Source organism: Pyrus communis, chromosome 4, assembly GCF_963583255.1.
Source record: "Pyrus communis chromosome 4, drPyrComm1.1, whole genome shotgun sequence".
NCBI classification, from domain to species: Eukaryota; Viridiplantae; Streptophyta; class Magnoliopsida; order Rosales; family Rosaceae; genus Pyrus; species Pyrus communis.
The window spans coordinates 3,567,203-3,680,181 of record NC_084806.1 but is presented as its reverse complement, the minus strand read 5'-3'; the positions used below and the strand labels follow the sequence as shown (position 1 = coordinate 3,680,181).

The 112,979-nt window shown below is 37.1% G+C and overlaps 20 protein-coding genes, 1 non-coding gene and 1 pseudogene across 25 annotated transcripts; 10 read left to right on the top strand and 12 right to left on the bottom strand.

Annotated features, from left to right (window-relative positions):
• Nucleotides 1–373: 373 nt before the first annotated feature.
• Nucleotides 374–2,874, bottom strand: LOC137731324 (heparanase-like protein 2). Its single transcript, XM_068470427.1, has 9 exons — nucleotides 2,668–2,874; nucleotides 2,485–2,521; nucleotides 2,147–2,330; nucleotides 1,907–2,061; nucleotides 1,553–1,786; nucleotides 1,274–1,463; nucleotides 993–1,118; nucleotides 797–896; nucleotides 374–712 (listed from the first exon to the last, which is right to left on the bottom strand). Exons 1-9 carry the CDS (start codon nucleotides 2,872–2,874, stop codon nucleotides 374–376), a joined length of 1,572 nt encoding a protein of 523 aa, XP_068326528.1.
• Nucleotides 2,875–3,985: 1,111 nt separating this feature from the next.
• Nucleotides 3,986–4,059, bottom strand: TRNAT-AGU (transfer RNA threonine (anticodon AGU)). Its single transcript has one exon. It is a non-coding gene; the product is annotated as a tRNA-Thr (tRNA).
• On the top strand, nucleotides 4,052–5,793 carry LOC137731323 (pentatricopeptide repeat-containing protein At5g66520-like; annotated as a pseudogene).
• Nucleotides 5,794–6,011: 218 nt separating this feature from the next.
• LOC137731440 (probable leucine-rich repeat receptor-like protein kinase At1g35710) lies at nucleotides 6,012–8,656 on the bottom strand. Its single transcript, XM_068470544.1, has 12 exons — nucleotides 8,578–8,656; nucleotides 8,324–8,476; nucleotides 8,063–8,210; nucleotides 7,884–7,955; nucleotides 7,597–7,668; nucleotides 7,395–7,466; nucleotides 7,162–7,305; nucleotides 6,981–7,061; nucleotides 6,809–6,880; nucleotides 6,611–6,682; nucleotides 6,311–6,382; nucleotides 6,012–6,218 (listed from the first exon to the last, which is right to left on the bottom strand). The coding sequence occupies exons 2-12, from the start codon at nucleotides 8,415–8,417 to the stop codon at nucleotides 6,128–6,130; spliced, it is 990 nt and encodes a 329-aa protein (XP_068326645.1). The 5' UTR covers nucleotides 8,418–8,476; nucleotides 8,578–8,656; the 3' UTR covers nucleotides 6,012–6,127.
• Nucleotides 8,657–10,069: 1,413 nt separating this feature from the next.
• LOC137731321 (CLAVATA3/ESR (CLE)-related protein 9-like) lies at nucleotides 10,070–10,489 on the bottom strand. The gene has a single exon (XM_068470424.1). It carries the CDS (start codon nucleotides 10,487–10,489, stop codon nucleotides 10,070–10,072), a length of 420 nt encoding a protein of 139 aa, XP_068326525.1.
• A 984-nt stretch (nucleotides 10,490–11,473) lies between these two features.
• On the bottom strand, nucleotides 11,474–12,811 carry LOC137730517 (putative SNAP25 homologous protein SNAP30). The gene is made up of 5 exons (XM_068469508.1): nucleotides 12,358–12,811; nucleotides 12,177–12,270; nucleotides 11,976–12,091; nucleotides 11,794–11,891; nucleotides 11,474–11,708 (listed from the first exon to the last, which is right to left on the bottom strand). The coding sequence occupies exons 1-5, from the start codon at nucleotides 12,697–12,699 to the stop codon at nucleotides 11,612–11,614; spliced, it is 747 nt and encodes a 248-aa protein (XP_068325609.1). The 5' UTR covers nucleotides 12,700–12,811; the 3' UTR covers nucleotides 11,474–11,611.
• Nucleotides 12,812–14,877: 2,066 nt separating this feature from the next.
• On the top strand, nucleotides 14,878–20,542 carry LOC137731907 (alpha-1,4 glucan phosphorylase L-2 isozyme, chloroplastic/amyloplastic-like). The gene is made up of 15 exons (XM_068471164.1): nucleotides 14,878–15,140; nucleotides 15,606–15,835; nucleotides 15,948–16,049; nucleotides 16,174–16,350; nucleotides 16,436–16,711; nucleotides 16,796–17,067; nucleotides 17,200–17,317; nucleotides 17,417–17,800; nucleotides 17,903–18,055; nucleotides 18,286–18,414; nucleotides 18,492–18,728; nucleotides 18,837–18,913; nucleotides 19,258–19,444; nucleotides 19,518–19,718; nucleotides 19,808–20,542. Exons 1-15 carry the CDS (start codon nucleotides 14,942–14,944, stop codon nucleotides 19,922–19,924), a joined length of 2,859 nt encoding a protein of 952 aa, XP_068327265.1. The 5' UTR covers nucleotides 14,878–14,941; the 3' UTR covers nucleotides 19,925–20,542.
• A 10,717-nt stretch (nucleotides 20,543–31,259) lies between these two features.
• LOC137730454 (probable WRKY transcription factor 57) lies at nucleotides 31,260–36,368 on the top strand. Of its 3 annotated transcripts, none has more exons than XM_068469443.1 (4): nucleotides 31,260–32,050; nucleotides 33,170–33,313; nucleotides 33,828–34,254; nucleotides 36,150–36,368. In XM_068469443.1, the coding sequence occupies exons 1-3, from the start codon at nucleotides 31,632–31,634 to the stop codon at nucleotides 34,237–34,239; spliced, it is 975 nt and encodes a 324-aa protein (XP_068325544.1). In that variant the 5' UTR covers nucleotides 31,260–31,631; the 3' UTR covers nucleotides 34,240–34,254; nucleotides 36,150–36,368. The 3 variants fall into 3 exon arrangements, with proteins under 3 accessions (XP_068325544.1, XP_068325542.1, XP_068325545.1); XM_068469441.1 differs by having other exon boundaries at nucleotides 31,261–32,050; nucleotides 36,096–36,368; XM_068469444.1 differs by lacking the exon at nucleotides 36,150–36,368 and having other exon boundaries at nucleotides 31,662–32,050; nucleotides 33,154–33,313; nucleotides 33,828–34,290.
• A 6,759-nt stretch (nucleotides 36,369–43,127) lies between these two features.
• On the bottom strand, nucleotides 43,128–45,245 carry LOC137731320 (uncharacterized). The gene has a single exon (XM_068470423.1). It carries the CDS (start codon nucleotides 45,243–45,245, stop codon nucleotides 43,563–43,565), a length of 1,683 nt encoding a protein of 560 aa, XP_068326524.1. The 3' UTR covers nucleotides 43,128–43,562.
• Nucleotides 45,246–47,985: 2,740 nt separating this feature from the next.
• On the bottom strand, nucleotides 47,986–50,790 carry LOC137731874 (uncharacterized). Of its 2 annotated transcripts, XM_068471117.1 has the most exons (4): nucleotides 50,520–50,790; nucleotides 50,115–50,167; nucleotides 49,629–49,779; nucleotides 47,986–49,497 (listed from the first exon to the last, which is right to left on the bottom strand). In XM_068471117.1, exons 3-4 carry the CDS (start codon nucleotides 49,771–49,773, stop codon nucleotides 48,107–48,109), a joined length of 1,536 nt encoding a protein of 511 aa, XP_068327218.1. In that variant the 5' UTR covers nucleotides 49,774–49,779; nucleotides 50,115–50,167; nucleotides 50,520–50,790; the 3' UTR covers nucleotides 47,986–48,106. The 2 variants fall into 2 exon arrangements, with proteins under 2 accessions (XP_068327218.1, XP_068327219.1); XM_068471118.1 differs by lacking the exon at nucleotides 50,115–50,167.
• A 1,128-nt stretch (nucleotides 50,791–51,918) lies between these two features.
• On the bottom strand, nucleotides 51,919–54,915 carry LOC137730914 (UDP-glucose 6-dehydrogenase 1). The gene is made up of 2 exons (XM_068469916.1): nucleotides 54,761–54,915; nucleotides 51,919–53,688 (listed from the first exon to the last, which is right to left on the bottom strand). The coding sequence occupies exon 2, from the start codon at nucleotides 53,666–53,668 to the stop codon at nucleotides 52,226–52,228; it is 1,443 nt and encodes a 480-aa protein (XP_068326017.1). The 5' UTR covers nucleotides 53,669–53,688; nucleotides 54,761–54,915; the 3' UTR covers nucleotides 51,919–52,225.
• A 3,536-nt stretch (nucleotides 54,916–58,451) lies between these two features.
• Nucleotides 58,452–63,092, bottom strand: LOC137732332 (beta-glucosidase 40-like). Its single transcript, XM_068471642.1, has 13 exons — nucleotides 62,633–63,092; nucleotides 61,432–61,498; nucleotides 60,927–60,985; nucleotides 60,746–60,821; nucleotides 60,590–60,661; nucleotides 60,426–60,513; nucleotides 60,072–60,327; nucleotides 59,870–59,985; nucleotides 59,560–59,783; nucleotides 59,338–59,369; nucleotides 59,137–59,239; nucleotides 58,925–59,033; nucleotides 58,452–58,822 (listed from the first exon to the last, which is right to left on the bottom strand). The coding sequence occupies exons 1-13, from the start codon at nucleotides 62,777–62,779 to the stop codon at nucleotides 58,636–58,638; spliced, it is 1,536 nt and encodes a 511-aa protein (XP_068327743.1). The 5' UTR covers nucleotides 62,780–63,092; the 3' UTR covers nucleotides 58,452–58,635.
• Nucleotides 63,093–65,810: 2,718 nt separating this feature from the next.
• LOC137731519 (uncharacterized) lies at nucleotides 65,811–68,642 on the top strand. Its single transcript, XM_068470641.1, has 9 exons — nucleotides 65,811–65,989; nucleotides 66,091–66,308; nucleotides 66,419–66,533; nucleotides 66,845–66,934; nucleotides 67,061–67,222; nucleotides 67,332–67,451; nucleotides 67,936–68,046; nucleotides 68,234–68,315; nucleotides 68,402–68,642. Exons 1-9 carry the CDS (start codon nucleotides 65,831–65,833, stop codon nucleotides 68,458–68,460), a joined length of 1,116 nt encoding a protein of 371 aa, XP_068326742.1. The 5' UTR covers nucleotides 65,811–65,830; the 3' UTR covers nucleotides 68,461–68,642.
• A 173-nt stretch (nucleotides 68,643–68,815) lies between these two features.
• LOC137731520 (NAC transcription factor 29-like) lies at nucleotides 68,816–69,916 on the bottom strand. Its single transcript, XM_068470642.1, has 3 exons — nucleotides 69,604–69,916; nucleotides 69,207–69,508; nucleotides 68,816–69,125 (listed from the first exon to the last, which is right to left on the bottom strand). The coding sequence occupies exons 1-3, from the start codon at nucleotides 69,860–69,862 to the stop codon at nucleotides 68,991–68,993; spliced, it is 696 nt and encodes a 231-aa protein (XP_068326743.1). The 5' UTR covers nucleotides 69,863–69,916; the 3' UTR covers nucleotides 68,816–68,990.
• Nucleotides 69,917–71,417: 1,501 nt separating this feature from the next.
• LOC137731999 (protein KTI12 homolog) lies at nucleotides 71,418–73,275 on the top strand. Of its 2 annotated transcripts, none has more exons than XM_068471274.1 (2): nucleotides 71,418–71,544; nucleotides 72,022–73,275. In XM_068471274.1, the coding sequence occupies exon 2, from the start codon at nucleotides 72,110–72,112 to the stop codon at nucleotides 73,016–73,018; it is 909 nt and encodes a 302-aa protein (XP_068327375.1). In that variant the 5' UTR covers nucleotides 71,418–71,544; nucleotides 72,022–72,109; the 3' UTR covers nucleotides 73,019–73,275. The 2 variants fall into 2 exon arrangements, with proteins under 2 accessions (XP_068327375.1, XP_068327376.1); XM_068471275.1 differs by having other exon boundaries at nucleotides 71,422–71,544; nucleotides 72,019–73,275.
• A 1,373-nt stretch (nucleotides 73,276–74,648) lies between these two features.
• On the top strand, nucleotides 74,649–79,288 carry LOC137731143 (probable methyltransferase PMT5). Its single transcript, XM_068470248.1, has 9 exons — nucleotides 74,649–74,849; nucleotides 75,263–76,176; nucleotides 76,369–76,504; nucleotides 76,745–76,985; nucleotides 77,089–77,311; nucleotides 77,482–77,647; nucleotides 77,732–78,033; nucleotides 78,259–78,391; nucleotides 78,495–79,288. Exons 2-9 carry the CDS (start codon nucleotides 75,665–75,667, stop codon nucleotides 78,642–78,644), a joined length of 1,863 nt encoding a protein of 620 aa, XP_068326349.1. The 5' UTR covers nucleotides 74,649–74,849; nucleotides 75,263–75,664; the 3' UTR covers nucleotides 78,645–79,288.
• Nucleotides 79,289–84,037: 4,749 nt separating this feature from the next.
• On the top strand, nucleotides 84,038–86,906 carry LOC137732059 (14-3-3-like protein GF14 iota). Its single transcript, XM_068471354.1, has 7 exons — nucleotides 84,038–84,197; nucleotides 84,893–85,199; nucleotides 85,456–85,543; nucleotides 85,662–85,771; nucleotides 85,853–86,001; nucleotides 86,413–86,471; nucleotides 86,554–86,906. The coding sequence occupies exons 1-7, from the start codon at nucleotides 84,122–84,124 to the stop codon at nucleotides 86,554–86,556; spliced, it is 792 nt and encodes a 263-aa protein (XP_068327455.1). The 5' UTR covers nucleotides 84,038–84,121; the 3' UTR covers nucleotides 86,557–86,906.
• A 1,188-nt stretch (nucleotides 86,907–88,094) lies between these two features.
• Nucleotides 88,095–90,015, bottom strand: LOC137730511 (uncharacterized). Its single transcript, XM_068469501.1, has 5 exons — nucleotides 89,811–90,015; nucleotides 89,614–89,686; nucleotides 88,927–88,978; nucleotides 88,771–88,840; nucleotides 88,095–88,304 (listed from the first exon to the last, which is right to left on the bottom strand). Exons 1-5 carry the CDS (start codon nucleotides 89,913–89,915, stop codon nucleotides 88,218–88,220), a joined length of 387 nt encoding a protein of 128 aa, XP_068325602.1. The 5' UTR covers nucleotides 89,916–90,015; the 3' UTR covers nucleotides 88,095–88,217.
• Nucleotides 90,016–92,957: 2,942 nt separating this feature from the next.
• On the top strand, nucleotides 92,958–95,987 carry LOC137730896 (triose phosphate/phosphate translocator, chloroplastic-like). The gene is made up of 12 exons (XM_068469896.1): nucleotides 92,958–93,503; nucleotides 93,771–93,842; nucleotides 93,954–94,019; nucleotides 94,115–94,193; nucleotides 94,283–94,403; nucleotides 94,495–94,590; nucleotides 94,729–94,841; nucleotides 94,929–95,006; nucleotides 95,101–95,217; nucleotides 95,318–95,417; nucleotides 95,546–95,646; nucleotides 95,771–95,987. The coding sequence occupies exons 1-12, from the start codon at nucleotides 93,187–93,189 to the stop codon at nucleotides 95,795–95,797; spliced, it is 1,287 nt and encodes a 428-aa protein (XP_068325997.1). The 5' UTR covers nucleotides 92,958–93,186; the 3' UTR covers nucleotides 95,798–95,987.
• A 324-nt stretch (nucleotides 95,988–96,311) lies between these two features.
• Nucleotides 96,312–99,893, bottom strand: LOC137730895 (pentatricopeptide repeat-containing protein At1g26460, mitochondrial-like). The gene is made up of 7 exons (XM_068469895.1): nucleotides 99,267–99,893; nucleotides 98,756–98,978; nucleotides 98,175–98,657; nucleotides 97,506–97,712; nucleotides 96,992–97,129; nucleotides 96,711–96,899; nucleotides 96,312–96,585 (listed from the first exon to the last, which is right to left on the bottom strand). The coding sequence occupies exons 1-6, from the start codon at nucleotides 99,878–99,880 to the stop codon at nucleotides 96,714–96,716; spliced, it is 1,851 nt and encodes a 616-aa protein (XP_068325996.1). The 5' UTR covers nucleotides 99,881–99,893; the 3' UTR covers nucleotides 96,312–96,585; nucleotides 96,711–96,713.
• A 4,154-nt stretch (nucleotides 99,894–104,047) lies between these two features.
• On the top strand, nucleotides 104,048–106,393 carry LOC137731237 (PLASMODESMATA CALLOSE-BINDING PROTEIN 4). Its single transcript, XM_068470338.1, has 4 exons — nucleotides 104,048–104,245; nucleotides 104,613–104,855; nucleotides 104,950–104,986; nucleotides 105,830–106,393. Exons 1-4 carry the CDS (start codon nucleotides 104,194–104,196, stop codon nucleotides 106,080–106,082), a joined length of 585 nt encoding a protein of 194 aa, XP_068326439.1. The 5' UTR covers nucleotides 104,048–104,193; the 3' UTR covers nucleotides 106,083–106,393.
• Nucleotides 106,394–109,538: 3,145 nt separating this feature from the next.
• LOC137731333 (uncharacterized) lies at nucleotides 109,539–112,603 on the top strand. The gene is made up of 8 exons (XM_068470437.1): nucleotides 109,539–109,745; nucleotides 110,477–110,585; nucleotides 110,655–110,722; nucleotides 110,807–110,866; nucleotides 110,959–111,117; nucleotides 111,392–111,538; nucleotides 111,873–112,196; nucleotides 112,283–112,603. Exons 1-8 carry the CDS (start codon nucleotides 109,620–109,622, stop codon nucleotides 112,373–112,375), a joined length of 1,086 nt encoding a protein of 361 aa, XP_068326538.1. The 5' UTR covers nucleotides 109,539–109,619; the 3' UTR covers nucleotides 112,376–112,603.
• Nucleotides 112,604–112,979: the final 376 nt, after the last annotated feature.

Here is a 112,979-nt window from a genome sequence, read left to right as displayed (position 1 = left end):
CTTCTCTGTGAATTAAGGATTTGTTGCTCATAGTTTGGTGTTTATTTGAAGGATAAGATTAGAGAAGAGGAGCTTGTTTAAAGCTCGTTAATAGGCTAGTTTTAGGGCAATGCTGGCAAGAAAGCTTGAGGTTACTTTGCACACAAGTTAGGGTTTCCTGGTGAAAGGAAAGTATTTCTTCTTTGCAATGATTCTTAGCTTTCAAAATTCTTAAGAAAAACTCCATGAAAAGTTTATGCTATTCTTCTGTTTCGAAAAAAGTACTTAAAAATTACATAAAAAAACACTGCAAATTAATACTACCAATACTAGAAACCTTTAATCTAAGAACAAAGAAAGGTGGAACACAAAAAAATGTAAGAAAGATTTTCGATTAAGCGCAGGCCGGGGCATGGAAATTTTTTATAGATACAAAGACGATTGAATCCGCCGCAACGCTGATCGTTGAAGTGGGATCAACGAGTTTTGGTTTCATTTCCGGAATGTCTGATGCGTTTGTGAGTTTCAAAGGAGTTCCATTGAGCAACACCACATCACTTTGAATGTTGCCACCTTCTGGTGTCAAATGATACTCTTCTCTTTCTGGTTCACCTTTAGCACCGTACTTTCTCGTCGTAAGTATTTGCCTCCGGTACAAATTATAATCGGGGAGAACAGCGACGTCGAAGGTCGTGGTGTTGGACATGTTGATCAGAAGTAGTGTGACCCCTTTCTGTAACAAAATATGTTAAGATCCTATAAATGTTGATAAAGGAAAGGCTAATTAGGGTTTGAGGTCCGAAATTTTGAGGTATACCTGATTCTTTGTGCAATGGCAATATGCTCTCAGATAAGGAGAGCCAAAGTTCATGGTGGAAAGAACCCTAGTTCCCATTAGTCTATGCCACAAGAGTGCACTGGTAGGGGAAAAAACAGCAGAAAAGACTTAGAAAAGTTTAACGAACTTCGGTACTGTTTGATAACCATTTCAAATTTAAAGCGGAGATTCGAACCCGTAATAATCGGGATTAGGGATGAATGTGGTGGTGTTAAGTAGAGCATAGTTCCCTCCAATCAAGGCTTGTTTGCAGTAAACCTTGTGGTTGTAGGTCGATGTTATGCCGAGCTGGTCCAAATACCTATTTCAATCAACACATTTGTTTATATTTGCTCATAGATTTTCGGGTATCGATTTTCACACTCTCGTTTTGTCTGTCACTCCATAATGTACACGGAGAGAACAAAGAAGTGAGAAATTCAGTTCCCAAATTGTAAAGGCGAAAAATGTGTTTACCAAAAGCCATCAGCAAAAGTATGTGAGACATCTTTGCCACCACTGTTATAAGCTCCACCTGCTTCCCCAACCCAAGCTTCCAACCATGGCCCAAACTGCTGGATTGTATTCGACAAGTCGTAAAATGTTTGAGCTATCTCTGACAGAAAAAATGGATCTTGAACCTTGTCAATAAGCTCGGGATCAACACCTGAAAAAAATCATAAGATTTTCCCCAAATCACATACATTTTTCTGCCGAAAATCAATACTTAGTGATGATTTTTAATATTTGTATTACCTGGACCAAGATTGTATAAGTGATGAGTTACACCATCAACAACGCCTGGCCCCGTGGCCTGCAGGAAGTTTTCGAACCATTCCTTGTCGTAAAATCCAGCAGGGCCTAAAACCTTAGGTCGATTTGAGGCATCGGGGTACAATTCTGTCACAACTTCTTTGAGCTTTTTCATGTCTTTTGCATATTGCTCACTTTCTATTCTTGCAGATACTCCACTCCCGGATAGCTCATTCCCTATTGGCATTTGCAGTCAAATGAGCAACAGTTATATATATAGAACTCACAATCCTTCTACAGAGCGATTAACTACTAAAAAAAGTCCGCATTTAAAAAAAAGGAAGTAATGTCATTTACCAAGCTCATATGAATCAATCTGGTATCCCTTTGCAATTGTGTACTCCATCAGATCACGAGAATTTTGAGCGTTCCAATCGCCGATTCGAAGACTTTTGTCTTCAGAAGATACTTTCTTCCCATGCAAGGCATTCAAACCAAATGTGACTTTAGCTCTGCAAAAAATGAACGTGTGAGTGACTAGTAATTCAAAGTGCCATCTTATTTCCCGCATTGCTTTATATGGAGAAATTATCATACTTCGTTTTGTTAAAGAACTGATTGAGCTCATCCCATCTTTTATGGTGAAGGCAAGCTTCGCTGAATCCGAACAAACCCGAATCATTTTTCTTGAAACGGTTGCATGATTTATCTCCAAACCCTACACCATAACTGACCTGATCTTGCAATGAGCCTCCAACTCTGATTCTCATTGGATTGAAAGCTGAAAATTTTCCAACAAATTCAGTCCTTCATCAACACAACGTTTTCTAATTTTAAAACGAAAGTAGTGAAGCCAATCACGGATTAGGCAAGCAGAACTAAACGTCAGAGTTTCGATAATCGAATTCTCAAAGTTTTATTCAGAAAACACTTACCCTTGACAGCATTGTGCAAGATCTTGTTACTCAAATCCTGCAAATACGAGCAAAGTTTAAGATCCTCACCAATTTGTTTATTTAGAAGATGAAAGAGTACGACTAGAAACACATATAACGAGAAAAGACTCATTAACTGTAAGGAGATAAGCAGTGTTCAATGGAGAAAAAGACGATACAAACCAGATTAAAAATGCCAGCCTTCCCCCATGGGCACTGACCGTAGTCACATTTGTCAGCAGGCCACCAGTCCAAAGTTGCACAGATGAAGTTATCATCTGTGGTGGCTATGGAAGTCACTCCCTTGACTCTCACTTCAACGTACTCAGCTAAACCTAATGAAAACCACGATACACAAATAAAAAATATGGCTGCTCCTCTAACCTCCATTTTTTCACACACAGTAAACCTGGGAGAAAAATCTTGTTTATATATAGTCCTTTTTTTTTGAAATACATAATATGGATAAGGATAAATCTAGGTAGGGTAATTTGTTTGTATGTCAAAATCCAGTGTTTGTTCATGTACGTATCACTCACAGTTTTAAGATTTTGAAAATCTCTTTTATCCTGCTATCGATCTTTTCCAATTTGAGATAATTTTGTTGTAGCAATCATTATGTTTAACTGAAATAGTGGGTTTGTGTGTGATATTGCAATTTTGGTTTTATAATTTTTCTCTCATCAATCCAATGAATTGTCACAAATTGATATTATACGTGACTGATAATAATATATAAAAATGTTGTCCAGCAAAAGATAATCTGAATTTTTTTGGAGTGACAAGTAATAAAGATGCTCCTATTAAATTGGTAAGCACCATATTTATTTTACAACCCTCCTGAAGACATGAACTTGTGGCTACAACTCCACCAAGCTTAATAAGGAGAAAGATCAAAGGTATTAAAGATATCATTAATAACCAAATCTTATCTTTATGCTTTTCTAATTGAAAATCAACCCAATCAAATAAGGAATCACAATAAAATTCAATAATATCTCTGGGACAATTATTTCCTACTCTATCCAATGGATGACATATCTTGGCCAACTAAATTTCGACACATGTCATGAAAAACCCTACACATGTGGCCAGCCCTAGTTCTATAAATACCCTATTTTCCATCAATTTATAGTAAGTTTTGCGTTATCCCGTTAAGCCATAAACTCTCTCTATTTTCAAAGAAACTGACTTAGACATCAAAGATTTATTAGCTAAATTCCCCATTGAAAATTGAACGAATCTTTGCTACCACAAATGTGCCAAAAATCTAGTTCTATAAATACCCTATTTTCCATCAATTTATAGTAAGTTTTGCGCTATCCCGTTAAGCCATAAACTCTCTCTATTTTCAAAGAAACTGACTTAGATATCAAAGATTTATTAGCTAAATTCCCCACTAAAAATTGAACGAATCTTTGCTACTACAAATGTGCCAAAAATAAATAGCCGGCTCAGCTTAAGTCCAACACAAAAAGGTCAAAAAATAAAAAAGGTCAAATGCTTTCATTGAGAGTTGAACTCAAGACCTCCCGCTTACTAAACGGGTGCTCTAACCAACTGAGCTATGAAAGCATTCGTTGTGATACCTTTATCAGATTCCTTTTTATATGGTGAAACCAAAACAATGGCCTTTTAAACGAAGGATAGTAAACCAACATTTCGATCATTTGAGCAGAAGGTGAATCCCCATATAAGCACATGTCTCCAATTGTTGGAGAAATGCAGGAACATAAGGCACTTGCAGCAAGCTCACGCCCAAGTCTTCACATCCGGGCTCGGCAGCAACAGCTTTGCCGTAAGCAGACTCTTGGCATTCTGCTCAGACCCACGCCATGGGAGCCTCTCCCATGATTGGAACTTGGAAGCTCTTCCAACACATCCCACAGCCCACAATCTGCTTCTAAAACACAATGTTAAAAGCTTTGCTGCTCAGAAACGAACTCATCCTGACCGTCGATGTATTTACCAAGGTGTTGCAGAATGGGATGTGCCCAGATAATTATACCCTCCCTTATTTGCTAAAGGCTTGTGCGAGGATGCAAAGGTGTCGTCTTGGGGAATTGATTCATGGGTTCTGTTTGAAATTGGGTTTTGTTTCTGAAATCTTTGTGGGTAACTCTCTGATTGTTATGTACTGTGCGTTTGATAACGTGAAGAGAGCACTGTACGTGTTCGATGAAATGCCTAGCCGAAGTTTAGTTTCATGGAAGGTCATGATTTCTGGGTTTGCAAAGGTGGGCAGTCTTGACATGGCGAGATTGTTCTTTGACGAAGCTCCGGTGAGGGACAGGGGGATATGAGGTGCCATGATTTCTGGGTATGTGCAGAATGGTTGTTTCAGGGAAGGTCTTTATTTGTTCCAGTTGATGCAGCTTAGGATACAGAACCCGATGAGGCGATTTTTGTTAGTGTTTTATGTGCTTGTGCTCATTTGGGAGCTCTGGATAGTGGGATTTGGATTCACTCGTATTTGAATCGTCTTCGGTTGCGGTTGAGTGTTCGATTGACCACTGGTCTGATTGACATGTATGCCAAATGTGGGAGATTGGAGTTAGCTAGTGGACTGTTTGATGAAATGCTGCAAAGAGACATGGTTTGCTGGAATGCGATGATTTCGGGAATGGCAATGCATGGAGGTAGCAAAGGTGGTTAGGCCGGATGATGTAACTTTCATTTTTGTGTTTACTGCTTGCAGTTATTCCGGCATGGCAGACGAAGGAATGAAGGTGTTTGATAAAATGCGTAGGATATACACATTGAGCCAAAAAGCGAACACTACAGATGTATCGTTGACCTTCTATGCCGTGCTGGGTTCTTCGAAGAGGCAAAGGAGATAATTCAAAGTATACCCAGTTCAAGTAAATAATCTTGACTAAGCAGTAGCTTGGAGAGCATTTCACCTTGAATGTCACATCGGGGTCTATGTCTTGCTGTCGAATTTGCATGCAGCTTCACGGGAGCATGGTGATGCCAGATGAATGAGGAATTTGATGAGAAACGGAGGAGTAGAGAAGGCTTCCGGCTGCAGCTCGGTCGAGATCAATAGGGCAGTTCATGAATCCATTGCGGATTCAAGTTGACAAGCAGTTGGATTTTTTAGGCAGTGATCGATGTTCGTTTCAAGTTGACAAGACTTGAATCGAAGCTTTAATGTTTGATTGCCGAATTCCTAACCTTCAACACATAAAAAAGAACTAAACAAAACTTGTAGTATCGAGATTTTTCTTACCAAAAATTAACGGTTGATTTCTATACTATGATTTAAAACATGCATTAGTTCTGCAACTAATGTGAAGCCCTGCTACTATTTACCATATAAGCGGGGGAACTTTAACGAAAAGCTACCAGTAATGTTTACTTTAACAAAAAACCATATTTTTATACTAAAAAATCAATCATAATACTATTCACTTTACCCTTTATTTTGTCATTTTCATTAAAACTCAAAGTTTTTAAACCATTTTTATTAATTTTTCTTATAAGCAAACTCCTTGCAGAGTTAAGCAACATAGGAACTCATTAGCGACAGCAAAACTTCATCGATATATATTTCCATTTTTGTTCCGAGACTATAAGAACCCTCGTTTGGGCAGTACAAAACACAACCTGTTAACAAGTAAATAATAGCTTGATGTCTTGACTAGACGAGAAATTCTGCGTCTGTGAGCTCGAGAACTTTGTGTATGCCTATTGGTTTTACACCTGGTCGGAATGCATTCCCTTCAATATACCTGTGAGAAAACAATGGACCAAAATATCAAACACATTGCTGCATAGTTTTAGTAATTCGAAGTTTCCAATTTCCGGAGGCAAACAAGCTCACATGTCTTTCAAGAACGGGTGTTTGTAGAAGGCATCAGGAATTCTTCCTGAAAATTGATTGTGATCCAAGTACCTAAAATTGATAAAAATCAGAACAAGGAATGAATGAAACTGCAGACTAATTTTCCTTAATCTAAGGCAGTAATGGGTAGATCCTTCATCAAGGTTGTTTACTTTCCAGAGTACAAGTTGACCATATAAAAAAGGAGGCAAGCCCTTGATCTTTGATGAAACTACCCCCTAAATACCAATTAGTCGAGCACAAACGCAAAGAGTAGAAATGTCGTAAAAAGGAACTCACAAGTACGTCAGTCTCGGAATATGGGAAAGTCCTAATGGAACTATCCCAGACATCTTGTTGTAAGATAGGTACCTGTAACCAACAAACTTCGTGTCAGGTCAAAATGTAATGAAACTAATCCAAATGATGATGTTTAACTCAAGAGATTAGAAACAGCCCATCGGGACAAGAACGGAGAGAGGGGGGAGAGAGACATACAGTATTTCCAGTTTGGACAAGCTTGCGAGCTGTGCTGGAATTCCTCCGGTAAGATAGTTGTTGTTTAGGTAACTAGATACCCCAGTTGCAAAAAAGATTCACTTCAGTTACCATGTCATTTATACTTTTGAGGTAGAGATAATTATGTATTCGCCAACTGGGACTAACTTACAGGTTACGCAAAGCGGGAAAGCAGCCCTCAATACGTATGAGTTCCCTAATAGTACCCACCAAATGATTGTTACCAACGTCCCTATGAACAAATAGCATCAGAATGGCACACATTAGTAACAACTAACAAGATACAGATGAATTAACTTTACAAAGTGTTAGGTGTAGTTATGTAAACATACAAATGCCGAAGATTTTGCAGAGTTCCTAGTTCTGGAGGAATCCGCCCAACAAGGCGATTTTCTTGCAGATACAGATAGCGAAGCTCAGGAAGATTAGCAAGCTCCTTCGGGATTTCTCCTTTAAAACTATTAAAGCTTAGATGCCTGCAGAATTATTCAGTAAATCATGGTGAATTAGTCCTTACAAGAAAAATGCAAATTCATTGTGAAAGAAAGAATCAGAATTCACTCACAAATGGGTTAAACTCTTCAATCCACCAATTTCAGGAGGAATGACATCTTGTAGCTTATTCCATCTCAAGTTACTGAGAAGCAACAAGAATTAGTAAACGATCAAAAATATAAAAACGAAGACTTCTATTAGAAAAATATGCACATGTGTTGAACACAAGACAAATTATCTTAAACTAAAAAGGATTAAGAAAAGGGCTCTACAGCATTTTGAGACGCTTCAAACGTCCGATTTGCGGAGGAATAGGGCCGGTTAACTTGTTGTTATGGAGATCCCTGTGATACAGACAGAGTCACATACAGATATAGTAGATTCTTCAAAACAAAGATCAAACTTTTAAGTTTTGAAAAAAATTAAAAACAACCAGAGGGTTATTGATTTATGCATTTGTATCTGATAAATTTATAGATTTTGAAACGGCAATTTGTATTAATTGTGATAGTTTTGGATAAATTAAATATCAGTAGATTGAAGAGGCGTGTGTTCTTACAGCCTAGTGAGATCCAAGAGATTGGTGACAGCAGTAGGGAAAGGCCCAACAATTGACACTGCATACACCTCCCTGCAAATTTGCAAAACAAGAAACAACACATAAACACATAATTTTTGGTTAAAGCTAAAAACTTTGGAGCGAAATCGAATGGAAGGTGGAAGAAGTGGTGTGCTTACAACTCGGTGACGACTCGGTAATCGCCTTGAGTGGAGCAAGTGACACCGGACCACGGGGGAAGGTCGCCGTCTCCGCACGGATCGTCGCCTACCCAGGCGTACACCACTCTCCACCCCAGCGAAGCCTTGATCTCGTTCAGTGCTTTCACTGTCACAAAAAACCACCCATTTCCATAATTCCCCAATCACATTCGCAGAGAGAGAGAGAGAGAGAGAGAGAGAGGGAGAGAGAGGGAGAGGTGTGAGGAGTCGAGGACTTACTGTCGCGTTTGAGGGTTTTGGCGTCGAGAAGCAGCGGAGGGAAGACGAGGAGGAGGACCAGAGAAAACGCGGCAATTGGAAGACGAACCACCATTGTCGTCTCCAAAAGGGGATTTTGGAGATATCTCGCAGCAGATCTCTGATCTCGGACTTCTTCACTCACACACACTTTCCACTCGGATTAATTAAGTGGCACTTAATTATATGATTAGATCCAAAACTCTGTCCTTAATTATGATTTGTTAAGTAACTACCTGAGAGATTAGTGATTTCACTTGAGCTTCTTCGATCTCTCCTCTCCAGAGATTGGAACTCTGCCTTCTTCCTCCCGTCGGTGACCCTTTTTTCTTTTCTTTTTTTTTCATTTTATTTTTTTTTCTTTATTCTCATTGGTCGGGCCTCCTTCCGGCTGCTTTTTCTTTGGGCCTTGTCTCGTTTAGTTTTCTATGGGGGTACTATGGGCTTTTTTGGGCCTCTCGTTTTTCTCTTTTCTCTACTAATTGATATTTACACTAAAGGCGAGTGAGAGTTCGGTTAAATCACATAATGAGCAGTTTAATTTGGTATCAAGTTTATTATTCACAAGATTCAAATCTAAGACCTCTTACTTCTAAGCGAATAATAATATCATCAGACTGTATTACTAAGTGGTAATTGAGCAGTACTGAACGAGGGAGAATTTCAAACTTGGGGGTAGGGCATATTTTTTTTGTACACTTGAACTTCATTTTACTTATTTTTTGTAATAGCATTTTAAACTCGCTGGTAGGGCATATTTTTTTGCTACATATTTCACTAATGAGAACTCGATTTAATCCTTGCCACTGTTCAAATAAGCAAGTGTGTTGAGGAATACAAATATTTCCGTTTACACCCAATAACGCATTTCATTATCAAATTTCACTTTCATGATATATGCGATCCATATTTCACCTTATTAGACAAGAAAATAAAAATACTTAAGATAGAAAAGCGTTATTCGCAAACCGAAAAAAATTGAAAGCACAAACTAAAACTCTAAATTAAATTCACGTATTCATAGAAAAAGCTTCAACTTAATGTACACACACGAAAACTTTTAAATTCGGACCCACATGGTACATGTTCGAAAGCAAAATGTCTACTTTGACCTCGAAAAAGAAAGCTATAGCTTTAAATATATTTATGATATTCATGGGCTTCTTTTGAATTACATGATGACGATATCTCCTCCTCCACCCACCCAAATTTGAACTGGCGGCTCCGATCCCATGAAGAACATCAATTCAGGAAAATATGGGACCATTTCCATGCTTGTTTTTCCCGCTTCCACGAGAATTAATTTCTCATTAAATTATCGGGATAGTGAAGATTAATTCAAAAACAAATATGAAAATAGAGTGTACATACGCCGATGAGTGCTAATTAATTAAGAAAACTAATGCACTAATTATAACAAGAGGATTAAGGAACTAAAGAACTAGTTAAACTCCTTGATAGCAAATTATACCGGTCCACATGCATGATCGTCGTTCTCGTTCATCATTTCGTTATGAAGACGGAAAATGGACACGAATATGGCTGCTGGATCAAGAAATGAGCCGGGCAAGAACGACTTTGGTGATGAAAGATGCCAATAAACGCTCAAGAACCGATCAAGAACGATAAGTATTTATATATTCGTGGTAAAATATTCAGATATTTGTTTGATGAGGACGTTACTTGGGGTGCAGGGTAACTTGACGATGAGGTAATGGACTTGCACTTTCAATTGTGAAGAGGGTTGGGACCGGAGGGGACGAGTCTCTTCTCGACGCCGTATCTTGGGTCAATCTCGTGACCATCTTGATCTTGATGGTCGTCGTGAGCCGGCTGTGAGGGGCTCGACGAGGATAGTGGTGGCGGCGAGAGGGGAAGGTAGCCGTGGAATATTCTGTGGTGTGTGAGTTGAAGGCACAAAGAACGTAACTGGGCACTCGACGATTCCGAAACTGAAGTCGGATGATCGCAATTACGGTGGTGGTGGCGGTTTCTTGGCGTAACATTGATTGGGTTAGAGATGGGTGCGGCAGCTGATGTGACAAAAAGTAGTGAAATGAAGAATGCCGCCGCGGCCATTAGAAAACGCCGCCGGAGGCCGAAAGTGGAGGAGGGAAACGAAAAAGAAGAGAGAGAGCTCTTCGTCATTCTTGGGAAGAGAGAGAGAGAGAGAGAGAGAGAGAGAGATGGGAAGGGGGGAGTGGTTTAGAAGGGGAGAAACTTTTTAGGTGTTTGGGATGATGATGATGGTGATGGAATTGTAGTAGTAAAACTAAAGGGAGTTTAATGCAAAGGAAAGGCGCAAGAGGCACATGAAGGACTTGAATTTATAATTACAATTGCCGTGTGAGGCTCATTATCCGTTCCATTATCTCCATTCATCAATATATTGAATACTTGACTCATTTTTGTGTCTTATTTTTTTAATCGGTAATTACTGTTTTCAGTAATTTATATACATAAAAGTCAACATATCTGTATTTTAAAGTATGTCAATAAATATATATCGTTATTATCTTTGCATCATTAGGGGTGAATTTAGCTACACTAGGTTGGTTGCCACAAGGAAGAAACTTACTTATGTTGGAAACCATGATGGGGAGGTGCACGACACGGTTGGGATTCTGGCGTCGGGGCAAGTTCTCGGTGGTAGTGGAGCCGGTGTAGGCGGTATCAAGTCTGTTGATATCGGTAGCGGTGGTGGTGATGGATTATTAGGAGCAGTGGGGAGTGTACATTCTCTTGGTTTGTGAAGGAACAAGCGTGTTGGTGCTTGGGGTTTTTATAGGATATGTTGGGGGGTTATATTTCATATTCCAGGAAAAAGGCCGTCCCAGGAAATAACTGGACTCCTGTGAAGAGTGAGGAAACGTGAGCGGGAAGGCATCCTGATTGCCTGTTGTACAACTGCAGATTGCAGTGTTTGTAAATGTTCAAACTTTCTTCACACAGTTGGTGTCGGTAGTGATTTTCACTCCCGTATTCTCTTCCCGCCATTATCCCCTTATTTCTGTCCCATCCCGGGATCTTATTTGATTTATTCGATCCAAAAGTTAGGAAGAAAAAAGGAGTGGAGGAGAAGAAAATTGAAATGCAGAACTATATATTGTGATTTAGAGCTGTATGGTGAAATCTGAACAAAATGGCTCCTTTTATTGCATGCATATCCCAAATAGGGGGAAACCAGTTATATACAATCGAAAGTGGAAAAGATTTCTGTAGTTACAGTAACTAATGTTAGGCTGCTGGTATTTGTAAGGCTGTTGGTCTTCACCCAAGCAATCGTCGTGTACGTTGATTGGCACCTTTCACTCGAGAGTTAAGCTCATCAACATCGTCAGAGAGACTATCAATAGCTTTGTTTTGCCTGCATTTACCATATTATTAACAATAATGCGAACATGTATATGAAATCGTGAAGAAAGTTCACAGAGAAGAACAAAGATATTAACCTGTCGATTTCACTTCCCATGTCCATAGCCATACCCTTCAAATCCCCCAATATATTGCTTAGGTCTGAAAGAGCACCATCTTGCTTTGCCTTCTCATGCTGATATTCACAAACCGGTCCCATATGAGTAAATATGGAGAGCACGTAGCCATATTCTTGACAATCGTAATCGCAAAAACTTACCTCGACTTTTTGCAAGGCACCTGATCCTTCGGGAGGAGGCGTCGCAGGAGCTGACCGCCCTTTCGGAGCTATACCCAACTTTTCCTTCTGCTGTGGGTCAGCTTTTTTGGGTGCAGCTGAACATGATCAACAGATGCAATAAGCTTCATGAAGTTTTGAAGAATTAGGATATGAAGCAAGCAGATTATAACAGAAGCAAACCTAATGACAAATCAGGCCCCGAAATATCCTTGGTCTTCTTCGGCTTCCAAGGCATTGAGAACATGCCTCCAAGATTGTTTAAAATCTTCTCACCCTGTTTTCAGAATGCATCAATAGGTATCACAAGCAATATATAAATCGTCTAGGAATAACTAAAATCATGACAACGGGGAGAGGTTACCCGACTCAAATCCTTATCGATATCAACAGCCGCCATGTGAGTCCTTGTAATTTGCTCACCCTGCTGGTGCAACATGTCAAGTGTCCTTGTCGCATCCCCTCTGATGTCCTCAGCAATCCTGAGGCAGTTGTTGACACTCTTTGTTGTCTCCTCGGCCTTGTTAACGGCATATTTCTCTAACTCTTGCATACTCTGCTGCTCTAATGGTTTTTTTTCGTTACTGAAATCCGGGGTGACAAGCATAGGTTCCGAAGAAGTTCTTCTTGCGGGGTTAAGCGTGTTCTTCCCGGCATCTGAATCAGCTTGAGCAATCTTTGCAGGTGATTTTTTTAACCCAAACATTTTGACAAGAAACCAATAGTTGTCTAAGTGGTAAGGTTTTTTTAATTATTTTTACCAAAAGTCACTAAATCAAAAGGAAATTGATTGAATCCTTGTGAAGATTCTAATATGGTACCTACAATCTCAGAAAAAAAGTTATACGATGAGAACAAATTCATAAACTAACAGCAATTAAGTATTTAAGCGATATTCTAAACTACTATAAATCATTTTAATATACTAGAAGGGGATCAAACTCAACTACAAGAATGAGCAAGTTGTATTGTCCAACTAACCTAACCCACGTCTGTAAAAGACCACAAATTTAGAAACAGAAGATCAAAAGTAGGGTTTTCCAATTTCTTTCTAATACCACATTCTTCACTTGCCCTACATTTTCATACCACATTGCAATATTCCACTAAATTCAATAACAAAAGCAAAAAGCTGTAGGGTTGATCACCAAAAATTACAACATGGGATGTGATCAAGACCAAGAAATGTACCTAGAATTTTTGATAAAAATCGAAACTTGGCAGTGTTTCATACACAAACCATTGCGGTTTTTGGGTTACAATTTGGTTTGTGCTTGAAACGAAAAGAGGAATTTGAGAAGAAATTGGAGAGAAACAAAGGATTTTCTGTGGATAAGTATTTATTTTTTATATATGTGGCTGTGAGAAAAAAATCAGAGAGAGGCACCGCGCAGAAGTAGAGAAACTGGACGGCTCTAACCTTCTCCGAGTCCAAGTCCAACTTTGAGAGACCGTTGGGAGGGATTTACCTTCTTCCCTCCTCAAATTTCCTCAGTTTTGTATTATTTTTGTGGATAAATAAAGGATTATTGTCAAGACATGTATGCATGCCACGTGGTGCCACGTGGGTGAAGCAGATGGCCACCTGTCACTGTGGTCCATTGGCAATTTGTAGGCTTCTTGTTGGGTTATTAAAATCCCAAAATGGTTCTCTTCCATTGGGTCTGATTTTGGGTTAGAGAGAGTCATTGGTGGCCCAAACCTTTATTCCATTCTAGAATTTCTTATAGTGCGGCATTTTTACAGTATGCCCATAATACACAGCGGAATGCTATATGTTATTAAATAATTGGAGATACACTTGAAAGAAAAATTATTCCAATTGTATAATAAGATATGATTTACCGTTTCGTATTCCGAACATACTAAAAATTTTCTCCTCATAATAAGAGCGGATATGAGATTGAGACTTGTACATTGTAGTCGAGAACACCAATAAATTAGTTGGTAGTTGGTTCATTCTAAAATTGTTAGATACCAGTCTTTTGCCCTATGATTAATTTTTCAGTGTGATCGTCAAATTGTGATATGACGTTTTTAGAGCTCTCATGTTATAATATGTGTATATGTTTATCATTATATAACTTAATCCTATGAAATATCATTCAAGTTGTTGACTCATATATAACATTTCGATTAGTAATACAACGTGACATGAGACGTCACGCTAAAAAACTTGCGAGGAATGGATGAACAACAAAATTTCTTGAAAAGGGTGATTTGGAAAATGAATTAGCAACAAACAAAGATCAAATTCTCAGCCAGATAAAAAACAACAAATTAACAAAATCAAAGTGGCTAGTTGCAATTTGAAGGGGCAAGTCACCAAAATAAGGTGATAGTTGCTTGCATGGTAGGGTAAGTTGTTAGGATAACGGAACGGCCCACTTATCTTGGCTAAAAGTGAGATCATAACCTTCACGTACTTTTCAAGAAATTTCAAGGAAATGCAGGAACAATATCATGCAAATAATTGTGCCAAATTTTCAGTTAAGTGAATAATGCCAATGAGGGTTGGTTGAGTTAGTAAGAATCGTTATTTTCGTTAAATCAAAATTTAGGTTCGAGTTCTACTATCAGCTACCTCTTTCAATGGCGATTTATAAAAACTAAAAAAGGAACTAAAATCCCTTGTAAATTCTCGAAGAAGTTTGTGATATACTCTGATTCTAAAATGGGATAGCTCCCCTCCTCGTAAGCTTTTTCAGGATGAAAAGCACATGGAGCAAGAACAAAAAATTTCATTAATTGGATTAAAGCCAATTAATTGAAAAAAGATTAATGTGGTAAACTAAGTAATAGTGGAGACGTTGGAAGACGACGAATCAAAGCATTTCCCTCGTCTAAAACGTGAGGAGGATAAGCAGACAAAAGGCAACACACTCTCTCTTTCACTCATTCTCTCCTTGCTCTGCTACTAACTTTCTCAGAGGGATACTGAGAAAGCAATGGCGGCATTACCATTCTCCACGAAATCGACGCCGTCAAAGTTCGTCTCAACCTTCATACACTCCAACCACATAAGAAGAAACTCGAGACCCTTTTTTATCACAACAACCACTTGTTCCCGCAGCCGAGCAAGGAGGCAGCTTCGTGTGAAGAACGTGGCGACTGATGACAAAGATGTCGCCACTCAAACCCAACAAGGTTTGGTTAAATTGTTTCCTTTTGATTTAGAATTTTGGTTGCAACGTGCTTTTTTCACAAAAGTGAAAAGATTTGATGCTTTCATAGCCAATTGCATAAGCACTTTCTACCCATCTCAGCTGAGGTGGGAACTTACTTTGCTAAATCAATTTTAAGTCAAAGGGTTCATCACAATCTCACTTTGAAGATTTCATTGCCCCGTCACTGAATTTTTTCTAGGAGGCCAATCGTTGTGCGTTTGAAAATGCTTCTCTAGACAGCACTTCAGCTCAAAAGCGTTTTCTTAAAAGCAAGTTGAAATTCTCTCTTCCATGTATTTTGCTAACCCAGAAGCGCATTCAACTTTTTCTATGCTGTCAAAAGCACTTTCAATAATTTGGGAGTTTAACACTTACAAAAATCTTTATATTCGCTCATTTATATCGACTTGATTAAGTTGTTATTTGATTTGATCAAATGTTTCAGGCAGTTTGGCTACAATTCCTCCGGATTCTTCATCCATTGCATCGAATATCAAATACCATGCCGAATTCACACCCTCTTTCTCTATCGAATCTTTTGCGCTTCCCAAGGCATTCTACGCTACCGCTGAAAGTGTTCGTGACATGCTCATTGTTAATTGGAACGCTACATATGAGTACTATGACAGGCTGAATGTAAAGCAGGCATATTATCTCTCAATGGAGTTTCTACAGGTTTGCCATGAACTTCTCTTTTTATCCTGATGCCGAAAATAACCTCTATTTTGTATACATTGCTTGTTGAGCATAAGGACGTCTCATCTGTTATGTTTTAAAATTGTTGTAGGGAAGAGCATTGCTGAATGCCATTGGTAACTTGGAGCTTTCGGGGGCTTATGCAGACGCCTTGAAAATGCTAGGGCACAATCTAGAGGATGTAGCTAGGCAGGTCAGATGCCCTGACCATTTGATTAACTTTACTGCGATTTCCGTTGAGCATTCCTTCGAATGGACTTACTTAATATTGTCTGGTTACTTTGGCAGTCTCTAAATTTTGTGTTGTTAATTGACAGGAACCGGATGCTGCGCTTGGTAATGGTGGGTTGGGGAGGCTTGCTTCATGCTTTTTGGACTCCCTGGCCACTCAAAATTACCCGGCATGGGGATACGGACTCAGATACAAGTATGGCTTATTTAAACAGCACATTACAAAAGATGGGCAGGAGGAAGTTGCTGAAAATTGGCTGGAGGTTTGATCATTGAGACTTACTTTTTCCTGTTCTGTTAAAAGTCATTCACTAAATTTTGTTGATTAAGAACACTATCCCTTATCAGATGGGAAATCCGTGGGAAATTCCAAGAAATGATGTGAGCTATCCTGTAAAATTCTACGGCGAAGTTGTTTCTGGGCTAGATGGAAAAAAGACATGGATTGGAGGAGAAAATGTCACAGCGGTTGCCTATGATGTCCCCATACCAGGATTTAAAACTAAAACCACCATAAACCTTCGACTTTGGTCCACAAAAGTAGCACCAGAAGAGTTTGATTTACATGCTTTCAACACTGGAGATCATGCCAAGGCGTATGCAGCTCTAAAGAATGCCGAAAAGGTTAGTATGTGTTCATCATAATTGTTACACTTATTCTTCCAAATCTGCATGGTTGTGTTACTTTAATCTTTTCATCTTCATTAGATCTGTTATATATTGTACCCTGGGGATGAATCCATGGAGGGAAAATCAGTTCGGTTAAAGCAACAGTACACATTGTGTTCGGCTTCTCTCCAAGATATAGTTGCGCGGTTTGAGAGAAGATCGGGGGAGTCTGTGAAATGGGAGGAGTTTCCTGAGAAGGTTGCAGTGCAGATGAATGATACTCATCCAACTCTCTGCATCCCGGAGTTGATAAGGATATTGATGGACGTTAAGGGCTTGAGCTGGACGGAAGCCTGGGTTATTACTCGAAGGTACTTCCCTTCTCGATATTTTGACTAGTTATTTAGGTGCAAGTTGGCGCATTCCTTGTGACTTGGAGTGTTTTCCTTACATGTATAGTTATATATAAGCGAATGCTTTTTCATTCGTCGATTATCTTGCAGAACTGTTGCATACACTAATCATACAGTATTACCTGAGGCATTGGAGAAATGGAGTTTGCAGCTCATACAGGAATTACTTCCTCGACACGTTGAGATCATAAAAACGATTGATGAGGAGGTAATATTCAGCGTTTTGCGAGGAAAATTCATTTAATGAGCAAAAGGTTCATTCTTTACTTTCTACTGTAGTATGTAACATATTCGTCTTCTTGACCAGCTAATTCATACCATTATTGCTGAGTACGGCACAGAGGATCTTAACTTGTTGGAACAAAAACTGAGAGAAATGAGAATTCTTGATAATATCAATCTGCCTGACTCAGTCATTGGAATTCTCTGTAAATCAGAAGAAAGTTCTGCAGTTGATCACGTTGAGGAAGTTGATTTTTCTGATAAAGAAGCTAAAACCACTGATGAAGTAGGTCTATCTAAAGGACTGGACACTAATACAAAAAATGAGGTTACATTTGAACCGGATCCTAAACTTCCAAAGACGGTGAGAATGGCTAATCTATGCATTGCTGGTGGACATGCAGTAAACGGTGTTGCTGAGATTCACAGCGAAATAGTGAAGAATGAAGTATTTAACGATTTCTATAAGGTATAAACCCTATAACAAAACTTGGAAGTGTTACTGACGTCCATTTAGTATTTGCATATTTTTTGTCCGCTATTTTTCACATAATATTAATACCTCTGGCAGTTGTGGCCTGAGAAATTTCAAAACAAGACAAATGGGGTGACACCGAGAAGATGGATTCGTTTCTGCAATCCAGGTCTAAGTAAAATTATAACCAAATGGATTGGAACAGACGATTGGGTAAGAAATACTGACATGTTGGTCACCCTTCGGAAGGTAAGATGTCATAACTAGCTAACCTGCAAGTCATTGAATACATAGCTGCTGGTCATTTGATTTTTCTTCACTTCAATATATGAATTTCAATATTTATAAATCTCACTTTTGTGTAAGATGATAGCAAGTTCTATCAGCATTGTGCAAACTACCTGCATCACGCAAATGTACTGAATTTTTTTGCTTGTTTTATATAGTCTCTTTTTACACATTGCGTAACTTCTTAACAGTTTGCTGATAATGAAGATCTCCAATCCGAATGGAGGGAAGCGAAAAGGAGAAACAAGATTAAGGTTGCATCCTTCCTCAAGGAAAAAACTGGTTATCTAGTCAACCCTGACGCAATGTTTGATGTGCAAGTAAACTTCTGATACTATAAATATTTCCCCTGTTTCCTCCGGTCCTGTTTTTCAACTAAATTTATATATAATATCAGGTGAAGCGCATTCATGAATACAAACGGCAGCTATTGAACATCCTGGGTATCATTTTTCGCTACAAGAAAATGAAGGAAATGAGTCCTGAGGAAAGAAAAGCAAAGTTTGTTCCAAGGGTGTGTATATTTGGAGGAAAGGCATTCGCAACCTACATCCAAGCGAAGAGGATTGTGAAATTTATCACAGATGTAGGAGCCACTGTGAATTGCGATCGGGACATAGGTGACCTTTTAAAGGTATGTTTTTGGCTCATAGAAATTATCAGCTGCTTCACCATGTCCATTCTTGTCAATAATTTTGAGTGAGTTGCTGAAATGTGCATGTCTTTGATGTTTCAACCACAGGTTGTGTTTGTTCCTGACTACAATGTCAGTGTTGCTGAAGTGCTTATTCCCAGTAGTGAGCTCTCCCAGCATATCAGGTTTCTAGATTCATTTCTGCACAATTGCTTCAATTACAAGTTATCATTTGGTCTCATAAACTTCTGGTCTCTTTGGGAATGCTGTTATAGAAAGCAGTTATGCTCATAAGCGCTTTTGCTAGAAGCATAACAAAGTTCTTAAGAAAAATTCAAGTGCATTTGGAAGCACTTCTCAAGGAAGCGCTTGATAGGTGCTTATCATAGAAAGCACCATAACCCAAATACTTTAAACTTTTTTTCTGTCAAACGTTCATGAAAGTGCTTCTGGTTGTCTGAAAACGTTTCTGAACTTGGCATAATCATAAATAATGGTAATCATGGTACTAAATCTGTGGCTCTCTCAGCACTGCTGGAATGGAGGCGAGTGGAACTAGCAACATGAAGTTTGCAATGAATGGTTGCGTACAAATTGGAACCCTAGATGGGGCAAATGTCGAAATAAGAGAAGAGGTTGGAGAGGACAACTTTTTCCTCTTTGGTGCACATGCTCATGAAATTGCCGGGCTAAGGAAAGAAAGATCTGAAGGAAAGGTAGAATATATGATTAGTTGATTACTAATCACTCAGTTAACAAACTATTAGACCTAATTAACATATAATGCAGTTCGTTCCGGACCCGCGGTTCGAAGAAGTGAAGGCATTTGTGAGAACCGGCGTGTTTGGTCCTTACAACTATGATGAACTCATGGGATCATTGGAAGGAAATGAAGGTTATGGTCGTGCTGATTACTTTCTCGTTGGCAAGGACTTCCCTAGTTACCTTGAGTGCCAAGACAAGGTTGATGAGGCATATCGAGACCAAAAGGTGATTGTATATTATTTGAACAACTAATTCATTACTTCTTTTCTCGTTGAACGTTAACTTCCTTATAAATGTACACGAACATGGTGCAGAGATGGACGAGGAAGTCGATTTTGAACACAGCTGGTTCGTACAAGTTCAGCAGTGACCGTACAATTCATGAATACGCGAGAGACATATGGAAGATTGAACCTGTTGTTTTACAGTAGAGTAAAAAGTAAATAGCTAAGCTTATATAGCTAGGTTGTGGAGCAAATTCAGATCAGTAATTAGCGTCACATTAATATATTAATTGGTTAACGCTCATATATTTAGAGTGATGTTATTCCCATCCCAATGTCTTATCTTCCCACCCACCTTTTAATGAATTTTTTTAATTACAAATTTGTCTATTTGCAAAAAGACTGATAAGGACATTAATTATCTTGTTTTGCTTAAATTTTGTTTTAAAAAAAAGTTTGGGTGTGGGAGACGATTTGTCTACCTTAAACCCTAACTCATATTTTCATCTACTTCATTTAGAAAAAGTAAAAACATATCAACGGACTTAGAAGATGACCTTTTCATTGAACAGGTGGAAGTGACGCTTCTACGTAAGAAGTACGGAAGAAGTAGAAGATTATGTTTCTATTGAAAAGGTAGAAGAGTAATTTGTGCGTAGGTCATTTGAATTTGTCCATTGTATTTTTGAATTTGTCGTTGTCGAATTCTTTTGAATTTGGATACCTCTGTCGTTTCCATTTGAATTTGCAGACCTTAGTGGTTTTCATTTAGATATTATTTGTTATATTTTTTAAGAGACAATTTTATAATTTCATATGTATGTATATATTAAAGGTTATTTTGGGAATAATAGTGGGTGGGGAAATAGCATTTTATTTTTTTAACTTTTTAAGATGGGTGGGATTATAACGTAGGTGGGAAAATAAGATAATGGGGTGGGTCTAATAGCTCTCTACATTTATATATATATATAGTGAGGTAGCTCTCTCTCATGGTGATGATAATGTTCCTCTTAACCCTAGCTCCTTTAAAAAAGAATAATGGTTCTATCAAGTGCCATTTTTGAGGAAGCCAATCAGTTTTGAATCCAACTCAAAGCACAATATTCCGAATCCTAGTTTAGAGTCCTCCTTCTTTAACTTAATTTAAAAGGTATTCCCTCTCTTTCCCATGCTCCTTTAAAATTACCTTTCTAAAGGAACTCTTTTACCAATAAATTGGTTTAATTTGCCCGAGTTAATAATTAGCTTACTGTTTTCAACTAAAGTTCAAAACTCAAAAGTTAACTAGCTTGCCATTTTCTCCATTAACCATATTTTTTTTTAGTTGTTGGGAGGATCCCCATCGATGAGATTCCTAAGGAGAAATGTCTTCACCATTTAAAGTGGATTGGAATTTGGAACTGGCCGCCTAACAATGTGAGATAACATAATTTATAAAAAATGCCTCGATTGGAATATGATTCTTTTAATAAAAGTTGTTTTGGAACTCATTCGATTTCTTTCTCCTTGTCACGCAAATGATAAATTAACCTATCACCTAGAGTTCCTAGGCCAACAACACACCACCACCTTTAAATAGAGAAAAACTATAGTATTACTCCTACTTTAATAATGCAATGGTTACTGGTGACGGAGTCAGAGATTTTGTCACGAAGGTCAAATTTTATATGAGTATAAGATCTATTTTTTATATAATGATATTTTATTTTACACAATGAGGTGAGGGATTTGACTAAATCACATAATGAGAGCCAAATGTAAAACCTCTCACCTTCAATTGAAAATAATTAGTCTAAACAGTATTTATCGTAAATACTAATACATAATCTCTAATTCATTCTAATTATGCAGTATCTCTATTGTTTGTCTTTTTAGTGTTTCACTATTTCTCATTAGCTGTTTATAATAAATTTCTATGTAGTAGACGGATAATTATCATTCCAAAAGTTATTATACATATACTTTTCTTGACCTACTTTAACTAAAAGCCAAACAACATTAGTAAGGAATTCAATAATTATCAAGGCGAGAAGGGTCAAGGCAAAACAAACTTAGCAAAATATGAGGAGCAAAACTACATTGCCACAGTGATGCAAAAGATGCGTGACAACTCGTTCCGAATTTTACGGAATAGAAGGGTATTTTTGGTAAATTCTTTTGGGCTATGGGATATTTGGTTTAAAATATTGTTTTTAGGGCCTTAATAGGTGTGCCCAAAGGGCCCACCTTTGGATTTTGTCCCCTCGGCCCACTCTTCTCTCTCTCTCTTCCTCACTTTCTCTCAACTCTCCCGTGCTCTTTCTCTCTCAGATCCCTTAGCGATCTCTCTTTCCCAAGGACCAGTACACACCCATTACACACCTGCAACGGGCGACCACACCCTCATCAAAAGGCTTGGCATCGATGTAACTCGGGACTAAAGGAACCCCGTTTTCCGGTGAGTCCAACGGCTTTCGAGCCGATTTTCGGCCACTACTTGGGAAACCAAAGTTTCCTGCGACCTCCGCCAATTTCGAGGCTATTTCCAACCAAACCACGGCTAGTTAGCCGTTGTGCAAGGTGCATTTATTGTGGCATTTCCATCTTCACTAGTTTGCGTGGCTTTTCGAAGACAGATTATCTATGAGTGGACCCCTTCTAAAATGCATATTTTAATAGTAGAAATGCATATGTGAAAAGCATGATTTAATGGTTACGTTTTATGAGTAAATTAGATTTACACTTATGATATATCATGCTTTACTGTGAATATTTTGGAATACCATATTTTATCGAACTTATGTTCTTTGTAGTATATATGATGGATGACTATATACTATTTATGAACATGTTTTCTTTACACTTCTTTATAGTATATATGATGGATAACTATATGCTATGAAGATGATTTTGAGATACATGTACTTATGTTTTGAATGAGTACATTCAAGGATTTGTGCATATTTAGTGATCACTATTTTGCCTACGGGCAATGATACTTATATTGACCTACGGGTTGGGTACTGTAGGAGCCTACGGGCGATTGATACTTGTGAAAGAAGTGTTCTGAAGGAAGAGTTCTATATGCCTTTGGGCGATACTAATACCACTAGTTAGCACACTATATACTATATATGTTTTTATGACATGCTAGGGTTTCGGAAAACCTATCACATATTATTCTATTAGTTTTCATAAAACTTTGGGGGTTATTACGTTATCGAACAACTATTTCAGTATTATATATATATATATATATATATATATCAACTTGGTCCACTTATGTTTGTTTTGCGCCCCCTCAAGACTTAGATTCGAGGCGTACAACTCAGGTGTCAAGGCACTCCCGCATTGGCATCTTTGAGTCCTCTCGGTGTAGGACCCATCTCTTTGTTCATTCAATTTTTTGTTATTCCCTTTTAGTGTCTAGAGTTAGTTATATGCTCTGAACACGTTTCTCATTTGTATATTAATTACATTTAAATTTATAAGTCTTATTTATATTCATTGGTTCACATGCATTCTAGTATGGCTTTGTCACCTTCGGGTGTCGGCCAGCACATGTATACCCTGGTGTTTGGGGAATATCAGGGTCGGACGTGTCAAGATGACCCTTCTAAGCCTTAATTGGCTTCGCCCTTGGTTACTGGCCTACTGCAACTGATGTATTAGTTTGTAAAATTGATATGGTCCATCTCTATAATTAATTTAAAAATTCTACAAAGCTCAGGTGCATGCCAATATCTTTTCTTCATCTAGTTGGTCGAAGAGTCCAAAGAAACAAACGATAAAATTCTGAAGCATATCATGCTCTTATGCACAGTTGAAAAAAAATAATAATAAAAAGGGAAAAACTACTCCAAAAACCCTAAGCATAAATTGCAGGTGCATATTGTGATATTGATGTAAGATGATTAACGCGGGAAAAACATAGATCTATGAAGTTGGACTTGCATGCCCTAGCATTATAGTTCACAAATGTGTTTGTTCTGCCCTAGTTTGTTAGCTAGCTACATCATGAAGTGCATGACTTTTCAAGCCATTTATACAGTTGCGAGTTTTTTAATATTAAGCTGCAGAATGAGAGCCAATAGCATATCTGTATGTATATATATTTAAATCTTTAATATTTATTTTATACAAAGTTTAAACATTTTTGTTTTCCCTGTCTGGGTTTCTTAAACTTATGATGTGATTGAAGTGGTTAAGTAATCGGCAGGCTCTTTCTAATGCCAATGCAACTCATACATTGAAGGAAAATAAAAAAAGAAAAGGCCATATAGAACTTTTGTAAGGTGGTCCCTCCTTAATTTCAAGATGAGAAATGTTAAGAAAATTCTCTTAAAAATGAGATTTTTTATGTATTATCTGTCACTTCATATTTTTAACATAATATTTTATAATATTGACACAAGAATTAACGTCAAATCATAAGATAATCAAAAGTTCATGAAAAATTCTACTTTGAGAGAAGTTTTTTTCTTTCATACAGCACATAAACAAAGTTATTTACATTGTAAAGCAACACCACTTGATAAAAAATGATTCTATAAAATATATTATATATAATGTATAAAGCTAAAGTTAAAAAGAAGGACACTCGATCTCCAACAATTATTTGTGCATGAAAGCTTGCTAGCAATATTTGGTTCATGCATATACATATTATTTGGTATATTTCACTTCCGACATGCATATATTTGTGTGAGCCGTTAAGATTCCACAGAACATATATCTTTTGGTCCAAATGGTTGTGTATGTCCCTTTCAGTGCTAGGGTTTTGCAAAGGGAACGGTACAAAATGGTTTCTCAAGCTAAAATCATGGCATTTGCCGCCACTAGGGTTCAATGCTTCTGGTTATTGGGATAATGCCCTTGACCTAATTCTTTGTGTGATATTTATGCTTGTAATAAAGTGATCTGGATCTTTTTCTTACATTTATCTGAAATTGCTTATATTTATCTGATAAAATATGAATTGCTTACAACAATATGCCTCCCCTGTCAATATATACTTCTTTAGAGCGAGGGTAAACCAAAAGTAGAAAGAAACTCGAGGAAAGTGCTCCTTGAAAATTTGATAACAAAACTTTTGAGTCCTTATCATATAATTTGCTACATAATTAACCAACGATCACCAGCGACGAAAAAAAAATTAAAACCCATATGAACAGGAAGTGCTTGGCCGAACTTCCAAACGTTATGTTTCTGTTTGGTCGATCGGAACCCAAATCGTTCTTTGTTTGAAAATTTAAAAAATAAAAAATAAAAAAAAATAAAAAATAAAAAAGGACAAAAAAAAGACAAAAAGTTGGTCTTTATCACATTAATTTGGGCATTGCTAGTGCTGCAGAGAATACAGATGCAGATCCTTGGGACATTATGAAAATGATATATTGAGCCTCATGAATCATCATTTACATACATTAATCTCATAACGATTTGATTGGTACCTTTTAAATTTATATTCCATACTATTATAATAAGAAGATTATGCTAAATATGGTGCACATGAATGGAAGAGGATCCTCTCCGGATCCACTTTGTGAGGAACTTAGGGATCCACACATCCTAGCCGTTCATCTTATATTGTGCGGTCAGTTTTCATCAGATACTATTTGTGTTTAATTTTAAATAAAAAAATCAAATGATTTATGATCGCACAATATACGAAGAATGGCTAAGATGTGTGGATTCCTAGATCCCCACAAAGTAGATCCAAATGGGATCCAATTCCCACCTGAATTATCTAATCCATACGTTTAAATTTTTTAATGTTTAATCTAAACTGTTTAAAACCGTAAAATGATGCATATTATATCATTTATACATGACATACTGGCTTGCAGATTAATACATGATAAAAAAACTAAAAAAATAAAAAATAAAAAGCGCGTTATTGGCGTAGGTTACGAGTCATGCATGACAATGTCTAAAATAAATCAAGATAAAGTTCCAAATCCAAGGAACGTGGTATATATCTTGTTTGTTTCAATTAATATATTCCAAGTGATTTCTACTTGTACCGAAAATATATATAAAATTCCATCTGTCATATGTTGTATTTTGTATAGATTGAGCTGGATTTTGGTGTTTTGTTTGGTGAATTCTGAATTTGTGATGTTACTTTATCTAAAGGTTGGAGGTGAGGACTTTTGAAGAATTCATGTTTTAGGCTTTTAGCGAGTCAATCGTTTCTTTTATTCAAAGTTTAACAAAATGCAACGTAATCAAGTGCACACGCATTCAACTAGAATAGCTTTCCGGGTCCTGGGTAGGAGCAAATCATCGATATGACAACCTTACTGTTTACTAAAGAAGCTCTCACATTGAATCGACGTTTGCGTGGAATCGGATGAGATCAAAAAATATAAAAGATTTCATATTTTTTTAGGGTAGGTTTGAGCAAGAAGCTTTCTCCATCAGTTGTGCCGGGGATCTTGTTAGCTTGGAGCCATCCCGCCCTATATGCTACAGACATCATATTGAGAACCAACGATTCAAAGATTTGCACATAGGTGTTGATCTCTTATTGTATTTAATTAATTCATAAAAATAATTAATATTAATGTAGGCAGATAATAATTGATCTGAGATTTGTAATATCTCTATTAATTAATGAACTCTCTTTGTTAACCAAAAGATAGTGAAAATACTACTTAGTCTTCTATCACACAAAAAAACGATGGGCAAAAATGTAATTTCACAGGTCCAAATTTTATTGTTCTTTATTGAAGCCTCACCTACAGGTGATGCTAAAATAATTCAAATATTAATAAAAAAATTTAAAAAAAAAAACCAAAAACTAAAACCTCCCACTCCCCCCACACTCTCTCTCTCTCTCTCTCTCTCTCTCTCTCTCTCTCTCTCCCTCTCTTGTACTCATTTTCTAAAAAAATGTGTTCATACACACAAAATATGTAGGTAAATGCTAGTGATAAAATAATAGAACCCGCCGGTGGAGCCAAAATAAGGGACGGTGAGGGGTACTGTTCTCAACTTTATGATGACGATGAAACCGCAACCACTCGAGATGAGACATTACAAATTTTGGATATGGAGGTTAGACCCCCACATCTTTTTCTTTTTATTTTTTATTTTTATAATTCAACCATGAAATCATAACGCAGATATTCCCTCTGAATTTCTAAATATTTTTAGGTAACTTTTCAAGTTAAACTTCACAAAAACTCTTCTTTTATTTTTTAATACAACTACCGATTTACACTTAGGAGTAGAGAATTTTCGCTAAGCACATGATAAATTAGCTATAATAATTTGGTGTTGAACTCATTATCAATGAAAGTCGAATCTAGGACTTCCAACTTATAAATAGATTAGCACTAAACTTTGGTGCTAAGTGTCAAACTTTAATGATAACAAGATAAACACTAAGTAAAATGTTACAGATAATATTTCATGCGATATTTTGTAGATCATAGGATGTAACGGTTGATAATTGAATATCATATTTTTTAATTTAAACAAGAAATTTAATCATCAAGTCATGTGTTCTATGATCTTAGCCCGCGGACTGTGTAAAAAACCCGAGTTTTGAGTCAACCCACTTCTAGGAGGAACCCTAATGTTTTACCGCAGGCGATTATATGGAGTCCAACAAACCCACAAGTGGACGATTCAAAAAGATTTCGAAGCTTTCGTAGGGTTATCGATCCAATTGCCCCACGTACCCAATTGTTATCTCTATAAATCTTGTGAAATGACATGTGGGTCTCCGGGGTCCTCAGTCCTGGCATTCACCCTTCTAACAATATGCAGAGTGCATTCCTATCATGAAAAATCAATTAACATAAAATGAACGTGACAATAAATTTATTTTATGTTAATTTTTCTTTCACTCACAAATAAATCTTGTTAATCATCAATTGCTCAAAAGAATAAAAATATTATAACGTTCCGAAGTATTATATACTCAATAATTTTCAAAGTTAGCAGTTCTTTATATTTGACAAAGGATTTTGACAATTAGATATACCAAAATATAAAGGGAATTGTTATTAGCACTCCAAAAATCTCATTTTAGACTCTAAACTTTCTATATTAGGAAAGAAAAATACAATTATGAGGAGTGTAAAATGAGATTTTTGGAATACCAATAATACTTTCCAATATAAAATGCCCTGAAATACAACCTGAAGCAGGCAATAGTTTCTCTTTAACAACAAATGGTCTATTTATTATTTTATATTATAAATTTTGGTTGAAACGATGGGCTTGCTTGAGACTCAAGTAGTTTTTATATCAATTAAAAAGATTTAGGTATCAATCTCTCTCTCCCTCCCTCTCAAAAGCCTTGGCCTCTGGATGATTAAGTAATTGAGGAAGTAGTATTAAATTTGAGTAACAATATTATCCCCCAAAATAAAATAAGAGTGATTTTATTGAGGATAACAGTGTGATTGTTGCGTTTGGTATGGAAGGACATAACACCTCCACGTCAAAGGTTTTTTATATGGACCATGATTTGTTTGGACCACATGTTTAACCTCTAGGCTTAACCAATAGCTATGCCTTCCAAATCAAAACTAATTGTATTCATCGACTGAAAAAAGTTTGAAATCTGTCAAATTTAGGGTACGCGGCTGCTACTTAGAGCATCTCCAATAGATGCGGTAAAATAACCAAAATTTTATTCTAATTAGAAAAAAAAAATACATCTCTAACAAAATCGGTAAAAGAGTTTCTATGACATTAAAATGAATAGTCACTTGTTAAATTTACAAAGCAACTGTTCATAAATTAAATATTAAAGAATAATAAAACTCAAGTGGACTCCTGAGTAAGGAGAAAATAAAGAGTATAAAAACTGTTTTAGAAAATGAATGAATTGAGTTTGAATTGTTAATAATAAAATATTCAAAACTTGTTAGAATAGAAAGTGTTGTCGGATATGAAAAGTTAAATTGAGTAAATAAAATAGTTTTTTTAACTCTGTTTACTTACTAGTTTAACAAAAATTTAGAACTTCTGTTAAATATGCTCTTCTAAGTTACTACGATTATTTTTGGGGAAAATTAAGTCATTTCAAATAAACATATTTGGTTTATTATTGTAAAAAGTAGAAGAAACGACAAAGAAAATAAGGTAAAAGGAGATGAACTTTCATATGCGTATGCTCTATAAGTTTGGTAAAGCATACATTGTTCAAACTTAATTTGACAAGTGAACCACACTCGTCAATTTTCAACGAGTGCATTTTTTATCACCACCATTTAATGTGATGTATGCTCACCACCCTATTTATCACCGTTATATGAGTTTGAATTTTGAGATTTGTGATTATCCACTACACGAATCTCGAAATGCAAACTCATCTAACGGTGATAAATAGGGTGGTGAGCATACACCACACTAAATGGTGGTGATAAAAATGCTCCCATTTTCAACACATTTTGATATATGATTATTGGTTTTAATTTTAATTAAATAAGGTGCATGAAGATGATAGCAATACTTCATCACTCTAATCTAATCATTGTGTATCATTTACCCACGTAATGCCTATCTATGCGTATAATTATGACGATTTAACTCTAGAAAAAAATTGTAGTCTGTGAGTTTTTTTGTAAGTGTAGTATGTGAGTTAATTACTGCATGAGAGTATGGAGAAATGAGGAGATAAAAAATTAGGGTGTGGGATAGAGGAAGTGGGTAAATCAAAATTGCTATCCCACCCTTAGTTATCAAAATTGCTATTCCTTTAGAAGCTGAAAAGAGTCACATAGAATCGAACCCAAGACGTTCTATATAGAATACGGGTTTGAAATTTGTCTTCACCTGCTAGACTACCAGTAGTGATTAGTTATTTTATCCTCTTTGATTAACAGAGAGTTACCTTGATATATATATAGACTAATGTCGAAAAAAACTTGTTCTCTATAAACAAATATAGAATTAATTTCTTTAATTAACTTATAGTCATGCCTTTGTTTATTGAGCTTCATATTTTGCATGACAAACTTCATAATTTGTTAAATATATCAGAGAAAAAGCCACAAAGAAGAGAATAAACGAATCAATACTTAACCGTACCGTAGATGGATTTTATTTTATGTTATACGTACGTGTTAATGTTATCTCAATTATTGGTATGAATAGGTGATGTTACAACTCAAGCAACATAGTTAATTAAGTAGAGCCATGAATGTTGCGTATTGGGGAATTGGATAACTCATTGCAACAGTCGTACATTATATATGTACATATATGTCTTCACCATCATGCATCCATATGCCATCAATCAACATCGTTAATTAAAAACACATATTGAAAAAGATAGGGTTTGGGATTCTACCAAACTTGAAAATAAAATGACGAAAATCCTTCACAACCACATGAAGGGCCACATGACGTGTCTTCAAAATATATAAGATTTTTAGCTAAAATAGTTCATGAAATTAGTATAACTTTTGCTTTGATTTTTTATATTGAAAAGTGATAGAAATGGTTCTTAAATTTGTCTATTGTCGATCATTTTAGTCTTTTCATGAAAAATATTTGTTAAATGGAATGCAAGTGGAGGGGTTGATTGGATAAAAATACTCTCAATTTAACAGAGATTTTTCACGGAATGACCCAAATGATTGGCGATGAACAAATTTAGTAACCACTTCTATTGATTTTTAATCTCAATGATCAAAGTGAGAAATTATGCCAATTTCAAACACTATTTTGAACTAGAAACCGTGTATATATATATATAGACATAAAGGGGTGGCATTCACATAGTACCATGCTACTATTCATCAATTAAGTTACTCCACATCCGACCCTTGCAATAATGTACATGATGCATTCCGTATCCAAATGACATAAATATAAAGAATAAAAGGAAAATATATTACTTGCTTGTATAAACCCATCCATCTCATTGTAATTAACATATTTTTACTGGCTAATGTCATAATCAAAATTATTTAATTTGTGAATAACTATTTCAAGTTCATGTGCCAAAAATCAACTGAACTAAAAAGTTTTTAGTCATTCATATGTACTAATAAGGATTGAAGTATCAAAACTGTCAAATTGTTCCATACATAAGGATGTTTAAATGATATTGTTATAGGAAAACTAACGAAAAGTCCAAAACAACTTCTCTTTTAATGAAAAGTCATTTTTAAAGGTACAGTGAATAGTACCAGGGAAATGTATAAATGTGGTTTTTCGTTAAAAGTGAACAATACCGAGAATGTTTTGTTAAACCACCCTATTTTTATTGGTTTTTTGCAAAAGATAATTTTTAAATGAACGCTTTTGGTTATAATATGTATAATATTATACTAATAACAATATAATATTTACAAATGAGTGGACAATGAGGTGCACTCAATAAGTAGACATGAGTTTTGTCTTCATTTTTAGATACAAACAACATTAAGAGAAAAATTCCAACGAATGCAAGAATGAATACTCTTCAATACAAAACCATCGTTCTTTTTATGTAGACGGATGCGGGGCTAGTTGCTCCATTCTCTCCTTGCTTTGCATAAATATGAGACTCCAGTACTATATTGGAGCCATTTTTTAAGTGTTCGAAACATAAGACGGTAAATCATATATTATTGAAAAAATTTCCTCATGATTTAAGACGTTCCGGGCACATACTTGAAAGGTTGACGGCGACTTTTCTATCTTTTCTCTATTCTCCCCCCTTCCTTCCTTCTCCATTTGATTCCTTTTTTCTAATTCATTCCACCTCCCTCCCTCTCTCCATATATTGCAACTGTGCATGACGAGACTAAGCTTTGCAGCCCCCCTTCATAAAGTTCTAAAAGCAACGCGTCCTTTCCAACACTCACTCACCAAAACCCTAATTTTCTCTTCTCTCTCCCCTCCTCCTTCTAATTCATGCTCAATTCTCCCGGACGATTCCAATCCACCACTCCACGGCGGATCGTCCTGATCGATTCTCATGGACGACAACAACGAAAAACACGATCCATTAACCACGACCGAGTTCACGACTCAGTCCACCTGGCCTCCGGGCTCCGACAGCGTCTACTTCTTCAGTACCACCCACGACAGAGACAGCAACATACTCAGCGACTTCGGCTGGAACTTCAACCCGGACGCCTCCAAACCCGATGAAGTCTTCCCCTGCCTCGACCCCATCGCCGCCGCCGACGACATGTCCGATTTGGCGGGAAATACTAGCAGTAGTCCTCTTGTTTTGGAGAACAGCAGCAGCAGTAGCAGCCCCGCCTTTCGGAGCTCCGACCTGGCCCCGGTTGTCGGATCCGCTTCGACCAATCAGTCCGCGTCTACGAGCTCCAGCGAGGATCCTCCCGAGAGGTCTGCAGGCTCCGGCGGCAAACCACCGCCCGAGATACAGTGAGTTGGGTTTCCATGATTGAGTATTATTGATTAATAATGGCTTATTGCGTAATTAACTTGCTTTTCGTGGGCTACAACTGAGGCAGGGATCTTTTTACAAAATAAATAATTAAATGGATAAAAATGAAAAATATCAGAACGGGTTTGCAAAATCTGCAATTGGGGTCTCCGTCCGTACGCTTTAGAAAGTGAGAAACTATTAGAGCTGTACCCACACACACAGAGTTCATGCAAGTTGGGGTGGCATTTTCGTAATTCCACAGAGAATTAGGGCGTGGCAAAGCAAATTTAACGGCAGGAAATGGCGTGCCAAAATTCACACTTTTTGGTAAAGAGTGAGAACATGGTGGAAATAAGGCGAGTTTTATTATATATGCTTGTTTTTAAATGATTTAGGTTTAATTAGGAACAATAATGTAATTATGTGATAGCTCTTGCTGTAGGGATTTTTTTTTTTGCAAACAATAACAAGATTTTATCTCGTTAAGTGAGGTCAGCTGTATGAATTATTGAACGCTACTGCGAATATTGCAATAGCATTTGTGTAAGTAAGTGATGGATGATGCATGTGACATATTTGTCTCTAAGTAGCATTTGCATTACCATAATAAAGGGAGAGTTGGGCGATGATGATATTCCTGCCATGGGATTCTTCTTTAATTTGTGGTCCATATTTTTGGATTTCTTCCTAATAATGGTGGCTTATAATTACATGCACCACCTCACTTTTAGTTGCCGACTACCGACTATGTTGAACCCTTTGCTATTGTTTGGAATTGAGAGTTAATTTACTTTGATACGAATTACAGGTTTATTCCCTAACAGTTTAAGTTTAAGGTAAAACGTAATGCATGATATACCACACTAGTGTTGACATATGTCAATATCTTCTGAGCCATCATGTGGACTGATGTCAATAATTATATGCATTACGTTTTAGTCGGATCACATTAGAAACTAACCATGCATGAATATATATGTGGTACTTTTATATGGCATTTCCGTTTAATTTGCAATATATGACATAGAATTCACTTATCTTTTGGGTTTTTTTTCTCTTTGGATTTTTCAAGATATTGTTTTTGTTGTGATAATTGTAGGTAAAATATTTTGTAGGAGTAAGGTTAAAAAGAAGGGGCCGAAGAGAATCCGGCAGCAACGATTCGCATTCGTGACAAAGAGTGAAGTTGATCATCTGGAGGATGGCTACCGTTGGCGGAAATATGGTCAGAAGGCTGTTAAAAATAGTCCATTTCCAAGGTCTGCAACTATTTAATTACCATCTCCACTAAAATGTTGGTACTTGCTATATATTTTCATTTTGAGACTGTTATCCTTGTCATCTAAATATGGAAATATTTTTCTTAATTTCTTATAACTGATAGCTTTAATTTTTTTTTTTTACCCTAAATTTCCAAGCCTCGGAAATAGACCTAGAGATTGTACAGATTGCGAGTGTGCCACTATCTAGCTACACTAAAAAAACTAACTTTTAATCTAAAGATTGTGAACTGAGAAGAGGGACAGAGTTTACAAATTTGGGATTAAACAACTTCAAAGTGGTTATGAATTATTGGAACAAAAGAATATTCTAACAGTTAAATGTATATGCATCATCTTACACAATCTGACACTGAATCTTTTGCTGTTTATTTTGCAAACCAAGAATCATTAGTTTATTAGATATGCATGCAGATATTAATCACCAGAATACATGCATTATAATTTTTATATGCAGAATCTCACACTCAATCTTTTGTTGTTTAATTTGCAGGAGCTATTATCGCTGCACAAATACCAAATGCACTGTGAAGAAACGAGTTGAGCGTTCCTCTGAAGATCCCACAACTGTAATTACCACATATGAAGGCCAACACTGTCATCATACCGTTGCATTCCCTCGTGGGGGAGTAATTGGTCATGAATCTAGCTTTGCAGGCCACCAGTTGGCTCAGCTGTCTCCAGCCTCACAGTTCATGTATTATCCAACAATTCGACCCAGAGAAATAACTAGTCCTATTAATTTGACCCCAACGGCGTCGCACCAAGCAGTAGTCCCGCGTCATGACGATGATCAAGCTGCAGGAGGATCATCCCACTTCATTGATCCTCAGCCAACCCCACCTCTTCCTACCGATGAAGGGCTTCTTGGAGACATTGTACCTCTTGGAATGCGAAATCGATGACGACTGGAGTAAAAGGTAATAATACACCAATATTTCACTTGAATTATTTAACTATTTAATGTATATAATGAAGATGGTACTTTTTAGTTATCGGATAATGTTATTCACACACTCATTTTTACCTCTCACACACCCTTATTAATCTTTTGCCATTGATCTGCTTCAATTCATTCAATTCACTAGCCGGAAATTGAGAGTGGTGTGTGAGAAGTAAAAATAGATATGTGGATAGTACTATCCAATTTATAATGCCTAGGAAAATAACTTTCATAACATAAGACGTTATAATGGCAGTGTACTCGTGGAGGTTGCTCTCTTATTATAAAAGTTCATAACCTGACGTTTGTACTTACTTCTTAACAATCATCTAGCTAGCTTATTAGGTTGAACACACGCAGATATATATTAATCACCAGAATGTAGGCAATAGTACTGTTGGTTTGAAAACCCTAGAAGTTGAAGGGATGATGAAGACTAAGAATTATAGCAACTTAATTATATAATAATTTCGATTTCTGGAGAAGTTACTTTAGGCGCATGATTGGAAGAATGTAGCTTTTTAATTCCGAAATCTTCTGAAATCTGTGGAATTAATTAAAGTAGAGGTGTTTTCCTTTTTAATTAAAAAACACAAACGTGAAGTATAATTGAGTGGTTCTTATTCTATATGACTAGTATATACATATAATTTTGTGTATCTAATTGTTTCCTTGTGGCTTTTTATGCACCACTATCAACATCATGTACTTCTCATTGGCTACGAACTTATCTGCTACGCTTGGGATCTTTTGCTAGGTTGCTAGGTTGTTGACTATCTTTTATCTTTTGATTATTGCATGCCAACTTTAATTTCTCTTTCAGCCAAAGCAAGTTAAAGGAAGCTCTAAGACGTGATAATTCATTTTACTTTTTTTTCCTTGTGGGGATTTGGATTGATTTCATCATCTGCATATTTGCAATCCATATCTGCTCATGCGAAAGTTATAACTGTTATTCTTGGAAACCACAGACGTTATTACGATCTCTAACAGCAAAAATTCATTTCTCAAAACATTTTTTTTTAGAAAAAAAATATTAAAGTGGATGTCAAATCATCAAGCATGTGAGTTGAAAATTTAACGAGACGTTTTTTACATTAATTTTGTTTTCAAGTTCAGTTTTCAAAACTTGACTTGATTTTGTGTGTTTAGTTATGTTTTCAATTTTTTTAAACGAAAAACTTGTTTAGTAATTATTTTTCAATTCAGAAAATTGAGGGAGGGGGAGCAGTGGGGATCGAACCAACATTAGGGTGCGCACATGATTACTTTCCGCCACTGTGGTAAAGCGCCATCTACATAAAAAGCTACTTCTTTAGCTTTCAAAACTTAGCTTCATTTTGGTTTTTAGTTTTCAATTGGTCTAAAAACTAAAAAGAGTTTTCAATTGATCTAAAAACTAAAAAGAGTTACCAAACGGTTTCCAGTATTTTGTTTTCACAAAAATATAAAAGTTAAAAACTGAAATGATTATCAAATAGTACAAGAGGTGGTATGCAATCTAAGATTAATTTATGCATTCATGATATATGCCTCAAGTAAAAATAAGGGGTAGAAAATGTGCATTTATATATTTTATATAGATCAAAATATGCGTCAACTGAGAATTTGGGATTGATCAAAATATTTTAGAAAGGAAAAGGGGAAAAAGCTTACAAAAGAAGAACCGCGTATAATTCTCATTCATAATGGCTGCAGTACAAACACGCAAAAGCCTGTATTGTCCATGAGATATGCAAATTGTATTTTCGTTGATTCTAATCATGGTTTAATTAGTAGATAGTACCTACTTAATTAACGCAAATCTTTGTTGTGTAGGTGGGATATATATGTAGCATTAATATTGTTAAAGCTTGGTTAACGTATCTGCAGGCCACGCATGCATGCGGATATATTGCAGGCTTGACTAGCAGGTGCACGTAGTATCTTCAGCTTCTTAACTAGTATATATTAAGCTCTGTATGTAATTAACAGAATGTACCTCTTGACTTAGACTCTTTCCTTTTGTACATTTAATTGAACATCCTAAGGAAATTCATTCACAACGTTAATTGCGATATTTGATTAACTAATTGCTGAGATCTGATAATATATTTTCATATTAACTTTCTGACAATGATATATATATATATATATATATGTGTGTGTGTGTGTGTGTGTGTGTGTGTGGGGCGTGAGACAAGCTTCGTAGGACCATCAAGTGGGGCAGGTCAATTCCGCAAGTAGAGATGATAGAAAACAGGAGAAACTCACTGAAGAAACAATAGGCAGATGGAGTCGAGAGACCCAAGCGCATGCATTGGGTCACCATTGCGCAGACGGAAACCATGGCTCCAGGAGAGAAACCTAAACAGAAATCCCTCAATCAAAAGCTTCTATATCTGTGTGTGTCTGTGTGTGTGTGTGTGTGTGTGTGTGTTTGTGATATCTGTACGTGTCTATCATGCATCGATCGTTTTGAATTTGTTTCGTAATCCTTTTCGATAGGTTTATAAATGAATTAGGAAATGTAGTTTGTCGATTTGAACCTTGAAACCTATTGGTTTTTTCGGGGACTTGTGAATTGCCCTAGTTGTATAATTGTCCGCTGAGTTTGCGTACGTATTGCTTTAGCCGACATTGCTTTTTTCACTCTTCCACTTCACCTTTGTTTATCTTTCTTTCGTCTTTTTCGGGCAATTACGTAAAGCTTTCTTACCGGCCGACTGGCGTAAAGTGCCAATTACCTGTGCGACATGATTAATTTATGTTTGCCTACCTAGCTAGTATTTCCATGCATAAGCATCATATAAATTCGTTTTGAGATTCAGAGAGGAACGTACTAACTAGTTAATTAACTGCTAATCAGCGACCAGTGTACTTTGACATAAATGTCCCTTTAAAGCCAAAATAATAATAATAATAATAATGAAAAGAACTTGAAAACTTTAAGTTTAATGATAAGGACAAAATAAATGGTAAAGTAAATAGTACCATGATTGACTTTTTAGTGTAAAAATGTGGTTTTTCATTAAAATGAACAATACTGTAGGCTTTTCGTTAAAACACCAAAAAAAAAACCCCCTGGAAAGCACCGGTGAATAAAGTTACCCTAACTTAGGAAGATCCCTAAATATTATATTACAAATATATTAACCACTATATTGTTGATGCCGCCGATATTGAAAAGGTACAATGGTCAAAATGGTGTTGATATATCATATTATGGTGTCTACAAATGAGGCTAACTGCAACTTAATATGAGTAAAACATAAAATTCAATCGATCTCGAATTAGCTGATAGTAAGTTTCAGCCCGCGTTTTAGAAATTAAATTATACATACGGGACGAATTCGTTGCACCACTATTTTATACATTTTTTGAAATTAAATTAGACATAATTTTTTGTAGAACCGTATTCTTTTATTGTCTTCACTACAAATGATTGTTTAAATTTGTTTTGGATTTATTTAATTTTTGCAAAGATGATTTATAAAGATATTCTAAAAAATAGACGGTTCAAATTGTTAAAATATATTATAAAGTGAGCCTCACAAAAACTTGTATAAATAATTGTCACGAATCCTCCCCGTGTATATATGGTTTAATTTTCATAAGTTCACTGTGTGCATCAGTGCATGCATACATTATCGGTTCCATTCCAAAAGAGCGTGTGGAGTTGCATGATTTTTTATTTTTATTTTTTATTTTTTATCAAGAAGAGAACTTCTATTATATTAAAAATTAGTACAAGGCTTTAAAAAAGTCAGGTAAACAACAACTGATAAAGTAAAAGTTTCAAGCAAAATTAGAGCTGCTACCCAAGATACAATGGGAGGTGCACATAAAATTAGGCCCGAATGCTAAAAAAACAAACAACAAAAAAACCCTAATCTCGAGCAGCATTAACCAGATTGCCGTCGCCGCCACATCCTCGAAGAAAGTCAAACTCCAAACCTAAAAAGTAGACGCCAAATCAAATTTCCTTCACGAATCCCTGCAAAGATATACAAATAAAGTATCTCAGAGATAGAAAAATGAGGCTAAAGAGTATGTAAAATATCGTTACTGTGGCAAAAGTCATAAAACACTTGACCTCAATGAAAATGATTGGAGGAGGAGAAGTGAGGCAGGGAGTTTCATGATTAAAATGAAGGCTTTCACCATGCATGCATGAACAAGCTTAAGTGGCATGGTGTCATGTAGTCAGAGTCTTCAATGTCAATGTCAGAACAGCAGAGGAGAGAGAGAGAGAGAGAGAGGACGCATGCCGTATATATTGAGCAGCTCTCTTAGTCCCAGTCATGAGTATCAGCATAGAAATTAAGAAGGTGGTCCACGACATGTGCTAAAAGCGGCGTTTCACCTGCCGCTATGTGCGCGAGGAGATATGATCACGCGCCATGGAAATTCCAGTCTCCTTTCTTGTCGATCGTCGGTGGCATAGAATATCGATAAGAACGATACAATGGTACATCTGTATATCTACTGTTTATAAAATAACCATGCAACTAATTATACATGAATTAATTAACATCACATGACGATACAATTGTTATATGAAAAAAAATTTTGTCCTCGTTGTACGCATTAGCGTCTTATCGTATCTAGTAGCAGATTCAGGATTCGAATCTTGGGTGGTCGTACTATTAAATGTTTAGGTTTTATAGATAGAAATAAAGCACGAACTGCACAAAATAAATTTCAGTTTATGCACTAAGGCATTTTATCGAGCACTTCATGAGTGATATCGAGAGAATTTGTTGAATATTGTCCATGTAACATGTCGAAATGTGCCTAGCAAGTATCAAACACTTATTAGGTACAAAGGGACTCATACAAAACATTCGAAAGGTCATCTGAAGACCTTCACATGTATATTTATGAACTCCGGATGGTCCTGGAACCACCTAAATCCCAATATGCGTCCACCTTTGATCACATCCTCATTCTAACCCTAGCAGCTGTTTATAGTTAGAGTGGTGGAAGTCTCGAACTTGTGGCCTTTGAAAATGAAGAACTTGCCTACACTGGTCTGTACGCCTAAGCCTTCATGGTATTCTGAATCAATAATACAATGTCGTGTATTTTAAAATTTTTATGTCCGACAAATAATTGATTGAAATATCATCATGGCATTCCAATTTCGTTTAAGTCATCCCGAAACTGGATAACAAGTGGCAGATCATATGTCCATATTGTTACTGAGATTTCAGTAGTATGTAACGTCCCTATCAATCGACAAATATCTCGTTAGGTAATCTCCGTCAAAAGAACTGATTGAGAGTGACACAACAAATCAATTCTTCTTCAATTATTTGAGCCACGGAGGCCTTTTTTGTGGCTGGGCCTAGTCGGTTTGTATCCTACAATATTGACTGTGAACACAATCCCATCTATGCAAGACCCAATCCTTACAGTCTACAGGCCCAAAGTGAGGCTCCGCAAGTTGTTTACTTCTCTCTCTTTTTTTTTTTTTTTTTTTTTTCACAAAGCGGTGTTCGAATCTAACATAAAGAGGATAATTCAAACTCGAGTGCAAAAATATTCAGTAAATTTAGAACATTGTTAAGATTGATGTGGTCCAACTTATAAGCAAAACTACTCTCTAATCTATCGACACTATAGGATCAGAAAAGGCATGATAAAGATGTCCACCCGAAAACAAATAAAAATCAGAAACCCTAAAAGAAACCCTAGCTACCCTCAATTGTTGATGTTAGGTAATACATTTCCAACTTCTATGCAGAGATAAAAATGTTAAAAATAGCTATGACCAACCCCAATCCTAATTCTTCCATTTCATATTAACATTTCTCTATCTGAATAAATGAGTCAGCTCCTTTATCGCAACAAACAATTTAGCTTATGGTATATTCTTACTCTGATTTACGAAGACAGAATTCAAATTTGAGTGAGAGTCTAGTAGATAGGCACACTATCATGACTATTTGACTTAATCCATGTCTGCATCATACACCCATTGTAGATTTTATAAAAATTATAAATTACTCGATTTGTATTGGTAGAAGATAAAACGAGTACCAAAATCGCTACTCAAAGGTGATAGAGGTTTGTGATATGACTAAGTGAGAAGCAAACCCAAGTTGCCTAAAGAATTAGAGGGTGCAATAATGCATGTTTGGTTTTGAAAGATTTTGGTGTTTCCTTAAGTGGTGGATGAATATATTTGAGGCACAGACCATATGAGTTCATAATTCTATTTACATAATGCAATTGATACTCCTCTCAAGTGCTTCTTGATTCGAGTTGATGCAATGCAAAGCTGACTCGAGCTTTTATTGCCCTAAAAAAAAGGTGGTCCTGAGGGCTGAGGTCGTCCACAGAACACACACTACACTCAGATGATGGAAATCATGGAATGAACATATTTAGTTGGAAAAAATGCACAAAAACAACCTTGTGTGCTTTGTGAAGAATAAAGGTAAATGAGCAGTACTGTGATTCTATCTCGTGGTATAACCAATTCATTTATATATTAGGTAGAAATATCGATATGCAAATTTAAAAAAATATCGATGGAAATATATTGATATTGGTTACCTTCAACATAAATTATGGAAATTTACAATGGGGGTAGGTATATCAATTCATTCAGATTTAGTCGAAATTATAAAAAAATTTTGCAAAAGAAAAATTCGAAAGTTAGAAATCTATAATGGGTTCTGACAAATTTTATATAGTGAATAAGTAAATATCATTGGTACTAATTGATTTTCCTATGTTTCGCTAATATAGGGTGGAGTTTCCATTTCACCCGTCTTTCCAAATCGATCATTAATTTTTCGAATATTTTGACGGTAATACCGACAATTTCATGAATAGTTTAAACACTAATAACACGTGAATTGAGTACTAATACAATATTCAAAAGAATAAATCAATTGTTTGTTTATGTTAAAAAGGAAATTTAAATGTACCACATAATTGTATTTCAATACCAAACAATAATTTTTCCAAAACTTATATTATTAATATACGTTTTCACATGTCACTAATTTAGATGATTTAAAACAAACTCAAATGCTTAGTGGTAGGTGCTATGCAACCACCTTGAACCAAAGTTTCTTCCCCATTGATGAAAAGTGCACAGTGGACTTTGATTCCTCATGATTCCACAAACTAATTATATTTCCTTAATCCAATATTTCAACCTTGATGTTTAAGATTTATCCTTATCTCCAACAATCCCAAATGCTCAATTCTATCTGCAGAAGCTTTTTCAATTTTCGGGATCCCCTAATGTACAAATCGTAATGGGAAACAATCATTCAAGGTCATTGTAGCACAGTAGTAAGGGTTGGTTTGGTATTGCTGTACTTTGAAAAAAAGCTGATTCTGCTGTGCTGTGAGAATAAGCGGCTGTGAAATAAAGCAGCAGAGTGTTTGGTAAACTTTTTTGTAAAAGTGTTTTTGAAAAAAAAAAAACAGTATTATAGTGTTTGGTAAACTTTTATGTAAAATAGATGTGAAAAAAAACCGATTTTTCAAAGCTAGGTTTTGCAGCTTCTTGTTTTTGGCTTTTTTTCACCCAAAACTGTGAAAAAAAAGCTGAAGCTGAATGTTTACCAAACACAAAAACAGCTCCCAGCTTTTTTTGATACCAGCTTTTTTCAGAATCACCTCAGTACCAAACCAGGTCTAAGTATTCCCGCCTATCACATGGGTGATCCAGATTTGATCCTTGGCAACATCAATAAAGCAATGGTGTTTTAAGATTCATACAGTGGACTCCACTTAATATGATAAAGCTTAATGATTGTCTATTGTATTAGATTGAAAAAAGACTAATTTTAAAGCAACCACAAGGAAGAGTGGCTAGGAGCTTTGTTATATGTAATCATAATTTTAGAGAGATGCAATTGCAAATGCAGATGTGAATGTGAATACACAGTGAGAGTGATTTAGGGTTGTAAATGATGGAGGAAACTTCTCTCCCAACATTTTAAGTGGCACCACTTTCTAATATTTCCCCATAAAGCAGGTGGTCCTTGCAGCTTTTGGGATAAATCCATTTTCAACACTGATTCGGTGCTTAATTGGCAATCAGTCTGAAGTTCTGAACGGTCACAATTACAAGTGGAGCTAGTTATGTAAGGTGAGACGCAATTAGTCCTTGTTTCATTTTTTTAGGATTTACATCGAGAGAGATTTACATGTATTTTTTCGAAACTCTTATTATAGTGTCCTAAATCAATCCTAAAATGTTTAAGTCGGAAAGTAAAAAGTCATATCATTATTTTGATGACTGCAATGTTACTGTAGAGTCTGAAGAGGTAGATGTAAGTTCTTTCCGTTCAGTTAAACACAAAACTAAACCAGATAAATACTTACTACGGCTTATGAGTGTCCGAGAGAGTCTAGGACGATACCAAAAAAGATATAGCCCATGATAGCACGCCGCACCAAAAACTTAACCTAATAAGCTAAGACATGGGGTCCTACTCGTAGGTGATGGAAAATGACACTATCAAATGTGGCTTTCATAAATGAGGTAATTTTCAAGAGCACACCTTTCTCCCTTCTCTTTTACTTGTAACTTTAAATGGAAAAGTTTAAAGAATTGAGATTTTTTCTGAATCTCAAAGTCTAGAATCGATGCATTGAAAAATCTGGACCGTACAAGAGAGAGATTCAAACCTTTAGTTTGTATAAGATGAGTTAGTGAGGTGGACTAATGAGTGGTCTTGATCTCCAAGTCCTTCTCAAAACCTCTCCAACTTTTGGTTTTTATATCATCATACTCCTCTTAATTTTATAGTTGAAAATTTGTTGATAAACAATATTATAAGACATTCCAAAACAGTGTAGGAGAACATATAATAATTTAAAATTGTCAGAGAGAGAGAAACAAATAAGTTCCTAATAACGATATGCTTTGGGAAACAACAGATCAAAGTGCCCTACAAATGAGAAAGATGATGAAATAAATTATTTAGAAGAAAAGAAAAACTAAAAGAAGATGGAAAATTGCAAGAACAACTCAATTCTTCCACTCCCTTAAACTAAAAGTTGCAACCATTACCTCTGCAAGGCATCCTTTGAACTGATGGGACCCAAAGAGACAAAAAATTAACCACATTGCCTGTACTTTGCCTTCATTTGCATCATTACAGTTGCAGATAATGAGACCCACCAAAAAAGTTTCATGCTATTGTTGCTTCTTCTTGCACGAAAATTCTAAAATGGACCAATTGAATGAACGGCTGGATGTACAATTAAGAATTCAACGTCGAAAGATGCATACTATGTTTCGGTTCATGTTAAAAAACCCCATCTTCCGACCTACCATGCCATGTATTCAAAATGGTCATTTGCTTCATCCTCCATTGGAGCTGGAAGATTGAGATCAAATAGTGCTGTGATTTCAGCCTCATGAGGAGGGGATTGATCAGGTTCTTGCTGCCCAAGTACCACAGTTTTGACTTCACATCCCCCAACAAAATGTGACCTTTTGTGACCGCCCAAAGCCTGGCCTGACCTGAAAACCTTGAAGCAGAAGGGACACTCATGCCCCTTGCTTTTCTTGGACCCTGAACATCTCCTTGCACTGCCACTGAAGTCCTGATCATACATTGGTTTCTTCCCACTGCAATGCTGCTCAGCAAGCTTGCTGCTTTCGGGTGTCGGAATTGGAGAGGGATCGGTGTCCATGCTGTTTTCCCCACTCTCATAGAGGGACTCAGAGTAAGCAGTGGTCTTTGTGTGACTTGCTCTGTGCGTCCCAAGAGCCCTGTGAGAATGGAACGTTTTGTTACATGTCAAGCACTTGTATTTTCCGCTCTTTCGTGTAATTCTGCAGGGTTCGACATTGGAAGAATCATCAGCAATTGGTCTGTGAAAAGTTCCATTCTTGGTTGTATTTCTCAATGCATACTTCAAAGTCCTTCTATCTCCATGCACTTCATCAGGATTCCGATCTTCTGCATTTGACACATCCTTGCCCAATTCAGATTCGACACGAAAACCCTTCCTTAATTTCACATCATAGGACTCATATCCCTCGATTCTGGATCCAAATTCTGCTCTACCCTTGTGAAATTCACCATTCCTAAAAAACCCATCTTCTGAAACTTCCGAATCAACTTTCTTAGGTCGTTCATGTCTAAAATACCCGGAATCAGAATTGTCAGAAACATCCATCTCCTCACAGTTGAACTTTTTCTCTCTTGCTCTCTCCATCCCTATAACATCACTCACTTTATAGGCACGGTTCATACCTTTCTTAGTACTAATCCTCACATCGATAGACGATGATTTCGCCTCCAAAACCACAGAGTTGTTGTCTGAAGACTCAGCAAACGAATTCAAACCCCCTTTACTACCCGAATCGCGTGACAGCATCATCAAACAAATAGCAACTTCTTGCTGCTCTTGCTCGATTCCGGAACCACCAGATGACGAACCACCATTTGCCACAGAAGAGTAAACATCCAGATTCTGCTGCTTCAATCTTTTGGAAATCCTTCTCTGCCTCGGAAGAGCCGATGCCTCAGTATCCGACTGACTGTCCATTACATCAAGCAGCTTCTGCTTCTCATCGAACTCTGAGATTTCTTCAAGCTTGTTCATCAGCTTCTCCTTCTCCGAGTGACAAGCCATGTGACCACACAGAGCTTTCAGTGACTGAAACCCTTTGCCGCATACTTTACACGCCTTCTCCTGCTGCAACTGGAAACTGGGGCCCGCATCCGAAAACCTCCATGTTTTCTTGGGGTTTTCTCTGAGAGAATACCCAGAATGCCCACCATCTAAAGGTGAAAATTTTACAATCCTAGAAGCAGCGTTGGCTATAATTTCATCATCTTCTTCCTCTTCTTCTTTTTGAATAGCTGGTTTTTTGTTCAGAATCTTCAGATGGGTTCTTATGTGACCACCCAATGACTTCCCACAGGGGAACCTTTTGCTGCAAAACTTGCACACAAATTTCTTTTTCTGGTTCTGATTGTTCTGATCTTCTTTCTCCATGGTTGGATTTCTCTCCATCACTCAATAGTCAAAACCAAAAAATGGGGCAGCAGTAACAAAGTAAAATTAGCAAAACTTACCTCAAACGAAGTAGCTAGAATGCAGCATTATTCGGTTCCCTGGTTGCAGTAAAAAATACCCAAATGGCAGAGAGAAACAGAGCACAGTCTCTGTCAGATCGAGCTAGCAGCTGGAGAAACAGATCACAAAGTTTGAAGCTTTATTGCAGGTGATGAACAGATGGGAGAATTGAAGTGTTGAGATGTGACGGTTTTGTGAAGTACGAGATCCGACCCAACAAAAAGGGACCCTTTAAATTCCATATCAAAGTATAACCCACAATCCCTTTTTTCAATGTTGAAAACAAAATTTGGGATTAAATCGAAAAGATCAAAATTTGGGGCAATGGGTTTCTTCTCGCCAGTGATGGCAATGAAGAGGCCTGTAAACACAATCAAAGCTTAAGCCATGACTGATTCAGAGATTCTTCTCTCTCACTTTCTCTCTCTAGCTTGTGTTATAGTCGGAGGAGAATTCCATGCATGGAATGGAAGCAAAAGATAAAAAGTAAATAAAAGATTGGCAGCACGTGTTGTCAAGTGAGACGTCTTCGCTGCTCAACTGGACGGCCAGGATTGCTGGGTGTGTATCGAGGATCCCAAGGTTTGAGGAGTTACACTTCTAGCAAGTCTAAAATTTATATGGTAACGTTATTCACGTACTTGTTTTTACTTCCCACACACTCTTATAAATTTTATGTCATTGTTGTTTTTTAATTCATTTGTTTCAATGGTCGAAGACTGAAATGATTGTGTGAAAAGTAAAAATAGCCTTGTGGATAGTACTAACCAATAAAATAGTGTAAAACTAAAACATCATAAAATAGTGTAAAACTGAAACATCATCATCCAAACTATGCCTTAAACTAGTCTTTGCTTGTAACTATAGAGAAGCACAAGCCAAAGGTCAGGTCTTTATTGTTCTATAAGCTTCCTATGGTCATATAGTTCAAGGAGTGATGGGGACAGTCTTTAACACGTCCATAGGTGACTCTCGGCTATTGATGCAATTGCGAGCATTTACGCACCAATAAGAGTAATTACGTCTAGCAAAGTCCGAAAAGGAAATGTATGTGCATAAATGATAGGTATATGTCAACATATTAATGCGTTTTCTTTACTTTCTAATCCCTTTCCCACTACATTAGTATATGACTGGTCTTTTGTAAAACAATGTTTATATATGATTCAACGGATGAGATTGGAATCATCAAACTAATCTTGAAGTTAGATGCTGACTAAGATGACATATGTTGTTCCCAATTCATCAAACAACAAAACAAAATGTGTAAGTTTCAATTCATAGAAAGTCACATTTGCTTAGTAATTACCAGTTTCTTTGATCAAGTCAACCGCCCATATTGTAGTCATCTTCTTGTCATATATCCATTGCAGATGTTTAATTATTAAAATTCCATGCTTACCATTTTCCAGATCATATTTTTTGTTTAAAACTCATATGAAAATTGGGTAAGGGAAAATTCTCCGCTCGGTTGTGTCTTCTGATCTTTATTATTTGTATCTATTAAAAAAAATTAAAATATCAATACACATGCACACTATTCTAACCAACAGATCAAACGTAACTTTTTTGGGCCAAGCTTAATGAGTTCTAAAGTTCATAGAGCTGTTTGACATCTTGTAATTGGAAATGGATCATCTCCAGATCCCTTCCACCTGAGCCTACTGAGTATAAAATTCGGACTATTGAAATTTGATTAAAGAGTTAAAGTTATTATAACATTAATAGGATCCCTTGTTTTTAGCCGTTGGATCAAATTTTAAGAACCCAAATTTTATGCTCAGTTGGCTCAAGTGGAAAGGGATCCTTGTAATTGACCAAAATTTTGCCAAATCAGCTGAAGAATTCCACGTGACCAACACAAAAGAATTAAAGAATTCAACCACCCATTTTCGACAAAAACAAAAAAAAACCACCCATTTTTTAAAGCATTGACTTTCAAGATAAGAGAATCGCAATTGCAGCATGCATGTCAGTCCTTCCTCATTATAAAGTAACCGATCCCCTCCGAACCCAAAGAGTTGAGCTGAAGGATTAAATGATCTGGATCATTAAAATTTGATCCAATGATTACAATTATTATAACTTTTAGAGAGACTCTCTGTTTGTAGTCGTTGGATCAAATTTCAATGATCGAGATCATTTGATCCTTAGGCTTAGTTCATTTGGGTTCCAAAGGGATCCTGCTCCCATTATAAATTATGAGCAGAGTACTTAAAGACCCAACATGATACTCTCTAGATCCTTTTGGTGAAAATTCTGAGAATTCATGAATTGTGTTCGTTTATCGTATATCATATGATCAGTTTTTTTTTCAAGCACTGTTTGTGTTTAATTTTAAATAAAAATATTTAAAATAATTTATGAGTACAATCAACAGGCAGGATTCACGGACCCTCGAGATTCTTATAAAGAGGATCCGGATTCCTTAAAGACGGCTGCAACCATACAAAGTGTGGCTGCCTGCTATGGGACTGTAAATAAAGAGGTAAAGAAGCTGCACACAAAATTACAAATGACAGGAATATTCCAATGAGAAAACTTGACATATACAAGAATAATTGATTCCATGGATTTTTGTACAAAAAGAAACACCGGATATCAAATCACCCGTGCTTCGGGGAAAAAATATTAATAAACAGAAGAAAAAAAAATTGAGAAAAGCTCCCTTGCATAGAAACTTAGCTTCCAATCTCAAAACTTAGCCCTCACAAGAGCTGTACAGAATTTACAGTAACAATTATTTGGGTTAAAAGAATTATTTCCTAAGCCACCGGCGACTAGCCACCAGCTGGAGCCTTGCGCTCATCCGTCATCCTGTAATCCTCCATGCCTTGATCGAATATGTCTTCAATCATACTCCACGTCGGCAGTAGATCATCGCCTTTCATGGTGTCCACCGTGAATCTGGCGTCCCAAACTTTAGCATTGCAAGGCTCCAATAAATATGCATGACCAGCTACAACACCGGATGCATCCGGTTGGCTATCCAAGCATTTGCTGTGAGAGTCATGCATATAGGACTGAAATTCGAAAGATACGCACGAGTCATCTTGGAAATCAAATTCCTCTCCGGTACACGCTGAATTCTTTTCCCAATTCCCAACTGTATCAAACTTTCCTTCGTTAACTGAGTTCAGCATGTATGATTGTGCTACATGATCTATCCCGCCATCTTCTTCGCTAGAATCTCCTCCAACATGCCCCACATCACCATCACCGTCACTGCCATCATCATCACTACTATCTGCTTCTGAGTAATCCTCTTCATGGTCCAAATGATCACCTTGATAATAAGGAGACTCAATAACAGAGTCTTCATCATCTTCAGCAATTCTCACGTCATTGGAACCCCCATCGTTTACATGCCACTCATCATCATCACTATCTATGTCTAGTATACTAGACCTGTTCTGAGCACCCCGCGTGCGAAGCATGAACACATTAAAATAATAGCTGATCAGTTCCCTTTTACTTCGAGAAGGGAACACTGCAGACAACTGCTTCCAAAACTTCCTCCCCAATGATGCAGGATTGGAGTAAACAACCTCAAGAAAGGTCTGCTCTTCTTCTTCACTCCATCGTCGTGCCACTTCCTCCCCCATGTCACAAAACCCCAACTTCACAAACTTTTCGTTTCCAAGGGTTCTTCTAAGTTCTTCCCGTGCTTCCATGACATGCTTTCGCACACACCTGACTGAACCTGCATCCAGGCAGCTACAATCTGTTCGACCAAGTCCAACCTTATCACACTCAAGTGCTGATAGGTCTGAAACAGGCATTGGAATGACAAATGTTCCTAAAAGCTTTTCCTCACTGTCATTTTTAATCTCATCTTTCTGATCCAACAAATTCATGCATCCACTCCAAGTGGGGATAATGGCCTGATGATCTGGTCCAACAGGAGCTTGTTTTCTTGGAGAGCAGTCAAACAAAGAAGAATAAGCATCCTTGAAAGGAACACATGTTCTCCTTGGGAAGTCAAATTTGAAATCCTCAGTAGGACTTGAATAAGCATCTGGTCCAGAGCGCACATCTTCTTCACCAAAACTCCTAGTTACCGATGAGAAGGAAGCACAACCCTTGTTGACAGATGTTGAAACTTCAGCAACACTATATTTTTCAAGAACGTCAAGCCACTGAGATTTAGAATCACCATTCCGATTCTCCCCTGAATTATGGAAAACAAGATTAGACTTCACCATGAATCTATCAGAGCAACCATGTTCAGTAATTAAAATAGCAGGCTTTATTAGCTACAAAAAGAAAACGAAGGTAATGTAATCCCAATATAACATTTACCTGAAACACAAGTTTTTCGGGGAGCACCATTACAAGAAACAGCATCAGAAAATGGTGAGCGCCTATCACCGAATTCATGCTGTCTTGAGTGCTTATAAGGAAGCTCCTGGAACTCGACATCATCAAAGGGTCTTTTGAATCCCATATTAACCTGAAGCCCAAATAATTTTCTATGAAAATTTTGAAAATATGCATGACAACACCAACAACAATAATACTTAGGCGTTTAGCAGGAAAAAAAAAAAACCACATTTTTCATAGATAGATCCAAAGCCGCCAAAACCCGCATAACTTGCTTTCAACTTAAGCTAACCAATAACTAACAAAATATTTTGAATAATATTAATATTCAATCTCAATACTGTTTCCATTTATCAGATTTATTTGTCAGCATAAGAATAATAATGATAACTGATAGGGCAAAAAACTCACAATAATTACAACAAAACCCATCACAAAATTAAAGTGACAACAACAAAATTGTACCTCTATTAATTCTTCAGAGGAACAGTAGACGGCTTAAGTGATACAATTGAACGCTGAATTATGAACAGAAGCAGATTTATCAGCCTTAGGAACCGTAACCCTAATCCAATTTTACCAAATAAAGAAGGTGAATTTTTTTAGAAACCCTAACCCTAGAAATTGCAATTGACAAGTGAAATCGTGAAATTATTGACAACAAAAATACACGAAATAGCGACAGAGAGGTGAGGCGAACAAAACCCCTAACAGAAATTACACAAAGAACAAACCCTAATGAGACGAACTCTACGAAACCCTAGAAATTCGACGCGGCCGGAAAAATATACAAAATTAGGAGCAAATTCGAGAGGGCAAAGCAAGAAGACAGAAAATGGATCCAATAAACGAGAGGGATTGGAATATTACGAGGCAAAAGGGGCCGATTCAGAGTCGAAACCCTAGAATTGTGCGAGGCCAACGGATTGGGTCGAATTTGGGATTAATCGATAGCGGAGATTCGAATTCAAACAAACGGACAACCGATTCAACGATTATGATAAGAAATTTGGGGAAATCTGGAAACAAATTTAGGTCAACCTGCTTGGGATCGAATCGGAAGGGATGACGACGAAAGATAAAGGCGCTACGGTTCGTGCATTTAATGTAAAAGAAGCGGTCCAGGTGGTAAAAAACCGGTTTAATCTTGACACCGAGGGAGAGTATTGGTGTGGGCTGGACCATATATAAGCCAAAAGGGCTGAAGCCGTCTTTTGTGGCATTGAATTTACGATAGGGTCCCTACTGTCTAATGTTATAGTTTTAAAAAATAGAGAAAAATAAAGAGAGTTTAATAGGAGAAAGCTCCTCACAAACTTTTTTTGATAAAAAAAATTCCTAGCCATTTGTTTTTACTTTCTTTTTTTTTTTTTACCCAATTTGTTTTTACTTCTTTTTTGGTAAAATAAAAAAAATAAAACCAAACTAATTTTCTTTCTACTCAATCCTGATATCATATAAAGTGACGTCTTACTTTTGGCCATCGAGTCCAAAGATAAGGTGGTGTTCCCAAATAATACATTCGTAAGTTCAAACTCGGATTGAAAAAAACAAAAAACTATTAAACACTTCTAATATTGAATAATATGTAGCATTTGATGCTAGTGATAGCGTGACAAATGATGAAATTTCCAATTCACCGAATCTTTATAAGAAAAATCATATTGCACTCGGGGGCAGATCTAAAGGGGGACCCAGGTGGTCAGGGACCACCTGAAAGCCGGTAAAAGATCCTTTGAAGGACCTTCGAGGACCTCTTGATTCTCTTGGAAGGTGGTGGTGGAAAGGTGGTCGGGACCTCTTCGGTTCCATAGATATGCGGCAGTTGATCGGCAGAGAAGCTGCAATGATGGTGGTGACGCTTTGCAACTATGGTTGTTTGTTGCAAACTTGCAAAGAAGCTACGAAGAAGATTAGACGCCTTGCAACTATGGTTGTTTGTTGGAAGAAAATTTGGTTGCCCACTTCGGTTTTTAGTTCTATTTCCGTCTCAAAAATTCTTGGATTGTACGTGCTAAGACCCCTTAAAATTAGGTATTTGATTACGAATTTTAAAATGAAATTTGGTTGCTATGTTATAGTGTAAGTTGCTCGCAGTGTTACAGTGTATATGCATTCATTTTATGTTTTGTTTTGACTAGACAGAGATTTGCCAGACCAGCAACGGGATGCTGTGGTGATGGTGTACACCTGTCTTCCTCCAGTTGTAAACCGACACTACTCTGCAACATAACAAAAAAAAAAAAAAAAAAAAGGAAGATCAACAGAATTATAATTTCCTGGTTTCTGATTTTATTACATTAAACTAAGAAAATAACAAATTGAGATATATTCCACTAAGCCGAGGACAAAGCTCACGAACTGTATTAAGGATACTATTACAAGTAACATAAGACGCAACATAAACCCCCCAAGTTTAATGAATAGTGAAATAACAAAATCATACAAGAAGGTAAAAATTAAGGACAAATTATGCATCCACTATCAGTAACAAACTTCGGAACTAACAGAACTTTTGCCCACAAGCGGATCGATCTTCAAATTACTGTGCTTCTTCGCTCCTCCTCATCAAGTGTTTACGCCACGGCGGGCATGTCCTTGAGCCACTCGTCCAGGGGCTTTCCGATGGAGTAAACAATGAACCCAATTTGCCTCAGCTTCTCAGCATCCACCACGTTCCTTCCATCGAATACAAATGCAGGCTTCTGCATCTGATCATAAATCTTCTGGTAATCAAGACTCTTGAACTCGTCCCACTCGGTCAGGATGCAGATTCCATGAGCATCCTTTGTTGCCGCATAAGCATCCCAGACTACACCAACTTGCTTCACAGTAGTGGGGCTCTGAGGTTGAAGATGAATGGGATGGTCCCAATCAAACTTCTTCATAGAAAGATCCCTCTGGATCTGATCCTCACTCACCTGAGGGTCATATATGCTCAGCCGGGCCTTGTCACCCAACAGCCCTTTGCACACGTCAATGGCAGGTGTCTCCCTAGTGTCGCCAGTGTCCTTCTTGAAGGCAAATCCCAGGATTGCTATCTTCTTACCCGAGACTGTGTTGAACATTGAGGAAACCACACGGTTCACAAACCGAGACTTCTGGTAGTCATTGATCTTAATGACTTGTTTCCAGTAATTTGCAACCTCAGGAAGGCCATTACACTCGCAGATATATACCAAGTTCAAAATATCCTTCTGGAAGCAAGACCCACCAAAACCAACACTGGCATTTAAAAACTTGGGCCCAATTCTTGTGTCCTTGCCAACAGCATGCGCCACTTCTTGGACATTTGCACCAGTTGCCTCACAGAGTGCAGATATGGCATTAACAGAAGATATCCTCTGTGCCAAGAAGGCATTGGCAGCAAGCTTTGAAAGCTCAGCAGACCACAGATTAGAGCAGATGATTCTTTCTTCAGGGACCCAATGGGCATAAACTGACTTGAGTGCTTGGATTGCCTTTTGGCCTGCTGGGGTTTCCCGACCTCCAATGAGGACACGATCTGGGCTAAAAAGGTCCTCGATTGCAGTTCCCTCAGCAAGGAACTCAGGATTTGAAAGAATTTGGAAGTTGATGCCTTTGCTGTTGTGGGTCAGAATCTTTTCAATGGCCTCAGCTGTTTTGACTGGGACAGTTGACTTCTCAACCACAATTTTGTCAGACTTTGATACATCTGCAATCATACGAGCAGCACTCTCCCAGTAGGTAAGATCAGCGGCTTTGCCAGCTCCAAGACCCTGGGTTTTGGTGGGCGTGTTAACGGAAACAAAGACAATGTCTGCCTCCATAACGTGTTTTTCAACATCAGTGCTGAAGAAGAGGTTCTTTCCTCTGCGCTGCTTCACCACATCATCAAGGCCTGGCTCATATATGGGGAGCGTATCACTGTTCCAGGCATTGATCCTAGACACAGAAATGTCAACAACAGCTACTTCAATATCTGGGCACTTAAGGGCAATCACAGCCATAGTAGGCCCACCAACATATCCAGCTCCAATGCAGCAGATCTTCACCATCTTGTTCTGCTATTGACGGCCTAAAGACGAGCAGAGCAAAACAATGAGATAAGCTACAGTCCAAGCACTGAAATACTAGATCTTTATGTTATTATAGAATTATCATAGCTTTAAAAGACTAATTGCTCCTGACCGGCCTTTTACTTTTATTAAGAACAAAAGGACAAATAAACCAATATCCCTATAAAAAGGAAAACTAATAAAAATGGTTTGAAAATTTTGAATTTTAAAAATAAAGGGTAAAGTGAATAGTACACTATAAATAAAGGGTAAAGTGAATAGTACAGTATTGACTTTTTAGTGTAAAAATATGATTTTTCATTAAAATGAACAGTATCGAAAGGTTTTGTCAAAATTCTCTATATAAAATGATGACAAACAAGCTTTATTGGTAATCGAGTGTCATATATTCCATTCAGAATGCAGTATGATATCCAAATCTAGGAGACAAATTGGTGATCCATGGTGAAGGAAAAACATAAATGAACGCAAAAGATTAACCACGGAAACAAGGGCCTAGCCATCAGTGCGTCTCCTACCGACAACCATATCGAAGAATAGGCTCAAAAGTCAAAACCTTTTCGATTTTAAAGTATAATACTGATTCGTGAAACTAAAACAGAGAATTGTAGCTAAGTGTGAGATAGGTGAACGCAAGATCTATAAGTTTAATCGACGAAAAACTCATTACAATTTTTGCAGATCCACAGTTTTTAAAGCAAATGAAAGATGTTTTCTTCAAAATTCAGCTAAACAATCCCATTTCTACAACCCACAGAATGCAAATCTCAAATCATAAGATCCAAATTCCAATTAAAAACCGATTCCAATCAGATCTACAGCAAACAGTGAGAAACTACAAAGATCTGCACATTCCAGCACACCCAAACAGCATCACAAGTTCACACAAGTTCATAACACAAGTAAATGAGCAATCTTTCCGAATCAAACACCTCAACACACAGAACCGAAATCGAATTATGCAAAAACAATATCGAAAAATACCCATACACAAAAAATCGAAAACAACCCAATTGAGCAAAACCACGGAGCTCGACGAAATACCAAATGAGCAGAGCAGATGAATATTACCTCAGTCAATGTGAGGCGGGAGGTTGACGGCGGAGAGAGCGAGAGAGATCTTATGCGGAAGAAGAGCGAGAGAGAGAAGAGAGAGGATAGGAGGGAGCTCTGTTCTTCTTCTTCTGATGGCAGTTCATGTAGGAGATCTGAGGGGTATATATACGCTCACAGCGCAGTGAGGAGTTCATAAGATCCAACAACCGAGATCTGTGTGACCCGGAAATAGTACCAGCCCGATCCACGTTGGTTCAACACGTTTTTGTTTCACCTTTCACGCATTCATCATCATTTCCTAACCCAAACGAATAGATAAATTTTTAGTTCTGACGGGAACATAGATCATAAGTTTTTATATAAGTGTTGAAAATTTTTAATGTTTAAGTTATTAATTTTTTAACACACATAGCCCATCATTTATATAAAAACACATAATGTACCATTCGTATGACGATCACACTGAAAAATCTCTCAAACGAAACAAATATCACGCAGTTAAAAGGGCATTGTAATTTATTTAATTTTTATTTAAAAAATTAGATATATTTTTTTAATAAATCATTTATGCTTTGGAGCTGCTAACAAGAGGGTTCCCACCGTTCAAAGTCAACATGCGGTTTTTCCCTTGTTTGTTTTCATGGAGGGATGTATTAGATATTTAAGCGGTATTTTTATTATAATAGAAAAAACAATATATTTTTTCGTGTTTATAGAGTGCCAGCTTGAATAGCGCATATTTGGAAATAAATTTAGTTTTTATTGTGCATTCCAAATTTTTTGTATTAAAAAATAAAAGTAAATTTTTAAGAATTGCATAACAAGATTATTGGAGCGTCAATAATAATATTACTTTGGTAATATCTTATTTATTTCGTCAAAGAATTATTTAGATGATAAAATTAACATATTTATCGATTCACTTTGTAATTTTTTTGTGATTTGAACTAAATCATACTATGTATTAGTAACTAGTAATAATAAGTAGACATAACTCGTCATTTGTGAAAACAAAATTAAAATAATCTCATTACGATTTCAAATAAAGTAAGGCACATGTAATTTTATTTACTACTACTTATAATTAGAATGTTATTTTTTACTACTACTTGTAATTTCATGCTAGTTTTGCATCATGCACACACAAAACATTACAATATTGGGGTCCAAATAAAGACTTGTAACCTTAAAACGAAGGGAATTTTAACGAAACACTTCCGGTACTGTTTATTTTTAAAGAAAATGATATTTTTACTCTAAAAAAACCCCCATGATACTATTCACTTACAACACATTTTTTTTCTTTTGATTAAACTCAAAATTTTCAAACCCTTTTCATTAATTTTTCTTAAAAAGAAACACACCCACCCTTTTGTTTTTCTTCCCCAATAGAACGTAGAGCCATTATATATTGTATAAAAGAGTATGAAAAAATTGTATATATATATATATATATATATCATGCCCAAAAAAGTCCCATAACCAAAATAAAGTGTCAATTTTCATTAAATATTAAATCCACAAAAATAAATATAAAAACAAGAAAAGGAAGTTTTTTTTTTTTGGAGTACAACGATATATTTTACATTAACGGGAATGAGGGGTTCGGTTAAGTTACACAATGAGCAACCTAATTTGGTATTGAATTCGTCATTTACGAAATTCGAACCTAAAATCTCTCACTCATAAATGAAGAGGAATATCACTAAACCGTAATACTGAGTAACAGAAACTAAAGCTTCTATATAGGATTAAATAAATAATTAGAACTTTTGGTAGGACCAAAAGAAGAAAATGATAAGAGTACGATGCAAGGCATACATAATGGAAACATATGGGATGTAATATTGTTGCAACATGGCCTCACCCTCACCCTCACCCTCACTGGTAGGTACAGATCCGAATAGGAAGGAAAATTATGCGGTGAATAATTATCTATATAAAATGTGTGCTGTTGGACCAATATTAAAAAGGGTGGTGTTATTCATGCGGTCCAGAACTTATGCAGCGTTTTGGAGACTAAGGTCAAATCATTGAAGATTTTCGATGGTTGGCTTTCATTTTTCTCTGTACAAGCATATTGAAAAATAAATAAAAAATTTCCTAACAGATGTTATAGCAAATGTGGACTTTTTCATTCGAAATAAGTATATTTGGGATAGATTACTTCACACATTCATTTTTATACTTTATATAGCGATCTAAATTTTTGATCATTCAATTGATTGAATTGAACATGCTCCAATGATAGACAATAACATAAGAGATGTAAAAAATAAATGAAATTTTAACAAAAAGCTCACAGTACTGTTCACTTTAACGAAAAATCATATTTTTACTCTTAAAAATCAATCCTGATTCTATTCACTTACAACATCTTTTTGTCATTTTCGTTAAAATTCAAATATTTTAAATCATTTTCATTAGCTTTCATAAAAATAAAAAATTGTGTGAGCAACACTGCTTTATTATCAAATATTTATTTCACAAAAATATAAACTATCAAATATTTATATCAGACGAGAATAACACACCGAATTGTGAGCGTCACAAATAAAGAGGAGGAATTGTTGTGTAAAATAACAGGGTCCACTCCTTTTGGTGTTGGTTTGGCCATATGACTGTGATTCCAAACAATCTGTGTTTTTTGTTTTGTTTGTTGAGATTTTGGAGTAATTACTACGACAACAAGTCATCGATTTATTTATTTTTTAAATTGAATTAGGCAACTAATCATTTTCTTCAGGCCTAACAATACCATCGCAGGCAAAACGCGTCAAGGACGTTTATACGGCCCAATTGTCAATATCGATGTTTACCAATGCGGTATTCAAACTCGAGTGCTAGAAGATGAACATATTACTTGTTCAATTGCTTAATTCATAATTTTTGTAGTAGTGTTTTGTGATGCAAGACAGCGTTATTTTTTTTATTAGTAAATTACAATTTAACATGCACATGAATGAAATATTAAATTGTGATTAATTGGATGAATGACAATAGTCCTAGTTTTTATTTTTTAAACGGAGAAAGATGAGGCAATATTAGCTCTCCGACAAAGTAATGAGGGTATTGTACCCTAAATTTTTTGATCGTCTTTCCTCCACCAAATTCATTAATAATAATAAAAGTAAACGAAAAAAATACCATAGTCATAGTCAATTCACCTTAGTTAGGATTGAATCATGTATTGCCGCCCTTGTTCATGGTTAGGCCAATTGGCATATTCAAGAGCTTAGATTTTGGCTCCGAGATCCTTATCATGGAGGAGGATGTGAGTTCCATGAACAAGTAGTGAACTAATTAAACTTCTTCCTGGTCAACATAAAGAGAATGGGAAACATAGTTGATCCATGTCTAAACTTCGGTACGATTGCTTGATTATGACAACTCTCATATTGAGTGGATCTAACATAAAGTTGGGTAGGATTAAAATACATGTAATTTTATGTATTTTTTAAAGATGTCTTACGAATGACGTGGTCAGAGACTCTGAAAAGTTTTTCTTCGTCTTAGGACCTAAGGTACTAGACTACTGGTAATTGGGGTCAAATGTTTGAGAGCAAACAGTTTTTTATAGCTTGAACATTATAGCGGATCTATTCAACCACTCAATTATCTAGCTGCTGATCTTTGCTGCATCAAAACTATTCCCAAATCCCAAGTGCTGAATTTTGTATGCAGATCAGTGCCATCTGTTTCGCAACGTAAATCGTCTGCTCTAATCAAACCTTTGATTTTTCTAAGTGTTAACAATATTGGTTGCAAACATAAACCAAAAGCTTGTGATTTCAAATCATGTTTCTCTTTTGATAGAATCATAATGTTATTAACTGCAGCAACCCTCGTGTACTTGATGAGTTCGGGTGCAAGTGCAGAAATTCAGATGATCATAGCCTTGTTTGAGTAGAATTCAAGAAATTCGTGAACCATTGAACGGAGTCCTTCGGGTATCTCTTGAGCTTGTCCTTATAATCCACAAAGTAGAGACCAAATCGAGAAGTGAATCCAGCCGTCCATTCCCAATTATCCAGTAGAGACCAAGCAAAATAGCCCTTCACATTGCAGCCGTCTTGCCTGCATTCAACGAAAACAGAACGATATCAGCTTTTACACCACACAAGATGGACAAGAAAAAGTAGATTCATAGCTAGTGGATTAGTTAAAGGTGGTTGATACTTGATCGAAGCTAGCAAATTTGCAAGATAGTCATGGTGGTATTTAATCCTTTTTGTATCCTTTAAAGCGTCCTTGAGGGAAATGAACAGGCTATTCGGGTCATCCATGCCTGCGAAAAAAATGAAACCAAGAAGATTAGCTCTTGAAATGTCCCATGAACACGAAGAACTTTTCGATTTCCGATCCCTTCTATTTTGTACTCGGAAAATTACCATTTTCGGTGATAATCACTGGAGGATTGCCGTACTTTTGCTTAATGTAGTTCATTAATTTTCTCATCCCCTCTGGGACTATGTATAACCATATAGAATTCGCCTGCAGTTTCACGCGAGCATTCATGTCGGATCAAGTAAAAAAAATCGAACAATAATAACAGTGCAGTAACTTATGAAATCTTGACTATAACAACATACCCTATCTCCAATAGGTTTCCCGTTTTTGAATGCTGAAAACAAGGAAAGACGAAAAGATAGTTTCAGCTAACAACAAAAGTTGAATGATAACAAGTTACAGAACTCTAACAAGTTGGTCTTCGACTTCCTTATATCTGAATTGGTGATTCCGACAACATATGAAATAACTGGAACATAGAACGGTTAAGTGGAATATGTAGCGCGTTCAATGTGAGTACTTACGAAGGGTAATGGCACCAGAGTCTGAAAGGCTGCCGTTAAGTAGACCTCCGATTAAATCCCTGGTATCGTTTTTACCATAGAAGGTAGTGTAGTGATTAATGCCCACAAAATCCAAGGACCCTTTAATTAGAGTAGACTCGGATTTGGAAAAGGTTGGCAGCCGGCTCCCAACCCTACTTCTCATAGAGCTTGGATAATCCCCAAAAATAAATGGATCGAGAAACCTGCAGTCCCAACATAGTGATCACACAAATTATGAGGCCGTTGTTAGTGAAATATAGCTAAGTAATAAAATCAAACTTGTGGTTACCAGCCAAGCTGAAATTCTTGGGCTACGCTAGTTGCAATGACGTCTTCTGTTGAGTTTGTTTCTGGTTCGTACCAGATAACATCAAATGATGCCCCAACCGATCCCTGCTGTTTTGACTGCAAAGACACCAAGTAGCATCATCAATCAACTTCTGTTGTTAATAGGTGTGCGCATGAATATTTCTTCGTTCCAGCATTCTTACCTTATACTTTCTCTTGTAAATATCAGCCACAGTTCCATGAGACAGGATGACATTGTGAGCAACTATGTAAGGCTCAGTTGCAGAGTTTCCGGACCTGCATAAGAGTGGACGCAGGATAGAGCACCTTCCAGGTGCCTGGAGGCCCGAAGCATATCCATGTACAGAAAATGTATGTGGCTCGTTGAATGTGATCCAGTGTTTCACCCTGTCACCAAAATTTTGAAAGCATGTGTCCGCGTACGTTGCAAAGTCCTTTCTGCAATAGACAAAGGTCATATGAATCACTTGAATCGAAAAGTCATCGTTAATCAAACTTACGAAAATTAGAGGCACAAAATTGTCTGCGTTGATTACATGATTTGAGGGTTGAGCCACCCGTTGTATCTGTCTTCCAAGGCTTGAGGGAGGTCCCAGTGATAGAGGGTCACATATGGTTCAATTCCTGCACACATACAGAGCTTAATGCAAAGTCGGAAGTACGTATAAAGTTCTTAGAACAATGAAAATGTAAGAGGCACCTTTGGCTAGTAATGCATCGATGAGACGATTGTAATAATCAACACCCGCCTGATTAATTTGCCCGGTTCCATCTGATATACGAAAAGCTCACAGTTAAAATTTGTTGAACTAATCTTGTATGTGAAATAAACACTGATAGAACTGATAGAGATTACCGGGAAAAATCCGAGTCCAGGATATCGAAAATCTGTAAGCATCCAGTCCCATGTCCTTCATAAGTTGCACATCTTCCTGCTTGCAAATGAATTAACATGTTGCTAATCAGGCATAATTAAAGAAAAATAGTTCTATTAACAAGCGAGAAAAAGCAAACGATAGTTTGAGTACTAGACTTGCCTTATAACGGTGATACTGATCCAAAGCAACATCTGCATTGCTGAAATCAGCTATCTTACCTGGAACACAAGGCAAATGATCCGTACGCATTAAGCGTTGTATGTTTATGAATTGTTCTCTAAAACATGGACGATTTGGGTGTTATCGAAGATGTCTCTATGTGATCGTTACACTTTTCATTTAACAATCACGTGATGAGTGAGACACTCACATAGCGTGAAATCGGTAATATGATAGAATCTCTTGTATGTTTCTTAATTGTTCCCTAAAACATGGATGACTTGGGTGTTGTCGGATATATGTCTCTTTGTGATCATCTCACTTTTCACTTAACGATCACGTGATGAGTGAGACACTCACATAGCATAAGCCAGTAATATGATATAATTTCTCCACATAGAGACCTACTCTAGAGTTGGTAAATGTTTCAAATTATGGCCACAATAATATAAATGAAAAAAAAAAAAAAAAAAAAAAAGATCAACCACAAATAACAAATTATTACCAAAAGTATGTGAAAAGGTGTCCCAGATCGAAGGCCCTCTTCCATCCTCTTTAACCGCACCTTCGTACTGACAAATATCAGAAGAAAAAAATGTAAATAATTTTGTTTTTATACCCATAGTCCTCAAATAATTTGTGCGACATATCCAAAAAATAAAAATAATATTAATAACCTTAAATAATTAAAAAACAAAAACAATATTTGGTTGATGAAAAGAATTATTAATCTTGTTTTTAAAAAAATTACAAATTCAAGGATATTCAATCAAGATTTTAAATGAATCTATGGAAGTTCATAGGTATTCAACTAAAATTTAGGTCATAAAACTCCATAGAAATTTTGATGTATTTAATCAGGATTTTAAAGTAGTCCATAAAATTTCATGTGTGTTTATTTAGGAATTAATTTTAAAGTATTTTTAAAAATTAACAATTTTGATGGATTTAGAATGATTTTATAGTGTATATTAGTCATTAGAAAATTAGTTGTTTGACCGAATTCACATGAGTCTATGAAACTCCACCAAACTTCACAAATTTATAACTCTTTTAAAAAACTTTAAAAATCTCAATTAAATATACTCCTCTTAATCTTTTCGTGGTCCCTATATATATATATATGAAAAAATAAAATAAATATCAAAGGCCGGTTTGAAAATGTTTCAAAGGGAGTGGTCCATTTTTTAGGTTAAAAACAGGAACAGCCCGGAAACATGAAGGGGTATTTCGGTAATTGACACTCCTCAAGTGGGTTTGCCGAGCAAAAGAATTTAAAACCCGGAAAAGCCCCTATGTTCCCAGTTACTTTGTATCTTCACGAGATTACTGTGAATCTGCAGATGCAAGGGCCTTGCAAATTGCACCTTGCAATTTTGTTTTAAACAAGCGATATTACGAGGACGAATCAAACTCGAGATCTCGAGTGCTCGGACGTTGGTTTGAATGTTTTTAATCAAATAAACTACATGCACTCGCACGTAACTTACAATTACTAGTTAGGTTTTAAGAGGAACAGAACGAGAAAAACGTCAAACTCAAAGCATATCATGCAAATGCAAAGCCCAGAAATTAATCACGGATTACTGGGAACCCCAAACACTAAAAAAACAGAAAATTATAATCAAGAGAAATAATGATTGATTCGTTACCTTTTACCACCAAGTTAACAAAAGGGTAAAAGAGTCATTTAAAAAAATACGAACCTGGAAAGCAGAAGAGGCAGTCCCGAAAACGAAATATTTGGGAAAGCTACCCCTGTTGATATCTGAAGCTGACAAACATGTTGGAAACCCAACAGCCAATAGAAATGCTGTAACCACCAAAGCAACGCCTCCTCTTGCCGACCCCATCACTTCACAATGACGGCGACGCGGCGGCGGCGGCGATATTGAGAAAGAGATTAGCTAGCTTCTAACCCCTGCTTAATTTGAGAGAGAGAGAAACGAAAAAAATACAGGGCGAGGAATTTGCGGAAATGGGTGAGGGAGAGAGGTGGGGCTGGGAATAAGGTAACAGTATTTATAGTGGTTGAGTGAGTAGGTTATTTGTAGTGAGAGACAGACAATGTGAAAATGGGTGGTTGAGTTCGACAAGGCAGTAAAAAGGTTGTGCAGTGGTGGTGCCACCACCAAAAGTGGCGGCGCCCTCCAGAAGAGAGAGAGAGAGAGAGAGGGGGGTGGGGGGGGGGGGGGAGAGAGGTGTTATTGGGTAGTGGGGGAATGAAAAACCAAAGTCCTGAGTTCACACGTTTTCATACCAGAATGAGAAACATGGTGGCATGGTGCATATATATATATATATATATATGATATGATCATATATGTATTTGTGTATGGATTAATTGGATTCAGATTTCAGATTGCGAATAAATTAATTTTTAAACTGTAATATCCTCCTTTTTTTGCATTGCCCTTGCTTTTATCAATCATGCTGAGATGAATCGGATTGCTTTCCAGCCTCTCTTTTGTTTTGGAAGTATATATCCTGTGCTGTATAGTCACGCTTGACATTGCCAACTTTGGTTCTAGGAAATGTATGTTAATATATTTTCAATATTATAATGGATTGGTTACTGACGTTCCGAATTAGACATTATTATTAAGAAACGGTTGGCAGATTAAATTTTTAGATCATTTTTTCATAGAGCATATGATGTGACGGTTGATATACACGCATATACTAGGATTATTCATACTTTACTCAGTTCATCACCTTGTGTTTTCACAACGACAATGTGATAAGTGATGTGTATATATCATGTCAGTTAATGATATTCGAATATAGCAAAATACAAGATGTGATATGTCTGCACTATTAGGATACAAATGAAATAATAGCTTAACTAATCAGATTGGGTTAAACAAATGAAATAATAGCTTAACTAATCAGATTGGGTTAAGTATGGTATACAAGCAACAATCAACTTTTAGTTACTGTCATCTGATTCCGTACCAAAATATGGATGGTGGTATGTCCTTGATTCTTGGTCAGAAATGGTAAGTCCATTTTAACCGAATAATCAAACAAAATTGAAATACATTGTTGCGTGAGAATCGATAAAAATTTCAAAACGGACTTGCCTTTTTGTGATGCCATTTCGTCCCGTTGGCTACTATTCATGGCAGGCTCTTGAATTTTGATACGATTTCGTGATTTATAGAGAGATTTTTTAGTATGTCAATAATTCAATTATATAAATACAGTTCGGTACATTAAGTATATTATCTTTTTAGTCTTAATAATATTCACCATCTAGCTATACAGATGCCAGCTTGACATGCATATTTGATTCCGCATATCAGATTGTACAATAGATTGGTTAGGAGTATATTTTTGCTCCCTAACCTAAAGTGATATTGATGCTCACTTCCATGTTAATTACCGTTATATTAGTTTAAATTTCAAAATTTATGTAATGTATAGATTGAATCAAATTCATACAACGGTAATCAATGAGATGATGACAATTAAACAAGTATTCAACACCAATTATCGAGTGGTGGCATATTAATTAGTAGCTATCAAGTAATTTTTTCTTAATTAGGAATTTTACTGATGGTCAAGAATGTTTGTCACCTTTGATTAGCAAAGGCAATTCGAACTTTGAAGCAATGCAATCTGTTTTAACCATACGAGCATGTCAATTAATTTAAGGCAATTTTACTTCGCGAAAGCAATTAACTTAAAATAGTAGTTTAATTTGCCTTCAAACTACAGGTTTATACAATTTTATAATATAAACCTCATCGTCTCCTACTCTGTATTTGTTTTCCGTACAAGCATGGTCTTCTTCTATACAAGCATCGTCCTCGTCATCATTCTCCGCACATCAAGTAGTTATCCCAAATGGAAATGCATCATCTTCGTATCTTTTTTTTTTTAATCCACCACATTAAGGAATCTGTGTTATTGAAATTTGATCCAATGGTTACAAGCATGTGACCACTTTAAAAGTTATAATAACTTCAGCCGTTGGATTAAATTTCAATGATATAGATTCCCTGATTTGATAAATTAGGAGGAAGGGATCTGGAGAAGATCTCTTTCCATCCCAAATAAAGACCATGCAGAATATAAAATATAATATTACATCATTTTCGCTGACGTGGGCATTATCGTATCAACTAGACGTGCCCCTCCCAAGCTGACTTCGAATATTCCTCCTTCATAAATTGTTGTAAAGAATAATTTCTTTGAAAAGAGTCATAAATCATAAAGTTTATTCAACATATGATGGTATAGTGAAACTGTGTGTTTTTCTTTAATAACGATATTGGAGAATATTTGGACTAAACCGCACATTACGTCATTTGTTATCGAACTTACCAACTAGATATGTCGAATTTGGATTTGGATCGTCTCCGGATCCTCTTCTTGTGGATCCCGGAGATCAAGGCACAATGACCGTTCATCAAAGATCGTGCGGTTATAATTAAATGCTTTTTACGCAAAACGAGATTGCTTTACTTTTAAAAAATATAAAAAACATTTAATTGTGGCCACACGATCTTTGATGAACGGTCCTTGTGCCTTGATCCCTGGAATCCCTAAGGAAGGGATCCGGAGAAGATCCAAATCCGTTGAATTTGATACATCGCACTTATAAATATGAAAGAATATCATTATACTGTAACTTTAATGACTTTTTTATTCATAAATTTTTTAAACTTGAGAGCTGCATTTGCACCTATTTTTCATGTTTTTAATTTTTGGTTAAGAGGTGGGCTGAAGCCCAACAAACAAAACCCATAGAAGATGGGAAAGCAGAATGTCTACTCCTGAAGGCCCAAACGAAGCCCACGACCCAGATATTGGCCCAGTGGGTCAGCATAATTCAAGTTCAAACTGAGGTGGGATTACAAAACCCTAAAAACCTGTGAATTTCCCGGGATTGGAAAAAAATGGAAGACGATGAAGAAGCTCCACCTCTCGCCGTTGAAATCGACCAACCGACGGAACCCTACTCTCGGCAGCAGCCCAATTCATCTATTCGCATAGACGACGACGTTTCGGTCGGTGTCACCGTCATCACCGGCTATCTTGGCGCCGGAAAATCCACTGTAAGCTCACGTCTTTTTTGTTTTGCTATATTTTTTCCAGTTTTTGGAAAAGATAAGAGCTTTGAGTATGTTTTCTTGGTTTGCGAATTCGGATTGCTCAGCTGGTTAATCATATATTGAATTCCCAACACGGGAAGAGAATTGCTGTGATATTAAACGAGTTTGGTGAGGAAATTGGCGTGGAGAGAGCGATGATTAACGAAGGAGATGGCGGTGCGCTTGTCGAAGAGTGGGTGGAGTTAGCAAATGGGTGTATTTGTTGCACTGTTAAGCACAGTTTGGTGCAGGCATTGGAGCAACTTGTTCAGAGAAAAGAAAGGTTTTTGAAAACTGTATTGAAATTTGTTTGCTTTTGTTGAAATTGTTTTCTTTTTTATTGTGATTTTGATGGAATTTGGGATGTGGGTTTTCGGTTTGATTTGGTTGTAGACTTGATCATATATTGCTGGAGACTACTGGGTTAGCAAACCCAGCTCCGCTTGCTTCGGTTCTGTGGTTGGATGATAATCTAGAATCGTCTGTCAAACTTGATTCAATTATCACTGTAAGTTGGGATTCGTTTATCTAGTTTGTTTCCGAAATTTGTGTTAGTTTTGATATTGGATGGATTATGTGCCAGTGATGTATTAAAGTTTTACCAAATTGATTATGGCCATTTGAATTTCGGAACTTGCTTTGGTAAATGCTTACTGCTTAGTTAGCTGCACGACATGGTAGTAAATGTTATTTCTGTCGGTTCTGTCTTATGTATTTTAAATACGAACTGAGCTTGTTCTGTCCTTTTTTCTAGAGAAGTTATGCAATTTTTATTTTGTAAGTTAGTAGTAAAGGTTTATTCCTCAATATCTTTAACAGGTTGTAGATGCCAAGAACCTCCGTTTTCAGCTCAGTGAAAATCGAAGTTCATCTTCATTTCCTGAAGCATATCTTCAGATTGCGTTTGCGGTATGGTCTCTTTATGACTTACCTTATTTGTTCTTCATGACTTACTTTTATCTGTTGTCTATCTCTGTGTGTGTGTGTGTGTGTGTGTTGCACTTCTAGTCTTATGAGTTTGGTTGTTTGTTGTAGGATGTTATAATTCTTAACAAGGTTGATTTGGTTTCTCCAGAGGATTCTGAGGAACTGGAGAAGGAAATACGTAGTATTAACTCACTTGCTAGTATCATTCGTTCTGTTCGTGGTCAAGTTGACTTGTCCAATATATTGGACTGTCGGGCCTATGATGCCACGGTGAGTCATGCATATCTCCATTTTTTTTGTTGTATTTGTAGTTCATACCGGTCTTTTAATAATATTCAGATTTTACTCTGAAAAATTATATTAACATTTTCCTTCTCAGCATGCTACCCATTTAGAATCATTATTGGAAGAAAGTCGTACTCTGTCTACAAGCGATCTTCATGATATTGGTGTGCGAACTTTATGCATTTCCGAGCTACGGCAGGTTGATCTTGAAAAGGTATTCTTGTGAAATAGTTATGACATGATTTCATTGAGTTGTTTGAAATCAATTACCATTCACTATTTGGTGCTGTGTTAACAACTTTGCAGAAAGGTTGGCATTCATCACATTACATTTTTGTAATTTTGATTATTCATATGTGAACTATGACTATATAATAGCCAGAGAAAATCAACTGTAATGTCTTATTTACGATTTCCACTGCCAACATCAATTGTTTATGAACTAAGAGTATATGGTAGCCAGAGAAAATCAACAGTAATGACTTATTTACGATTTCTGTGGCTAACATCAATTGTTTATGAACTAAGACTATATAGCAGCCAGAGAAAATCAATAGTTAAAGACTTATTTACGGTTTCTGCGGCTAAAACTGTTGTCTCAGAGATAGTGGATGCTTATTTCCCATTGCTGCAATTTTTCGAAAATCAACAGTAATCATATCTATCTGTCATTAATGTCTGACGGTCTTGTTCAAAAGGTTCGTTTGTGGATTGAGGAGATTCTTTGGGAGAAGAAAGATGGCATGGATGTATACCGCTGCAAAGGGGTTTTGAGCATTCATAATTCAAATCAATTACATACTTTGCAGGTACTGTTCAATATCAAATTATGCGACTGCTTCTCTTGAAAAGTTTAGTCTTATGCTGCAATTACTTGCTTTGCGGGTTGATCCTGTACTTATGTGGTAAATTGTTTTCGTATTGTCTTCGGCAGATATTATGTGCTATCACTGAGTCTTGTTATTCACACACCTCTTTTTTCATCGATAATGGTAGGGAGTGAAGGAGATATATGAGATTGTGCCAACTCGTGATTGGAAAACGGAAGAAACTCAGACGAACAAGATAGTGTTCATAGGTGAAGCCTCTACTCATGTCGTGTTTTCTCAAACAGTTCCATTTACTTTATTGATCTGTTTGTTCGTTTCTTTGTTTCACCTACAGGTCATAATCTAAATGAGAATGTTCTCGCCGAGTCTTTTAGGTCGTGCGTAGTTTGTTGATTTTGAACACTCTCAATTACATACGGATTCATTATGCTACGTTGAACTCTCAATGTTGTTTCGGTTGAATACATTAAATTAGAGTTGTAGACTCTCGATGTGTTATAACATGATGAGTGCAGATCGGTCACAATACTAGTTGATTTTCAATTCTTGCAATTATATGAATTCATTTGAACTAGAATTCTAAACTCTCTTGACGTGTTATAACACGATAAGTGCAGTTCTTGCAATTATACGAATTCATTTAAACTAGAATTCTGAACTCTCTCGACGTGTTATAACATGATGAGTGTGGATTGGTAATGCCACGTGAGTTGTGACACTAAAAAACTTCTCGATAACTAATTTGCCAAAAAACAAATCCCATATCAATTGAATTACTTTCCTACCATTTCCTAGGTAAAAATCGCTTGTGCCAAATCAAATACTGGGCCAAAAATATTGGATACTTAATGTTCTGCTGTAAACATCAAAACGAAGGAGCTGCATTTGCTATTTCAATGAAGCACTAGACTGCTTCTGCCCCATCACTTTGGTACTCCATCTTCAACGGTGCCGGCAGATGATTTTTGCAGTAGTTCGAGCAATCCCTGTCCATACTCGATTGCTGGTTGATTCGAAACCTCCTTGTTTATAATTTGGCATACCACGTACTTCTCGATCTGAAACAAAGAGAACAATAACTTCACAACCTAAAACAAAAGCATATTACAAGAACTTTTGTACATAGTTTACAGCCGTACCTTATTCTTAATGCTTTCATTCAGCACATGAGCAGGTACTACACGAGGATTGAGCCTGTATTCGTTCATGACAAAGGGAGTTTTGGTCCCGTTTGGCGCCTGCCCCTTGTAGAACTTCATGACGGTTTCAAACCCTACGATTACATTGCTGTCCTCGAACAAAACCTCCTCTTCGTCATCGATCACCTTCCAGTAACCACCATTTGTAGCCGTCTTAATTATCTTGCCTTCACAAGCGTCAAAGGGTTCTCTATTGGCGAAGTAATAGGCAGCATTGAAATCGGCAGTATGTCTGAAGTCACCTGCGAGTCACAGAACAATAAAGCAATCAAATTTGAACCTAAAACATGGACTGAACTCACTAGCTGCATAAAACACCAATCAAATTGAAACTCACCATTCGGCAGCTGATTCGGGTCACACTCGTACACATCAACCTCTTTTATAAGATCGTAGGTAGGCATTGCACGGTCCATAATCTTGTTAAACAGGTAGTACACAAGAATCTCATCTCCGGTGGGATCAAATCGATACCCTAACGGTAACCTGATCTCCGCATCTTTCTTGCCCTCTTGGACCGTCGAACACTTCAACAGATCAAACCCCTCGTTTTCGTCAGCAGATTGGGAAGCTGAGGATGCCATGGAGGAAGACATGGACAATGATGCGGTTGATGTTTTCTGTCACGGTTTGAGATTTGAGCTCTCGAGTTGTGGGATAAACCTTTGTTTTTGCGAACCTATACACGTATATATAGGGAAGATAAAGTAATCAAAACAGGAATACGTATTGAATTCTAGCACGTGCAACCCTAATACATGTAGAACTCGGAGCTTTTACTGTTCTTACAGATACGAATCACCTATCCCAATTTTTTCTGGATCTTATTACCCTATTTATAGATTTTGGTTTGAATTATCCTATTTTCGTCACAAACTAAGAAAAGTTAGCTAAGCCAAAAAGGTCACAAGACTCGATTCATGATGCAAAGCCACAAACATAATAATCATAATAATCAAAACCGTATAGAATAGGAGAAATTTTTGAGTGCGGACGGACATGAAATCCCGGGTGGGAATCATACAAAATACTCAAATCTAGTGATTTGGTCCCACCCACCCTCTAGTCTCTGGTCTCACATTTTTATGTCTGGTGTCCAGTGTCCTATATAGAATAGAAGAATCTTTCCTGAAACGATTAAAGCGAGACGAAGGTGAGGTCGGGTGAGACATACTCTAACTCAATACGTGTATTTTGATCCTACCTTCCCTCCGGTCCCACTCCCCTCATGTGTGGTAGTGGTGCCCTTATAAGGAAATGGGATTCACTCTAGATCTTGAGTATGGAGTTTCGATAAATCTAAACCGTTCAAGAGAAAAAAAGATTCGGGCTGTTCAAGTTTTTGGATCTTTGTGAAGTGGACTAAAGAAACCATAAAATTGAAAATAAGTAATCCGGATCTCCCCTTGTGCGAACTCCGAACACGGACGGACACAGAGATATGGAACGAATCTCAATCCCCCATAAGGCCATTGCGACACAAGAATCTCTCCTTCACACTGCATAGGTAAGTTTTCTAACACAAATGGGAGAATTGTGAGGCCGGATGAGACCAAGACAAACACTTAAACCAAAGATTTACACAAGATTTACCATGACTCAAGTTCGAATCCCGTACCGTAATTTAAACTATCGCATTTGTGAAAAAACCATCCTCCATAACAGAACCAAAATCAAAGCTCCAAGGTTGACAGGGAAAGAGAGTGCGAATATTAAATTTAAAAAGAATTGCATAAGCAAACGGAGACGAAAAACTCACCGGGATTTCGTACCAGTCGGAGCCGAAAACCTGAGACGGAGGGAGGAGGAGAAATGCGATTGCGATTGGCGTGTGTAGGGTTCTTATAGCGGTAGAAGTTTGAAAGAAGACGACGGCATTTATTTGCATTCATAACGTCTTTCACGGGATACGTGCGATGAAATCAACTGTTACGATGACCTGTCCCATCGGCCCACGTGAGTCTTGGTGTCCAAGTAACGGGGACTCGCAGCGAATCAAAAAATAAACCGCCGCCGAATCCCGTTCCCAAATATTTCAGCTGTTCGGGCCGGGTCGGGTCTGAGTTGGCGAAATTACTAAATTAGGGCACAATCCGAATAGTTTGTTTAAAATGTTTAGTATCCCCCAGCGACGTCGTTTTGCCTTTTTCCCCGAAACCCTCCTTCCTCTTCTTTGCTATAGGCTGTAGCAGAGCGGCTTTACTCTTTGTGTTCTGTATGAGTTTTGATTCCTCCTCCCGGTTCCAGCTGAAATCGTCTTCTTCTTCTCGTCGAACAGGTACTTCTCAAGCTCCGTACTTCTCGTTTTCTTCGTTAATTAATCTCTTAATCTCGTTTTAATCATATTAATTTTGTCGATTCTTTAGATTCTGGTGTTGTTACTCGTATCAATTTCCGTATAGAGTTCTTGTATGTTCGTTGTAATCATTAATTAATTAAGGTTCTCGGTCTGCATGGTGGGAGGCTTTGTTTGAATACCGGTTGAGAATTTGAAAATTTTCGTAGTTTTGGTTTTGAATTCATGTCATTTTCTGAATTGGTGTTCGTTACCAGCTCCGAGAGTGCCGAATGAATCGTAATTTCACTACAACGGAAATATTGTAACGAAAATTTCCTCACATCTGAATTTAATCTGATATCTTTTCAGACATGGTTTATATCTTTGTTTGTTGGAATGGGATTATAGAACGATCGTAATTGCGATTAACGAAGTATTTCTTTCTTCCTAATTGCTAACACTGTGTATGTGAAGTAGCTGCTATTGGAATTTGAAGAGTTGCTTTTGGATTTCGAGAAGTTGGGATTTATTTTGTGTCATTAGACGAAAGTGTATTCTTCTGCAAATGGCATTGGTTGTGATTTGTGGACAACCATGCAGTGGAAAGTCGAAGGCTGCGCTCTGCCTGGCCGAGGCTCTCAAGGAGTCGGGATCGAACCAAATAGTTAGGGTTATTGATGAGACTTCCTTTCATCTTGACCGTAATGAAAGCTATGCCAATATGCCTGCAGAGAAGAATTTAAGAGGAGTGCTAAGATCTGAAGTTGATCGATCAGTGTCAAAAGACAGTGTTATAATTGTGGATTCTTTGAATAGCATCAAGGGTTACAGGTACGAGTTGTGGTGTTTGGCTCGTGCAGCAGGAATCAGATACTGTGTTTTATTCTGCGATGCTGATGAAACACATTGTAGAAAATGGAATGAAGAGCGCAGGGAGAAGGGGGAAGCTGCTTATAGTGATAAGATATTTGAAGATTTGGTGAGAAGGTTTGAGACACCAGAGAGAAGAAATCGGTGGGATTCCCCGATGTTTGAGTTGTGGCCGCATAAAGAGGGAATAGAAAAAAATTCTGCTGCCATTCTAGATGCTATTTCGTATTTGACAAAGAAGGCAGACTCGAAGTCACGGGATGTTAAAACTTTGCAGCCAACTATAGCAACACAGAACACACGTTTTTCCGAGGCAAATTCTCTTTATGAATTGGACAGAGCAACGCAGGAGGTGATCAGTGCTATAGTGGAAGCACAATCGCAAGCACTTGGAGGGCCTCTAAATGGAGTTTCTGTTGCTCAGGGGTTGCCACCTATCAATATTTCAAGATCGGTTGGGCTTCCAGAGCTTCGTAGGTTGAGGCGAACTTTCATAAAATTGACAGGGCAAACGAGTTTAAGTGGGCGACCTCCACCTTCTGATGCAGACAGTGCCAAGAGGATGTTTGTTGATTACTTGAACAGGGAACTGGAAACTGCTTGAAGGAGGAAAGCAAGGATGATATCAAAGTTTTCGGGAGGTTTCCTTCAGTTAACTTTGTTCCACCAGTCTAGTTTGCACCAGCTTCCTGCTAGCAAACATCGACGAATCATTCCTGCTTCAACCGACGGTAACTGGTACTGTGTTTGCCTAGACTTATACCAATGTCACTTATTCACCACACTGAACTACAAATCCAACAATGTACTATTCAGAAGCTGTTCTTTTTCGTACTTGCAATTGCATTCTTAGCATTCTCACGTTGTGTTTCGTAGTTAATAACTTGATGGAAATGGCATGGCTCCGAAATCTGAGATGGATTCTTAGTCTGCCTCGAATTCGAGTATATCGATTTTGTTTATTAGTAGTTGCTGATAAGATCTTTGAAGAAGATTAAGGATTGAAATTGTCTGAAAGTCTGGATTAAATTGTTTATTTAGTTGTCTTTTTTCAAGTGCATTATTGTACAGACAGAGAATAAGCCTGAGAGCCACATGTTTAGAGGTTATGGAATTAAAAGCTGTCAATTTCTCCTTTGAGCAAACAAAAATTTCACAGCTAATATTCTTCCACCACCACTCTGGATCTGCAGAGTTGGCAAACAAAAATTTCTTATTGACTCCATTTTGATCAAGTGCCCTTGGCGATTGAAGGTTATGAGCTCGTTGGGAGGTGATTTCAAAATGACTAAAAAGTTTTAGTGAATATTGATTTAAAAAACATTTTCATTAAAAACGTTTTTAGTAGTTTTAAAAGCATTTGCAAATGAGTTTTATTATTGAGGACATAAGATTACTTACACGATTTTTTTATATCTTGGACTTGTATCTTTCGAGAAGCGAATTTTTTTTGCTCATGTCATTGCTAGCGTTGAATACTCCATTCATGATTCTTATATTTGAGATAGGATTTTACCCATTATTGCTAGAAATACTTTTCTCTTTGATTATTTGAAACATGTTGAAATTTTTGTGAAGGGGTTTGGTGAAAGGGATCATCTTCAGATCCTTTCCACTTAATCTATCCTCTTCATCAAATAATTCAGGTTCTTGAAATTTGATCAAACGATTAAAATTATCATAACTTTTAAAGTGGGCCCGTATTTTTAGCCGTTGGATCAAATTTCAAAGATCCAGATTATTTGATGAGGATGATTAGGTAGAAATGATGAGAGAATCCCCTTCTGTTTCTCAAAACGCAACCGTTTCCTTGTTTGCATTGCACCGAACGGTACGTTTCTTTTTTCTTCCGGAAATGAAAAGAAAAAGTGAAAAGAAAAGGCAAAGAGAAGTCCGGAAACATTTTGACAGCGACGTGCTTGAAATAAATAGTATACAAACTGGAATTATTGGAGAGGATTATCTTCTGATGGACAGCAATTAACCAAATGGATTATGATTAGCACTGAAAACAGTGATTAAAACTAATTAATCATCAATAGAAAACTAATTAATCCGGTTGCTAATGACGGCTAAATCACAGCCGTCGATTCGATTCTATTTATATCTCGACGGTTAGTTGTAGTGTTTGCATACGTTATGGCGTAAACATAATACAGCCAAGAACTAAAAATTAATTATAAATAATTTAATAAAAAGTGCAAGAAGCGGTAAATAACAATGATTCCCAATTAATTAATTTAATGATTTTTTCTGTCTAAATCAACGAGCCTCTGGATCTGATGATCGACAACACGAACACAAACAAAAATAATAAAAAAACAAAAAAGCTCAAAAATAACTAGAATTCCTATAAATTTGGACTCACAATAATAGCTGACTCTTTCTCCGGTTTGAGGCTTTGAATCTCCACTCTCCAACGAACCCAAAAACCGGTAAGCATTTCCCCAAAACCCTAGTAATTATCAGTTTTCGGAAATGGGTTTCTGTTTTTGTTATTAAATTCGATGTCTTTTTTGGATTTTATTGCTTTTTGTTCATGTGTTGGATGATTGGTTTGATTTTGCTTTTGATTGGATCGGATTGAAAGTTTTTGGAATTTCCATTTCGGGATCTGGAATTTGGTCAGTGATTTGTAAAAATGGAAAGTCATGGCATTTATTTTTGAGCTAATGCTCTGTTTGGTTGCTGGGAAAAGGGTGGAAAATTGAGAAGTGAATTTGGAATCTTGTCAGTGGATTCTGTTGTGAGATTTACTGGTAGTTTTCTCAGCATCCAAATGGAGATTTTTGATTTGGGACTTTATTGTTAGGAATTTAATTTTGTGGATCTTTGGATTTTGTTGCAGGTTGGTCTTTTGCTCAACACTTGTCATTGTCCATTTCTTTCCGAATTCGGCTTTACATTCGCTGTGGGAAGTTTTAGAATTTTACTGATTCGTAATTGAGTACTGAATTGTGTTGGGGTTGTGATCTTAACTTTGTGTCCAAGTAAGGATCACTATGGATTTACAGACTGATTTATGAGTCTCTTGGCGCAATCAGAAAGCGAAGATTTGTGTATGTCGTTGTGGAAGAAGTGGAATTTATTGTTTCAATGCTTGTAGGAATTGTCCGGATTCACGGCAATATATATAGAAGCTTGTAGTTTATAATAGGTTATGGTTTTCGTTGTTCTTGGAGATTTAAGTGCTTGGTGAACTAGTGGGGGTTATTTTGGAATTCTTAAGTCAGGTTTTCATTACTTGGACATGAGAAGCTCCTGGTTCAGTAAACTCTCCCTCATTTTTGGCCCTAGACCGCCACTCAGTTGGTTACTCTTGTGTGTTGTTAGTGTACTCGCACTAATTGCAGTGCTGGGATCATCTTCTTCTCATACATTTGACTCTTTAACTATCACTCCAGTACCCGACATATATACAAACTATAGGAGGCTAAAGGAGCAAGCGGCGGTTGATTATCTGGAGCTGAGGTCTCTTTCATTGGGGGCTAGTCGACAAAGAGAGCTTGGCCTTTGTAGCAAAGAAAGAGAAAATCACGTGCCTTGTTACAATGTTTCAGCAAACCTTTTAGCCGGGTTTAAAGATGGGGAGGAGTTTGATCGGCATTGTGAAGTATCAAGAAACAGAGAACGGTGTCTAGTTCGCCCTCCTAAGGATTATAAGATCCCCCTGAGGTGGCCAGCTGGTAGGGATGTGATATGGAGTGGAAACGTGAAGATAACCAAAGACCAATTTCTTTCATCTGGAAGCATGACCAAAAGGTTCTTCCCAGTTAAAGTTATATATTTGACCGCTTTTAAATAAGTGATGACTCAACCCCAGTGATTTAAAACATTTACGTTTTTCAACTGTAAAAATTGAATTAGTTTCTATGTTGTTTTTCGTTTTTCGCTGTGAGTGAATATTTATTTCTGTACATAATTATTCTTTAACTTCTTGATAAAAATATTCAGGTTGATGCTACTAGAAGAAAATCAAATCGCCTTTCACTCTGACGATGGTCTGATTTTTGATGGTGTCAAGGATTATTCTCTTCAAATTGCAAAGATGATAGGTTTAAAAAGTGACTCTGACTTTCTTCAAGCCGGTGTAAGTATTCTTTGGGAATTAAAGTCGTAATTATCAGTTTTTACTCTCTTCGGCAGCGTGACTGTTAGATTTCAAACAGGCCAGAATTTGTTAACACGTATCTCTGCTGTTGTCTCATAGCGCAAAAATTAAGTTTATGTTGGAAGCAAAACAAACCAAGCTACTTTTGCTTCCTGTTGGTGACAATGTAAAGTCTGACTGTTGCGTGATTTATTTTAATACATCTACTTTAAACTACAGGTGCAAACTGTTCTGGATATTGGTTGCGGTTTTGGTAGTTTCGGAGCTCATTTAGTATCACTGAATGTAATGGCTATTTGTATTGCGGCATACGAGGCAACTGGCAGTCAAGTTCAGTTGACCCTTGAGAGAGGTCTTCCAGCAATGATTGGAAACTTCATTACAAGACAGCTTCCTTACCCAGCATTGTCATTTGAAATGGTTCATTGTGCTCAGTGTGGTATTGTTTGGGACAAAAAAGGTAATTGGGATTTCCATTGAGCATATTTCTTCCTTTGGAGTTGTCCTTTGCTTTTTTCCAAATATCATTCCTCTAATGGAACCTTAATTAATTCATGAATCAGATTCGATGTTGCTTTTAGAAGTTGACCGGGTACTCAAGCCCGGAGGCTACTTTGTTGTAACCTCATTGACAAGCCAACCATATGGAAGTTCATTGAGCATGAAGAATAGCATGTTCACAACGATGGAGGAATTGACCCCGAAAGTCTGTTGGACTCTAAAAGCTCAGCAATATGAAACTTTTATCTGGCAGAAAACTGTGGATTCTGATTGCTATGCATCTCGGTGAGGGTCTCTTGTGAATAATTTTCTAGTTTGACATGTGATAATCAGTACTGTTTAAGGCTTTGGTATTGACTTGCGCCATTGAGCTAGAGTATTTCAAGAGCTCCACTTATTTCTTTTCCACTGCAAAAGAACCTTACTGATGCTTTGCTTTTTATTATTTATTGTAGTAAGCAGGGTGCTCTACCAGTTTGTAATGAAGGGCAAGACGTTCGATCATATTATAAGCCTCTCGTATCATGTATAAGTGGGACCACCAGCAAACGCTGGGCTCCAATCCGAAATAGGTCCTCTAGTCCCCATCGATTGAGCTCGGCTGAGCTTGAAGTTCATGGAAAGTTTTGTTGCATCATCATTCAGTTCTACACTTCACTTCATGGTGTTCTGCCAGCATATTGATACCCTTTTACCCTTGCAGGAGTTCAGCCTGAAGATTTCTTTGAAGACTTGCAGGTTTGGAGATCAGCTCTGAAAAACTATTGGTCTTTGCTTACACCCTTGATTTTCTCTGACCACCCGAAGAGACCAGGCGATGAAGACCCATTACCTCCATTCAACATGCTACGCAATGTGATGGACATGAGTGCTCATTATGGGGGTTTAAATGCTGCTTTTCTGGAGGAAAGAAAATCAGTGTGGGTGATGAATGTTGTGCCTGTCAATGCTCCCTACACACTTCCTCTCATTCTAGATCAAGGTTTTGCTGGTGTTTTGCATGACTGGTAAGTCGGTTTCAATCTCTTCACCTAAGTTGATATTAGAAGATTTTTTCTGCGTAATTCAAATGCACTGTTTTTACAGGGAAAAAATAAAGTTAAGAATGGTTAACTCTTTAAGCATGGCTGACAAACTTTGAATGTAAAAAAACTAGGACTCATTTGTTCTCTTTATATCCTATTTTCTTGAGTAGAGTCAGTAGTTGTGATCCATTTAAGCTTTTGATACAGGTGTGAACCATTCCCGACATATCCTCGAACATATGATTTGCTGCATGCAGATGGGCTGCTCTCACATCTCTCTTCAGAGAGGTGCGGCATGATGGACTTATTCTTAGAGATGGACCGGATTCTGCAACCTGAGGTATTTTTATTTCCCTTTTTTGCGTATGTTGCCAACTTTTAATATTTCCATGTTATGTGTGAAATCGATCATTTGGGGACATGAATTTATGACTGTTTGGCAGGGATGGGTTGTTCTCTGTGATAAAAAGGGAGCTATAGAGATGGCGCGCATCTTTGCTACACAAATACGTTGGGAAGCAAGGGTGATTGACCTTGAGAATGGGAGTGATCAACGACTACTTGTTTGCCAAAAACCGTTCGTAAAAAAATGATTATTTTACTTTAGGAGCCATCATCGTTGCGGACGTGTACAATTGTTTTTCCTCCTTTAGCTCCGGTAATTTCTCTCATCTCTCGAGAATCAAGTTTTGATTATTCACCGGAGTCCAGTCTCCTGATTTAGTTGCAATAAGTTATCAGCCCTAGGACGTAGGAGGTTTACAACGGTAGCAGGAGTTTTTTTTGGCTGTGACATCGACTTGCAAGGAGCGAGGAGCGATGTGGAGTTTGGGTAAATCTTGAATTAACTGTCATTTTTGTTCATTTTCATTAGCAGATTATGATCTGGGAAGAAAATGTGTCTCGTGATCAGAATCCGAAGAACCTCGAAGGCGATCACGAGTCATTACTGGAGTGAGCGTGTGTGGAAGCTGTAGATTAGAATATTTCGCACCGAAGTAGCTGCAACTCGTGTATTTTTTGTCAAGGCGTCTGTAGCAATTCATTCGTCCATTTTTTTTTCTTAGGGCAAATTTTTTTTTTTGGTCTTATTTGTTTATTCATTTTAATATTTGTAAGAACAAATCCTTGCTGTGTCCAAAATTAAGAGTCTGGACACATACATTTTCGTGTGATCATAAAACATGCTGAGTTGAACAATACAGGAATGAAAAATGCATGACCGTTTGAATGGGATCAAGGCATTCCTTGGTAAACAAACAGTATCATCTAATAGATGAATGTACCTCTTGATCAACCAGTATCTTAGGTTTTATACAAACGTTAGTATAGCCGTGGGATATATTGAAGAATTAAAAACAGAGAAGAGTTTTTCTCTAAGGTCTTTTATTCTTTGTTGGTCAAATTTCGGATCGTGTTTTGAGAGTATGAAATATATGAAGTTCGTCAGAATTTAAAGATTGAAGTTCGTCAGAGCCCCCAATTGCGTAAGATGCCAAAATGTTTTCGTTTAATACCATATGCTTCAATTTAGGTGCCCTAATAATAAATTTGAATATATCGAGGCCACGCCATAGTACATTTCATAGTTGAAATCTGAATGGAGCCTCAACGAAAAGAGTTTCAAAGTCTCTGGGCTCACCCTGAAATGCCGATCAACATCTGGAAATTTGTCTATCATCCCTTCAAAAGCCAGCTCCTCAAGTACCGGTAGAAATTCTGCAGGGATGGATAGGTGGGTTAGAAATTCTGCAAGTACCGGTAGAAATTCTGCAGGGATGGATCTGATAGGTGGGTTAGAAATTCTGCAGGATGGATCTGATAGGTGGGTTATATCCACTTTCAAAGACTTGAGAGAGAGGAAGACGGCACCAGCTGACATTTGAACCATCACTTTCCTCATAGTAAGCGACACAAGGTCTGGTGAAGTGTACACAATTTCAGGCAAAATTGGGTTCCCTCCCTCCCAAGCTGGAGCAACATCAATATTTAATTTCTTGGCACGACGATCCTGTAGTGCTATCCGGATCAGTCTCATGATTTCTTCAACCCTTGTCCACTCCTCACAAACCAAACTAAACCCTTGTAATTGTGTTGCCGCTGCCACCGGATGGCTAAGAAGACCCTGACATCAGGTGTCAACGGCAACACAATTACAAGAGTTTAGTTTGGTTTGTGAGGAGTGGACAAGGGTTGAAGAAATCAAGAGGCTGATCTGGATAGCACTACAGGATCGTTGTGCCAAGAAATTAAATATTGATGTTGCTCCAGCTTGGGAAGGAGGGAACCTAATTTTGCCTGAAATTGTGTACACTTCACCAGACCTTGTGTCGCTTACTATGAGGAAAGTGATGGTTCAAATGTCAGCTGGTGCCGTCTTCCTCTCTCTCAAGTCTTTGAAAGTGGATATAACCCACCTATCAGATCCATCCTGCAGAATTTCTAACCCACCTATCAGATCCATCCCTGCAGAATTTCTACCGGTACTTGCAGAATTTCTAACCCACCTATCCATCCCTGCAGAATTTCTACCGTTACTTGAGGAGCTGGCTTTTGAAGGGATGATAGACAAATTTCCAGATGTTGATCGGCATTTCAGGGTGAGCCTAGAGACTTTGAAACTCTTTTCGTTGAGGCTCCATTCAGATTTCAACTATGAAATGTAATATGGCGTGGCCTGGATATATTCAAATTTATTATTAGGGCACCTAAATTGAAGCATATGGTATTAAACGAAAACATTTTGGCATCTTACGCAATTGAGGGTCTTCTTAGCCATCCGGTGGCAGCGGCAACACAATTACAAGGGTTTAGTTTGGTTTGTGAGGAGTGGACAAGGATTGAAGAAATCACGAGACTGATCCGGATAGCACTACAGGATCGTCGTGCCAAGAAATTAAATATTGATGTTGCTCCAGCTTGGGAGGGAGGGAACCTAATTTTGCCTGAAATTGTGTACACTTCACCAGACCTTGTGTCGCTCACTATGAGTAAAGTGATGGTTCAGATACCAGCTGGTGCCGTCTTCCTCTCTCTCAGGTCTTTGAAAGTGAAACACAAAACCCTTCATAGCTTCTGTATTTGGACTCAACATCCCAATCCGATGTGAGGAGAGATTTTATGGTGGCGAGGAGAGAGGATGCCTCCGGCGGGACGAATGAGGATTGGGCGTTGCGGCGAGGAGAGATGTTTTCACCTTTGTAGACTGGTTAGGGTTTTGTAGTTCAATTTGTTGTATTATTGTACGTTCGAAGAAGACATTGTAAGAACTCAAGATTTGAAAACGATAAAGAAGAATTTTGAGCTAAAAAAAAGGATTGAGTTTAGTGTGAGGATGGATGTAGGGATGTAGGGTTTATATGCACAAAAAAAGAGAAGATGAGGTTCTGGACAATGTCACGTGGTACTACGTGATTGGTTGAAAATCTTATCGAAATCTTGGCTAAATTATTGTAAATAGGAAGTGACACGTGGCGTGTCGAGATTGATTGAAAATCTTATCAGAAATCTATCTACAAAATAATACATTCGGATAATGACACGTGGCGTGACAAGATTGGTTAAAAATCTTATCGAAATCTCGCCTAAATTATTGTAAACAGGAAGTGACACGTGGGTTGTCGGGATTGGTTGAAAATCTTAGCGGAAATCTATTCACAAAATAGTACGTTCGGATAATGACACGTGGCGTGACGAGATTGATTAAAAATCCTATCCGAAATTAAAACTATTTTTTTATTTATTATTTTATAAAAAAATTATTTAATATTTTAAATGGACTGGGTGCCAGCGTATTTTGTAGGGGTGGAGATCGTTTGTGCCAGCGCATTTTTAGACTGGATGCCAACACATTTTTTTTGGGGTGGAGATGCTTTGGCCTATTACTGTTCATTAGGGTCTATTACTGTTCATTGAAGTAGATAAATGGGCTGGGTGCTGACGCAAAGTCTTTAGGGATGAAGTTGCTCTTAAAGGCAACCAAAGATGGTCCCACCAAGAGCAAGTAATTTCGGACTACAGGCTTTAGGGTTTGCAAGTGTGTGTTCAATTTCAACCACCAAGACGGAACGATTGCAGACTACGTTGAGGTAAAAAGCATCGGAGACGAGACTCTATTTGTGGGCGACAATCACTCACTCTCTAATTTGGCCTCCAACATACCTACATGCCGGCCGAACTCCATATACTTCACGGACGATCTAGCACCATCATTTGGCAAGTTTAAAACATCTGATGGAACAAGACCAAGTGATGATATGGGTATCTTTAACTTGGAGGACGGAACCATCACGCAACATTACTATCTAGATTCAAGATTGCGAGAGTACATACCACCCGCGATTTGGGTAGTGCCGCCCTTTGATGGACTCTGCTAGTTTCTAAGTCTTGAGAGATTTTTTAGTGTGCTTAGAATACAGGTGGTACACTAATTTTCATACCCTAAAGCCTGTGTAAAGCCAAAAGTTAATTACTCATCTTTCTTTTGCCCTTTACATCATTACTCTATCAATGTGTTCAACAAGGGATAGTAAGTGTTTCGGTTTCATCTTGTCTCTCGGATCTAGACTACACTCGGATGTTTTAGTATTCAAGTTATTATTATAATTATATTTTTATAAAAGCAAACATTAGAGGGTGAACAACACATGGAAAACCTTGAACAACACTGCCAGAAATGACAGACTACATAGAGAAGTTGGTGGTGTTGGGAACACCCGATTCGGTTGAAGAATCGTAACTCTACACACCATCTCAACAGAACGTATGGCTAAAAAACGAATCTCAGAAGAAGGAGATCAAAACCCATATGAACAAGAGGAAGGAATGTTAGAAATATAAGAAGAGGATGGCAGATTGAGTTGTAGAGGGGGAAAACACATCAGAAAATGGAACAGAAAAAACAAAACAAGAAAGGGGAAATTAACAACCGACTCCAACCAAAACTAGAGTCGCCTACACCGATTTTGAACAGATTAGAAACTGTTACAAAAACAGGAGAAAAACTCTCACAGTAAAAAGAATGTCTCTCAGAGAGAAGGGCCTAGAAAGGTTTCATAATCCCTAGACTGGATTCGGATTCCCAAGTCAAACCAAATCCATGGACTCTGATAGCTTCTAGGCTCCTAGCAAATATTGGAGGAGAGGGAATTTGGTGTTGAGCTTTCGACCGTAAAGATACACGCTCTTTTTTAATTGATTGGGTCACAAACCCTTTTTAAAATTCAACATTTGAGTATGAACAATTAATATGTTTTCATTACTCTTGTCAGTTGTCAATTACGATGTTCATGAGTATCCACAATGTCTTTGCAAAATTTAACATTTGAAATGCCTAAAGTTCGATTTTTATAAATAACAAATTCGATACCTAATTTTGATTAACACAGTATGTGGCTTAGTTGAAAACTAGCTCTCGACCCATCATTGTCTGGAAAAAAAAGAGCACCATGTGCCAATGAAAAAATTTTCAGGCTGCCCAGAACACGACTCGATACACCAAGTATCATATAAAAGTGGTTAAAATTTTTTTTTTAAAAGTATCCAACCACTTATACTATGACACTTAGTGTATATGACTGTGTTCTATCACACTGTAAAATTTCTGTATGCCAACATTACAACTATCTCGCTTATGTGACATCCCTTGTGATGACATACAATCCGATTGGGATCATTACATGTTGTTGGTAAGAATTAAGAAAGGTGTTCAATGGTGCAAGGTAAAATCCCGAAAAAGCCCCTCCGAGAGAAGGGCAAGTATTCAAAGGCCTCCCTTGCCAGTTCTCGCACACTCGCACAAAAATAACAAAAACTGCGCGCTTCCTACTCCCAGTGTCGTCCTCTCCTTCAAACATTCGAAACGGACGGTCGAGATCTGGTCAGGGGCACCCCGCAAGTTGCTCGATGTTTAACAGCAAAAGTCTCTCTCCTTATTTAAACCCGCCATTTCCAATTTCCTCGCATCTCTCCACCCTCCCCCTATTGTTCCACTCAGTTTTACCATTCATCATCGTCTTCCTCTTCGCTTTGATCAATCATCATCTCCCATTTCTCTCTCTGAAACGAAACGATGGCGTCGCCCAAGAAGGAGAGAGAGACCCAGGTTTACTTGGCCAAGCTCGCCGAGCAGGCCGAGCGATACGAAGGTCACTCACTCACACCTCACTCTAATTTTCTCCATCTTTTAATCCGTCGCTGTTCTTATGTGTGTGTATATATGTATATGCATATGTGTGTACGCATGTGTATATGTTTTTATATGTTAAAGCAGGCATTGATCGGATTGTGAGTGTTTCGGCGTTGTATCGGATCTTACAGGATTTTGCATGAAATAACGAATGCCTTTGTTTTTGTTCCATTTTTGTTGCATTGGAGGAATTCCAAGTTCTTATAATTCGATCGTTACGTTTATATGTCAAAGCTGGCGTTGATCAGATTGTGCATGTTTCAGCATTTGTATCGAATTTAAAGAATTTTTATTAAATTCCGAATGATTTTTATTATTCGTTAGAATTGATCAATTTTTTTTTTAAATAGTATGGAATGTATTGTTTAGATTAATATTGAACAATGGAAATGAATCGAACGCGTTTTTATGGTGTTCGGAATTGAATGTGTTTCTAGTTTGAATTGGTTTTAAATGAATGAAGGATATATACCCGGTGATGGCTAATTGGTCGTTGTTTCGGTTTAGAATTTGATCGTCCTTTTTTTCGGAATATATAGGGAGAATCAAACGTATACACTTTTATGCATAGTGTTGAAGTGAGTGGAAATGATTTGCTAGCCGTATGTCAAGATGAGTTTCTCTTTGAATTGTTATGCTTACTCGATGATGCAGAAATGGTTGAGTGTATGAAGAAAGTTGCGAAACTTGACCTTGAGCTGACTGTAGAGGAGAGGAATCTTCTTTCTGTGGGATACAAAAATGTCATAGGTGCTCGAAGGGCCTCTTGGCGCATCATGTCGTCCATTGAGCAAAAGGAAGAGTCTAAGGGAAATGAGCACAATGTCAAACTGATCAAGGGTTACCGGGTGAAGGTGGAGGAGGAACTCTCCAAGATTTGCGATGACATTCTGTCAATCATAGACAAGCACCTGATCCCCTCTTCCTCCTCTGGAGAGGCCACTGTTTTCTACTACAAGATGTGAGTCACGTTTTCCCCTAGTAGTTTACTCCAATGAATGCGTGGAATATATTGCAAAAGGGAAAAATTGCAAATATATATCGGTTCAGGAAATTTTCTCCGTTTCCTTGTTGGCCCTGCCTAAATGATAGGTTAAAGAGTACAAAGTCCTTTGGTTCTGTTATCCTATTTTTCTTCATCTTGTACTGACATTCTTCATACTGTATTTGGAATTTCTAATTTTTTTTTGTGACCAACAATGGCGTGCATGTTTCAGGAAAGGTGACTATTATCGGTACCTTGCTGAGTTCAAGACCGATCAGGACAGAAAAGAGGCAGCTGAGCAATCACTCAAGGGATATGAGGCATGTTTAATTTTACCAATTTTAACACAAATGGATGTTAATCAGTGCTTATGTATGTTTCATTCTTTTACACTTGTTGTCATTTGATGTGCTCTCCTATTCCCACGTCCTTTCTCAGGCTGCCTCAGCCACTGCAAACAAAGATCTCCCTTCAACCCACCCGATCCGTCTCGGTCTAGCCCTCAACTTCTCTGTCTTCTACTATGAGATTATGAATTCTCCCGAGAGGTATCAGTTTACGTCTGTTATCTTTTGATTATTTTCGTTGAAGTAACTCCTGAGATGGTCGTTGTCGTCGTAAACTTGTAGGGCTTGCCATTTGGCTAAACAGGCATTTGATGAGGCAATTGCAGAGTTGGACACCTTGAGTGAGGAGTCATACAAGGACAGCACCCTTATCATGCAATTGTTGAGAGACAACCTCACTCTCTGGACCTCTGATTTGCCTGAAGACGGAGGTACAGCATACCTCCATGCCTGATTAACATGCATTTACATTTTCAGTAAAACCGCATAAATAAAAATTGCCAAGTAACACACATTTACAATATCAATCCTTCCTAATTCCAAACCATATAAAGTTCCATTCCTTTTGAAATCACTGTACAATTAGAAAGACTTCGAAAGACTTCTCTTTATCTTCAGCTTCTCCCATTCTGAATGTGAAACAACAACGGGCATGCTGTTGGTGAAGGGATACGGGAATCAAAAACTGTATGGACTTTTAGGGTAGTATGTGAACGAAAGTGTGCGTAGGTACACATACGGAAGGTGCCGGTATCTATGTGCAGGCACCAGCACGGTAGAAGTTTCTGTTCTGAATCACAATTCAGATGGAAAAAACCTAATGTGAAAGTGGTTTTGTGCAGGTGATGACAACTTCAAAGGTGAAGAATCCAAGCCTGCCGCCGAACCCGCAACTGCTAAGGTAAGTGCTTGCTACTTTTTCTTTGGGGCTTAATCGGTATGGATTAAATCAATAACTAATTGTTACTTCGGATAAAACACAGTAAATCTTGCAGCATTCACGGGCTTACCTGAAACAGCCCAGAAAACGGCAAGTAAGACCTCTGCAAAAGGCGATCTTTTAGCTTTTCTCACTCAGTTTTCGCGAGGGGATTTGACTGAAGGACGTAGACATATTTTTTTTCGATATTAATCCTTCTAGGTTCCAAAGAAAATTAGGATTTGATCAATTATCTGTTCTTATTTTTGTTTCTGGACTGATTGTTTTGTCTACATGTTAAACTTCGTACGTTAAGAAATGGATTATTTTCTCTTCTTTTTACTTTTGTAGTCCCCTTGCTTGTCTTGCCCGTTTGATATGAACTAGACTTTTCCCAATACAATATGTATTTTGTTAACGATGGTGAGCATTGTGTCACTACGTTTTGTGGATTGAATAAGTTTGGTTTAATTTACCCCTTACTTGAATCTTTTAAACTCATTCAATTTTCAATCATTGAGATGGCGATGATCACTACTAATAACAAAAAGGAGCAATTCTTATCTCGTCAAAGCTGGTAAAGATAAAATAATCTAAAAAAGTAATGTTAGGTAGATCAAATTTGCAAACTAAATGATATGGTTGTAAATGATTGTATTATTAATTAAGTGTTAATTAACGTGCTTGTTTCTTATTGGTGACACATCATTTGGTTTAAAAATTTTGGTTTCCCTAGCATTACTCAATCTAAAAATCTAACGTCCCTCGTAACAAAAGGTGGCAAAAAATTACGGTTTCTAGAACATTTATAATTTTTCTCTACGAATACTTGTTCTGCAAAAAGGAAATACATCACATTGTGAGCCACAAAAAATGCTGTTAAGATGGGAGATTTAACCATGTACCCATTTATTTGTTTCCCTTACATGATGTGCGAGCGAGATAGAGAGAAAAAGACAAATAACCGGTTGCATGCAAGATTTTGCCCGTTGGGACCGAAGGGAACGTACGCGCGGACCTCAAAGAATTGCAATACAGAATTGCCGCCAAGAGTTTGTATATAGAACAGTAGAAACAAAGTAATTGTATGCACTTTAAGCCAAATTCTACGCTGATATAAATGACATGAGGCATAAAATTCATATTTATATGTAAAAGGTGATGGCATATCATATCAATAAGAACGAACTGTCGTTTGATCCCTTGAATTATTATTCCAGTTAAAATTGATTATCTGAACTATTTTTTAGGTAAATAAACCCTTGAACTATTTGAAATCACCCAATCAACCCTCACTGTCAGATTCGATGAAATTTTATCTATTTTGCCATTCAATACTGACACCAATTTACCTTTAAGGGTGAATCACGTGGCAATATTTGAAGTGGATGAAATTTCATCAAATCTAATGGTGATGAGTCAATTGACTAATTTTAAATAGTTCAGAAGTTAATTTACCAAAAAGATAGTTCAGGCAGTCAAGTTCAAATAGGATAATAATTCAAGCGTCAGAACCCCTTTCAAAACTGTGAATCAACATCAACCTCCCCTGCTGAGGTTCAACCCTCAAATGCAAATTAAGATTTTTCGAATTAAGTCTTACATATTTGCAAAAACCACCATAAAAATTGTATAGTCAAGGAAAAGGACTGGATGACCGGCATCCTATAACATTAGAGTCAACAAAATACGTTCGACCGAAATATTAATCTGTACAAAAATAATCAGTTATGGTTCTTCCTTGACGAAGAAATTTTGAGGCAGGCAAAACTCTTCCTCGCGATTCAGGAAATCCATCTCCTCGTCGTCTGGTTTCTGAAATTCAAGAAAAAATTGGTAAAATATGTAGATTTCAGCAAGTCTAAAGAAGAACAAGAGATAAACACACAAACAATCCCTTGGGACCATTTGAACGTTTCATTAGAAATAATTTCAGTAGTTGTTTATCTCAACTCTCGCACCAAACTTCCGTATACGTGACCTCATTTTCCAACATTTCCTCAAGCCTACTGAATAATGCAGCTGTCTAGTACCTATTCACCTATAACGCGGTGCAGAGATGCGCGTATATTTTGTATTTTGAGAGTCGTTCTACCTCAGTATGAAGCGTCTAGTTATTTTTAAATCCCGTATTCTGCAGTTGGCACTGTGAGTGTTCATTGTTGATTGAGTGTACACAAAAAAATTACCGATGAACGTGGATATTAAGTTCAACAGTACCATCATAAGATAAAGATCACTGAGATATGAAAAAACTGAGTTAATTAAGTAAATTAGATACCAGCATTTCCAAGTTATAGAACCTCTCTAGCAACTGCAGAACCTCGTCAGCAGAGAAGTGTCGATCAAAGCTGTGAAAACAACACAACAATGAGTAAGGCGATGTAAATGGCGATGTATTATAAACCCACAAACGAAAACGTTAAGTGGAACAAACCTTCTTCGAAGAAATTCCATTAAACCATAAAGCACGAAATGGCGATGTACGCCTGCGCCCAAACAAGTAGCGGATTGCTCATATATTTACTTTACTTGCTTGTCTATTTACGAATAACATGATAACGTAGGAACAAAAATGGAAGAATGCATGAGCGACTAATCCTAGCATTCCTCAAAATGGAAACGGTATTGTATCATTGCCTAATTAATCACCCGTCATGCATTAACTCATACACATAATTTTTTGTCCAATGTTGATTTACTATAACTCCCCTTATATTGACTTGAACCATCAGATTCCAAATTCAATTTTGGTAAAAAGTGACAACAGTACTCTTGAACTTTTCCTACCAATGACAGCCGAGCCTTATCTCACTAAGTAAGGTTAGCTGTATGAATCTTATAATGCCAATGTGCTCGGTTTTGCGTCAAGTCTTCTGTTAGTCAGAAGAAAAAAAGATGATAACTTTCCCTCCAAAAATTAACGAGAAATATTGACTTCTTAGCATTTTCTGGGTGAAAAATTCTCCATACGAAGATTGAAGATGTTAATTAACCACCCATTTTTACAATCTAAATTGATAATTTGCATAAAATTGTGACAAAAATCACCCATATAACTAACCAAAACCGGAACTCCAGAGATAATAAACTGAAATATGAGCATTAATTAGAGAAAACCTGCCTTTTAATTTTCCGGGAGGGTAAATTTCAATAGCTTCTAACAGTTTGAGCTCCAATTCAACCTGTGATTCCTCCTATTACATTGACCATAAAATTTAAAGCAAAAAAAATATAAAACCAACATATATATATATATATATGTGTGTGTGTCTGTGTTTGTATAGAATCGAGAGAGAGAGAGAGGGAAGAAAGAGGGACCTTTAGGAGAGAAGAAGCAGAGGAAGGGGGAGGTTTGCAAGGAGAGTGTACGGACATGCCGTCTTGTTCCTCTTCCTCTCTGCCGTTGCCACCACTCCTTTCCATTTTAATTCGATCGATTTTATGTGATAATATTTTTGAACGGGAAATTTCTAACAAAATTTTGAAATATTTATGAGGTAGTAGCAGTCATACCGAGTTTGGAAGCAAATCAAGCTCTGTTTTTTTATTTAGGTTTTCCATTTTCTTGATCCAAAACGATCGCTGGAAATTGAAGTGGCCTTGTTTTTGGGCTTTTGGAGCAAAGCCCAAGTTTGTCCTGGTCTTTTTGTTGACTTAATTCGTTTGAGTTATTGGATTGGACCTGGCCCAAAATAAGTAAATTTTTCGATAAACGACATAAACCGCGCGAGTGTTTTTTTTTTTTTTTTTTTTTTTTTGTGGAAAGGCGTTACGTGGTTAGACATGTAGGGTCATCCAACAGCAATTTTCCACATCACGAGTGGAGCCGGCTTAATCAGAATGCATGTGTGTGTGTTTGTGAGAGAGAGTGGGGAAGGAGTGGAGCCGGCTTAATCAGAATGCATGTGTGTGTGTTTTTGAGAGAGAGTGGGGAAGGGAAAGAGGCTAGCTACTCTCTTGAAGTTTTTCCACTAGTTTATGATGAGAGATTTAAATTCATGTTTAAAAGAAATGACACTTTGCCTTAATCGATTAACGTTGGTAAATCACACGATAGTGATAAGAAGAAGGTTAAAATAGTTCTGTGAGTCTTTTCAACTCTTGAGATTAACTGTCGTGGCAAAACCACTGATTGATTTTTTTATTTTATTTTTTAAAAAAAAAAGAAAAAGAGGGAGCTTTTCTTGACCGCAAAAGGAGAATAATTTGTCTTTTTTTTTTTTTCATTGTAGCAATGAATGCGGGAACAAATATGTTCTAACAAATTTAAAGTAGGTGAGCTTCCAAGCTAACTAGTTTTTAATGCATTCAAAATTGGATAGCTTTGTATTAAAAAAAAAGGAAAGAAAATCAAATGGATACCTTAAAAACGTATTACTATCAAAATGTAAGACTCATGTGTCTGCTTATATATGCAGCTCGTTTTATGTACCGAATATTTCATATAAAATTATTATGATCACTTCGTCACAATGAATTGCAGATTTAAATATGAGAGGTTTCGGTGTTAAAAGTTTAAGTTATGTCTAATAGGAACAGATCTAAGCGTGCAAAAAAATTAATCTTAGATTCATCGACATCGGGGATTCATTTTGAAACCAAAGGCTGATCTTCCTCAGTAGGAATTGAATGTTGTCACAAGGAAAGTTGAGGCATTTCGTCGAACATTTGATGGGATCAACCAAATTATATTATACACATGTCAACAAATATTAACGTATTTCAAAACAATCTGATGAGTACTATCAAGTAAATTTATCAAATGCTCTCGACGTAACCTGTCAATGTTACACACAACAATTAAATTATTTTTTCAATGTGAGAGACCCGTTGCGATAACATTCTCCTCGAAAACGATGACAACAACATCAACAACGATGACAACATAAACATGGCAACGACCATGGTGCCGATAACGGCAGGCTGACAAAGACAAGGCCAATTTGTCACTATTTAATTTGTAACAACTTCCATTTGCATACGTCCGACACCATGCGCCCTTTATTTTTTGTCTTTCTTCTTCTTATTATTTGCATTGTAGGAAATAAAAAAAGGCAAATAACATTTCTCTAGTTGGGGATATATTCAATCCAACAGGATCCTTTCTGGATTTTTTTTTATGAAAATCTTGAGAATTTGTAAAAAGCGTTCATTCATTTTACAGTGCATTCAGTTTGTATTAAGTATTGTTTGTATTTAATTTTAAATAAAAATATTTAAATAATTTATAACCGCACGATATACGATGAACGGACAAAATTAAAGGGTCCTTCAGATCCTCACAATGAGGATCTGACGAGGATTTGGATTCATATTCCATGACCTAATTATATATCTAATTAACTAATGAACGATTAGATTTCAACACTAAGATTTAATTGTTACAAAAAACTAGAACATACGACTATCAACTATGAGATATTCAATACCACAGTGCATTGTGGCCACTCGGTTACCTTTCATGTAATTCATGCTGGATACGATCCAAGCAATAAGACTTTAACTCTCAAAAGAACATGGTTTGGTGAAATATATGACATCAATCTAGCTCAATCGTAAGTTAAAACTCGAATATACTTATCCAATCAACAATTTTAACAAAAAATTTATCAAACCTAATGAAATTCAAGCAAAATAGAACAAGAACATTGAGTTCAAAGAATAAAACGTTGCAAAATGAATTTCAAAAAGTGAAATGTGTTCGTATTTGAATAATTGAATGTAAGAGGCAAATCAATAATCAAACCCCCTCTATTATGCGCATAGCTAACCCTTTATAGAAACAAACAAAAAGAGTATTTGATTGTTTGAATGTGTTTTTGAAATGATTGAAATGTTTTGATGAAAATGTTTTTAGAACCAATCATTAGTAAAGCGGTAAGTAAATCTTAAAAAATCACTTAAAGTGCTTCCTGAAAAAATGACATAACCGATGTTTATTTCAAAAAGCACTTTAAGTGTTTTTGAAATTCAAAAATATTTTTTCTAAAAGTATTTTCAGTCATTTTAAAAGAACATTTAAACGAGAGTTAGAGGAGAAGCTTAAGCTACAAGACAAAAAAGAACAAACCAAAAATTAAGGAGGCATATTGTCTATCCTCCTGTTTGGGTGCCATTTTCATCCTCTCCTATTTGTGCGGTCACGATTAAGACACGTTAATATTTCATATTCCTATTATTTTTTATCTTATTATCTCTATAAAAATATCAATACAAAATATTAACATAACGTAACTGTACAAAATAAATAAAAAAAAAGATAAAAAAGGCATCCGGACAGGAGGGCAGACAATCTGCCCTCTGCCCTCCAAAAATTAAAACAAAAACGCATCTCTCTCCCCCCTCTTTCACCATCCAGTTTCTCAGTTAATAGTCTCTCTCTCCATTATTGTCTGCTCTATGATACCTCTCTCTCTTTCTCTCTCTAAAAAGCTTTCAACTTTTTTAATCCCAGCTCTGCTCCTCATTTAGTCAAGCTCTTTGGGTGTCTGGGTTTCCAGAAAACGAAAACAAAAAAGAAATCATTTTCTCTGTTTTCTCCGCATCATATTTATATTATAATATAAAAAACCCTCATCTCCTCGTTTCCAACGTTCATAAATGCTTTAATATCGTTCCATACCCTTTTGTTTTGCCCAACTTCTGAAAAAATCCACCTTCAATTCGTCGACAATCTTTTTTTGGGGTCTGAAAAATGGCTTCATTGATCAACCCAGTTCATTCTCCAACCCGAACTTCTCAGTTTTCTTCGCTGTATTTATCGTCCAAAAAGATTTCGCCTTCTTTTGCCCTGCTCAAAGTTCGCTCGCTTTCTTTCAGAGCTTCAGGCTTGGCCTTTTCTCCGTTGCCGGAGGCTGTAAAGCCCTTACCGGCAGTTGGGTTTTCCGGCAAGGGGTTGAAGTTTTCAGGGTGGAGTCAGCAGCTGAGACGGCGGGGCTCTGTTGAGTTGCTGCCGGTTGCTAAGGCTGCAGCTGCCGATGCTGATGGTGCTGAGATTGAAATTGCTGATGGGTTGGATTTTGCTGAACCCTTTAATCTTTCTTCCTCCGTTAGTATTAAAGTTCAGAACTTTTTAATCATATGATTGGTTGCTGAGAAAATGATGTGGAAAAAAAAAAGTAAAAATCTGAAAAGAAAAATGTATAATTTCATGGTTTCTGCTGCTTTTTTCTTTGAGCAAGATCAAAAAGTTGACTCAGATGAGTTTTTGTGGTCAATGTTTTCGGACAATGATGAATTTTTTGAACGGTATTAACGATGGTTTATGTGATTGTGCAGGTATGGGAAGCCTACAAAGAGCTTTTCTGAGAAATTTCCTTTTCTGATCACCGGCTTCTTTTTCTTCATGTGGTAATTTATTCATATTTAATTTATTTTCACTAATTTATGATTATAATTATTTATTCCAAAAAATCAATGCAGATGGTCATAATTTTTTTTTTCTTTCTGTTTTTTATTCAGGTACTTGTTAAATGTCATCTTCAACATACTCAACAAGAAGGTCTACAATTATTTCCCATATCCATAGTATGTTCATCCTTCATTCTCAAACTTGTTTCGATTTTCGTATAATTTTTATTTTTACTCACAATTTGTAGGATTTCCTTTCACCCCTTTTGCAGTTTTGTTTCTGTTATACATCTCCTTGTTGGAGTGGTGTACTGTCTCGTTTCTTGGTCCGTTGGCTTGCCGAAGCGCGCAGTAAGTACCCGTTTCTGCAATTGTTTGTAATCTGTTTTCAATCCGCAATGTGGCTTCTGCTAAATTCTGTAAATTTTTTGTTCCTCCAGCCGATTGACAAGGAGCAGTTGGCTCTGCTGACCCCGGTTGCATTCTGTCACGCCCTCGGACATGTCATGTCCAATGTGTCATTTGCAGCCGTGGCTGTGTCTTTCACGCACACTATTAAAGGTACGATCTAAGGACCATTTGATAACCATTTCGGTTGTGAACATGAGAATCAATCAAGTTTACAGCATTTTTTTGTTATGTTTTTTGACAGCCCTGGAGCCGTTCTTCAATGCATCTGCTTCTCAGTTTGTTTTGGGGCATCACATTCCCTTGTCCCTGTGGCTGTCATTGGCCCCTGTCGTGATCGGTAACTCTTCAATCTTTGATCTTCTGTTTAATTCTTCATTTCTCTGATATTACTCTCACACACCAGTTATAGAGTGCACATAGATCCCGCCCTTGTGTATATTTACTGAACTGAACTGAACTGAACTTCCATTTTTAGGTGTGTCCATGGCATCATTGACTGAACTTTCTTTCAACTGGCTTGGCTTCGGCAGTGCGATGATTTCAAACATTGCATTCACCTATAGAAGTATCTATTCAAAAAAAGCAATGGTAAGCATCATCTGATCGAGCTTTCTTTTGTTTTCTTCGCGCTGCAGACTAATTTAGACCACTTAAAATGTATTTTGACTTCAACAGACAGGAATGGACAGTACAAATGTGTATGCGTACATTTCAATCATTGCTCTCTTGGTTTGCATCCCACCAGCAATACTCGTAAGTTCCATCTTTTCGCAGAAATTCGGATTTAAAGCAACGACATTGCTCTTAATTCACCACAGATATTCAGAATGCTTTCCTTTGACATCAGATTGAAGGACCCCAACTGCTGCAATATGGATTTAAGGATGCTATAGCCAAAGTAGGTCTCTACAAATTTGTCTCTGATTTATTCTGGATTGGAATGTTCTATCATCTGTACAATCAGGTAAACCATTGACATACTCTCCGAAAGCACAATGTTTGATCCATACCTGCACCATTGCCCGTTTTGTAGTATTTACCATTGCTGGGGGTTACAATTGCAGCTTGCTACTAACACTTTGGAACGGGTTGCACCACTAACGCACGCAGTCGGAAATGTGTTGAAGCGTGTTTTCGTGATCGGGTTCTCCATTGTTGTGTTTGGTAATTTGCTTTAACCTCATTCAAATCATATGCATCTCAGATGATACCTCTGTTTGTTAAACAGTTTGAACATGGGTGAGTCGGGTTTATCATACGTGTTCATAAGTTTCTCGCTCCGTGTTTGACAGGCAACAAAATCTCTACACAAACTGGGATTGGAACTGCCATCGCAATTGCTGGTGTTGCCATCTACTCCTTAATCAAAGCAAACTTGGAAGAGCAAAAACGGGTAAAGATCCTTCGACACCTTAACTATTTTATTTCCATTCAAATTTTCGGTAATAAACTTCTTCGTTTAGGAGCAGCCATTTTCGCTTGAACTAACATATACATCATACTATCCTGCATTTCAGAAGGCTGCTGCAGTTTCTGCATCATAGGTTTATAGCCGTTAGAGGCTTTGTGGTGGATGCTTGAGAGAAAATAAAAGCTCTGAGAATAATAAGAAATAATAACATCGAATCGAGTCGAAAGCATCGGGAGATTACGAAATGGAAAAGCTCATTGAATTTGTTGTATTTTTCACTTCTTGTATTACCAAAATTGCAAGTGATCTACAAAGATTTTTTATCACTGTTGTAATTGCAGCAAGCACTCGACGCTTAAATTCTGATTAGGTGGCAAATTTTTTTTACGGAATTTTAAAAACCATATGGTAACCTTCAGTGATGCTTTTTTTTCCATTTAAAGCAAATATTGAAGAGGAGGGGATTCGAGCTCGGAACATCGGGACATCAAAGTGCAAGGGTAAATACTTTTAATCAATTAAGCTACAAACCATATGGTTTTATCGAATGGAAATTTTAAATACGCTAAAGACGACAGGAGAAAGAAATGGCCGAGAGGCCCGAGACATGTAGAAAAAATTGAGACTAACCCATTGGGCACAAAACATGAAACATCTTTCCTACAATTATTGGCAACAATTTTAAGGTTATATTTTTCCTGTCCAACAATTTACTACTCTTTCATTTTCGCTCAAAAAGCACAAAAACGTTACATATGAAGAAAAAAAAAAACAAGGAACTAGGAGGCTATTAACCTAGCAAAGATCCTGCCGAGACTCGATGGAAAATCAGAGGTAATTTACATATTCGGATGAAAGTTACACCGGAAGATACAAGCGTTAGAGGTGGATCTCGTATCCAATCAGCTTCGTCAAACCATACTGCAGGCAATAAAGCAATCGTTAATCAGAAACACGGTTGAAGCAAGAGACCGTAAAGAAGAGTGATGCAAGTTATACGGAAACAGAACGAAAATCTTTCATCTTAGAAAGGAACATTTACTTACTATTTAGGCATATCCGGTGCTGTAGTTGAGATTAAACAGCCAGTCCCTGCGATTCTCTGAACCCATCACAATTTTGAACCTTCTGGCCAAGGTATCAACATGATCGTCACTCTCATAGTCGAGCTCTCGCCTACATCTTCTTCTGACCCCTTTCAGCATCTCTTTCGTTGGTTCAAAACCAGCAATTACCTGTCCAAATATTTATTATATTCTTTACTGCGGCAGCAAATTAAGCACTATGGAAAAGGTTATACCATCAGTGACAAGAAGAATGCGGTTACCATGTCATCAATCACCAAGACCGCAGCTTTTGGATCTCTGTTGATGAGATGAGCGTCTACAAGTAATGAGTACGACTTTGCATTGGGTTTGACGCCCACACTAACCAAGTGTTCAAATACTCTTGAAGCTTCAAAAGTCTGCCAAAAAACCATACGACTAGATCAGCAAGGTGTTATTGTGTTTAATATGGGGGATGCATATGCGAATTTTGACTCTACATCAGGTACATATGCTGCTTATGGCTATGGGCATAAACATCGGCCCCGAGAAATAAATATTTTCTGTGCCAACTGCCAACTAACTCCAAATGATAAGGAAAAACTAGTCCTAAGAGTATGGATCAACTACCAATAACTTGTCACCCAAGTTCAACAAAAATACAAAATCCTTTCAATGAAACTAAGCATTAAGGGTAGATCGTAGCTAATCAATGCATATCACAAAAATATCAAAAAATAAAACTATGACAGACATTGAGCTAGGAAAGTCTCAGATAGAGAAAGCACAATTTACCCGCTTGTGCTTTCCAAAAGCATGCATGAGAGCATTGTAAGAATGTATATCAGGGGTCAATTCAAATGTGGAACTAATCGCCTCAAAGGTCTGGTAAGCACGCTCAATCTGCCAGGTATTTGCACAACCTAATATTATGCAATTCAATGCAGCAACAGATTTGTACGGAGGCTCTGCACGGCTCAAATTTTCTAATTGATAATATACCTGTGGAATATCAATACGTTTCAGGTTAAAAAGCAGCAAAAGAAAATTCACAAGGGCACATAGAGAATGGAGTAATGGACGGAAAACTGCAAAGCACTCTCCTTGGCCCCCTTTTCCTCGGATAGATAATTGCAAGATATATTTTCATTTACTAGTTCTTTTTTGAATTGCGACTATATAACAAGTTTCAGTTTGTTAAAACAGTGGTCTACAGAAACTTGAAAGATTTACTTCATGGGGACTAGCAATTACACCACTGATGCATAATGAGAATTGAAAATTTGGCAGTTGTGCCTATGCAAAATAAAAAAATGCACAAGAATGTAAATTTGCATCTTTAAGATAAATAGAAGTTAAAATCTTTATTAGCCTACAAATATCTCAGACACAAATTGAGACAAGGTTGATTTTTCAATAGATTACATGTCTAAATCAAATAGGAATAAAGAAAGAACTACATACCGAGTCCAAAGTTCCAAAACCTCCCTTGGAGCAGGCAACAACCAGTGGATATAATGAAGTGAATGGGCAGAACAATTCCTCTTCTCCTTCTTTATCGGAATTACCATAAGCAGCCTCGTATTCACGAAGAGTACTAAAAGCTCTTTGTAGACTCCCTAGCGATGCAAGGGCACATATCTTTGCACGGTAAGATTCTGCATTAGGAACCTTCTTTTGGCGCAACGAGCGTAGTAAGATCGCCCATGATGCATCCAGTAAAGTAGTATTGTGTGTCCTGCCGGCAGTTGCAAGTGCTGACACAAGCAGCCCTTCATCTGCAGAAAGAAAAACAATAGGTCTTGCTTGCTCACCCCTAGCAATCCATTTGGCCATAAACTCCAGGGCATGAAATGCTAATTTGCTATTATCCTCTTGCAGAGCAGCTTCCGCAATGTAGTTGCACAAGTTCCACGGAGGGCAAAGAGCTTTGTTTTGATCCATTGACTGATAACAACCAAAAAAAAAAAAAAACTTACATAAAGTGAACATTGTGCAACATTTTCCATTCTGCGATCTAAATATCTATGGTATGAATCATGTACCTTGCACTTGTTGATAATTGAAACCAAAGTATCTAGCTTTCCTTTATTGACACAGCCTCGTACACATTCTCTAAACACCGGCATTGACAGCATGTAACCAGATTTTAAAGTCAAGTCTATATATTTCAAGGCAGCGTCAATCTGGTCCATTTGTAACAGCATGCCGACAACCAAGTCATACGACTCTTCATCAGGCGGAGATTCCTTCCCTGTCTGCAACATCCTGATACATTGAAGTGAATTGATTCATGAAATATGAATGCATATAATATATGTAATAACATGTGTTTCTAGGAGACCCTTCCAAAACACGAGTAAAGAAAACAAAAGCCTTTAATCGGCACTTCAACACGAAGAATTCATTCATTATTACCGATCATACAAACCACGGAGGCAACATTAATTGAATTGTACAAGTTCTAACTAAATGCAAATCATCATTTCATTAATGTAACAAACAAACATACAGTAAGCTTGCGAGAATCATAATCAAATCGACCGAAGAGCTAACCTTTCGAGCAATTTATCTGCGGCCTCAGTCTCATTGGCCTGGTGCATGGCCTTGAGGACGAGATTAAACGACGCCGTGTTGGGCGTGATGCCGTAGTCCTCCATATGCGCCACAAGATCCAGCATCGTCCCCGGCGAGGCTCCCATCATCAAATTGGCCCTCAAGTAATGGTTATACAAGCTCACATCTGGCTTATTCGGCTTCCCGTTCTTATCCAACGACCGAACCCAGAACTCGAACAGCTGCTTCATGTCCGGCCATCGCTGTGATGTCATCCAACCGGCGAACTCGTTCATTAGGCTCTGCGCGTCTAGGTTTTGCGACATGGCCTGGAATCGGGCGCTCGGGGACTGGTTGAGGAACCCGATGGGAAGCGGGGACTGACCCATGGGCGAGTTGGGTGCCGGATTCCGCCAGTTCTCGTTGTACATGGGGCTTCCGGAGGCGGGGTTCGGAGGGAGAGGGGTGGAGGCGATGGGGTGAGTCGGCTCGACGGCGAGTTGAGGCTCCTGGGAGAGAAATGTGAAGGTTGTGATGGACTTGAGTCCCGGGTTCGGGTTTAGGATTTTGGCCAGCGTTCGGGTCCGCGCGAGGATCGCCATTTGGGACGCCATTGATGGAGCTCAGTCACAGTGACAGAGAGCTGTACGGTAAGTTAGGGTTTTGAAGCTTCTCAGGGAGGGAGGGCTGTATGGTAATTTCGAAATTTCTAATGGCATTTCGGATATTATCTGGAAATGAAGTGGCATTGTGGCTGATGGGTTATGTCCGCAGCGTATTCTTTGGGCTTGTAAAATTTACACGTGCAAGAGTCCAAAACTTCTGGTGTTGGGTTTTAAACGGTGGAAAGCTCAGTTTAGATGGATTGCCTGGTTTTAAGTTGTAAAAAGCCCAAAGATAGAAGAGGCTCCAACTTTTAGGCCCATTTTAAATGTACAAGCCCAAAATGTTATTCCGAGTCCATACATCAGTTGGTCGATATTTTTAGCCGGTGCATCGACTTTTGAGACCAGGATCCTTTTTAGATCCCGTCGGAATCAATCCATCTTATTCTCTCACCACAGATCCTATGGCCAGAAATTAAACACAATTTTTGGCCGCACGATTTGCATCAACAGAGCCGCAATAACATGGTCCGGAGGCTCCAGAGAGAATCTGGATCCCAAACGTTTATTTATTCGCTGCATGAGTTTTGAAGCCAATCAGTACGACTTAAATTTGTCTTTTTTTCATGAGGGAAGAATATACATACATACATACATACATACATACATACATATTTAGTATGCGAAATAATATATCTTGAATGTGTGAGATCGTATATAGAGAAACATAAATATTGAGGAAATTTTGCTCGTGATAAACATAAATACTACACACACACACACATGTATGTATTCTTTCCAACACAAAATGATAACTCACGGGCAAAATTTCCTCAGTATTTATATAAGTTCTTTGGCTTTTTGGTTAAGTTTTAATTGGACAGTTGTATCTTGCATGTGTAATGGAATTATGCAAGTAAATTAATTACATTGTTTTCACAAAACAAGTGGTGTTAGGGCCAAACAGATCAAATCCGACAAGATTAACAAATAATTTGATGACAACATCATCACATGGTAAAAGATCAAATCATCACACATTTTTTTGTGGAGACGGATTCTCTCCGCATCCCTTTCACCAAATTCACTAATTTCACCTATTCAGACTTTTAAAATTGATCTAACGACTAAAGTTATTATAACTTTTAAAAAGGGCCCCTGTTTTTAGTCGTTTGATCAAATTTAAAGGGTCCGGATTGGTGAATTTGATGGAATAGATCTGGAGATGACCCCTTTCCTTTTTTTGTTTTTTCTTTTGTTTTCTTAATTTCATATAATATTTTTCTTTTGGCAAAGCATATATAATATTTGTTTGTATCATATTTCACCAATCCTGAAAACAACTGATTGCCTGTCAATTTTGTATCTTCGAAGACTTAGTAAAGGATTTATGATGAGGCACCCTTGCCAAAGCACACGAGTTCCTTTTTAATTAAGAGACCAATCACAATGTTACACATGTTAACACCAAAATAAAACTCCTAGAGTCCCACATCGATTGTGAACGGAAACAAAGGACTCTCGTCAACTATAAAAGTGGATCATTCTCCAACAATTAATCCCTAATGTCATTATTTCCCTTAATTCATTATTAGAACTTACCAGTGATGATTATGCTTGAACTTTTGTCCAATGTAAACTCTACATTATTAATAAGAACTCATTTACCCTCTAAGACGGAGCCCAACTGAAAAAAAAATAATCATAAACCTTTTATTGGTGAAGGTTCTGTTCCATTTGAAAGAAAGAAAAGCTGGAGCGTTACCTTTGTTTTTTGTGTGGTCCAATTTAATCTCTTTAGGGATGGTAGGAATTTCAAGTCCCAAATCAATAACTGTCGGGACTCGTTCACTAAAGTCATCTAAAAGCAACCACAGAATTTTAAAGAATCACTTTGCTAGTGTTTCTCCTTTATAATTTTGGATCCACCTAATACGTATGACTCAACTCACATGTATTTTTTTTTACATTGAATTTGCAATTAACACATGTAACATTAACTTGATGAAATTGCAAAAGGAAAGTTTCATGCACATATATCAAGGTCCACATAAAATATCAAGGCTTTTTAGCTAAAACGGTCGTTGAAATTGACATACTTCTTCACTTTGGTTCATAGCTGATAATCGATAAAGGTAATTCCTTGTCACAGTAAATCATTTTGGTAACTCCAAGAAAAATATGTCAATATTCTTGTTAAGTATAAGGGTTGGTTTGACAAAAATATCCTTAAAAAGACGGTTACAGATTCGTTCACATAACAATTTAACGAAAAAACTGATAGACATAATGACTAAAATGATTTGCGGACAAACTAAAGAATCACTTCTATCGATGTTTATTGTCAGGGACCAAACTGATGAGTTATGTCAATCTCAATAACCATTTTACCTAAAAAGCCAAACAGAAATTAAACTCCATAAGAGCTAATCTCTTGTGGTTCCTCGGTTGCTTAATAATAGAGCGGTCGATTATTAACTGAGTGATTTTAGGTTGAACATACAATAAAAAAAATTAATTTAATATGGTTGCTTGCACTTGCATGACCCCAATACACACCGAAACAAGCTATTTCATTGATGATTGAGTTCAAGTAATTCATTAACGTTTGCATTCCACACTTTATCAAGGAATGTGTCACGAGTGCCGTGGCACCACCCCATTGGCTAGATTGATATTTGATTTGAAATCTTACTATGCCGACGTGTGGGATTTCTTGGGTTTGCGGTAGAGACCGTAAATGGGAGGTGCATGCCTTCAAGTGCAAGCTATAATCAGGTTTGAGTATGTCCACCAAAAGCCATTGTAAGAGTGGTTGTCTAGATTGGAGACTTTCAACCGTTGATGATATTTAAATTCTATGTGCATTAACGATTGAAAGTCATTTAAAGTAAGAAATTGCACTTAACAAGTTTTTTAAGACTAAATGTTGAGAAAGTCTTGACTATGTGTGTGTGCCGCCGCATGGGGTAACACACTCACAATGAATTGCAACCCTTGCTTTGAGTCTTAGCACGTCCCGACTATTATTACTGTGTTGCCATATGCGTTAGTCGTACCCAAAATCCCCTCTATATCTATCTATTCTATTAAAAGAAGAGGGCTCGTTAACTTTTTGCCCTATTTTCTTTCAATTTTTACTCTTATTTTTGAATGCACAATGTTGACATGAGAAGGGCATAATAATTTTGTATATTTTGAACTTTTTTCCCTTTTTTCTTATTTTGCCCTCACTTTTGATACACAATATTTACACAAGGAGGGTTAAATAGTACTTTTATATCGAAATATTTACATAAGATAAAAATATGCATTTATTAAGAAAAATTGTTTCACCATCATTTTTTCATACAGGTAAATGAAATCATGATATTTTTTTGATAGTTTGAATGAATTGAAGCGGTTGCGCTTGAGGAGAATGTGGGAGGAGATGGGTCGTGGGTGGTTGTTCACACACACAAAGTATGTGCTCTCTGCTAGTAACATGTTATATTAACTCTAAAGAACAACCACTTAATACTACGGTTTAATGGTATTCCTCTTTATTTGTAAGCGAGAGGTCTTAGATTCGGTTCTCGCCAATAAAGAATTTGAACCATATTAGTGCTAGCTCATTATAAAATTTAACCCACTCATCTACCTTTTCAATACAGAATATCATTGGTTAAAAACAAAAAAATAAACAAAAAATTTAAAAGAAAGTGTATTTATCACACGATGAAAATTCCAACATGGCATGTGTATTTACCACAACTTGGACATGTATTGGTCACAACTTTTAACTTGTTTGAGATGCTGATGCCTCATGCCCCGAAGGAACCATCTATCCCTCCATGGAACCACTAATGGTGGGCCCCAACAGGCTAGTGCTAAGTACTAACCAAACCCTAGTCCATATTGGGTTCCGTGCCCCAAAAGAACCATCTATCCCTCCATGGGACCCCTATCGGTGGGCCCCCCACAGGCTAGTTCTAACTTGTAAGCAATAACCAAACCCTAGTCCAGGTTGGGTTCGGTTCTGATCACCCCGCGGCGGGTGAGTTTAAGACCGTTTACTCTTTACATGACAAAAGCTTCTGCTTGCTCAGCTCCCCAGAACCCTTAAACAAACATGTATAAATCGAAATGTAAATTATATTGCTTATTAAACAGCATTTCTGCCACTTAATGTAAAAAAAATCTTAATTAAAAAAAGGTTTAAAACCATATCACATACACACACACCCACCGTCCTATCATTGCTTTCCCCACTAGAAATCCCCACTCTCCACAGCTCTCTCTCTCTCTCTCTCCCTTATTTTTCCTACAATCCTGCATCAATCATGGCTGCTTTAGTGTATATTGTGATTTTATTGGCCCTCACTGGCCATTCAAGTAAGCTCATATATTATGTTCTGTTTTTTAATTTCTTTCCAGTTTTTTTTTCTTAATTTTTCTCAATCTAACATGTGGAAACTGCAAATCACTGTAACCCCTTTTTTCCAATCGAGGAAGAACTCCTCCCAAATCATAAAGTTTCAATCTTTCTCGTATTTTCCCACTCCATCAAATGAAATACCTCCCAAATCAAAAAGTTTTAATCTGTCTTTTTTTTTCTTTTTTTCTTTTTTTTTTATAAGGATTAGAAGATATTAGTTCCTCGGAGTACGACGATGTCATGTGTCCTCAAAAGGGCCATGATTTAAAGTGGTTTTAATGTGAAGTAACTGGTTTTCTGGGTTTTTTTTTCTTGGATTTGTAGGTGCTATTTATTGCGTATGCAAAGATGGAGTTGGTGATTCAGCACTTCAGAAGGCATTGGACTATGCCTGTGGAGCTGGAGCTGACTGCAGTCCAGTCCTCCAAAACGGTGCGTGTTACCAGCCCAACACCATCAAAGATCACTGCAGCTATGCAGTCAACAGTTATTTCCAGAGGAAGGGTCAAACTGCACAGAGCTGTGATTTTTCTGGTGCTGCTTCTCAGAGCCAAACTGCTCCTAGTAGTAAGTTCATTCCTCCCAAATCTTTATTCTTACCAATTTTTTATATATATTTTTAATAAAAATCACTAATTTTAATTTTCTGGTGATTTTCCAGCCGCAAGTTCGACTTGTGTTTATCCTGCAAGTACCAGGTAGGCGTCTGAGTTTTTATTTCTGATATCTTTTGCAATTTTCCCCAGAATTTCATCAATATATTTAAATGCAATTTCCCCAGAATTTATTTTTTTGATTTTCTTGTACTTTTATGTGGGGTAGATGGTAGGTAGAACCTCTCCCTCTGGGAGCCCGGATCCCTTAGGAAGCTAAGCCTTCTAAACAAAGGATCTGGACCGTTGAAATTTCATTCAACTTCTGCAATTATCATAACTTTAAAGGGATTTTTGTTTGTAACCGTTGAATCAAATTTCAACGGTCCAGATTCTTTACTTAGAAGGTTCAGCTTCCTAACTGGAAACCGGTTCCCTCACTCTGAACTTAAATGCTGTAATATTTTTTATTTTTTTGGTCAAACACTTCAATGCTGTAATTACTTGTAGTCAAATGGTAGGTTTCAAAAGTTCTTGAATAAGCAACAGCAGCTGCAATTTACAAAAGTGAATTTGGAGATTATAGGTCATAACTTAATGAGCTTATTAAGAAAGTGATGAAGAAAAAAATAGATCAACCTCCGCCCTTAAATTAGTACTGTATTAGCTTGATCTATTATATTAGTCATAACTATGAGCTGTCATGATCTAAGCTTGACAGTTGTTTTACTGCATGTCATCATGAAAATACGAAACTAGGTACAAATTTTTAATTAAAAAAATAAAACAAGTGACTATTAAATATTGGTTTATTGTCTGTTTAACGTCCATGCAGTTCTATTTTCGATTGAAAGTTTGTAACGGGTTCGTTTGTATGTATTTTCCCATGAACTTCAAGATTAGAGTGCCCTCTTTGCAATTAACATGATTTTGTTCTGTTTTGTTCAGCCAAGCAGGAACCGGCTCTACCACTACAAACTCAACCACAGGCACAACTCCAAGCACAGGCACAACTCCAAGCACCAGCACTGGCACCGGCATCACAACTCCAGGCACTCCGGCATCAGTGTTCGGATTAAGCCCCACCGGGAGTACCACAGGAATCAGCAATACCGACGGCGCGGCTACCTTGGGAGGTGCCAACCAGTTCTTTTTCTCTCTAGCCTCAGCTCTGTGCTTCACAGTGTTGTTACTGACCTGAAGAGCTTCGGGTGGTGGTGTAATTGGTGGGTAGGCATGTAATTTGCGGCATTTGGGTGGGTGGTTGTGTAGGGAAACATCTTCAGAGGCAAAAAAAAAAAATCCCACTAGGGTTTTTAATTTTTCTAGTTTCTGCGTTTTGTGTTTCCTTGCTCCAATGTGAAAACAGCTGGGGAATATTCGATTCCATTTTTAGTGGTGTCGCTAGTGCTTATTTATTGGGGGTAGGAATCTGATCGTCTCCTTTTTAGATTTTTCCTTTTGTATATGTACAAGAGACTAATTTTTTTTAATTTATTGTCTCTTAATTTCTGTCATGCGCGGGCGATTATTTACATTGATTTAATATATCTCTTATCACATGACACATTATTAAGAATTTATGTGAATAGTGCATCGAGCTATCATAGAAGCTTTTGATAGTGAAGCAATGGCCGAAAGCAAAAGCAGACAGAGACACCTTCCAATAGGTCGCATCAACGCAACTAACCATATACCGTCTATTTTATGTTCATAAAAAGAAAAAAGATCAATTTATATCACTACAAAATAACGTAAACGCAGTCAAATATGTTAATTTTAATTTTTAACAACCCGCTTGATAGCATTTCTTTTTTAATTTTTAGATTACTTAAGTTGAAACAAACAGAGGTGTACGTGAGGAATAAATGGGTATGCGGAAATAATTTTTCTATAGTACTGCACAAGTTTTGTTGGATATACGATTAGACGAAACTTTCTTGAGTACTTCGAATATTAAAAACACTCGAATTATCTAATATTCTAGAGCGTCCAAGAATTTTTTATGGCTAGAATCCACCAGCTTGTCAAAATTCACAAAACCATCGGACAATAATTATGGAATTTGACGTGCATGGGCGAAAAAGTCGAAAAGAATCTAAAATAAAATACAAGTACGTAACATGTTGAAGGCTACAGAAGTTGGACCTTTGATGAAGACTCATGAACTACCCACGAACCATATATAAGCCACAAACTCTAATATTTCCAAGCGTATTATACGAATTTAAGTTTTAAGTTAAGTTGACAAAAATAATGTACTTCTCATCGATACTTAATTTTAAATTCTACTCTTTTTACGACGTTAAAATCTATCATGTTATTGCATCCCTCACCTTGCCAATCCTTCTCTAATATTGTTGATTTGTAGTTAATTTTTTATCATTAATTTTAAATTCAGCAATTATTAAAGCAGAAAAGAATGAATAATCAAAGATTAAAAGAAAAAAAATATCAAATTACAAATTAAGAAAAACTTTATACAGATGGTCTGAAGGCTACTGAGGTCAGCAAATTCCACTCACCTACTTAAAAGAAGATTCTTAAGCAGTAGACATACACACGCAATTACTTCTAAGTTGTAAATATAGCAAATAGTAAATGAACACAAAGTCACAGTTACTGCCAGTAAATGGGTGCTTTTACACACCTGTTCGTATTAAGAGTTCAAAAAATATACATGTGAAGGTCTTTTGAACATTTTTAGATGTTTGGTATGTGTCACTTTTGTGCTCGCCAAATGTTTGATGTAATACCTGCTAAGCATATTGGCATCACTCGGCAAGTTGCGTCGAGAGCAATCGACAAATTTTCTCGATAACACTCATCAAATTAGCATCACTTGACATGTATGCAATATAGTTCAGCTGACGACAACATGCCCACCAAACGTTCGATGAAATGCCTCAGTGAATAAACTAAATTTTTATGCACACTTTGTGCTGTATTTCTACCCATAATGTTCAAATCCTGAATCCACCACCACCGATCATGAGATGTAATTCGAATTCTGGAACCCAAATGTAGCTCTTAAAAGATGTAAAACCGGCCGAATTCGTATAACATGTATGGCAGGATATGAAATTGTGAATATCATTTACGAGGACATGGAAAGTAAACCTTCAAACTCTGAGCAATACACCGAACCTCTTCATGCTGATCTTGGTTTTTCCACGCGAGGAAGGTGTACGCATTGTGACATTTGTTGTTAAACAGCGTTTGGCAATTCACAACGCAATCTCTGCAGCAAACGATATAACAAACCACACGATTACCAAGCTGTATAGAACTGTGGTATGATGGAAAGATGATACACTCAAATGGGTCAAAAAACAAGGAAAAGGAACATTGTTGTTCTACCGACGTTTCTCTTCAAACACTTGAACGGATTGTTTCACCTTGGCCGACGATAACCTCTTTCCTATACGCATGACGCATCACGAAGTAATCAAAAGGTTATCAACGTAATCCCTTGAATAACAAGTCTGGAATCCACCAGAAAGTGGAGAGAAATCTCAAAGGATTGAATCAATAAATGATTGAATGAATACAATTAATACATTCATGTGACTTAAATAAAGATTACAACTGCTTGGAACAACTCAAAAGATTTCTAGAAATTTAAAAATATTAATTAAACATTAATTGGATAGAAACCGAACTGTCCTGTTTTTATTACGAAACTTTAAACATTGTTTTTGAGGCTGAAACAACCAAAATTCACCAAAAATCCATTGGAGTTCGGACACCAAATCTGTAAATTCCACTACATCCTTTATCTTCTGACGGTCCATTTCAATCCATTCTCCCAGTCAATACATCACTGTTTTCCAGAAACTTCTCAAATCTAATGAAAAAACAAATTTCAGACGTAACAATTCTATTTGGGCACTAACATTATAACCCCACTCATCACGAAATCCACAGCTGCATCCTTCTGGAAACAGACAATGCAAGCGGCCTATCTAAATAAGATACAAGAAACACCAGACTATGGTATCTCAGCCTTATAGCCTCCTTTCTCTAAGAGCACTCGATCTTAACAGAAACATGGTTAAAGTAACATGTAGACAACAAGGAATCTGAGAAATTAGTGACTAGAGTAAACACTCACTCCAGCAAAAACTCACTCCAGCATAGGCTAACATTTTAGGCATGGTTGCTAGATTTTCTGCGCCTTCTGTATATACGCTTAGAGGCCACGTTATAGGAGGGAGAAATTTTTCAGTATGCCAGCAACATGACTTTGTACACCAAGTGTCATAATACAATTAGTTGATTTTTTTTTTTCTTCAAGCTTTCGATCAATTTTATTATAACATTTTGGTGCACTAGCCGTCTTCTCGGCATGGTAAAAAATCTCTTCGTCACCGTTATATATATATAAGTGGTAAATTTAGAATTTTTGGAAAATATAAAGTCTAGATTGAAAAAAGTTTTCTATTAAAAACTAAAATCAAAAGTCTTTTTAGTTTTTTCCTGTTACCCGCGGCCGCAAGAAAGCCGTTGCGACGGTGAAATCGCGCCAATCTTACACGCGAAATTTCACGGAAGCAACTGTACCCACTTACGATGCTCCACGTGTAATTCACACTTCATCAGACGGTCATTGTTCACCAAGTGAATTTACTCTTTAAATACCCAAATCCGATTTGCCCGAAAACAGGAAACAAAGAGAGAGAAAGAAAGCGTGAGAGCAGTAGAGCACACAGTGTGAGAGAGCGAGAGAAAAACCGCCATGGATCCAAACCAGCTGAGACCAGGAGCTCCACAAAATCGCCCTCAGCCACCACCTCAAGGAGGCGGCGGCGATTCCTCTGCCATTTTCTTTGTCTTCTTCGCTTTCCTCGCCATTTTCGCCATGGTAACCCCTCTCGCACTTCATACTTTGCTCTTCAACTTAGAACTCCGGCTAGGTCTTCTTCTTTCACTACTAATTTGCTTTATATTTCTTCGATATTCGTTTGTTTCATCGCGTTCTAGGGTTTTTCTTCGAGCTTAATCCATCATTTGATATGCAGTACTACCTCAATTTTTCATCAATTTGTTTCACTTTTAGGTTTTATGATGGATTAATTAATTCCTCTAGTTTGAGTATAATGTATCTGTTCTTGATTTCTACCTAATGCATAGATTTGTGTTGAAAGTATTAATTACGGATTACAGTTTCGTAATGCATTATTTTGTCATTTCATGTAATGATTATATGTTTGCTAAGCATGATTATGTGCATCAAAATTCATCTGGTGATTTCATTAATCCTCTATCTTATATTTTCATTAGTTGATTGAGATTTAGAACTATGCAATTTCCCAATAATGGATCGAATTGAAGGTTTTTCTCGGAATTTTTCATAGACCACCACAAACAATTGTTTGAGCTACCTGAAACGATTGTGAATGTTAATTGTAGCATTTGGCTTACTACATGTGTTCATAACGACCTGTTCAGGTTAATGGATGAATCATGGGGAATCCTTCCGTAATGATAGTAGCAATAGACTTGGATTGTATTTTTGTTTAACTATATGATATGCTAGCCAGGGATCAAGTAGTATGCTAAATTCTTAAACCTGGGACGTCTTGATGTTTATAGACGGTTCTTCCAACATCAACAACTCTATCCATTCTGCACCAAGTCCCAGAAGGTCATGTTGGGGTATATTGGAGAGGAGGCGCTCTTTTGAAGACAATTACAGATCCGGGTAATTTGCATTGAGAAGTTGCTTGCATAGGCCTTAACTTTGCCTGCTTCTCATTATTTTAAATTTCAGGTTTTCATCTCAAGCTGCCTCTGGTCACCCATTTTGAACCGGTTCAAGTGACCCTGCAGACTGATCAGGTAACTTTGGTAATCTGTGTTTGGAAGATTGAGGTGTCTTTCCATTCGTTAGAGTTTTGAAACCTTCTGTTAAAAAAATTGCAGGTGAGGCATATTCCATGTGGTACAAAAGGGGGTGTCATGATCAATTTTGAGAAGATTGAGGTAAGGCTATGCGATATTATTGTTCAATGTTGTGTGAAGTCAGATTTCTAATCTCCTCACTGTGCATGCACTAATTAGGATGCATTTTTCAGGTCGTAAACAGGCTTCGTAAGGATTTTGTGTACGAGATGCTTCTCAATTATGGTATCCATTATGACAATACCTGGATATATGACAAAATTCATCATGAGATCAATCAGTTCTGCACCTCACATTCTCTTCAAGAAGTTTATATTGATGTGTTCGATCAGGTAAGGTGGAATGCAAATGAGTCTGTTACTTTTTTTTTATCTGTAGTATATGCGCATGTGTTTTGAAAAAATGCAAATGAGCCTGATACATACACGAGTAGCATATATTTTTTTCCTTCTCTTCTGTAATGTAAACTGAGGATTATCGCATGTGTTTTGAAGAATTGTTTTAATGAGCTAGTTTGTTGTATTATATTTGTGGGTTGAATTCTTTTTATCATTCAGTAATATCCAAAGCCTCATAATTGATTGTCAACAAAACATACCCTTTCAGATTGATGAAAAGATGAAAGAAGCTCTTCAGGGTGACTGTACCCGTTATGCTCCGGGTATTGAAATCATCAATGTCCGTGTTACAAAGCCTACCATCCCAGAAAGTATAAGACGTAACTTTGAGCAAATGGAAGAGGAGCGCACCAAGGTAAAGATAAAGATAAAGAGTTCATTTTATTCCATTTCTTCATCCATAATTCTGTTACAAACATTACATAATTTGTAAACTATATATTTTGATTTCACTTCCCCTTTTTGGTTATTTTGTGGAATTTATAATTTCATGTCACAAATTTTCCCTGAATATTGATAGAGAAGTCTTGTTTATATCCAGTTTTACTCAAATTACTCTTCCAAGTACTTGATGCCCAAACATTGGACAAGCTTTAGAACAAAATGTTTGTCATAAGATTTTAGGCTACCCTTTCTTTAGAGTTACAGCATTCTTTGTTATATCATAACCGTTGGGTGTTACTTTGTAGGTCTTCATTGCTATAGAGAGACAGAGAGTAGTGGAGAAAGAGGCAGAAACCGAGAAGAAGATGGCTATCAGTGAGGCTGAGAAGAACGCCAATGTCAGTAAGATTCTCATGGAACAAAAGTTGACGGAGAAGGACAGTGCTAGGAGGCAGCAGGAGATTGAAAACCAGATGTACACAGCTCGGGAAAGGAGCCTTGCAGATGCTGATTTCTACAAAGTTATGAAGGAAGCTGAAGCAAACAAGTTGAAGCTTACTCCGCAGTTTCTTGAGCTTAAATTCATCGATGCCATTGCTGATAACACTAAAATTTTCTTCGGAGACAAGGTTTCTCTCTCTCTGTTTTTTTGCACATTACTTGTATATGTTTGTCTTTGTACGAAACAGTACTCAGTGGTGACTTTGCTTTGCAGGTTCCTAATATGATTTTGGATCAGAGGTTGCTGGGGAACTTCTTACAGGTTCCGGCAGAGGTGTCAAAAGAAGTTTCCGGGGAAGCTAACTGATAAGCTGGTGCTGCAATTTCCTTTCTTTTTTCTCTTCGGTTAATTGTCGGCATTTGATTCTTTATTTTCTGTTAGGGCCCGTTTGGTGGGCTGGTTGGGATTGGTTATGATCAATTAAAATAGGCTTGAATCCTGTACGTTGTTTGCTGTGTTAAAATATGAGATGAACAGTACTATATATGATGGGGTTATGAATCTACAGTAAAGTGAGTTATCTAACGTATCGTTGTACATAGATTATAAGTCATGTCTTATATGTCATTGCCAGTCCAATTCTATTTCAAAGGCCTAATTCCATCCAGTCGACCTACCTATTTGGTGGGTTGACCAGAACATGGTTGGGATTAAGTCTAGTCTTGTCCCGTAGAGTCTGGCTGGAGGGACTTTTCGTTTCTAAATTATGTAGATGAGGCGATAATCTAATCCCGTCATTATTAAGTTCACCAAACTGAGGCATAAGGGTATAAAATTTGAGGCCAGTATGTCATCGTTAGATACGTTATTTTATTATGCACGTAACAAAGATAACGTATGAGTAGCAGTTAATGATTTGGAAGTGATAGTATCTAAATTTTCTTAGAAGTTTTAATGAAACACTTTCGTT

Coding starts and splice junctions, on each gene's coding strand:
- LOC137730896 (XM_068469896.1), top strand. CDS start 93,187: ATGGCTTCATTGATCAACCCAGTTCATTCTCCAACCCGAACTTCTCAG. Junction 94,591..94,728: donor ATTGGCCCCTGTCGTGATCG/GTAACTCTTCAA, acceptor TTCCATTTTTAG/GTGTGTCCATGGCATCATTG. Junction 95,418..95,545: donor GTTCTCCATTGTTGTGTTTG/GTAATTTGCTTT, acceptor CGTGTTTGACAG/GCAACAAAATCTCTACACAA.
- LOC137730895 (XM_068469895.1), bottom strand. CDS start 99,880: ATGGCGTCCCAAATGGCGATCCTCGCGCGGACCCGAACGCTGGCCAAA. Junction 98,658..98,755: donor CAATTATCAACAAGTGCAAG/GTACATGATTCA, acceptor GGTTGTTATCAG/TCAATGGATCAAAACAAAGC. Junction 96,900..96,991: donor TCTTGGTGATTGATGACATG/GTAACCGCATTC, acceptor ATATTTGGACAG/GTAATTGCTGGTTTTGAACC.
- LOC137731320 (XM_068470423.1), bottom strand. CDS start 45,245: ATGGAGAAAGAAGATCAGAACAATCAGAACCAGAAAAAGAAATTTGTG.
- LOC137731874 (XM_068471117.1), bottom strand. CDS start 49,773: ATGGGATTCAAAAGACCCTTTGATGATGTCGAGTTCCAGGAGCTTCCT. Junction 49,498..49,628: donor CCGAAAAACTTGTGTTTCAG/GTAAATGTTATA, acceptor TCCATAATTCAG/GGGAGAATCGGAATGGTGAT.
- LOC137730914 (XM_068469916.1), bottom strand. CDS start 53,668: ATGGTGAAGATCTGCTGCATTGGAGCTGGATATGTTGGTGGGCCTACT.
- LOC137731907 (XM_068471164.1), top strand. CDS start 14,942: ATGGCGGCATTACCATTCTCCACGAAATCGACGCCGTCAAAGTTCGTC. Junction 17,068..17,199: donor GCCTGGGTTATTACTCGAAG/GTACTTCCCTTC, acceptor ATTATCTTGCAG/AACTGTTGCATACACTAATC. Junction 17,318..17,416: donor TAAAAACGATTGATGAGGAG/GTAATATTCAGC, acceptor CTTCTTGACCAG/CTAATTCATACCATTATTGC.
- LOC137730454 (XM_068469443.1), top strand. CDS start 31,632: ATGGACGACAACAACGAAAAACACGATCCATTAACCACGACCGAGTTC. Junction 32,051..33,169: donor AAACCACCGCCCGAGATACA/GTGAGTTGGGTT, acceptor AATATTTTGTAG/GAGTAAGGTTAAAAAGAAGG. Junction 33,314..33,827: donor AAAAATAGTCCATTTCCAAG/GTCTGCAACTAT, acceptor TTTAATTTGCAG/GAGCTATTATCGCTGCACAA.
- LOC137732059 (XM_068471354.1), top strand. CDS start 84,122: ATGGCGTCGCCCAAGAAGGAGAGAGAGACCCAGGTTTACTTGGCCAAG. Junction 84,198..84,892: donor GCAGGCCGAGCGATACGAAG/GTCACTCACTCA, acceptor TCGATGATGCAG/AAATGGTTGAGTGTATGAAG. Junction 85,200..85,455: donor ACTGTTTTCTACTACAAGAT/GTGAGTCACGTT, acceptor TGCATGTTTCAG/GAAAGGTGACTATTATCGGT.
- LOC137732332 (XM_068471642.1), bottom strand. CDS start 62,779: ATGGGGTCGGCAAGAGGAGGCGTTGCTTTGGTGGTTACAGCATTTCTA. Junction 59,240..59,337: donor GGAAACCTATTGGAGATAGG/GTATGTTGTTAT, acceptor GTGAAACTGCAG/GCGAATTCTATATGGTTATA. Junction 58,823..58,924: donor AATTTGCTAGCTTCGATCAA/GTATCAACCACC, acceptor CGTTGAATGCAG/GCAAGACGGCTGCAATGTGA.
- LOC137731333 (XM_068470437.1), top strand. CDS start 109,620: ATGGATCCAAACCAGCTGAGACCAGGAGCTCCACAAAATCGCCCTCAG. Junction 110,723..110,806: donor TGACCCTGCAGACTGATCAG/GTAACTTTGGTA, acceptor AAAAAATTGCAG/GTGAGGCATATTCCATGTGG. Junction 111,118..111,391: donor ATATTGATGTGTTCGATCAG/GTAAGGTGGAAT, acceptor ATACCCTTTCAG/ATTGATGAAAAGATGAAAGA.
- LOC137730517 (XM_068469508.1), bottom strand. CDS start 12,699: ATGTTTGGGTTAAAAAAATCACCTGCAAAGATTGCTCAAGCTGATTCA. Junction 12,271..12,357: donor TCGATAAGGATTTGAGTCGG/GTAACCTCTCCC, acceptor TTCTGAAAACAG/GGTGAGAAGATTTTAAACAA. Junction 12,092..12,176: donor GGGGCCTGATTTGTCATTAG/GTTTGCTTCTGT, acceptor GATCATGTTCAG/CTGCACCCAAAAAAGCTGAC.
- LOC137731321 (XM_068470424.1), bottom strand. CDS start 10,489: ATGACGAAGAGCTCTCTCTCTTCTTTTTCGTTTCCCTCCTCCACTTTC.
- LOC137731519 (XM_068470641.1), top strand. CDS start 65,831: ATGGAAGACGATGAAGAAGCTCCACCTCTCGCCGTTGAAATCGACCAA. Junction 66,534..66,844: donor AACTTGATTCAATTATCACT/GTAAGTTGGGAT, acceptor TATCTTTAACAG/GTTGTAGATGCCAAGAACCT. Junction 66,935..67,060: donor ATCTTCAGATTGCGTTTGCG/GTATGGTCTCTT, acceptor TGTTTGTTGTAG/GATGTTATAATTCTTAACAA.
- LOC137731143 (XM_068470248.1), top strand. CDS start 75,665: ATGAGAAGCTCCTGGTTCAGTAAACTCTCCCTCATTTTTGGCCCTAGA. Junction 76,177..76,368: donor TCTGGAAGCATGACCAAAAG/GTTCTTCCCAGT, acceptor AAAAATATTCAG/GTTGATGCTACTAGAAGAAA. Junction 76,505..76,744: donor CTGACTTTCTTCAAGCCGGT/GTAAGTATTCTT, acceptor TTTAAACTACAG/GTGCAAACTGTTCTGGATAT.
- LOC137731324 (XM_068470427.1), bottom strand. CDS start 2,874: ATGGAGGTTAGAGGAGCAGCCATATTTTTTATTTGTGTATCGTGGTTT. Junction 2,522..2,667: donor AGGCTGGCATTTTTAATCTG/GTTTGTATCGTC, acceptor TCGTATTTGCAG/GATTTGAGTAACAAGATCTT. Junction 713..796: donor GCCATTGCACAAAGAATCAG/GTATACCTCAAA, acceptor ATTTTGTTACAG/AAAGGGGTCACACTACTTCT.
- LOC137731999 (XM_068471274.1), top strand. CDS start 72,110: ATGGCATTGGTTGTGATTTGTGGACAACCATGCAGTGGAAAGTCGAAG.
- LOC137730511 (XM_068469501.1), bottom strand. CDS start 89,915: ATGGAAAGGAGTGGTGGCAACGGCAGAGAGGAAGAGGAACAAGACGGC. Junction 89,687..89,810: donor CTGCTTCTTCTCTCCTAAAG/GTCCCTCTTTCT, acceptor TCAATGTAATAG/GAGGAATCACAGGTTGAATT. Junction 88,979..89,613: donor CCCTCCCGGAAAATTAAAAG/GCAGGTTTTCTC, acceptor GTTTGGGCGCAG/GCGTACATCGCCATTTCGTG.
- LOC137731520 (XM_068470642.1), bottom strand. CDS start 69,862: ATGTCTTCCTCCATGGCATCCTCAGCTTCCCAATCTGCTGACGAAAAC. Junction 69,509..69,603: donor CCCGAATCAGCTGCCGAATG/GTGAGTTTCAAT, acceptor TGTGACTCGCAG/GTGACTTCAGACATACTGCC. Junction 69,126..69,206: donor ATGAAAGCATTAAGAATAAG/GTACGGCTGTAA, acceptor TCTTTGTTTCAG/ATCGAGAAGTACGTGGTATG.
- LOC137731440 (XM_068470544.1), bottom strand. CDS start 8,417: ATGGTGGTTCGTCTTCCAATTGCCGCGTTTTCTCTGGTCCTCCTCCTC. Junction 7,062..7,161: donor CTGCAAAATCTTCGGCATTT/GTATGTTTACAT, acceptor ATTTGTTCATAG/GGACGTTGGTAACAATCATT. Junction 6,383..6,610: donor ATTCCGAGACTGACGTACTT/GTGAGTTCCTTT, acceptor TATCAATTTTAG/GTACTTGGATCACAATCAAT.
- LOC137731237 (XM_068470338.1), top strand. CDS start 104,194: ATGGCTGCTTTAGTGTATATTGTGATTTTATTGGCCCTCACTGGCCAT. Junction 104,246..104,612: donor GGCCCTCACTGGCCATTCAA/GTAAGCTCATAT, acceptor TTGGATTTGTAG/GTGCTATTTATTGCGTATGC. Junction 104,987..105,829: donor GTTTATCCTGCAAGTACCAG/GTAGGCGTCTGA, acceptor TGTTTTGTTCAG/CCAAGCAGGAACCGGCTCTA.